General features: G+C 38.9%; 3 protein-coding genes across 4 annotated transcripts; 1 reads left to right on the top strand and 2 right to left on the bottom strand.

Moving 5' to 3' along the window:
- Window positions 1-6,476: 6,476 nt before the first annotated feature.
- Window positions 6,477-12,624, bottom strand: LOC309671585 (toll-like receptor 1). 2 transcript variants are annotated; one of them, XM_082482859.1, is made up of 3 exons: window positions 12,556-12,624; window positions 7,913-10,435; window positions 6,477-6,654 (listed from the first exon to the last, which is right to left on the bottom strand). In XM_082482859.1, the coding sequence occupies exons 2-3, from the start codon at window positions 10,347-10,349 to the stop codon at window positions 6,602-6,604; spliced, it is 2,490 nt and encodes an 829-aa protein (XP_082338985.1). In that variant the 5' UTR covers window positions 10,350-10,435; window positions 12,556-12,624; the 3' UTR covers window positions 6,477-6,601. The 2 variants fall into 2 exon arrangements, with proteins under 2 accessions (XP_082338985.1, XP_082338984.1); XM_082482858.1 differs by having other exon boundaries at window positions 6,477-6,657.
- Window positions 12,625-21,275: 8,651 nt separating this feature from the next.
- On the top strand, window positions 21,276-53,876 carry FAM114A1 (family with sequence similarity 114 member A1; the record flags this gene model as incomplete). The annotated part of the gene is made up of 13 exons (XM_082482496.1): window positions 21,276-21,617; window positions 23,768-23,855; window positions 32,195-32,308; window positions 32,458-32,564; window positions 34,343-34,477; window positions 36,283-36,435; window positions 38,429-38,552; window positions 44,255-44,340; window positions 45,412-45,579; window positions 47,194-47,333; window positions 49,177-49,249; window positions 51,934-51,987; window positions 53,562-53,876. The coding sequence occupies 13 exons, from the start codon at window positions 21,276-21,278 to the stop codon at window positions 53,661-53,663; spliced, it is 1,686 nt and encodes a 561-aa protein (XP_082338622.1). The 3' UTR covers window positions 53,664-53,876.
- A 16,392-nt stretch (window positions 53,877-70,268) lies between these two features.
- TMEM156 (transmembrane protein 156) lies at window positions 70,269-87,278 on the bottom strand (the record flags this gene model as incomplete). Its single annotated transcript, XM_082483099.1, has 7 exons — window positions 70,269-70,306; window positions 70,548-70,655; window positions 75,508-75,609; window positions 78,582-78,689; window positions 80,751-81,002; window positions 82,461-82,742; window positions 87,179-87,278. The coding sequence occupies 7 exons, from the start codon at window positions 87,276-87,278 to the stop codon at window positions 70,269-70,271; spliced, it is 990 nt and encodes a 329-aa protein (XP_082339225.1).
- Between the last annotated feature and the right edge of the window lie 17,985 nt (window positions 87,279-105,263).

Raw genomic sequence — 105,263 nt, forward strand, 5'->3', positions numbered from 1 at the left:
GTGACATGGCCTTAAATGATGATCATAGAAACCTACCGCACTTCATTTCAGGGATATGGACTATCCCTCTACAATCACTCCCCTACATTTCCTCTAAACAGCTTTTCTCTTTGCTGTACCTCACAAAATAGCAATTGTTATGTTAAAAAAGCGCCGAATGGTATTGTTGTGAGTGAATGCCACTTCAGTACACTACAGTATTTAAAATTATTAATCCACAATATTTTTATGAGAAGATGGCATCAGATATGAATGCAATCAGATATGAAGCAATTCTGATGGTAAATCGAGTCATGTATCTGTTTTGGATAAAAACATACACCAAATCACCCCTTTGATAACTCTGATTTGCGACTCTGGTAGTCTCTCAGCCTTAGGTAGACTAAGCTTTACTGTGGACGTGTCTATCCCATTAAAAAATCACATTGGAAGGTCTTAACTGCCATGTCAAGTTAGCAAACACAACTCCATAGATAAAATAAACTGAATCCAAGCAACCTGCAGTTCACCCTAGAAATGTTCCTGTCTCTGGAAGCCTTCTGAAAGGAAGGTTTCTGTCTGTATGAGCTGGCAGATCGTCTGGCACTGCAAGGAAACAGGATTTTTATTTCTCCAGGCTCTTGCACACCAGTGTGTTTTTCTTCTCTCCCCTATGTAAGGTAAACACCATTCCCTGCAATTTAAACATACTGAAGTCAGATTTTTGTTTCTCTTGGAAAAACCCGCTGGAAACTGGAGGAGTGAGGCAAGGAGGAGTTTCCTAAAACTCTCCGGGAGGAGGCAGGTGGAGTGTCCCATCTGCAGGTGGGTATGTGTGAGCTTATGGAGCAGGTAGGCTGTGCTGCTACAGCATGTGGAGTCCAACGGCGAACTGGAACACTTTTGCAGATGTAAGAGTTTGATTGCGAAGAGTTTCCCTTGGTGACAGAGTCTACCAGCTGTTCTGCTGACACCCACGTACCCATAGAATTAGAGGAGAGGATCTGTACTTCTTGGAGAAAAACGCTCCTACAGCAGTGGCTGTGAAAGACAAAGTATTGTTTCAGTTGTGTAACAAATCTTGCGTGTTGGAATATGGAACCGGCAAATGTTTAAGGAATAGAGCCTCGAATGCGTGTTCCTCAAAGGGGAGAACGGGGATTTGCAAAGCGGGGCTGGGAATGTTGCTGGCAAGCTTTTGTGAGGAAGGTCCATGTGCTCTCCTCCAGCACCATACATCCTCGCCACTGCGCGAGGACTGGGGGAAGTTGTGCCAGATCTATCGTGAAACTGCCCTCGTCTGTTGTCTATGGAGACAAAAAACCTGGGAGATGAATCCATCTTCTTTTGGTAGGCTGGGTTGTTCCTAATGTTGAGGAACTTGCAGGGAAGAGAATGATACTAACGAGCATCTGTTCCAGAATGGGGATTTTTGTTGGATATTTTTTATCATCAGCGGTAGCAGAATTGGGCTCCTTCATTCGGCTTTAGGTTTTAATGGTGGTTCCCATAAGGGCAGACGTGTCACTGGCAGAGGCTGTGTGGAGCCCCTGTAGTGTCAGTCACAAGTCTAGAGACGTTTAGTATCCTGGGATGAAAACAATTCTCCATTATATTCTACGGAAAATAGCAGATGAGATCCTATAAAAATAAGCAGCTTAATGGCAACTGATCCCATTTTAGCTTAACAAATGCAAATGCATAAAATTTGGGATGTTTAAGGAACATTTCCTTCCAGTGCTCTCTCAAGGCTTTCACAAAATGTTTTCTTTAATATTTTTTTACATTAAAAATCTAAAATCAAATACCCTAAAATCAGAACTTCTTTGTAACAAAGAGTTACTTTGGAGAAGTTAATTTAGGTGATTTACCATGTTCATTCATTAGCCTATGTACCTTTTGCTTGAAAATATTTATGCCAATGGCGGGGACAAATACAGTGGAGATTAATAGAACTTTAAAATATCTTTATCCATGTGCCTTGTGATTTAGGACAACAGAAATTTAAATATTAAATATAAATATTTGAGATTATTTCATGTAAATGCCTTGCTTATAGGATTTTTTACTTGTGTCTGTGGTATCTTTTTGTGGGATGTCAAAAAAGTCACAAACAAATACGCTTTCATCTTTCAGCTGAAAATGTGAATTTACATGTCAACTGGCTCATTGATTCATTTTAGCAAACTTTCGTTTGAGGGGTATCTTGTAATTTTTAAATGTACACAACTAAATACTTTTTAAAGCCAGTCCTTCCATCTTCGCCCTAAAGAGAAGCCAGTTTAGATACAAAGGCAGAAACCCTAATCCTGCAGAACGTGTGTATTTAAAAAACCCACCTTTTCCCCTAGCAGTATTGCACTGTGCAATGTGTAACAGGTAATACTCTTTTACTGAAATGTGCCCGTTTAAGCCATTTGATTATAATGAATTACTCATTTCTGAGACAATCGCAAAAAGCTGAGCAGGTGTTACTGTGTGCGGTTTTATTTAAATGGACACCGCCATTCTGCAGTGATCTTTCTAATGCCACATCTTGTCCAAACAAGCCGTTGTCTCTGTGAAGGTTAGCAACATGTAGATGAATACAAATCCTTTCTATAAAAAAGTGACAAAGCATTTTACATATCTTAAGAGGGCTACAACAGTTTTCATTATATTTTACAGATATTAGCACTTTTTTTAATGTACTTTAAATATTAGAGGGTCAAAATAGTCTTCCTGCTTAGCATCTCTCACCTGCAAATATAGCAGGGCTGTTCTATTTACTTTAATACTTGTATAAACTATGCAGATTTTTTTTTAATAAAATGTAATATATTTTATAAGCTAATAAGACTGAATGGGTAATTAAAGGTTTCTAGCGTGCATTACTATAACTTGCAAATATGGAGACATTTTGGTAATCTTTTCTTACTAAAGATGTGAATGTTTAATGTACTTTCACTGTTTCTACTTTGGTAGTCCAATGGGAATTCAGTAATGACATTTTGTCATGTCAAAACTGTGAACACAAATTTGTACTGTACAGTCCTCATACTATATTTAGGATACGATGCGTATGTATTATACTTGTTAATAAAACCCTCAGAATATTGTTGGTGGTAACGATTCTATGTCATCATAGGCTGTATGACATGCAGCGATGACAGAGGTACAAGGGTTGGGGTATGCCCAGGGATCCCCGCTGGCCCCAGGCAGCCCTGGGTTTTTCGGATGGTCCCCCAGCAGTGCCCGTGCCCACCTCCCCTCCGTACCTGCCCAGCACTCGGCCGAGGGCAGGAGTGTGAGGCACCGCTGGCACTTCTTCTGGCTCCTGCCCTGCGGAGGAGCCATGCCCATCAGCGCACTTGGTGGCAAACTCACAAAAATAGTTCACTTGCATCTAATTAGGGCATTCTAATTAGTCCATTGGCAAGTCTGGAGCAGCGAACATGCCAGTTTGCATTTTTTTTGTGGCTTGCAGAGTGGCTGGATGGGCCTGCTCCTTTAGCCGCACTCTCCCCCGCAGCCCTTTTGAGACTGGGATGTGGGAGTAGAGAGTGCGGCCGCAGGCTGAGAACACATCCAGGGGTGCAAATTCTGCCCGCCTCAGGGCAGGTCCACAGGCATGCCGAGAGGTGACCATATGCAGAGTGGGCTGAAGAGTGGGGTTTATTTCTCTGTACCTTTTCAGATGCCCCAAAAGAGCGAGCCCAGTTGAATTCACTGTGCATCTCCCAACGCTTTCCATTCCTGCTGAGGTAATGGCGGGGGGATGTTGAGGACCAGCCTGGTGAGACCTACGCTATGCCGTGGGGACGAACAGGAGGGAAAGCAGGTATGGCAGGAGTGAGGCGTAAAAGTGAAAACCCTGCCTACAGCAAACAGAACATGAGAAAATGACCGACGTCTCCATCTTGGCATCCTGCTTGGAAATAAGGATTGCTCACCGTAAAGCCAGAGTCCGTGCTCATATTACACTCTTGATTTAAGAGGTTCATTTGTTAGTGAACCAGTCAGTGCCTGCGCCCCACAGCCGACTGGGGACCCATGGCGCTAGAGATGGAGTCACAGCCACAGGGCCAGCGCAGGAGCTGCCACGAAGAAGGGCTGGTCCTGGCCTGCCCTCCCCAGACCACACACACCTGCAAGACGCTCCCGCATTTGCTGGGCCAACGTGATCCTTTATTTCAGTTTTCCTAAGAGGCAAAACGCACTGTATGTGTTCTAGCATGAGCCCTCACCTTCAGGGAGTATTCAATGATAATTTAACCGGCCACTGGGTGTCACCCTCAGTCTGAGAAAATGGCAACATTTGCGATTAGGAGTGTAATTTAAGAAAATACTTACTTTCTCACAGTTACGAAATGAAGCTGTTACATCTGCCTTCCCTTCTATCACTGAGTCAGATCCTGCCGTGCATAGAGATACACTTAAGGATTCAAAACTGATCTTTGAGTATTTACTGCAAGTTTTAGCCGTAATAAACACTTTTAACATATCCTCTACAATTACAACTCTGGCCTGGCCGAACACTAACAAAGTGGATACACAATGCTCCTTTCATGCCTCCCTCCAGGCCTGTGAGCTCGGCGAGAGCAGCACCTGACATCGTTTTTATAAATATGGACATTGGTATGACAGTCTTTCAGGAGTCCAGCCAGATACTCATGCCCCCTAAGTCTTGCAAACTTCTTCCCAAGAAGCGGCTCTATGAACACTTTTTTTTTTTTTTTTTTTTAAATCTTCAACATAAAAACCAGTGAAAAAAAACATTTGCTACTTTTGGCCAAAACAAACAAAAAAAAATCAACACTTCAGGTGCACTCTGAAAAGAAACAGAGTTTCAGGGAGGAAGAAAATGTAAGTTCCAACAGAGAAGTGACAAGAAACACTGTCAAATGCTAACTTGAAAAAAAAGAAAAACAAAATGAATCTGCTTTATCGAAGGAGCTCAGGAGTGCATTTGAAGCAGCTGTAGTGTCCGGTACAGTACGTAAATAACTGAAATACCTAGCATGTGGATGAAAGATTTATGAGGTAGAAGGACAGCGTATAAAGGGGGCTTGAAGGGTTAATATCCTAAAACAATATACTTGGCAGACTTCAGAAACTATTCCTTTCGCACCTACCTACCACTTAGGTTTCAGAACAGTCTTAAAGGTGAGGGACTCTTCCACGGCCCAGACCCTGCACGTTATTTAGGACATAAAACCCAGTTTGCTGATGCATTGCATTTGCAGAGACCGGAAAGCCTGAGCTGAGAAATTTTACTTCCTCTTTTCTCGTCTAGTAAACAGGACAGACTTCATGCCCGTTAAAATGTTACCACTGTGAATGCTAATCATGCCCCTAGACTGTAACATTTGGGATGAGAGAAGTCTTTCAGGAAGGGGGGTGGCACAGGTTTTTGAGTAGCGTTCTCTGCTGTAAAGCGCGGAGGAGCCCTGGAGAGGTAAAGGCTACAAAAGTCCTAACCAGCACAATGTGCACTGGCCTCTGTGGCTGAACAGTTCCTTAAGTTCCTGAGAGCTGTACAGCACACAAACAGTAAATTATAGACAGGTGTAACTCTGGCTGTAGCTGAAATAAAGAAGCCACTAAAGCTTAGGAGGCAACCACCTAAGAGCAGCCAGCAATGTTACAGAGGAAGTGAAGAACATGCGCTCAGAGGGATGCTGTACGGTTGGGAAAAACCTGTGAAGAAGGAAACGTCACAGCTCCAGCCGTGCATTCAGGCTGCAGCTCCAGATTTGACATCACTACTTCTGTGGAAAGTGCCTCACAGCCTACTATAACTGGCTGGCTGGCACACCAGGTTGGCCATGCGCTTTCGGCAGCACCCTGCGGTGTCTGACAGCCCTGGCTGCTATGTTGGGTTGCTATGAAGCATGAGTAACTCTCAGGGTAAGGTAAAGCCTTCCCAACTCAAACTCCTGCAGAGCCCTAAGCTCCTCTGTGTCTTTAAACATCTCCCCTCATCATAAATAACTTGTTTTTCCAAACATGCTGCACCCACCAGCTCCCACTGAAGTACTGAGGTTTTAGCAGCCCTTTTAAAGGTACCCAAAGAAAGCTTGGTCCTGGCTTTGGGAAGGGGGATGTCTCACTTAGGTGTTACCAAAGAAGTTAGTAGCTAACTTCCCTTCACCTGAAATTAAGACTTAATAAAGATTCTTCCAAATATCTACATTCAGAGCCAGGCACTCGGTGTGCTGCTGATACCCACTTACCCTGAGCTGGTAGGTGGGTGGGTGGACAGCAGTGTCTCAGCACCTCTGGACACCAGGAAGCTGTCCCGTAGCTTCCCGTCCACTGCTTCATCTGGCTGCCTCCACACACACCTAGCAGGTGCCTGGTCAGCCAACTGGGCGAGTGTCAAGGGTCACAACCTCTTACTGGCTTGCTCACCGCGTGTGCTGCTCACGCGGTTCTCATCAGAGGGCTTTGAATTTCCATTAAGCCATAAGTATAATTACACAGCTCCTCATCACCAGTGAAATGACACCAGGAAATTTAATAATAGATAAAAAAGGAGAGGTTTATTAGATTGTCAAATTAAATCCAAGCACAGCAAGTGATTACATGTCTCCTATCAACAAATACCATTAGTTTAGTCAGTTTGATTTTAGCAGAGAAGTTATTTCCCAATGAATATTGCTCCTTTTTCACTTGCATGAAGACCCTCAGCACCTGCTAATAAAAAGGCAAGGTAACAGAGTTCAGTGAAAGTCTGGAGATAAAAGAGGATTTACCCCCAAACATCAAGCTTCTGAGTTTAAATACTTAAAAAATGACCTAATTCAGTGACAGTTCTGGTAATACCACTCTTTCTCAATGGTTGTGCAAGTTCTGTTTCCACTGTTCATTTGCAGCATTGCCAATTTTCTATAATTATGAGGACGTTTCCTGTTATTATTGTGTAAAATGTATTCTAAATACCTATAAAACCACATTACAATGTAGGTTACTTATTAGCTGCTGCAGGGAGATAGCAATAAAATATATTTTATAGTTTAACAGAGGAATTACAGCAGCACAACTGAGGAAAATTTTTGTAATGGAACGGCAACAGTTTGAGGCATCTCATTTTTCTTTGCCCTCTTACAGTTGAAAGAGTTCATAATAAGAAAAATATTTTATTGAAACATATAACTACGTTTTAGAAAACAGGAAAAACAGGCAACCCAATATAACTTGATATGATCATAGCAGAAAGCAGCAATATTATAACACTATAAAAATTTCCTAAGTTCAGCTATTATCTATTATTTTGAAGCTAATGAATAGCAAATTCTATGAAATCATGACTTGGTAGGTAAATCTAGGCAAGTGGTAATGTTTAGTACAGCAAAGGAAGAAGAATATTAAACATGGATTAACGGTTCCAACTTTCAGCTCCTATGCAGGAAACTTTCTGTCTGTGATGAAGGGAAAAACTTCCAGAAAAGGAAAACAGGCTGAAGGTGTAGGGATACTGTACCTTTGACATCTACTATACCAATGTACAGGAAGGGGTTTAAACAAGAGTTTTCTTCTTCTTTGTATTATTTAATTAAACCCAAGGAAGCAGATCCCTTCCACCTTAACCCCACAACATCCATGCCAGAACAAAGATTGAATGCATGCCTTGACAGTCCTGATGACATTGAACCAACCACTATTTTTGTTACTTTCACATATGGCTTTCAATGGAAAAAGCCCAAAATAAATGTAATCCAAGTCAACAGAAATAAATGTAATCACTATGAAAATTTCTCTCTCCTTCACTTTGTTGGTCATAGGCAACTACAGAAGACTTCTGACTACTTTCATTACTAGATTAAGCAATAGCAATTTCTGTATGTGTCCGATTACATTTTGCTCTAAACTAGAAATATTGTAAAAAACTATAAAAAATGGTTAACACAATTTAGTGCAAGACAGTCAAATCAGTTATTCACATACTCACTTAGACTACTAGTAGAAGTAACTTCACTCTGCTCATCATTTGCTTCAAAGGATAATGGCAGGTTAATGCTAATAGTCGCCCTCAGGTTAGCCCAGAAAAGGGCATGCTTGCTCCGCTCCTTCGGCCACTCCAGGTAGGTTCGCTTGGCCATGAGAGCCTTCAGCTTGTGATACCTGGCAGGGATAATGTACGGAGGGATTGGCTCCAGTAAAATGAGGATTAAGCTGTTGGAGTTCTCACTGAATAATTTGTGATGGGCAAAGTACAGCTCATAGTGACACCACTCGCTCTGCACGAAGTTGGGAGACAACACAAAGATCGACTTGTAGCTCTTCTCAATGCAGTTAATGATGTTCTCCACAATGCTCTTGCCAGGGATAAAGTTCCTCTCGTGCTGGCACAGCTGCACACTGCCCTCCCCCTTCTCCAGGTTTGGGATCAGCTCGTTCTTCACCCACAACGAATCACGCTCGCTGTAGGAAATGAATGCATGAAACTGCAGAGCCATCTCCTGCTCTTCAGGGTGGTTGTGCCAAGCTCTCCGCTTTGTCTGCGTCCACTGCCACATCATACGCACGTACCACAGCACATCCAGGTAGATGCACAGAAAGGCCACGACTGCCACCAGCACCAGCATCAGCAGCAGAGCCGTCACAAGCAAGAGCGTCGTGTTGCAAGCCAGTTCAGTCAGGTGGAAGTCCTTCAGCTGCGTTCCTCGCAAGTCTTCCGGGTACTCACACACGTACGCCTCCGGCCAGCCAAACAGCTTCCCGCCAGACCGCCTCTCCAGACGGATGAAGTCTTGCAGCTCACAGGAACACTTGAACGGGTTGTGCCCGGCCTGTAGCTCCCTGACCCTCGGGCAGCTCTGGAAGAAGTCGGCCGATGGGGTGAGGATCAAATTCATCTCTATGTTCAGGAACTCCAGGGACGTAAAGCCACTGCACCCCGGCAGGTCAGCCAGCCTGTTGGATGCCAGGTTCAGCTCTTTCAAGGATTTCAGCTCAGCCATCCCCTTGGGGACACTGCTGATCTGATTGTTTTGTAGCTCGAGTTTTTTGATGTTGACTGGCAAGCACTCAAACACAGAATCTGTCAACTGATTTGAGGACAGGTCCAACTCTGACAGAGACTCAGCCCACTGGCATTGCACACCCGCTGCATCATGACTCAGCAAGTTGCTGCTGATGTCCAGATATTTCAGCGATTTCATACGGCTGGTCATGAAGCTTACCTTGGAAAGGCTTTCAAATTTATTCCTCTGCAAAATAAGTAATTTGAGATCTGCCAGAGTACCACAGTTCTGGAACAATTCATCTGTCAGGGCATTGTGAGAAAAATTTAAATACTGAAATGAGCTTGTTCTATTGGGGCAAAGCATATGTGGCATATATGCGTCATATATTGTCAAACTGGTAATATTCATCTCTGAAAACTGTCTGTATAGAATCTCCTGGTTGAAATAATAAACCTTATTATGAACATGCTCCAAAGTCAGCACTTTCATGGAGCTACCTAAAGAGATTATTTGTTCCAGAGGGCTTAATAAGGGTAGAAATTCATATTCAGTCAGCTCCCCCAGTGGTCCTCGAAAAGTCAAATTTCTCACGGTCAAGTACTCCACAGGTGAATACCAAATAAGCAGGAAAATTTGCAAAATGATAGACCATTGTAAATCTACAGTGTCAAGCATCAGAGCTGTTGTCTTGATTTTCTTCAGAAGCGTTAAAGGAGGAGCAGGGAAATCTTTGTGGCTCAAGGTATATCTTATGTTAACTATTCTTAAGTTTTCTGAAGTGGTCAATCCATCATACAAGAGGGAAAAACTGAAGTTTTGGTTTGCTGCAAAAACAATATGGAGGCTCCTTGTATTCAAGGCTGTCAGACTCTGAGGCTCATACAGAGAAAAGTCTTCTAAGGTTAGGAAGACAGTGTGCAGCTGCAAATGTACAATACACCTGAAGTCTGACCTTCGCATCATTGTGGCACTTAATCCTAGGTACTCCAAACGAAACATGTTACCAAATTCCTGACAGATGGGCAGGGCAGTAAACTTATTGAAAGAAAGATCTAGATGTCTAAGATAAGCAAGAGTTTGGCAGTAAACTTTCCAAATGTTATTATGAGATAAATCTAAGTATTCTAAATCTTGACTAAAAATGAAGACATTGAAGTCAAGCTCTGTAATTATATTATGAGAAAGATTTAATACTTGAAGGTCAGAAAGAGAAATAAATTCTGAGATACTAAGTCCAGAGATCCTATTATACGATAAATCTAATATCTGGGTATGGACTGGAATGTTTTTTGGAACATTAGTTAGCAAACTGCTTGAATAATTTGCAATAAATTCATTTTCCACAGTTGGCTGGATATTATTCCATAACGTGAATGTAAAGACAGAAGCAAAGACAGAGATATTTTTAAGGGGTCCCATTATGCCTTCCAGGTTTATCTTGATTTGTTACAGAAACATAGATGCATATCTTTGCTGATCAATATTTCTCAGTGATGAGCCCAACCCTATGAAAAGAAAACACATGGAATTTGCTGAAATTGTTGAACTGTTGAATTTTCTTTTTTTTTTGCTAAAATAAAATTCAATACAAAATTTATGTAATAAAAAATTTATTTCTACATAGTCTTGTTCTAAGTTCTTATCTATCCTCCTCACGCCCATTCTTTAATTCCAGTTACTGATTTTCTCAGTTAAGTAGAATCTTTCTCTATAATGGTAGGAACACAATTAGTGGTAAGTTAAAAAAAAAAAAAAAAAACCAAACACAAAGATGTTAGGAAATACAAATTTCTCAACAATATTCAAAAATTCAAAACCAGTACAAACAGACATCAATGCATTTAGAAGTAAAGGAGAACACAACAAGACACTCACCTGCTCTTTCCCTACACACCATGTCCAGACACATCTGAGGACAGAACTCCAAAGGCCCCATGGACCCTCACAGGAAGCGGTGCAAAAACAATCTCTTCAGTCTAAGAGCCAAGGGATATTCCTCTTCACACCCAGCCAAAGGATATTCCTCTTCACACCCCAAAGACCCAGGATATGGCCATGCACCCCCTCAGGCTCAGCCGATCAGAGAAGCTGATTAGCTTTGTCTTTGCTATAGCACAAAGACATAAGGGCCCACTTTTCCAGTAAGCCAAGAAGCTTGAGGAGGAATTATCCTGTCTCATTAATATTGTAATGCCAGTCTGTCCAAAAGCATACAAATGGGAAAACCACAGCATAACCAGACACTACATATGAAGCAGTGGTACCCAAAATCTGAAAGAAAACACTTGACACTTCCAAAGACTCCAGGATTTCCTAGGTTTCCTACATTTTCCAAATAACCCCACAGCTGCAACTTGACAAAGAACCTCTCTAGAAACAGTGAGGGACAATGAGTCTAGTTCTAAGGATCAAAAAGCCCAGGGAGGGAAAATTTTGTGGATACGGAAAATGGTACAGTAGAATTAATATATGGTCATGTCTGCCAATAGCCTACATAGATTTGGAGAAGCATCAGTCCTATCATGGAAAAGCCTGACCTGGGCATTACTCTCTTGTCATCAAGCATTTAATGCAACACACAGACAACCTGTAGCATGAGCAACTCATAAACTCTTTCAGGAGACAAGCAGCCCTGATTTTTTTTCCTGTGCTGATTTTGTTTGAAAATAAAAACACCCAAAGTTTTAAAATTCTGCCCCTGTGCAATCTTTTGTTAAATAAAAAACAGAAGTCTATTTTTTCAGTTCTAGGTTATAACACGTGTTAATCCCCAATGACTTGGTTGACTGATACCAAAACTCAGCTTTTCCCCTTCAAGTCTCCTACCAAGCTTAATCAAGTTTTCTTTCAAATACATAAAGCAAAAATATGTGTAATTAACATCACCAAAAGCAATAAAAGAATAATCAGTAAAGCATAATTTTCTACATCAACAGAATCCAATTGAGAGATCAAATTCTGTCTTCAGAAAGGGTATCTGAGCACAGAATAGAAATGAAGCTGGGAAATTGCTCAAAGTACAATATCACTCACAAGAAGAACCAAGACAAGGAAAACTGATTTAGCTTCCTTCAAAGAGCAGCTGACTCTGGTTTTTAGAGTCCAGGTTGGTAAAGAACCTCTTGAATCAAATAAACTCTGATCTGGAACTATCTGGAGGAACTTCCCCCTGAGCAAAGGGGACATCAGCAACAAATCAAGAAATTTTCTGAGGGCAGAAAAAAACAATGGTCCATGCTTCAGTGCCAGAGAAGCTTTAATTTACTCTTCATGCTATGCTATACACTGCAAGAAGGGATTATCCACACTGTACAGCACTGAAGAGTTCCACAGTCAAAGAATTAAGCAGATACGTCTAGCAAAGCAATATACCCCTCAAGTTACCCTTCCAGTGCTATTTTATGATGCTATTAAATTATAGTTGGCTGAGAATGAAAATTGCCATACCAAACTTTTTTTTCTTCTTTGTTGAAATTCAACATACAGATGAGCATTTTCACAGAAATTTCAAAATACAAGAATATCTTCCAACAGTGATGAAACACCAGCACCCAAGCTTTGATGGAGCCCAAACTACATATAACAAAAAGAAAAAAAAATAAATAATGGAGCAAATATAACCCACCTTTTGTGCGTGGAATTCATCTCCAATCGAAGAACCAGCAAAAGACCTCTTCATACTTGGTTAACATCCTCAAAACAGAATTTCAAACATATGTAATCTTCAAGCTGGGGAATCTCACATGAGATGCTAATTCCTTAATAATTACTACTTCAGGAAGTAGAAGGAACAGGGTTTTCTTATACAGGCTATATAATTCTAAGAATTAATCAAATTTCCCTGCAATGCAGGTATTAAGAGCATAATGAAATGAAACTTTTAACAGACTTGAAATACATTTACTTCTGTAATATTTGCATAGCAGTATGGTTCAGGAGGAAATAAACCTATCTGAGGTACAGAATACTCACCAAAGCCAGATTGTTTAAATAATTCTGCATTTCTAATTTCATGTCTGCTTCTGATGGTTACACAGAAGTTCTAGAAATTCACCAACTGCATCTCCTCTTCTGCACACACAGAAAAGAGGAAGCAGAACCCTCACTACTAACTTCTCTTCATATCAAAATCTCTCACAGACCTCTACCCTGCTGAGCAATTTTCCTCAGCAAGCAGACTAATTAATGTAGCACATTGACAGAGGGCAAAAGCTTAGATCTCAAAAGCTAGTAACAGGGGCAAACAGGCACAGTTCAAAACCTTTACAAGTCAGTCATCTTTACACTAGAGATGCCTCGGATAGTTATCAGGGATGCACCACATTGTAGCTTTCTTCAAAAAATTATAAAAAATGAACTCTGTGGTACGAAAGCTGTAAAGAAGCCATGAAGAACACAGCAATATTGGGCAATCTCAGGATGGAGGAATCCAATAAAGCAGTGATTTAATTAATGTCTTGAACAGGGACATAAAACTAGCGAGCAAATCAACAGAGCAGAGAGTGAGTGCCTTGCAAAGGTAGATGTAAATAGCTAAAACAAACAACTCACTCCCATAAGCCTCCAAAGTAATAAAACATGCTTCAGTAAGATTAATTAGCAAGTGAGAAAGAAGCAGAGATTAATAAATGAATGAAGATTTATTTAATCTTAATGAATTTTAAGATTAAATTCATCAAGTATGTGATGAATTCTTCAGGTATGAGCAAACTAGGGGGAGAGGGGGCACCTGTGCCCATTCTGGACTGAGTCTAGAGCTCACTCCACCCCATAAAACAGCACCTCGGAGAAGAGATGAAGGCAAGAAGGGATTCAGCTAAAGAAAGAAAGAAGTCTGAAAATTTTTTCACTATAGCAGTGCCAGTTATATTTCAAGCTTGCATGAGATTCCTTTGAAACTTTTCTTTTGCAGTTGCCTTTTCAATTTTGTAAAGAATAATTTAATCCTTTAACACTGAAAGAAAATTTGTCAGTTTGAGATTGACAAGTAAGACAGACTGAACTGAAACTGAACTGAAACCATTCTACTTTCCTCAGTGTAGTGAATCTGAGAAATACATTACAGAAAACTGAGATGTCTGTGAGCCAAGACAAGACTGGGGATAATGAATGTTTCTCAATAAGAAGCAATAGTCTGCTTGTTACCTGATATTCTCTTGTCTTCAAGTTAAAGGAGAATAGTCCTCAAAAGGCATTTGGTCGTGTGCAGAGAGCATAAGATAATCAGTACCCTCTATCCTATTCTTCCAATTGTTTGTGCTACACTACTAATATGTATATATTCAAACTATGTCGCTTCAAGAGAAATCTGAAAAAAAAAAAAAAAATCTACTTTCAAATCTTTATTTCTTCTTAGGATAAAATTTCAGAAATATCCAGGGACTAGGTGAAAGATAGATATGATTCTTCCACACGTGCTTAATTTTCTTTTTCATTCCTTATCCTGGCCTTCAGTCAAATTATGTATGAGTACCTTCAAACTTTCTTTAGAATATCCTATGAGGCAACAAAATTAAGAACTGTTATAACACATGACCCATGATTTGGGGGCTAACACTGGAGAAAATATCCTTTATAGTCATATCCCTTTTAATTCAGCAGTATCCTCAAGTCTTCAAACTTTACAAAAAGAGCATTATCAAGATATAAGCAGAGAAGCAATCCAGTGGGGTAAGCAAACCAAGATCATAGCGAGAAATTGTCTAGTTGTTTAAAGAGTGAGAGATCAAAATTGAGGTTTTAAGAGTTTTTCCAATACAAACTCGGTATAAACTGACTAAACTTTCATATAAGAAATGTACAGAATGCATTGAGCTATGATGGTTCAGTATTAAGGCATGCACTTTGCAAGTTACGGGCATAATACATTACTCTAATGTTAAAAATATGTCTTTCATATGGATGAAACATATAATCAAGTTAGACCCATTCCTGAACTGCAGAAAAACTATTTCCACTAAATCACTGTGACCCCTCTAACTATGGCTGTAGTGCTAATAGAAAGAGACTGCTATTCGTCCAGATTCTTTGGATAAATTTACTGAACATAAGCAACTTTACTCTAATTTCTTACCCATACACTTGAAGGTACATCATACACTTACTAATAACCCTCTATGGAAAACATGGCTCATTTTCAAGTAAGATGCAGAATATAAAACAGCTTTAGCTAACTAGCAACCACAAAAAAAAAAATCAATAAAATGAAAAGTTTCTCACCAGAAATCCCTGCTCTCCGAAAAAGCAAACTATGCACTGAGGAAAAGACAAAAAGAAAACTTCCTGTAACCCTATCCTACTGTGTAACCGTACTTAGGAACGCCCAAATTTTTTATATAAATATTTGCGCCACCTACTGACAGTTTATGAAATGGCATTTGCTTTCCTCCAGATGTATTTTCCACATAAAACATTACTGTAATTTCCCCATTACTTAATTACTATTCATATATATAATATATATTTATATGTGTTTTCATTCTTTGCAATAGATTAAGTGGGGGAAAAATTAATCTTTTTACCAACTTTCTGTCTTCATCAAATTAATATGAGAATAAGTACTTTTTTAAGCAAGTTTTATATTGCTATACCAATTTAGTTGTCAAGTTCTTATCAAGGCTCGTTTGCCTTATTTTAATTTCCATTTAATGGGAATGGAAAAATAATCTCTCTCTCCTGCTCCAGCGGTGTTGTTATTGGGTTAAATATTGGACATGGAAACAGAGGGTGAGGTCTTTATTCTTTTTTTTGTTTTTTTTTAATTCAAACAGAGCAGCAACTTTGGTACCGAAGGCCCAAACACTTGGGTTATTGTCCTGGCAAAGACATAAGCCAGACTTTCTTTATTTCTGTATAATGTTGGTCAGAAATTCCATCTTAGATGGAACTGCCACACTACGTCCTACCTTTCTGAGTTACCATACCATAACACATTCAAGATTTAACATTTCAGTGATTCAGGAAGCAGAGGAAACAATGTTAAAAATTACTTTTTCACCTTAAAGGTTATTCTATACATTGTATCTAATGTATCAGCTTCAAGTGAAAAGACACCATCCAAAAAAGGAAGGGAAAGATAGGACAGGTAGTAAGCGACAGAATATAGACAATTCATATCCTCTGCTGTTATGCCAATGAGCCTTATGGTGGTACTGTATGACTCTTTCTCCATTTCTGTCAATACAGACAAGAGTATTCACAGCTGGTTTCCAAATGACACCTTATAACATTTTACACACAAAACCTCACCATTGTCTGCCCTTAGCTGGAAAGATTTTGCTATCCATCCTTAGAATGAGATAAAATCCTAAGGTAAGACCTTGCTTCTACCAAACATTCATTCCCATTTTGTAATATAGTAGTTTAACCACTTGAATATAACCTACATATTATTCTAATGAATACAGAACCAGACAAACATTTGGTTAACATGTACTAACTGTAGTAAATTAGAGACTGTTACTCAAGAGTATCTCTTCAATTAAGTGACAATATGAGCTGGCCACTGCATAGTTCTCCAGTTCTGCCTATGTACTATAAAGATAGATAAAGCATATGTTAAACAGCAAAATAAGCATATTACCATTAATTGCATGCAATTAGCCCTCAGATTTACCAGTGGAATCGCTGGAAGAAGATTAATATATTCCTCAAATGTTATGCATATTCTGTGTTTTGTTAAAAGTAGCCAAATGTAGTAATTTCCTTCCATATTTTCTTTATATTTATTTATTTATTAAGAGCCAAATATTTTTTCAGAAACCCATGAGGAAGATGGTAACACTCCATTTAGAGTAATAAACTTCAGTGAAATTTGAGGTGAGTGGAAGTGTTCAATCGCTATTGCTTATTTATTCCAAAACCATTTGCAATATTACTATAGTGAGAAAATACAAGTGAAATTAATTACTGGGAAAGTGAAAGAAAATTAGAAAATGCAAGAGCTAAATTCAACAGAGTAATTTAAGAACTTAGGAAACTAATACACCCTTCTATCCCAATAGACAGGCATACACATTTATGCACTTATAATGTTAATTTCATCCTGAAGTAATAACTTTACATTACAATGGCGATTAATACTGTCTTGCAGTACTAAAACATGCATGGCCTTGTATAGAATCTGCAAAACTGACAGTGTAAGATCTACTTTACAGTCAAAATTACCATCCATCATGGGGAAAAACAATCTCCAGCTATTGAGCTTCATCTATCGTAACTCCTCCTAAAACACTGCCATTACTCTTTCACAAACTCCACTGAAACACACAGGGAAATCCTTAGGGCCACTCCAGATTTGATTTTCAATAAATACACCTAAACATTATTAAATTAATCTAACAGATGCTGGAACTACCAGCATGCCCTGATACTTTAACTAGCATTGAAAAGCCTTCAAAATAAACCTATTATTTGGTGATACAAACATTTGCTCTGCTACCGCCTACCTTAACAGGAAACTTCAGAGATTTTTGCCTGGTAAGTGCATTAAGTCACGTAGCATGATCCATATTTGCAAAGCACACTTCTGAGAACTAGGGCTTTATTTTTGTGACCTCCTCTCACAGCTCTCCTCAGTGATTCACAACATCACCCATTATTTTGCTTCTTGTGGCAACAGTAAGCACTTCACTCTTCAGCAAAGAAAGGCTACTGATGGAAAGGGCGCTGTGACAAATCATGGAACTTCCTTTTATCACAGTGAAAGGGCGTGCTTCACCTTAAAATGAAGGGGCAAAACGAGGGAAGGGTATGCGGAATTAGATGAAGAACCACAGGGGGTTGGGCAAGAGCCCGCAATCCCCTTGTTCAACCCTGTACAATTCCTGGCCTGGCCGCAGGCGCCCAGCCCCTGCACCAACTTACTGGAAGTAGGCGTACGCGCCTCCCAGTTTATTTTAGCGACATTTCCTGTAAGCACAGATGCAACGAAGGTGCAAAGTGGCATCAGAAAAAGCTAAATCTCAGTTGTTAATTCTGCAACCCTACACTTCAGTAGGTGGTTAGATGCAGCCCCCTTTGAAGAAAGATTAAACCTTCTACCAAAAAAAAAGAAAAATAATAATAATTTGACGTCAGCTTAGTGACTAGACTTATTTACACTTAAAATGCCTCAGCACGAACGTTATCGCATCAGCGTTGTCAAACATTACCCCTTTTGCCGCCTCAGCGAGGAGGCGTCCGCGCCCCGCCGGGAGCTGGGGGCCCTGAGGGGGCGATAATGGCGGCGGGGGCGGCTCTTCGTGGCGGGTCAGCGCTGCCGCCCCGGCCCGCAGCCTGGAGCGCGGGGGCGGCTCGCAGCAGCCCCTTCGCAACAGGCGGTCGCCTCAGAGAGACAGAGGGAGAGCGGGGGAAGACGAGCCAGTCCTCCCTCCTCCTCCTCCTGCCCCTCCTCCCTGCGGCCCGGCCGGCCGGCTGCTGCCCGGCCCGCTCTGCCGCCTCCTCCCCCCGCTCCGCCGCCGCTGCTGCCGACGTGGCGGGGCGGGGAAGGGGAAGGAGCAGGGGCCGCGCCGGCCAAGGGACTGCTGAGCGGTAAGGAGCACGGCGATTTCTTCTTTTTCTGCCGCTTTTGAAACTGGCTGCGGGCTCCTCACTAATAACTGCCCCACGGGAGATTTCGAGAGGGGGAAAAAAAAAAAAAGAAAAAACCAACAACCAAAAAAAAGGGGGAATCTGTGGTCGCCGCGGGTTTGAGGGAGCACCGCTCCAGCTGCTCCTGCTTTGCCCCTGGGGCGCCGGGGGCAGGTGGCAGCGGGGAGCTGCCGGCGGGGCAGCCGCCCGAGGGGGTTTCGCCTCAGCTCGCCGTGCCCGCAGCGTCCCGCGGCGGGAGAAGCGACAGCAGCCGTCGAGCGAAAGGGAAGCGCCGTGCCCGCCGGCCACAAAAAAAAGTTACCCCTCACGGAGGCGTCGGTCCGCGTCGGAGGGCGCCCCGTCGGCGGCTGGGCTTGGCTTGGCTTTCGAGGCAGGATTAATCTCCTCAGGCTGCGGGTCGGCAGGTGCCGCTGCCGCCGGCCCCTGAGGGGCTGCCTCTGGTCGCCTCAGAGTGGCTGGTCGCTGCGGGCCGGGGGCTTGCCCGCCGCCCGGCCCGGGGCTGGCCTTGGCATCTCCCTCATAGAGTCATAGAATGGTTTAGGCTGGAAGGGACCTTGAAGATCACCGAGTTCCAACGCCCCTGCCATGGGCAGGGACATCTCCCACCAGACCAGGTTGCTCAAAGCCCCATCCAGCCTGGCCTTGAACACCTCCAGGGATGGGGCATCCACAGTTTCCCTGGGCAGCCTGTGCCAGTGTCTCACCACCCTCAGAGTGAAAAATTTCTTCCTAATATCTAATCTAAATCAACCTTCTTCCAGTTTGAAGCTATTCCCCCCCTTGTGAACTACCTGTGGAGAGTAGTTTGCTTTGGGCAGGATTGTCCAGGTTGATTTAGATCAGTAGAGTCTCAGGGGTGACCCCCCAGGTTAAGCATGGCTGTGGTTTCAGACAGATGTTGTGGTAGTTCACTGTTATCTCCTTTGCTCCTGTGAGGAAGGTTTAGCAGACAGCTGTGGGCACCTTGGCCCGAGTGGTCCCCAAAGATGACGCAGTCCTGCAGAAATTCATGTGCACCTCTGTGTGTCATCCTTTACCAATTGTACCAGTGTAGGGCATTTTCTGACTGAGATCCAACCCCTGTGCAAAATTATGATGCATGTGTGTACGTATTTTACAGGGTTTGGTAGAAGATCCTCATAGCTGATGGTAGAATTTGGTTTCCACATACAAAATTTTTTTTTAGGTGATGCTGCCCATCATAGAGTGACTACTGTTAAAACAATGGCAATATTTACCTGCACTAATGCATTTTATAGTATTTGCTATATTTGTAATGGAAAACTGCAAACACTTGTGGCAAATGCAAAGATTCTGACTTGTAAATGCATGTTTTCTAAAGATGATTAAGTTACAGTGTAAGCTAAAGTAATATAAGTGGCACCAAGTGCTTATTTGTGTATTTATGTTTCTTATTCATTGATCCCAAATACTGTTCTTGGAACTGTTCAAACAGTTGATCTACATTCAAGTTAGATTAACAGGCTGCTAAAGCCGCAGATGTACATGATTCTTTAGGCTTTAATAAAATATACTAATTTAAATACTTGCTTCTCAGGCAGACTTCTCCTAAATCCCAGTTATATTTTGCTTTTTGCCTTTCTTTTTTTCCACATTCTTCAGTCTCTCTTAGAACCTCAGTCCTTCCTAACAGGTACAAAGCTTTGAACCGTATTTAATTAATATGGGAGTCAATGAAAAGACAACATCTACTGAGAGGACTGTGTGAATTTATTTTATGCTGTGCAACTCAGCATATATTCAAGACCTTGCAATGACAACTCTCTGTCAAGGGCTGTCTTCTGAGTAGAGTGCCAGGCATACTGTTGTTGCCAACAAGTAAGTGGTAGTAATCACTGTATAGTAGTCCTTTTGGACTCTGCTGGTGCCGCTCCTTAATCAGCTGCAGAGCTTGCTCAGTGGCCATTTCTATCCCTTCCTGGATCCTCAACCTGATGACTGCGCAGTGGTCTTTTTCTTCTAGAAAAAGAAAGTTACACTGGAAGATAAGAAGTAAGTAAGAGAAAACTGAGTTGTAATTTAAGAAAAAAAAAAATCAATCACTGTACCTCATGCAAGCTTACCTTGGCTTCAAAATTGTTTAGTCATACAGCTGGAGCTTTTAGGAGCAAGTGAGAAGCGTGTACAGAAAACAGAAAACTCAAACAGAAAGCCTTTGAGACAAGTGATGCAGAAATGGTGTGAGCAATGAACGATTCCTGTCTGAAATGGCCACAGGACCATGGCTTGTCATGTTCTCAAATTATGCCCCTTCTCCAACAGATACCACCACAGTTTAGTCACACTGTGTTTGTCATCTTCCTCTCCATCAGTCAGCAGGCTATAGGGACCTGTGTATGTGGAAATGATGAGAATAAGAGCTGTTCTCCAGTGGTCTTTTGTACACATCTAATAGGGAACACGGGAATTAACCATGTAGAAGCTCTTATATTTGACTTCTCCAGACAAATGAACATAATTTCTCCCTCACCGGTTCATATTTTGGGAAACAGTAATGCTGCTCTTCATACTTGAGTGAGATCCTGCAAGGTGAATAGAGCATTCAGAGTATCATCGTGATGTTGGTGCCAGCACAATGCATATGCCAACAGGGCTCCATGCTTCAGAAGGCCTTACATCAAAGCTGTGTTGTTTTTCAGTAATAGCTTATGGTAAATGCTGTGTATTTTATAGTCATTCAAATATTTATGGAATCTAAAAGACTTTATTTATTTTCTACATTCAGAATTGAAAATGTCTGAAGACATATGTGATGGCATCCCATCTGAAGAAAAACCTGAAGTAACGGAAACGTTCAGCAATGAGGTATTGCCTCACGAGTCAGTACCACACCCTGTGGAAGCTGAGATCTTGCATGAGTCTTCACAAAATGAACGTGGGCAGGCCACTCAGAGTGCTACGAATGGACAGGAAGGAGACATATTAATTAATGAAAACCCTTTGACTGAAAAAATAATTGAAAGTCTGCCTTGCAGTGGAGAGGTGGCTAAAGACATGCCCACTGAGTGCAATGAGACTGTAAGCCTTGATGCAGAATCTGAATCTGAAGAAACACTGCATGAACAAAGCAGTCCAGTAAGTAATTTCTTTTCCATAAAAGCCCTCCCCTCCCTGCTTTTTAAGGACAGAATTTTGTACAACTGACATACTGTTTTTCACAAAAACCTAGGGAGTTATATACAGAGAACCTGCACGGGAATGAAATAATTGTAACACTAAGCTTTTGGAAACTAGGAACAGTTTAATTTCTCTTTGCCAGTATGATATTAATTTGGTCTTTCTAGCCTGGCTGCAATAAAACTATACCAGAGCCTAAATCTTATTAAGAATCTAGTCCATTTTGTATAGATAGAATACTCCTGTGATTTTGTTACCTGGTTTTCTGTAAAAATCTGCTTCATTCCATTCACAGAATGAACATAGGAGAGGACAGAATTTAAGCTGCATATGCAGCCCTGAATCTTGTACTTGCTGATTCTCAAGTCATTGACTTTACAAAAAAACCAGTATATGTTTCACAAGGCTCGGTGAAATGGCCAGTGGTTTTTCATTTGTTCTAAGCCAGTAGTTTTTGACTTGTGATTCACAGACCCTTGGGAGTCCTGTGAGAAATTCCAAGAAGTTAATAAAAGAAAACTAAGAAAATCAAGGCTTTTTTACGGTCTACACATCATCCAAATCCAATACATGGGACATAGCTGAAGATTTTTTCATCTCCACTGGAAAATTTTCAGACATCCACAAACTGGAAAAGGTTAAAACATTGTTTTAGTACCTACACCAGTGAGAGGGACCTACCTCGAAGAGGTGACAGGGGATCTGTACACTGCATAATGCAGAGCTGTCTTGGGATACTTCAGCTTTTGGGTTGGAGTTGATTGTGTAAGGATGATATGTTACTGGAGGCTTTGTTGACACAACAGTTTATTAAGATGGTTTAAATATGGAATATTGATAATTGCTTAATACCACACATTAATGTAAAAGGTGGGCAGCACTTTCTCTGGCTGTGTTTTTACTGAACTCAGTTGTTAGGAGTTCCGTGTGCACATCTCCTGGGTTACACCTTTGAGGAGACCCAGGCAGAGAAGCCTCTAACTCTGGCTCCCTCTTGAACTCAGGAAGGAGATGGGTTCCTGCCTGTCCCTAATAATAACCCTAACAAACTTGTATGGCTTTATAGGGTCAGGTGCCTGAAGAAATATTATGACGTCTGTAAGGACACCTCTGGAGTTTTAGGTGCTTTCAGGAATAGGTGATCTGAACTAAGCTTGTCATTCCGCTTTCTTGTGCGCAGAAGCTTGAACTCCACATAATACCCAAGGTAGCATTGGCCATAAGCATTTAGGATCCCATTAAGAATCTGTTGCACTGTTGAGAATGAAAAGACCTTTAAAAATCTGGCCTTAGTGACCAAACTGTAAACATAAAGGCAATATATAAATCAGTCAATATAATAAAGCCAGAGAAGGTCATGGCTGCCCAGGAATACTATATGTGAAGTAAGTTTTAGTTTTGTATGACAACAGATTCTTAACTAATTCTCCATATGGATGCTCTTGTTTCACACTGAAGTTGTAGTCATGTGTTCACTGCACAGATGTGTGCACTGGTATTAGCACCTTCCCAACCAGATGTTACAATTCTTCAGCTGGAAGTCACGCTTTGCAGTAGAGCCCACAGAACCCACAATGGGGTCTTTCAGTCAAAGCCTGCAAGGTTAGTTTAAACCACTACAGAAGGCTGTTAAAATTAGCCTATTTGACTTGGTATTGAAACAGCCAAATGATCAGTTTCACAGACATCAGAGTGAGGTTGATGACATTGGTTTCTTCCTGGGGAAAGAAAGAGCGAGGTGAGAACAGTAACAACCCTGCAGTGCCATAAGAATGACACCTTTCATGCAAGGACTACTTTGTACAAGAGCTTAAGCATCTGTCAGGGGAGCTGGCGGCAAAGCTTTTGTCAGTCATCATTCTGGGCTATTTCTCTGTATGTTCTGTCTCTTGAGAACCATTCTTCAGAAGGCATCACCATGATTAGGGAAGCTGAGTATTATATGACAAAGTGCCTATTTTCAGATTGTATACCCTTGTAAGCAATGGCACAACCATTTTTGCTGGTATCATCATTTATTAAACGACAGACTGTTGGCTGACAGGTTCTTCGTGTTTCCTCCTGCCTTTGGAATTTTAGACAGTGGAGTAATATTTTTGTTCTTATAGGCCACAGACTCCTCATCTAAAGCAAGTAGATGGGGAGCTTGGGGTACCTGGGGAAAGTCTCTCCTGTCATCAGCTTCGGCCACAGTAGGTAAGTGTTCAATCAGTAAAGTACATGGAAACAAATCGTAATTTTCATCTGTCATTAGACACATTAATGTTGTCTCTTAATGATTCATAGACAGTTTTGTTCTGATATCCTTGGCAATCATGATTTTTTTTTAACAGGAGGAAGGACCTTCCTAAACTGTCAAAGCACATAAATATTTCTGCAGGTCAGATTATGAACAAAGCATTAGGCTTGTTTGTAAAGTTAGTGAATTACCTCATTGTGGCTTCTTTACGGAAAGGATACATAATCTGATACAATTACTATCAGCTAAAGTCTTATGGTTTTTGAAGTCCAAGCACTGTAACCCAGATTCATTTACGTGCATGTTTGTGGTTTATACACCATGACTTCTACCTGTACAATGTGAATTCACTTCTTGTAAGTCATTCCAGTTTTCACTGACACTCAATGAAACTTTTAAGGTGTCTCACCGGACTTCAGAGAGTAGAACAACATATTGAAACACGGGCTCTATAATCCCTCTTTCTATACTCTCATTTCTGATAGTACGTCAGTACAACATGTCCTTGTGAAGACTTTAGGTAAACTTAGTCATTACACATTGAAAACTCTCACAGACAAAAAGTGAAGCATGCAAATACATAGCTACCAGTGGTAAATAATTTCTCACAAAACAGCTGCTAAGCTGTTAACTAATCAGTTCTCATAAAGGATCCTCAAAACACCTTCAAAAGATAAACTTATGAATTAAAATTAACTACTATTTACTAAAAATAATGGACTCAACAAAGATACTGGTTTTATGATCCCGTATAAGGCTAAATAATTCTCCTTATTACCCTCCTCTGTTCCATGGACAATAAATTATTTCTATTTCGCAGAGAAGGAGGGAACTTCCCCTATCCTCTCTTTTCTTCAGTAACACTTACGCTCGGGTTCATTACCTTTTCTTTCAGACAGTTAAACCTTTAGCATTTCTCTTTCAGACTTGAGGAAGGGCCTGTGTGTCAAAAAGTTCACCCATTTTTTTCCTAACACTGTTAGTAGGTCTAATAAAGCATACTGCTTTGAAAGACTTAGAATCATAGAATCATAGAATCGTCTAGGTTGGAAGGGACCTTTAAGATCATTGATCCCAACCATTAACCTAACACTGCCAACACCGCCACTAAACCATGTCCCTAAGCACCACATCTACCCATCTTTCAAGAACCTCCAGGGAAGGAAGTACTTCCACCAGCCTTGCCTCTCTTACATTCTCAGACCATCATAACAACAGCATTCTGAAAATAATTTAGCTTAGCATAAATATCTAAAGAAGAAAATTTATGTGCATAAAAGTAATTTTACTGTTGGAATTGTAATGCTGATGAATTCTTCAGTTCGTTTTTATAGATGCAAAGATGGGTTTCTTGGAACTGAGGTCTTTCATGTCATTCAGTTTTTGCCTGTGAGATAGTCATATTTATATTCTGTTTAGCTTTTGCAATAAATAGTATTCTATTAAATAGATATTCTATTGTTGTTTGTGAGTAATAAGATTGTTACCAAACAGTCATCTGTTGCTTAGAAGTCTTGGCCTCACTGAGTAATCGGTTTAGTGTCACAAAGTATATACATTTTGTGTGGGGCAGTATGGCCATAGATATTTTCTTGCACAGCTGATGTGAGCTTGCCTGAAAATGATGAATGCTGTTGGAAAAAGTTTGGGAGACAAACAAGAATGTGTGTTGTATCCCTTCGTAGTAAACAAGACATACCTTTTTACACCTGTTTGTTGCTTTTGTCTTTAAAACCTTCTGCCAGCATTATATCTCTGTGGATTTCCATGGACTTTTTAATGATACGATGTCATTTTTATATAGGCCATACAACATCTTGTTTCATATACATTGAAACCTTCTTAAAACCTTCTGCCAGCATTATATCTCTGTGGATTTCCATGGACTTTTTAATGATATGATGTCATTTTTATATAGGCCATACAACATCTTGTTTCATATACATTAAAAACTCATGCTTAATTGATACTGACTTCTTAACATACCATCTGACTATATCAGCATCACAACTATCTTCACAGAGTGTAAATAAGCAAACAAGTTTGTTGTCTAGGCAGCCTGACTTAATAAGGTTGTGTGATGTCTATTTTGAATAGGCGTATCATCACCATGTATATATATTTTTAGACTGAGTATTATTTAAAAATCAGCACAGCTGGAACAGGTCAAGTTGCCTAGGCAAAGGAGCATCCACATGCAGAAAAGGAAAAAGAAAATTTAAAATTAATTTTAATTTTACATGAGAATGGTTGCACTATGTCACATTGAAGGCCCATCTACTGTCTGGTTTCTGGCAGTGACCAAGAACAATTGGGAGAGAGCCTAAAACCAGATATGTGTAAAGCAGAACTTCCCTTGTTTTCCCATTTCCTGGAAATGGGAAACTTGGGAGAACAAATAGATAATCTTAGATTTGTTTCAGGAAATCAATGCAGCAGGTAGTAGTTTATATTCCTGATATAGAGGGCTAATTTCCTAGTTGTTTATTATGGAAATTCATGCATGATCCTGTGAAGTATTTACTGTCTGTCACTGTCATAGAGAGGATGTGGGACTGTGTATACCATATATCTGCTGCAGTATGATAATTCCTAGAGACAGACAGAGAGAGAAAAAAAATAAAGCTGTTGGGAATTTCGATAAGCTTTCTTCTTATTATCATATATTTATTATTCCTCTTCAAGTTAATATCTGAGCAGTTGAATGAATGTTTCATCTCCTATTCCACATTAGAAAATAGGTTTCCCATGATCCAGTCCATTTTAGAATCATAGAATCATAGAATTGTCTAGGTTGGAAGAGACCCTTGGGATCATCGAGTCCAACCATCTACCCTACTCTACAAAGTTCTCCCCTACACCATATCCCCCAACACCTCATCTAAACGTCTCTTAAACACATCCAGGGATGGTGACTCAACCACCACCCTGGGCAGTCTATTCCAATGCCCAACCAATATTGCTTATTCCTTCAGTGTCGCAAATAGTATAAGTAAAGCTGCTTTCTTGGAATTAGACTTATCAGCAACACTTTAGGTATGTGATTTTTCTGTTGCTCTGTCCTTATCTTTGTACAACACAGCTGCTTGTCTGGTTAAATATGACAAATATTTACTATTCCTTATATTTTTCTTCAAAATTGTACTCTGTATAAAGAGCAGAAACAGTTTGAGGTGAACTAGATAACATCTTAAAGGCCTAACCAAATACATTCAGCTTTTGACAAATGGTATCACAGAACAGCCCAGAATGGAAGGGACCTTGAAAGATTGACTAGTCCAGACTTTTGTGGGAAAGGGTGCCTAGATGAGATTATCTAGCACCTTGTTCAGTCACATCTTGAAAGCCCCCAGCAATGGGGGCTCTACCATGTCCCTAGGGGTGTTGTTCCAGTGAATGATTGTTCTTCTGTAAAAAATGTCTTTCCTACATTATTTTCTTTTTATGTCTGAGCTGAAATGGTTGTTCCAAGGATCTCGGTTTCATTATCCTTCAAACCCTGATTTAGAGCTCCAAAACAGATTAGCATTTTTACTGCATGGCTATATGTTGTTTAGCATAGCTGATTTTAGTTTCTAATAATAAGGTAGTTTCCCTATCATTTGTATCTTACCTCTCTTTAACTAACTGTGCACATATAGCCAGTGATTGTTTTGGTGATGGTTTTTGTATTCTAAACAAAATGTCTGTGGTTTTTGAACTGATTTTTACCACGGTTCCTGCCACAAGGCAGGTGTGATACTCCCCTATGCAACAGAATCTGTAATGCCTTTGGATTAGTAGCAGCCACTGCCTGAACCATGCTTAGTGTCTGACACTAGATGTCACACTAAGAAAATTATTGAATCAGCCTCGTTAATGAGGTGAAGAGTTTTCTTTTGTTTTTAAAAGGTGCAATAAGTTTGGTTTACCCCCTTTTGGAAGCACAGTGGAGTAGATCCACTGAAGTAGTTGCTGGGATGATGAGATGGGAGAGATAGGCTCCCGGTGATCTGGAGACAAAATTTGTACTTATTGTCACCATTTTACCCTCTTTCTTTTAAATTGTATTTTTTTTAGTAAACCAGCAATTACACCATACAGTGTTTTAGTAATACTATTGTTAAAAATCTGCTCTAACAGTGCGTTACCATTACAGCTAAGCCAGTCTAATGGCTAGTGGCCACTGAAATGTACAGTCCTGCACCTTTTTTTTCCTTGTATGTTTCTTTCTCCTCCCTGTGCCAGCGCTCATGCTCCTCTGAACTCCTGGTAACCCAGTTCAGGAAGCTGAACTGACATCAAAATAACTCTAAAAGAAAGAAAAATCCATTTTCTGCCCTTTTAGTTCCTTGAGCCAACTCACTGAGATAAGTGCCAGGGCAAACAGAAGGGACAAATATGGACCACGGAAGGAGCAGAACCTCCAAGAAGCCATTAGGTCATCTTAGCTGTAACAGCAAACCTTTTATCCAAAAGGCTTAAGTGTGGAAAAATATATTCTCAGTCTGTACTTGAAGCTTGTGACTTCTGTTTTTAAAAACGGCTTGTATGCTTGAAAGCTTGCCTGTTTGTTTTGTTTTGTTTTTTCCCAACTAAGCTAGCTGCTAGCTTAATGGAAGATACTGCCTTCTCCTACAAGCCTTGCCTTTCCCGTGCTGTATTGTTCTGTGTGGATGAATTATGGTGTTCATAAGGTGCTTAAGTTATGGTGCTCAACAAGCTGCATTTCCAAGCAAAGTCTGTTCTCTGTCACGCTGCGTGCACCTGCTACCCTCCACGTAAGTTTGGGGGTTAGTGCCCTTGATAAGACTAACATCTTTCCATACCTCTTACACAATAGAAGTAATAAAAAATAGAACCCAGCTATGTAATTTACATGGTCTCTGAAATTCATACTATAGGGCCGCTTAATGCATTTCTGTCATGCATTGCTTGTAATTAATATTCTGCCGTGTTGATGATTTTGTGCTTGTGTGTATTCCTTATCTACTTCACCTAGTAGAATAGCACACGTAAATATCAGACACCCATATACCTTGATATGCTGAAAAACTTTTATTACTCAGTATGACAGATGTCACTTATGATGTCACTGCATTCATGAGCTTAGATATTGTTACACATGGATATGTGTAATAATATGCATTGCACATCTTAAATTGAAGTCTGTGTGGAATGGAAATGCAAATGCTTCAGATAACGTGAAACTAAAGGATTGAAGTGATGTGAGTATCTTTTCCATCCTCTACAGATATTATTCCCCTGTTGTGACATAAATTATGACATTAAAAAAAAAAAACGAAAGCACCAACACAGGGAAAAAAGCATGCTTTCTTCAAAAAGCAAGCACTTAACAATACTTATTGCATAGCTTTTCTGTCTCTGCAGATGAGTAAATGGAGGCATCTGAGGTGTTCCCAAGTTTACAATACCCTACAATACGCTACCACACCCACTGTAACAAAACCAACGCACCTTTATCTCGAAAATGTAGACTCATCTCCCATAACCTCTTTTATTTCTGTGCCTTTTTAAATTACAAATAATAATTTTCATTTCCAAAGCAACATGCTCTTCTGCCATGTTTGTGCATGTATGCGTATATAACAGTGCTGACTTGCTTCAGTTGTGGTCTTCTGATCTCATCTGGTTTTGTTGTAGTCAAACATACATGCCATACAGCTTAGTTCAGCAAAACCACTCCTAGCTGACCTGAAATATTTTCTTATCATTCTAGTGCATGTAACCACAGCCCTGAAAATGCTGCCTTTTATAGGTCTGTAACTATCAGTACAGGAACTGTGTGCCTCCTTTTCTTGGAAGTGTAAGCTTGTCTGCAAAAGTATGAGAACCAAATTACAAAATATAAAAAAAAAAATTAAAACGTTTGGATTCAGAAAAAAAATGGAAATTTAGTCTGAAAATTTATAACTTTTGCACATGGTTAAAGGGAAACTTTTGCTTAATGTTCATAGTTATTTTTTTATATAATTACAGGACAATATTTTGTTAGCAACAAGTACTTCAGAAAAAAATAAGTCAATGGAAAGAATAGAACTCTTGCTCATTTAAAAAGTTGTGAGCATGAGAAATGGAATGTGACATGGAATATCTATTACATTAGTTTAAAAGCACAACTAATAGTTGTTTAAGTGAGTCCCAGGAATTTGGAGTGTAAATAAATGACTCCAGAATCTATTCATGCTAACATTTTAATTGAACTAATTATAACTTGCAGGAGATTGAGATTAGATAAAGTAGTATGTCACTCTGCAGTATCTGCATTGGAACAGATTTTGCAAAAGGCAAGATGTTATCCAGCAATGACTTAAATCACTGTGGTGCATAACCTAGTATGTCCTGTACAGTTGGACATACTGCTACATTTTGTAAGACATGAGATAAAATAGACAAAGGTCATATTTCCTTTAGGCAGGTAAAAGTGTTTACCTGCCTAGTCTCTCTGTTTCATTGTAAAACATCAGGACCCCATGCAGCTTATCTCTCATATAGAGAATTACTTGTTTCTGCTCATCTGTTCCTTAGGGCACATCTGTTCTTTGTGTTTACCTCCATATACTCCAGTTTTCTTGTATGTGATCTTTCAGTAGTGCTGCTTCACATATGTTTTCTAGAATATTTATTACTGAATTCATAGAGCACCTGATGTGCAACCCATCTGGAAATCACAGAATCATAAATGTAAGCTTTTCTTCTTCCTACTCCATTTCAAATGCTTTTGCTTCATCTTTCTTTAATCGCACATTCAAAAGCATATTTGGATGACTACACACACATGTATATGTATATTCGGAACAATGCAGAGCACGGACAAATGATAGGCTATTTTGCTGTAGTTAATATAACTCAGAAAAGATGCTTTGAACTTTTCTAATAGAAAGTGCACACAGTTGTGGGAAAGTATGGACTATGGCTCATGAATCATTATGCTTGACTTCATGTCTTACAGGTCTACGTATCTGCTTGACCATCTGTATTAATGGCTTTTCTGAAATCATTTATCTATTTACAGTTCAGTTTATGGTAACAAAGCAAAAAAGTATGAAATTGTCATTAATACTTCTCATAAGTAGTTAGGCAGATAGTTAAAGCACTCTGTATTGTCTTACTGCTGGAAGTGATCAGCTTTACCTGAGATGCAGTAACAGTGTACTGTGCAAGAAAAAATAAAGTGGGGTCACTGAAGCCATTTCATTTTGTGTTGGAAAGAAATATTGCTCGCCTGGTTGGTTGTTTACTTATTGTGTCTCAGCTGATGTGCAGAAACTAAAGAAGATGTTCTAGCTGGATCAGTTATAATGAGAGAAGCATATCATGAACATACTTGTGGGTATATCCAGAAGCAGAATAGGCAGACAATTTGAGCGTTTTTCAAGTACAGCTGATGCAGATTAGGAAGCTGCTGCCTCCTTTTGCTGGCTACCAGGCAATCCCACCCTATCCTATAGCAGGATATTACCACTCCATGTGATCTGCTAGTGTAAATAAACTCTGTGTAGAAAAGTAGCAAAGCAATCCCATTCTGTCAAAATTACTCAGATAAAAACACTAATAACATATACTCTTTACATTAAACTAGACTATTTTAATAGAACAGAGAGTTAGGGAGTCACTTCATATGCATCAGGTAAAGGTGGTATAATCTCTGTAGAAGATCAGCTACCAACAGAACAATAATTCCGTCTGTGTCATCTGACACCAACAGATTTTACAAAGTATATTTTAACAGCAGCTTTGAGGAAAGACACTTTAGAATTTGACTTCAAATGAGCAACTGAGGAGCTTAAATCCTAAAATAACTTTGAGGACCTGGGTCAGTATTCTGAACATGCTTACCTAACATCACACCTATGCAGCAGACTGAAGAACAGATTCCTTACTTCAGCCCTGCGGTCACCCACAGTCCATTAATTGTGGGTTAATTGTTGTAGACTTCTGAAAACTAGATGAGGCCAAACCCTATGGTATTAGGAGGACCATCAATTTCTGTTTAAACTGTTTGAAATAGAACATTTAGCATTTTGAAAAGCAGGTAACTAAACTTATGTGTGCCACTGAACCAAGTTTTATATTTCAGATCCAGAGTAATTTGTATTTCGGCTTTATAATTTATAGTTAGTTAATATACTGGATATAGTAGAATAAGTGAATTATTAACCTAGAAAAAAAATTAAGTAATTAAGGTGAGTTTAACAGTTATTCTGATTGTCATCATTTGTGGAGTATAAGAATACTATGCACTGTTAGTAATAAGTTTTCAAATCATACAATCTGAACTATGCTTCTGCTGCAGGTCATGGGATAACAGCAGTAAAGGAAAAAGCAGGAACTACCCTAGGAATTCATAACACAAGTTCAGCATCTTCAGAAACAACAGACCCTTCTGCAGCTGAAACACCAATTATACGTAAGTCCAAGTGCGCTGAAATTGGAGAAAACTCTTTGACACTGCCAAATTAGTCCAATGTACAAAATTTTAAGATTTTAATCACAGAATCCAGTTTACTGTAATTTGTGACTTGAAAGTATGCTGTAGCTTGCTTTTTTTCTTGTTAGAAGCAGAAGATTCTATGGACCAAAGCTCTTCTGAGAACATTCCTTCTTCTCCTTCGTCTGGATCTCGTGGCATGTTGTCAGCTATCACTAATGCTGTACAGAACACAGTGAGTCATTTTAGCGAGCCTCTCTGCTCTAGTTATTCTTCATCATTCTTAGGTGCAATTTCACTGTAGGTCACATTTAACAGGTAGAGTTTGTTAAGTTGTAGGTCTTTGTAAAAACTTCTGTTGTAAGTCTGTTTAGAGGCTCTTCCATGGCAAAATAACTATCGAATTTAAAAAAAAAAAGTCAAAAAAGTTGAACACAACTAAGTCAACAACAAATGACTTTGACACTAGTTTCAGTGAAAAATATGGTCTTCTCCTAAACTATATAGAATTCTGCAAATTCTTGGGAAATCTTTTTTATGGTTGTGGCACCATTGTCTAATTTTTTTTTTTTGCAGTTAAGTCCTTCCAGAGAAAGTATGATAAAATTTGTTATTATTTTTGAAGGCAGATAAAATAAAAAAATACTCCATTTGCTTATTTTAAGGCTTTTACTAAACTCTGTATTGTTAGTCCCTTGCCCTTACCTTCACCTCACTGTCTAATCTTTCATTTTATAATAGCTTTCTCAGAAGGCAGTTTGATTGCAGACTCAGTGAGGCAAAATCTTTTGTCCGTGGTTCTTTCCTATTACACTTCCCATATATTTTCTATATGTTGCACTTCATCCTTTTCTGGTTTTCTGTGTTGCAGCTTTTGCAAAATCCTGTACCATACTGTTTCCAAATCAATTTTTGTGTCATCTTCTTCCCCAACATTTTTTACAGACTATTACCATGGCAAATGTTTTCCTCTGAGCTTTTCAGTATGGCGTTTCCCTTGAAATTATAAGAGACTTTAAGCATGGGCTGAAAAAGCATAGGAGGCTAACTTCCCATGTGGCCTCATAGGAGACTAACTCCCCACGAGCATGTTTTACAAAGTGGCAATTCTTTTTTAGTGCATGTCCGGTTCGCTCTGAGTGCCTCATCACTCTAATATCAAAGATTTTGGGAGCAGATGGAGATTCCTTTAGACTATTCCTAAGGCTGTTGCTACAGAATCTGGAGCATTGAGAGAGCTGAGACACCAGTAAGATTACCTGAGCATTGTGTAAGATTTTCAAATAAAAGAAATGTGCTCTTATGCAAACCTAGAGAGGCTGCTATACCACAGTGATGAATGTCACCAAACGAAAAGAATAACTTAAGGTCTCAGTAAGTCGCCTGTAATGCCATTTGAGACTTTGGTAGTGTTCTCCACTATATATCAGGTTACATCAGTATATGAATATCTGACAGATCCATAATCCAGACTGAAATGGGAATCTCTAGCCAGTGAAAATTCCTCACTATACATGAAAAATTGTGAGTAAGGGCTAATGCTAATACAAAGGCACAGGAAAAACAACTGTATTTCGATAGACAGTTCCAGAGTAATCACATGCGTCAACATTTTAGAAATCAGTTAGGTAAGGCAGGGTCATCCTGTTCATGATTGACTTTGGCTCCATATTACTCATATCTAAAATATGTTCCCATGGACTAGATGCCACTTGGGTTGAAAAGAAAGTGTTATTATTAATAATTTTTTATTTGCAACAGGTGTTACATTTCCTCAGGTGTGAGTCTTTTAATTAACTAGAAATATTTGCATAGTTCATTTTTTTCCTTTTGAAAATTTATTCAGAACAAACTAACATAATTTTATAAATGTGTCGATCCTATTGTTAGTTAAAGCATAGAAAATCTAGGGACCTGAATGTTCAAAGATGGCGTCAGCAAAAGCAATACTCTTTAGAGTTCCTATTAGCATAAAGTGGAGAGAAAATAACCACCTTGCATTATTTTATACAGGGCAAAAGTGTATTATCTGGAGGCTTAGATGCTTTGGAATTTATTGGGAAGACAACCATGAATGTCCTTGCGGAAAGCGATCCTGGATTTAAGAGAACCAAAACACTGATGGCAAGAACAGTTTCTCTATCTCAGGTTGGATATATTTAAATACAGCTTACGCAGTTTCAGCTGCTTTTTCCAGAATTTCAGATGCCTCAGGGGGAGGCTTTATTTATTGCAGTAGATATTGGCTAGGCTTATGGAAATAAATATTGTGCTTTATATTTCCTCCACTTCCTTTTTCTTCACAGAACCACAAAAGATAATGTAAAATCATCTTCTCTGCATAATCACATGTACAGTAGCTGATTTTAATAAGATAGTATATGTGGTGATAAATCATTACACTCTGGAGACAAAATCAAATTGTTTGTGGTTTTCTAACAGCTGTAGATAGATGTCTTTCAGCATAAACATCACTATACTACTTTCCTTGGAAATGAGTAAGACTGAAATATAACATATGTTTCATTAGGAATTAAAGCTGTGAAAAGTTATATCTTAATGTCTATCTAAAGTAATGGTAGCCTTACACAGTGATGACTCATACATTTAAAAGTTCAGAGACGTGATAAAAACAGAACAGAAGTGTAAGTGCTGTCAGCACAAAATAGCTCTCCAGACACTGAGAGGAGGGAGGCTGTGGCAATCAATAAACATTGAAAAAAACTTTAATTTTACTACGTTTACTTCCTTGTGCAGAGGAGTAAGGTATTTTTCTTTTAATGAGATGTTTCATATAACGTAATATGTGTTGGTCATTGTAAGTGTAAACAGCCTGATATTGCTGTAGTAGGCCAGAGGCAAGTAACTCTTGTTAAGGCCCACAGGGTTAAAATGAGCTTTTGAGAATACCTTCCTAGACAATATGCATGAATTTACACATAAAATCTGAGGCAGAAAGTGACATAAATCAGTTCTCATGGGTTGCATAACACAGTGCTTCCTTTTCGGTGACTTGTACATAAAACTTTGTGAGTGATCTTTTGAAGGTGGAGACTGAAAAATCTGCCATCATAAGTCTTTTGTAACAAATGAGTAACTAAAGACAATATCGTAGAAATTTTTAGTGATGCAATAGCGTAAGTGGCAAGAGTTCACCTGTATTCAGAGGCTTATATGTGACTTAAGATGCAGTCCAGGTGTATTTACCAACTTTACTGTAGCAAATTCCCACAAGAGGCTGTTCCTTCCTGGGAACAGAAGGAAGGAATAGAAGATCCTGTTCTATACAGTTTTCTCTCCTTATACACTAATAGAAGCGTATAAGAAGATCACTCAAAAATATCCTCAACTATGTGGAGTGTAGTTCTGCTCCACCTTTGGTAGAAGTCATACCTTATTAGGCTAATCTCTTTTGTCACTCTCCTGTCAGATAAAACTGACCTCAGTATCTGCTAAAAATATTTTATAGGAAATATTTATGTAGGTGTGCTATTTATACAAGCAGGTAGCTAGGTCCTGAAAATAATATTCTTCCCATTTTGTGGTCTGTGGAATGGATTGCATGACTTTTTAAGGCTGTGTATGAAATAGTCCTTTTTATTTTTCTTTCGTTGTAATTGGTGGCTAAATTTACTGTATGATATCAATAGCCGACATCATTGTTTTTGAGAACATAAGCAAGATTATTTGTTTGTTCGTTGTTTTTTTAAAAAAAGAAGGTTAGCAATTGCCATTGGGAAAACCACACTTAGAATACTACTTAAATATTTTATTAAAGAAGTTTATCAAAAAAGAAGGTAAATATTTCAGCTCTAAAATTTCAGCTCTGCGGGTGTGATAATAGTCCTAAATTTTATTACTGCTTCCTAGACAAACAAAAGCAGAAGGTAATAAAATCTGTCACACCTACAGCACTACCAATAAAACAACGAGAATTATGTATATTTTTGTAGCTGTTGCGAGAAGCTAAGGAAAAAGAGAAACAGAGACGGGCCCAGCAAGTTACAGTTGAGAGAACAGCACATTATGGACTACTTTTTGATGAGTTCCAAGGTTTGTCTCATCTTGAAGCTCTGGAAATCCTGTCAAATGAAAGTGAAGCACAGGTACAGTATGCAGACAGCATAAATCAAAATAATGGTTGGTAAAAAATTGTTCTTTACATTAATTTCACTCTGCAGGTGCATGTAAATTGAACAGTAAGTTTTTCGTCAACTTCAGAGAAAGCTGGATTGGTCCCACGGGCCAGTCCTGGGCTTCAGGAAATCAGTGTCAACACATGTAAAACTTAACTCCAAGATTAACTCAAAACAACTTCACAACTGAAAGTTATTTTTGTTAGGACCATGTATCAGCTTGTGACATTGTGCAGATGTCTTTTCAGAATTTGCAAGGAAGTTGATGTCTTTTATTAGGTTGTGTTAGATTTTAAACTTACATAAAACTACCCCGAGATATCATTACTGGAAGTATACAAATGCTATATATCTCTCTGAAGAACATGCTAAAGTTACTAAGGCCTGTATAAGAAATATATTTGAATTTCATTTGTCAGTAGATCTCTGACAATAGATTAATAGAATTTTTTTAGATTCCCAACAATGGTATTTTGTACTGAAACAGTTTTCTGAATAAATTTCTTAAAATACATGTTTTTTTCTTTTTTGTTTTAGTAATTAGCATTCCTTGCCCTCTGGGTTATTTCTAATAAAAAATAACTACCCTTTTTTAAAAAATGTTTTATTTACTGTCACAAATAAAAGAAGCTTAGTTTAATATCAGTTAGGTACATACTGTCCATGATGGTTTGGGGTTTTGCACTTATGTCTAAATGCAAAATTATAAATTCAAAACCTACATGTAAAACAAGCTCAGGTTAATTGCACGTGGCAACACTATTTGTCTTTTACTGTTAAATACCACAGGGTAAGGAAGACTTGTGCAGGTTGTTACCATGAGGTTTTTGATGTGCTTCACATTGTGTCCTAGATAACCCCGGGTTCATAGTCCTAGTAAATCCAACAGGACCGAATGCAATTGTCTGGGTTAGCTAGTCCAATTCCCTGGTATATATTCCAAAAGACTCACAGAACATCTTACAATTACCAGACACACACATATGCACCAAATACAGTACTGTAAGCTTGGGACCTGTACTAAAGTATTTAAAAATACTTTGAAGCTTGTATTTTATAAGTTTCCATTAAAAAAGGTCCCAATTAATCCTGTGAAATGGATAATGCTATAGAAAGGTCCAAAAAGGTAGTCCTTCACAACCTGAGTTGGGTCTCCCAACTTTAGCTTGCATTTAATCCTGACCATATGAGCTGGACACATCAAGGAGGAACATAAAAAAATAGTATCTTTCTCCAGTCTCTCACTGAGTCAATCTGCACATCTGTCAAGCAAGCTTAAAAAAAAAACAACCTTGAAACAAATCTAAAAGTGAAGTTTTACAACAAATGGAGAGAAGGCATTTCTTTTGGCTTCCATAGGCTGAGAGTGCAATCATGGGATTAACACAGCATAACTGTAGTGTAAACAAACAGTGATTCAAAGAATGTTTCCATCCCTCTCAGGCTTGCCACCCTCTTAGATATGCAGGGACTTGCAGATACCTGAGACACTCAAAGATCTGTCAATTTGTTCTTCAGAACAGGTAGACCGGTAGACTGTCAATAATTTTGATTGCGTTTTAAAGGAGGGGAAACAGATTTCTTTTTCTAACTCCTCCCATGAGTGCTCAGACAAAGTATGAATTCTGCCTGTGCTCTTCCTTCCTGCTGTCTTCATCCAAGCAATCCCAAAATGCTTATTACAGCTTGCAATTAAACCACAGTTTTATAATTCAAAACAAATGTTCTGGGAGGAGGTAGAGACCTGATGACCTTGCAAGACTGGTGTAATTTTTGTGATACTCAAGAAATTTTGTTGATGAGAACTAAAAATACATCTACATAAGTTGGAAGGTTAGAGACAAGATTTGAGCACAATCGAAGTTCCCATTTCTTAGCCTATTTTGGTATCAGGCTTAAAATTAGCAATATAAGAAAAAGGCTCTGTTTTGTTTAGGAATTCCTTCTGTCCTTTCTTTTACAGATTCAGTCATATTTAGCAACGCTTGATGGAAAGCAGTTGGAGACTGTGAAAAATGATTTAATTGCTATAAAGGAGATTTTTGTTCCAAAGGAATCAGATGATGAAGTAGTACAGGCACAGAAAGGTAATTAGAAGTACAGAGACTTAACCATATGGACAATTGTTACTTCTGCATAGAGTCATTTAAAAAATTACAGTCCAAACTATTAATTTCTGATACCCTGATACTCTTCATAAGCAAGTCACCAAAATTAATACTCGGAAAGTTCTGGAAGCTGATCAACACTTAATTTTGAATTTATATTGTAATTGAAATGTGAGATAGAGAAAATATAAGGTAAGGAAGTATTGTGTTAGTTTATTGTCAGTGAAAGCAAAACAAAAATAAGAATAATTTTGGATAATTGAGATTTTCTTACAGAATCTGTTTATGAAATTGTTTAATCTGAAACTTTAGGGGTGTTTAGCAATGCTTTTCCATTTAGCAACTTCGTCCTTACTTTGCACCCTCCCTTGCTAGATAGGGAAAAGGTTAGACTGTAATAAAGGGACTTAAGAACCCTGAACTTTTTGAAGGAAGGTCACTTTGAAACATACTGGCAAAACTGCTTTCTAGTTATTGCTTGGTAAGAGGTGGCATGTGGAGCGTGAAAAAGAAGTTGAAGTAGCAGAAGCATGCCATAACTATGACATAGTCCACAGCATCAAGGAGAATGGGACCAGTATGGCAGTCCATAGATCAGCTTATAAAAGTTGCGATAAAATGGGTGGGCCTTTGGGTTAGGGGCAAAATGCATGTCTTAAACAGGTCAGGAATTTTGGTATTTCTCAGAACAGGCTGGGAACAGAAGGATAAGAAGTTAGCTTAAAGCCACCAGAGCTCATGTCTCCACGCTTGTGAGATCCATACCAAACCTCTTCTAGCTATTAGAAACAATACCCTTGACCTGACTGAGTACTGGCTCATGCCATTAAACACCATATTGTTGTGTTTCAGAAACACAGAAACCTAAAAAGATGTTTCTTCCACACCCTTTTGATCTTCTCAGGGGTGCTTTGCCCATAAAATCCACATTTTGCAAGGTGATGAGGAATGATTTCTGTAGCCTTCAGAAAAGTTAGAAAAATTGTGTTAGCATCCACATGTTCTAACTGGAAAGTCTTTTCTGCTCAGACTGCGCTTTCTAGCAGTGCTTACTCAGTATGCCTGGTGTCTCTCACAGGGAGCTTATTGTTTCTTCTCCAGGGGAACAGTGAGTGTTCAATGTAGTCTTAGTATGGTAGAGTTTTGTGCTGTTTTTTTCCCTTGTTAATTTTTTAAAAAGTGGGTTTGTGAGAAATAGAAGTCAAGAAAGTGTTATTAGCTGCTTGAAAGTGAGGATTCATGAGATGTCTGTTGTTCCTTAATTTTCTTTCTTTGCAACCAGCCCCCAGGAACACTTCTGTTTCTTGCACAAAGTGGTATTTTCTCTGGTAGTGAGAAGTTCTGTTTTTTCAGTGAAGCACAGCTGCTCATCACACTCCTTGAAACATTAACTGGCCTTCTAAATAGGATGGGACCAAGGCAATGTCCACCTTCAAAAAAAAAAAAAAAAGACAAAATCAAAGTGTGCAAAATCAAATCAGTCAGCAGTGAAACATACCCTCCTCTCTGTGACAGTGGAAATAATAACTGTCTGCCTTACAGCTGTATGGGTGTTACTTCAGGCTGCAGGTCAAAATTACTCATGTCTTTTAGTGCAGCCAGGCTCAAGATTTATTAGTATTTGAACTGCAGATAAATTTCATGTATTAGTATTAAGTTGGTTAAATTTTAGTTCCACTGGAGGACACCAAAATGATAGAAAGGTTAATTACTTCTCAAAGTAGCTTTCTGTTAGGGCTGAGCTGACAGTTCTGTGGTCAGGCTCCTAACCTGGGACGTGTGGCCTTTACTTCTTTCTTCAGCCCCTCACCCATAATCTGTAATACAGAAAACACTGCGTTGAGAGTGGTCTTAACACTGTATAGTGCTTTGACACATGCCCTCTAGACAGCATCCTAGTCTTGGTACCCTGCACAAAAAATATGTTATCTTCATTAAAATCTTACCAGAGTGAGTGAAGGCTTCTTATGATCCCCCTGAGTCAGGGAAAACCAACATTTTTCCTGAATCTGTTAATGCACAGAATCTTAAGTGTTATTAAATGTAGCAAATGCATAAAACCTTGTAAAACTTAAAGAATTCCACTAATAGGCCTTTACATGACAATTGTCTGCTATTTTTACATAAAAACAATATCCAGCACCTTTACATGTGGCCCCACCTCAAATACTGTGGTCAGTTTTGGGTCTCTCACTAGAAGAAAGACATTGAGGTGCTGGAGCGTGTCCAGAGAAGGGCAACAAAGCTGGTGAGGGGTCTGGAGAACAAGTCTTATGAGGAGCGGCTGAGGGAAGTGGGCTTGTTTAGCTTGGAGAAAAGGAGGCTGAGGGGAGACCTTATTGCTCCCTACAACTGCCTGAAAGGAGGTTGGGGGTCGGTCTCTTCTCCCAAGTCACAAGCAATGGGACAAGAGGAAATGGTCTCAAGTTGCGCCAGGGGAGGTTTCATTGGATATTAGGAGAAATTTCTTCACTGAAAGGGTTGTCAAACATTGGAATAGGCCGCCCAGGGAAGTGGTGGTGTCACCATACCTGGAGGTGGTTAAAAGACGGGCAGCCGTGGTGCTTAGGGACATGGTTTTGTGCTAGACTTGTAAGTGTGCTTACACTTGGTAGTGTTAAGGTTAATGATTGGACTCGATGATCTTAAAGGTCCCTTCCAACCTAGATGATTCACTGTTTCTGTGTAATGTTCTGTGTGATTTGCATTTCTCTTTCCCCTCATGGAGCATAGGTTTATTAAGCAGTTTAATGCTTCATTCAGACTTTGGTTTGCTAATCTTTACATAATTTAAATTGGATTCCAGTGACTTTCTGTTGACTACACTTAGTGTTCTGGTCACATTTTACAAATAAGTTTAGCTTTCCAGGGAGCACACCGGATCTTTTGCGGACTAGGTTTGAGTTGTTTGGTTTTATTTTTAAACTGGATTTTTTTACCTGAAATGACTTGTTGGGACCTTAAGCATATTTCTGTGGCATAATTAATATTTACACAATGAAAATGTCTGTATTAATGTTAGCAAAATTTTTAAGCATGATTTGACATCCAGCATAGATAAAAGACAGTAAAGTTTAACAACAGGTTGGCTGATCAGGATTAAATGCAGCTCATGTCTTGCTGTGAAGAGGCGGCTTCATTCTAGTTTGTGTTCTTAGCTCAAGCTAGTTAATACAGTTAAGGTCCTGTTAAGCACATTAATAGGTTTTACATTTATAAAATCATTAGTCAGCCATATGCTCTTTTAATAGCGTAACTTTATTTATAGAATTATATATTTTTACTTAAGCTAGCTAAGCTAGCAAGAGGCAGCAGGCTATGTTAAATTCCATGGAGAAATTTTGAGTTTTAATCCTGCTTGCTAAACAGCAAAAACTTGCTAAACTAACTTGCCTTCAGTAGGATTTTAATTTGTGCTTCCTAGTTCAATAAAACTTGTGTTTTTTTCCTTTACGTAAGGAAGCCACCCTCCTACAAGAGATAAAGATTACCTAATGGTGTTTGAAAATGTTAAATCTTATCTAGCCACTGAGCAGTATTTGAAAACAAGTTAATTACCACTTATTGGTAATTTGTTTCCACTTTCTTGTCATCAAAGTCATGTTATTTATATGGTGTCATTTGTCAGTGCTATATGTATTCAGCAAAAAAAAAGACTAGCTGGGAGGAAAGCCAGTACTTTGCATTCAAGTGTTTGAAAAGGGTTGCCATTTGTTTTATGTAAACTCTCAGGATCCCTTCTTATCCTAGACTCTTATGATCTCATTCAGAGATGTTAGTGCTGCTTTTAGTTTCTACCATAAACACGTTCAGTCCTACACGAGGAGAAATTACTGCAGTGATCTTTGGAGAACTGTTTTGGGAAAGGATTGGGGCTAGGCTTTGTTCTTGGGAACCTTGAAACTGGAACTGTAGGGTTTTTGTGTCTTTACTTAACAGTCAGATAGGTGCAAAATCAGTATGAAAAAGAAAAGGAAATTTTCTGACACAAGTAGGAGAAAGCCAAATGCATACCCTTCTCCCTAATGTTTCCTCTCACTTTGATTATGCAACCCTTTCATGTATTTTTCACTGCAGCTTTTTTTCCTTTCAGTTGTGTATGAAATAATGAGAGGAGAATATCTGAAAAAGTAGCTTTACCTACATTTTGAAAGCCATTAACACCAAAAAATTCATATGTGAGGTTAAGGGGGATTGTAACCAAAGTAAGTATTGAATTGAACTTGCCAGTTATCAACAGTTTTGTTAATACCATATTGATCCAGTGAACTGCTTATCAGTTTTCAGCATGCTGCAGTTTATAAAACAATTTGGCATTGTTTTAAGAACAAATGAATTCAGTGTATCCAAGAGGTGCTGTACTGTGAAACCTGAAAAAATTATTTCTAAAATTTACTGATAAGGGCAGCAACAAAATGAACTCTGTGCATGTCTTTGGCCTTTCAGAATACGCTCTTCCTGACCTGTTCCCCAGCTGTTAAGAGGAAAGCTCAGTCTCTTGGTCATTGCAGGTGAAGAGTTCTTTGTGCTAAACACTAATTCATTTTATAGCAGCAAAGATGGGTGCTCTCTTTACAAGCAAGGGTGAGATGTCATTTGCTCTAGGAGATTATAACCTGAGTGTCAGATTCCACCACCTTTCCACATGTTGCAAGATACTGGGGACTGTAAACAGTTCTACTAAAATCCGCAAACTCATTGGAGGGTAATGGCCCTCCACCTTTAAGCCCAGTACTGAAGATTTGCGTAAAAAATGGAAAAACTGGCCCTACCTAATAAAGGAACAAAAAAAAAAAAAAGTGGGACTACAGCAAGACATGAAATTTATTTTTGAAGTAGCTGGACTTTTATCAGGCTCAGTATGGGGACTTTGACCTTTTAGCGTCATCAGGCTAAAAAAAATGCATTTGGTATATTCCCCCAGGAAATGTTTATGAAGATTCCAAACTCAGTAAGTGCAGATGGACAGAACCAACCAAAATACCAACTTTTAGGAACTTAGAGCATGTTAGAATATGGCAACTGCAAGTAGTCAAAGGAATACGTGTAATAAAGGTGAAGTTTGAATACTGGTGATTTTTATCTTTGCTGATATATCTTTTGAAGTATAAGTGAGGTTCTTTAAGGCTCATTACTCCAAAGCAGAACAGAAGACATTCTTCATTTAAGCAAAGCTTAATCTTAAAATAGAAAGGAAACACACCTCTTAGCTGTGGTTTGCAGACAGAGCAATATAGAATATGTTTTCCAGTGTGTGTCCTCTGAAACTTCTTTGTATCTCGCCCTCCTGCTGTTTTTATTCCTTGGTTTGAAAGAAGAGGTTAGTATCTCTCCTTTGGTTATTTTGTGGGTCATATATTTTTGTCAGATGACTAGGGATCATTCAGCTTCTTCTCCTCTTACCTGTTTTTGTGAAACTTAGTGGAATTTAGAATGAGGTGGAAAGAGTAGCTAGTGTCAAGTGTGTCATAGTGTCAAGCTAGCATATCTGGTTGTACAAGTATCTCTGTTGCTTTTTTTCTTCTTTCTTTGAGCATATAAACACACACATTTCTTGTGTCACTCTCACTATTTTTCAAGTGCTAAAGTGCTTGGGGAAATTATTTGACTGGATGTATTTGATCATGTAAAATATTATAGTGATAACAACCTAACAAAAATTGTCTTGTTTTTTCTTGCAGCAGATATGGGAGAAGAGTTTGTCAGCATGCTTACAGAACTGTTGTTTGAATTGCACGTTGCTGCTACTCCTGACAAACTTAATAAGGTTAGCACCTGTTAGTGAGCTGCCCTCTGTTTCTTAGACAAAGACAAAGAGGGAGGGCTTTATTCTGAAATCTCACACAGAGCAGTACCTGGCTCACATCGACAATTCAGAAAGTATGGTGGGACTAAAATGATGAATATCAAAAAACTTTCAGGGAAGAAGTGAGATTGGTAAGGCAATACAGTTGCAATGACTAGCGAGCACAGTGGGCCATGTTAGAAAGTCTTGAACCAGGGATGTCTCAGCAGAACAGAGTTTACAAGCACAGCGGATTTTGTCTTACATACTGGGAGCAAAGGTCAGATTCAGAATTATTTTTCTTGCTTGACATGTTTATTCTTCTGAGGGACTTCTCCAGACTTCAGCTAGAAGCAGTCTTGGATTTCTCTCATCTAACTTCAGTTATCTAAAAGTTAGATGGCCAGAAGCTAGTCACATAACTAGTCACATTTTTACTATCAGGCCCGTTTAAAGATGATTCACCTGCTGATCTTAGGTTTAGATCTTAACATACTTTAAATTGACTTCATGTTAAAAAAGAGAAAACATAAATTTCCTACTAACCATAACAGTAGTCTGAAGTTGTGTAAAACTTCAAGGCTTTTCCACTTTGATCTACTTTCATGCCTGGGAGGGCACCTGAAGATACAGTGATTTTCTATTTATTGTTCCTTTAAGAATTTAGTGCATCTCTCTTACCTCTCCATTTTTTTTTTTCTTTTTTTAATACCACTTTCTTATTTTTTTCATTTGGGAAAATTATTTTCATGTAAATTTCTTTGGAAGATACCTCATCAAGCTGAAATGTTACTAAATTTGGTATTAATGCCAGCTTTATGTGTTGTATGGGAATGTCATACTTGTAGAGGAGTTATGCCTGGCTGATCCATCTTTATGCCGTCAGAAATGCTTATCTTTACATTTTCTTAAATGTATACTTAACTAAATGCCACCCAGAGGCTTGATATGTCTAAACTTGGAATGTACAAAGGACTTGTTAATTAATGTGCAGGAACATCATTTGATGTTCTCTATTTGAACTGAACTTTGGGGTTGTTCTTTGTTTGGCAGGCTAGGAAAAAAGCTCATGAATGGCTTGAAGAAGCCAGTCTTTCCACCCCAGTAGACATAGAAGAGAAGCTAAAAGAAAAATCTGAAGAACCTGGTGAAGAAAAGACTGAAAAAGAAGATAAAATTGACAGTGATAAAACAGAAGTAAATAAAAACAAAACTGTGGAGGTAAAATAGCTTTTGGAGGATAATTTTCATTAAGCAAATTGTCATACTTTGTTTGACAAGATTACTTCTTTATCCTTGTGTGTTGGTTTTATATGTTTTCCTTGTTTTTTAAATTCATGGAGCTATTAAGAAATGTTAATATATAGCTACTCACTGTAGACCGAATAGGATACTAACTTACATAAATATTTTTACTCTTAGTCTGTTCCCATAAGTAAGTATCAAAGTAACAGGTCCTCTGCCTATCGCATTGTTTTTATTTTTTTATATCTATGTTTTTTGTGTATGCATGCATATACACAACATGTAGTGAGCTGAGGGATTCTGTGGTATAATGTTGATAGCACATTGAAAGTCATATCTCAACATTCCTTGGCATCTCTTTCTCCTAGTGACAATACATGGAAAAAAAGCTTCATTTAAACTCTTAAACAGTTTAAATCACAAACAGACAAAACAGAAATTTTGTTTCAGCAATTCACGAGTGCTAATTCTCATTATGAAAGATAGCACTTAAGGCTAAAAGTATTGTGTCTGTTTAGACAACCCCTCTTGTTGTTAACGTTAATTGTGGTTGAATATTTTACGCCAAGTTATAGCAATATTAAATATGGTTAGTATCTTTGCCAAGATTTTTGAATGAATTCTAACAAAGAAATTATTTGTCATGTTTCCTTGCGAAAAAGGTCCGAAGAAGGAAACAGTTATACTGTATATATTACAGATTTTTATGTGATTGCAGACTTCCAGCTGGCATCAGCCAGAGAAAAGACGACTGAGGGGGGATCTTATCAATGCTTATAAATACTTAAAGGGACGGTGCCAGGGGGATGGGAACAGTCTTTTTTCAGTGGTTCCCAGTGATAGAACAAGAGGTAATGGGCACAAACTTGAGCATAGGAAGTTCCATCTAAACATGAGGAGGGACTTCTTTACTCTGAGGGTGGCAGAGCACTGGAACAGGCTCCCCAGAGAGATTGTCTCCCACTCTGGAGACATTCAGAACCTGCCTGGATGCCGTTCTGTGCAACCTGCTGTAGGTGACCCTGCTCGGGCAGGGGGGTTGGACTAGATGATCTCCAGAGGTCCTTTCCAACCCTGACCATTCTGTGATTCTGTGAAAGCTGTAATGCCAGAGTACTAGGTAGAATTTTTTATCGTTGCTGGTAGAACCCACTTTTTTTACTGGGAGAATTATCCATTTCTACTCTGGAGATTCATCTGAGACTCAATACTTTTGGCTCCATATGAAAGTAATTATGACTTATTCCAGAGTGAAGGGATCTTTGCATTTCTTAGGACTAGGTTTAAAAGTGCTGTGTTAGAAAATATGAGAGGGTGACTTAATTCCCATCCAAATAAATGGTAGGCTTGTTCTTGCTAGTTGTCAAGGATGAGTATAAGGTGTGTATTTATAATGTGTGGATATTTCATTGTCCAGTATTGTTTGTGAGGATGGCTTTATGGCTGATATTACGTCACTGTGTATGTGGTGGTATTTCCCATTGCAAGGGGAGAGGGCTCCTATGTTTCATATTCTTTTATATGTATATATCTATATGTATATTTATCGGTGTTATTATTGGTGATATTTTTCCCTGTTTTTAATTTAAGGAAATCTACATGCTGTCCATTGAAAGTCTGGCTGAGGTAACTGCTCGTTGTATTGAACAGCTTCATAAAGTAGCAGAATTAATTCTGCATGGGCAGGAAGTAGAAAAAACAGCTCAAGATCAAGCAAAAGTACTGACAAAGTGAGTATTATGTTTTTCATATAGGAACATGAAGGACATTTGCTTAAAACTCATGAAATTCTGTTCAGCTTTTGGCACTTGAAGACACAGTAAGTTCATGGATCAGCAGACAGGATTGGCTTTAAGGGTCCTGGTGCTATATTTTCTCATGTAATTAAGTTACACAGGCTACCTGTCATTTTTTGACATGGCTAACGTATGCATGTTTACAAAAACATGACCTGTTCACAGGCTGAAAGTTGTTTCTGCTCCAGCAAGTGAATGTACATGCTAATTTTGGGTTGTATTTCCTGTTCCCTCTGCAAGAGGTACTGTGCTAGCATATACAGAATTTGCTTTTAGAGTGCATAGTGCAGTCTTATTATCTGCTGGTAGTTTCCTTATCTAGTGTTTATCTGTCAAATATATACAAAAATCAATCTGTAGTTCTAAACAATAAGACCACATTTGTCAGCAACTTTGTAGTAAACTGTGACAAAACATACATAAATTCAAGAAGCCAGTTGATCTAGTGGGACTCAAAATTCAGATCTCAAGCTTTCTGTAATAATAGATTCTACTGATTTCAGTGGGTTTTGACATTAAGACGTTGTAAGCACCTGAGTCCTAAGTAAGTAAACTATTAAAGCAAGTGTTTATCTTTAAGAATGCTAGTAACAATAGCAAAGTCCATAGGAACGTGTCAGTCTAAAACATAGTACTTGAACAAGTATTTCTCAAAATTAGAGCTAAGGTATGGTGCACCTTACAGGATGAGGTTCTATATGATGCACTTGTGAAAGTTTAACAAAACAGCAAAAGATCTAGGAATAGAACTAGATCTCCTTGTTGTCTTGTATTTTAACCACAACGGTACTTCCTCTTTCAGTATTGTAGATGTTTTGTTTTTTAAATAAGAAGCTTCTCACTGTTGTCATTAAAGTTTGAATTCTTTCCAACAGCATTATTAGGAGTTGTGTTGCTGCAGTCATCAGAAAAACAGTAGTTAAACTAGAAGTTTAGAATTTAAAACATTGAAACATTGCTCTATCAAAAAAGACTAGTGTTGAGTCAACATGACATCATTTTGCTGCTGTAGTCATAGAATCATAGAATCATAGAATTGCTGAGATTGGAAGGGACCTTTAAGATCATCAAGTCCAACCATTAACCTACCCTGACAAAACCACTTCTAAACTGTGTCCCCAAGTACCACATTTTTTTTAAACACCTCCAGGGATGGCGAATCCACCACCTCCCTGGGCAGCCTATTCCAATGTTTAATAACTCTTTCAGTGAAAAAATGTTTCCTAATATCCAATCTAAACCTCCCCTGACATAACTTGAACCCATTTCCTCTCGTCCTATCACTTGTCACCAGGGAGAAGAGGTCAGGCCCAACCTATCTACAACCTCCTTTCAGGTAGTTGTAGAGAGTGATGAGGTCTTCCCTCAGCCTCTTCTTCTCCAGGCTAAACAACCCCAGTTCCTTCAGTTGTTCCTCATAAGACTTGTCCTTCAGACCCCTCACCAGCTTTGTAGCCCTTCTCTGGACACCTCAATGTTCTTCTTGTAACAAGAGGCCCAAAACTGAACACAGTACTCGAGGTGGGGTCTCAACCAGTGCCAAGTACAGGGGGATGAACAAGTCAACAATGGATTTTTCAGTGGAGGAATATAAAAACTATATCATAAAAGAAGTTTGCCCAAAAATATTTTAAAAATTACTAGAAGCAAAATTGCCTCAAGAACATTCTTAGCTTTTAAGACGAAGTTTGTGCCTGGCATAGTCATGGGGTTTTTATCCATGGACAGGCCAAGGATGTATTTTTATATTTGTCTCTCTTTTTTTTTTTTAAACCAGTTTAACAAGTGCCATGTGCAATGAAGTTTCATGTTTATCAAAGAAGTTTTCCGATTCTTTAACGGCAGCTGGGGTAAGATAACAACATTTCCTGTAGCATTTGGGCTTTTTTTAACATAGTTCACTTCTTAAAACAGAAGTTATTACCCGGGTCTGGTGGCTTACATGAGGTACTAGTGAAGAGGGCACTTCTTTCCTCAGATCAAGAACATAGGACATTTTTACAGTAGGTTCCCTGTTGCAGAGGCAGTTTATGAGCCTTGATAGACTGCAATGTGTCACTTGCCTTCTAAAATCTCCCTTTCTAGACACCATTTCCCATTTTTCCTGACCACCACTCAGCACTTCTTATCTTCTTGTATTGAAAAGGCCCCACATTTGAAGTCCCATAACTTGGTGATATTTTGTTCTCCTACTCAGCCTATCCCTTTTGAATGCATTTGTGTAAAAATCATTAAGAGATAGCACTTCCAGTACATTAAGATGGTTTCACAAGCTATCTTCTTAGCCTTTGCTAAATCCCCTGGCCTCAGGCCACTGTGTTTGCAAAAGGTTTAAGAGAATAGAAAATCTTTTTGGTCGTCCATCTTAGAAAAAAATCACTCTATCTTATATCTCAAGATATTCCATTTAGGAACATCCATTTGTCTGTGAACATCTTTGCTAGAAATATTATCCTGCCCTTCAAGATGTTTCAAAGATGACTGTTATCTGAGTATTCTAGCAGGATCCAGAGGCAAAAATTGTGCTGTTAGTGAAATTATTCTGTGAACGTCAGAGAAGAATGAACTCTGGGTCTCCTGATTACTCCATGAAAGCATGAATGAACATCAAAGGAAATTTTCCCAGTTCTCCCATAAGCTCTTCCAGCACATCTCTGAGCAAGTTTTTTCAGAGTTATTTGTAGAGAACATGATTTATTGGGTTGCTTTTATTCTGAATAATTTACATTCCTTCCCATTATTCTGGGAGAAACTGCTTATTTTGCATTTTGGGATTGTATTTTAGCATATCTCTGTGTGACACTTGCAATAAATACATGCACAGACACATAAAAATTAATTGCACATGAAATATTAGGCTGGCCCAACTCAGAAAATTGGAAACTAAAGCTTTCATAAACATTGCACTAGGTTTTGTTCTTACCAACTCAGTTTTTAGGATCAGATTGCTTTTGTGGACATTTGTGTGGACATGTAAGAAACTGAGCACAAATACACTTCCCACTGCCAAAATACTCTCTAGAAAAGAGTTTTAGTGGGGCAGTCTGGGGATCTTTGTGTGCTGTCCCATCCCTGTAAGCTTTTGGAGGAAGATGTGGGCCTTTCACTTACCATGATCAACAGGAAAGTGAGGAGCACCTGTCACACAGGAGTGTAGAAAATCTACATCTTCCTGCATGTCCCGGTAGTTCAGCTTCCTCCTCAACCCACCAACAGCCCCCTGGTCAAAAACACATCCCAGTATCCTGCAAAGTGCATTAACTCATGGGAAACTGAGAAGTGGCTTAGAACAGAAAATACTGTGTTTTTTCAAACATAATGCCATCCCTGTAGTTATACCTGTATAATTCAGACATTAGTTGTAGTGCTGGCTGTACACATAGTCTATAATGTTGGTGATATTGCCGAGTGAGCAGTAACATAGAAGTAAGAAATAACAGCTTTGCTTGCTACGCAAGATTTCTTCAAAACTTTTAACTTATTGACTCATACAATCAATAGTATTTAATTGATACTGCTCTCTATCTGTTTCATTTTATTGACAATCAACTAAGCAGTGCACTTCCTAATGGATTTTCTAGTAACTGACAGTAAAATTGCTCATATTTTCTCTAACCTTTGTTCTGCCGTCTTTCTCCAAACTAAAAATAAGGTCTTCCATGTTTCTTTAAGTCTGTAATATGAAAGCTACAAGATTGTAAGTGGAAATCCGTAGTTGAATTAATCAGTATTGTGTTTCCTTTGTTCTAATAAAGTCCACCCTTTGTTATTGAAAGAAAGCAACTCTTGCTGGAGGTTACTGTCATTCTAAAAAAGACAGTGCAAAGAACAGTGAGAATAAAAAAAGGAAAGAACTTTGCCATTGTGAAAAGCAGAATAACAGGCGAATCTTGGTTTTCTAGCCTCTGGTAGTGTCACTACTCAACTACTCATTGTAGCCATCTTTATTCCTATCTGGGGTTGAGAAAAATGCTATGCACGCTGAGCTATGTTTACCAGCCAGCCTGCATTGTCCGGCTCAACATATACCACCTCCAGTTTGGGGATGTGAGTTTCACCTGTTTTTCCTTCTGTAGGGGAGCTCATCTGGGCCTTTCATTTCTTCCTAACTACAGATGTTTGTGAAACTTTATTTTCCTTCTGACCCGTATTTTTCCTTCTCATTTCCTTGAAAATGAGCAAGGGGTTCAGAAATTTTGGAGGAATGAAAAGGGCACTGACAGACAGATGGACAGACAATGTCATCACATAAATCTCAGATCCATAGGAAACCAGGCAATTTGAAAATTGATGAAAACGTAAAACCCTGGGCCTGTCTTAGTTCATTGTACTCAGTGATAGAAATATGTAGGCTCTACTGAAGGTGTATAAAATGTAGACACAGTTATCAGCAACACTGTGAAAAACAGTCTGAATAAGAATCAGGGTGAAGGAAGACCTTTATAGAATTCATAAAGCCACTTCTCAGATGCCAATATATTTCTGTTTAATGTATTTCTTGTCCTGGCATTTCATTCTATTTTCTGGTTTACAGAGCAGTATGAAGGCAGAAGCTCTTAACCCCATCATTGACAGTGTGCTATTAGAGGTAAACCTTCCCTTTTTTCACATTAGTAAATGTTCTAGTAAAATGATTTTGAAATGAAACAAGTCACATTTATGTCTGAAGAAAGAACTATATAAAAAGTAATGACAATATCATTCTGGCTGTTCAGTGCCACCTCATAAACCTCTTGGTTTTGTGTTCAGCCTCTCCCACAAATACTATAGTAGTAATATTGCATTTACTGAGGAGTCTTAAGAACTGTATGACTTGTAGTGAGACTGGCCAGCTCTTAAATTCTGCTGCTGTATAGGTCAGAGCACAGAAGACAATTCACAATGTGCTGTTAAACCCTTTCCTAACCTATTCACAAGTTGCCTGGGATAAGTCTGTTCTTACTGTTCCTTTACCTGCTTCAAATATTGCAACGTATTTCTGATACATAGATAGTTTCAGACTATTCTGTTCTTTAAAATTTGAGTTGCAGGCATGCTACAGTGCTTCCTATCCGTGGGCATTTAGGTTTCTACAGAGATTCACAGTCTAGCAGCAGGCTTGGTCAGCAAATGGATAACCACGTGTTAGACCACCAAAATGTTCATGAGTGATTTCTTTTATTGGACACTGTTATCTATGAGTGACCTCTTCTGTTAGACACCATCAGCTATTTTTCATCAGAAAAGCACAGTGAGTAAAATGTGCCTCAGTTTTACTGAGAAGAGCGGAGGTCAAGAGGGAGTAATATGCTCATAAAGTACTGGAATGTGTACTATCTGCAGTACGAATTCTTTTAACTCTGTTAATGCAATTGCACTTCCCTTTAAACGTAAATAAACATACAGTAGCAACTACAGATTGTCGTTCTGTATCTAATAGTTGCGTTCCCTTAAAAATGAGGAAAAGATTGTTTTACAAGAAGCAATTTTGCACTGAATTAACAATACATTTAAGGAAAATCATGGCAAGTTGAACAGAACTGTAGTAAAGATTACTATACGGTCCCTTTTGTTATAGGGCAAATTTGCTGTTGCAGCTGATGTATCTTTCTGTGCTTCAGGAATTGCAAAATCTGGGAATGCCCAGAATTGTGTATTACAATGTTTCGTACTTCTTAAATCCCATATTTGTATACAAATACGTATTAGTACAGCCTAGGTTCATGGAGAATTACAAGCTGCTTTACTGTTCAGTATTAGAAATTCCAAAAATAGTAGTACATGTTAAAAGCTGTTAATTTCAGTGACACTTCTTCCACCTACAGCAAATTCAAAATTAGTTCTGTAGATGGAAAGACTAGCTGGTTTGTATTTAAAAAGTCAAATCTACTTCTGAACACTGCGGCATTTTATTCCACTCACATTACAAACAAAACTGTCCAAGAGTTCAAACCGAGGGGAAATCAGATTTCTATATAGTGATTCAGGCTATCCCTGTTAGCTGTAAACTGTTATAATTTGTCATTTTTGTTATCTACAGATTCTAAAATCTTGTGTGAACACATATGCTAATATAGAATTATGCAGAGGTTTAAAAAAAAAATAGTTTATTTTAAAAGTACAATGTAATTCCTGAAATCCATGACAGCTGTACTGATGAACCATGTTTTCTCTCCCCATTAGGGTTGCAACAGTACTACTTATATTCAGGATGCTTTCCAGCTATTGCTTCCAGTTCTGCAAATTTCACATATCCAGACCAGTTGTTTGAAAGCACAAGAGTGACAGTTTCCCAGCAGTTGTCACCATAGGGCTTAACAGAAACCACAGACCTAATGTCTTTAATGTCTGCAGATGGAAGAGATGGTATGAGAGACGTCTGGCTACTTAGAGTCCTCTGAAGACACTAAACGCGGTTTTGCACATACAATATTGAACAACATTTTGAAACACTTTCAGACTTTCAGACTTTAGAAGTAGTTAGTAAAGTGAGTAATTTCTTTTCCATTAGAGTATATGCTTTGCATTAATTTAAACTAAAGTTTGTTGACACTAGCATTGACTTAAATACAGATTCTAAATGTTGACCCTTTCAGTTGTAGACGGTGTGTGAAGCAAATGAGAATGTAAAGTTTTTTAAAACATTTCAGCCTGAATGACCATTTCACCCTAACTGTCAGTTAAAAAATGTATACTTCAAAAGTTGGTTTCGGTATTTAACTTTAGGCAACAGGAACAAATTATCATAGTGTTATGCTTGTTAAATACTTTTTACAGTAGCAAATAATAACATCATAATAATCTGTACCACTTAACATAACACGTTGTGTTGAAAGAGTTGTACAGTAATAGGCATTAACTTTACTAAATTAAAATTATGGAGGATATGCATGCAGAATTATACTGAAAAGAAATTTTCTGAGCCAGTTGAGTATGGGTAAAGCTCTATATTTGCTGACCCATAATTTTACATTCATTTATGTCTATTTCTTAATTCCAAAAGCTGAACAATATTCCAGGCCAAAGTAATCTTTTTAATACTCAAGCAATAGAAAATTTCCCTTTCATTTGGCAATTGAAACACCCCCAAAATAATCTCCTCTCAGATGTGTTACCAGCTTAGCACTGTGGGGTTTAATTTGGGCTTTAAACATTATGAACCTTTTTATGAAATGGAGTTACCGATACTGACAATTCAGAAACAGGAGGTTTTGGGCATAGAAAGGAAGTTGTGAAAAGAAGTTATAAGAGAATTGCTTTGGGTGGGAAGATCATCTGTCAGAGCAATTGCCTTTTCTCTGAGGCAGTAGCTAGACAGAGCATAACCGAGCAACAAGAATGACGTTTCAGAATAACACTAGCAACCAGGATAATTTTTCCATATCCGTAGCTCAAAATCCTGAGCTGTGAAGCTCAGAGTTTATTTAAGCTAGTTTACCTCGTAGATGGGAAGAACCTTCCAATATTTCATGTAACCAGTTCTCCTGGATTTTCATTGTTTATTACGTTTGTTTCAGCTATTTTGCATTTTTTTCTCTCGATACACCCATGAATTGTATTGAAATGCTTTTTAATTGTAGTTAACATTTGAATATGTTTAATCATAGAAGCATAGTTCATACATCATAAAAATAATGAAATAGAGCATGAAAAATACTATTTTTGTTAGGAAAGAGAAATCATGTATCTGCTTTGTACATGGTAACTTTTTTGAGTCCAAATACGAGAGGACAGAAAGGTCTGTCTGTGTCTTACACTATTGTGGTCCCTATTCTGCTGTCACACGTGGTGTGACTTTGCCATCTTTTGTTATTTAGAGATGAAATTTTCACTATCTCTGAAATAAGGTTTATTACGCAAAATCTATTTTCTGCCACCCTGTAATTTAACAGATTTGAGATATCTTTCTGGGTAAGTAGAAGCAGCACAGTCTGCAAATCCACTTGCACAGAATGTATAAAAAAACCCCATACAGCAACATGAACAAAAATAAGAAAGCCCCGTGGCAGCTGAAAAGGCAAGCAAAGCTTGACATTCATTGGTATTTATGCCGTATTGAACAGCTCACGTTACCTCAACATGGGAAAGAGAGGAATACAGGAAAATGCAACTGGTAAGCAGACTCAAACACTGTGCTCCTCTGGCTTCTGCACTTTGGGTGGAATAAAGGTACTCTTCTCTAGTAGTCCTGTCTGGCTGCTGGAAGAGACATGCACTCGTACTTACTTGATATGGGGTTGTTCTTGTATACACGCTTCGACCCAGAAGAACAGCTCCTCAGTGTGGATTACTGGGGACCAGGTACTCGCTCCATACGCTTGATTGTGAGCAGTTTGCAGTTTTAAAGACCAGGACACCAGTGAAAGTATTCAGTAGCTTGTAAAAAAGGCCTGTTTGTTTAAAGCATTTTTTTCTGATGTTCTGTGCTGGCAAGCAGAATATAATACCTGGTTAAAAGCTCGTTTATTTTTCAAAGACTGTCAAGAAAAGTCTAGTGTTTTCACCTACCAATCGTTACATCCTGGATTTGTTTTTACTTTAATTTCACCTTTATTTTTCATCAAAAAGCCTTTCTGCCAGCATTGGAGTAGAGCTCTGCATCAGGTATCTGTAACTGTCCTATTACTGCCAAATGAGTCATAGAACACAGAAATAGCTGTTTCATATTGTTCCTGTGCTGAGTTAATGTTTTTAGACATAAATGATTTTAGTAAATTTTTTGTATGGATCTTTTTTTTTTTTTTTCTCTGAAATGCAGTGCAGAATATGTAGTGTTAAACCTGTCAGAAGAACGTGTTGTCTCATAGTGGTGCCTTTTAGCAGAGGCTGAACAATATAGTATTAGAAGCCTCAGGGGATAATGTTTGAAATTGTTGAGGGGCATTCTCAAGACAAAGAGTGCTTTTCACAGTCTTGCTTAAATTATGTGGGTATTGAATAAAGTATCTTACCCTAAAGTAAAAGAAGCTATAAAAAATAACATGTGGACTGAAAGTATTTACATCCATACAGTGTAGGAAGGGAACAGCACTGGAACAGGCTGCCCAGAGGTTGTGAAGTCTCCTTCTCTGGATATATTCAAAACCCGCCTGGGTGTGTTCCTGTCCATCCTGCTTTACGTGAAGCTACTCTGGCAGGGGTTTGGATGAGAAAAATCTCCAGAGGTCCCTTCCAACCCCAACCGTTCTGTGATTTGGTGTGTGAAATAGGACAGAATAGGAGCATAAGGATACTCCCATCTGATCCTAGACACAATCATCTGAATCAACTGAATACTGTATCTTTAAATCAATGTTAGGTAAATAATATTTCAGTAGAAAAGTACTATGTGGATGTAACCAGAATTTTTTGTTTACGTTGGTTTGTATTTTTCCAGCAGTCAAATAAATCGCTTGAGATGCTGAACTGAGACAGTATACTAAAAAAAGAATGTTTTGAAGAATAATGTGATGGGAGGATGTACTCAGTGAAGTCTTTCACATTCTGATTTTGTGATTTACCTTTGGAATGATAAGCATGGTTTTACTGAGCGCCTGACAAAAACAGATGTTGCCTTAAACTATTAAGGGAGAGTGTTCTTTCTTTCATCACCACCTTTTCCAGGTCAGTACCCTGAGTGTGCCTTGGCACCTGTCAAACCCCTAGGTTTTAAGTACCTATTTAAAAAATAACGTAGACTGTGAAATTTACCTGTTCTCTTGAGCAGGTCTGGTTTTCGTGGCATTCCATTCCCTTTTGAGCACATCTTTTTATGCAGAGACAAAGGAGGCAGGCTTCTGCACTCACCAAGTTGAGAAATTTATCAAGATGAAGCATAAAACACTGCTGCACACCTACAGCCCTGCAGGTGATCCTCTATTACAGGTCATCACTGAAGGATGAGCTAGAAGTAAACTATTAGACAAGTCATTTGCTATATTTTTATATTAAAGGTATTTGATATTTTGTTTTTAAGGCAAACAAAACAAAGTGAGCTGTAAGTTGTTTGCTGCTTTTTAGGGTGTAGTCTATTCTAGTCTATTCATGTGTAAACATCTCTTCCCCATGATTTGCTCCTACGCTCCAGCATCCATTGCTTGAGACAGATAAACAAAAGAACTATCTTGTCTACTTTTTTCATGCTGCTTAGATCATCCACTGAAGCTCTTAATATCTTCCTCTAAAATGTGCCTCAATCATATAATACAAAATCACAATCATTATAATTTGAGATGCTTTTTCATGATATTTCCAGTGTCAGCCACCAGTCAGGATTCATAACAACTTTAATGAGTCTGAAATGCCACAGTATTTTGAGTGACAAATACAGATTTTCACCTTTTTTCTGAGGCACAGAAGTGGTTTTATCATACAAGCAGTCACCCAGCTCACAGGATTATCTTTGAGACATTCCACTTCTATTTCAAATGACAGCCCTGTCCTTTCTGTTAGTCTCAAAAGAATGTAAAGAGTGGAAAAGGACTTTCCTGAGTTCTTTTTAAAACCATCTCGAAGCAAGGCTTAACGTGATACCATCAGCCAGTGTGACCTACTTTGAAATTCTCACAGTCTGACTGGAAAGCCCTCTGGACTTTAAATGCTTTTTTTTTTCTGTCTTGGGTCAACCTTTGTTGCTGAGAATATGAGGACATAGCCAGCTGCTTTTAGTGTGTGACCTGTACATTTTCCATGCTCTGACTCTTGCCTCAACATTCATAATACTGACAATGGTGTGCAGTTTTAGAATTAAAAAATTGAAAACAAAATGTCAAAAATTGAGCTGCATTAGAAAGATGGAAGAGGGAAAATTATTTTGAAAGCAGAAAAAAAAAAGGATGTGCTTTCAAAATAGGAACAATTTTCAAGGTTGAATTAGAGAAAAGGTTCCCTAAAAGTATTTTTCAGCATTGTTCAGAATAAACAGGAGATGACATCTGATTAGTTCCAGCAGAACTGGAGTAACAGCACCTCTGAGGTAAAATGAAAATCTGCATGAACTTGAAGGAAGGAAGTCGAAGATAAGAACGTTCAAAGAGGAAGGGCTTAGAGGAAAGATGGCTAATTTGATCACTCTGGATCTCAGTGCTTATTCTCCCTTTAGTGCCTGCACCCTAAAAGACCCAGAGCACACATCTGCTAAGAACTCCTTACTAGTCTCCCCACTTTGGTCTCCTTTGCACAGCTTGCCTTTGCAGTCTTCTGAGGAGGTGCTCTGACAGACTTGGAGCAGAGCACTAGCTCTGCATTCTGCCTTTCAAACATTTTACCCAAGGAGCGAAAGTGTATTTCTTACGCAACACAATATGTGCAAAAGGAGTCTAAAAAAAAACTGCAGCAAGGACTAATCGTAATTCTTTTAGTGAACTGAATTCACTGCTGCTGTAAAGAGGAAGGTGTGAAGACATTACTCAAACAAACATGTGCTATTTCTCTTCCGTGCTACAGGGTTGAGGCTGAAAGGCAGTCAACAAAAGGTACCAGTTCTGGAGCCTGACAGTGTCACTTAAATGAAAGCTAGAACAAATTAAAATTCAAATAACTTTTAAACACCTTCAGAAGCCTCTCAGGCCATTTACTAGACTTGTAAAACTGCAGCCCCATTCGTCCTGCCCTTGCGTGTTTCAGGTGCTGTATCCACAATTTACACGATGCTGGTATTTGAGCCAGTCTGGGCCTTTCCTCCAGTTCCCTTACCAGTTCTGCCCCATGCCCATTTTGCACATTTCTGCACATTTTCAGTTCTCCCTTCCCCACCAGTTTTATTCACCCCACTCCTCTCCACCTTCATGTTTCCTTCAGAGGTTCTTCCCTCCTGCCTATCATCTCGTGCTTGAGAAGCTGCACCAGGACATCCTTCCTCTCCTCCTGTTCAGTTTTGAAAAAGCCAGAGGTGAAAACAAGGGGTTAAGAGAACATGAGAGGAGAGAAACCCAGAGGGTCTCAGCAGAAAATGGGAAGACACTAAACTTTTGCTTTTTAGCCCCTTCCTTCCTCCTCTAGTGTAACGAGGTTGGTCCAGAGACTGCCCGAGGTCCCTTTCAACCTGAATTACCTCAGGATCACATTTTTTTCTTACCATTCTTACCAATGTCTCCCCATTCTCCCACTCTTCCCTATAGTTTGGATCGTACTTGCAAGACAAGGTAAGCTCTACTCAACAGAGATTAAAATCTTCCAAAAGCCTCTTAAGTTTACTTGTTCTTGATGTTTTGCAAAGGTAGCTTGAAAGATGGAACCTTCCAGAGTAGTAAAACCAAACACTTGGAGAGCTGTGGGATAACTGCAGGTGATACAATAGTAAGTCACAGTTTAGCCATCCAAGGAAAAGAAAAGTGGAAGGTTATAGGCAGTGAGAATAATGGAATTAAATTGTAGGAGAAAGGAAATTAAATTGGGGTCACAAGGAGCAGGGCTGTCCCTATCAACAAGATCTCTGGATGACTGAAGGGGAAGAGTGATAGATAGTGCCATCATCTGAAGCATTTAAACACTGACTAAAATGGCCTTAGCAATTCTGCAGTGATTTGAGATAGGCATGTCTCTTCATCTGTAAGTTGCTGTTTTATAGTAAGAAGAAAAAAATCCAACCAGAAACAAATTGTGAGAGGTTTATTTTATAGACTGTATTAAAAAATCCATTTCTGAAAAGCTTTAAGTTATTACCACAGATAAGCAATAAAGCCTCAAAGCCCCAAATCAAGAAAGTCATATTTTTCTCTGATATTTTTGTAAGATGGTAACAAACAATAGAAACAAATGCTTCAGGCTTATCCAACTAAATATAAAAAATTCCATATGGCCTCAAATCATTCAGAAGCTAATGTTCACAACTATTGCTATTAAATCTGAACTGCTTGGTGTGGTATAATGACCAGAGAAGCAATTTCAGAAAGCTTCAGGAGGAAAAAGCTATATAAATGTAAGGGAAGGAGGTTATGAAGTATTAACATGATGCTAAATTGCTGCATATCATATTTGCAATGGGCAGTTTACAATCTGTTCATCCTGATGGATTTAAGCACAAGGGAGTCTGAAGTCCTGGCTCTGCAATTTCTGTCTCTGCCGAGTAATTGATGGTGAAGTTGTGCCCACAAATAATGCGTTAGCACCAAATGAGCTTGGGACCCTGCTCAGCCCAAACAGCTCCATTACACTCAGAGGAGCAGTAATAAGTGGAAAGTAAGGAAAAGTTCCAGGAGATAATGAGTCTGAATACTAATGACATAAGCTAGTACAAAAGACAGAAATGCAATTTATCAAAAAGTACAAAACCCATTTGGTGCCTTAATGAGTTATTAAAAAACAATAACAATTTTGTGGTTTGAAGCCAAATTACTGTTTTTCCACATTTTTTTCTTTATCCACTAAGATGTTGCAGAATTTATGAAGGTCTTCCTGGTTTACTGCAGAAATTAAAATGTACTGCAGAATTCTCTCCTTCTACGATCCTTCGGCCACCTCCTCAACAGGCAGAAATTGTATCTTTTAAGCATCTGAGTCACCTAAAGCATTAAATAGGCTGAAAAAACATGCTCATCTTCATGAAAGAAGAGGATCGTTTCTATCTTTAAACAGACTTTCTTATCTTATGGAGAATAAAACCTAAATTTCTTCTCAGCTAGAAAATGAAATTATTGCAAGGATTATCTCGCATCCATATGATTAAATATAAATCTTGAATGAACTGAAAATAGATGTGAAATCTATACTATCCTACTGAAGCTAATTCTACAGCAAAACATGTTTGTTCATCATTCTTAATTTCTTAATATCAAACAATTCTGATGATCGATAAAATGGAGCTTCTCCACTCAAATGCATAGATGACATTCTCATGAAAGGACAGGTAACATAGTTCCCCAAACCAGAAACGGAGATGCTTTCTTCTGTGGTGTGTGATGTATCTTCTTTCATCCAATCGTAATCATATTTCATATGGCAACATCTGAAACTAAAGAAAACAATACCAGAAAAAAAGAGGAGGTTAAAAAGCAGTCTTTCCTAATTTATCTTAAAATTATTCTTTTGTTGCCAAAAGGCCAATGGAATCCTGGGCTGCATAGGGAAGAGTGTGGCCAGTAGGTTGAGGGAGGTCATTCTCCCCCTCTACTCTGCACTGGTGAGGCCACAACTGGAATACTGTGTCTAGTTTTGGGCTCCCCAGTTCAAGAGGGACAGGGAACTGCTGGAGCGAGTCCAGCGAAGGCCAACTAAGATGATTAAGGGATTGGAGCATCTGCCTTATGAGGAAAGGCTGAGAGAGCTGGGACTCTTTAGCCTGGAGAAGAGAAGACTGAGGGGAGACCTTATTATGGCGTACAAGTATCTAAAGGGTGGGTTGAAGGAGGATGGAGCCAGGCTCTTTTCAATGGTTCCCAGTGACAGGACAAGGCGTAATGGGCACAAGTTAGAACACAGGAAGTTCCGTTCAAATACACAGAAAAACTTCTTGACGGTGAGGGTGACAGAGCACTGGCACAGGCTGCCCAGGGAGGTTGTGGAGTCCCCTTCTCTGGAGATTTTCAAGCCCCGCCTGGATGCAGTCCTGAGTAATGTGCTCTGGGCAATCCTGCTTTGGCAGGGGAGTTGGACTGGATGATCTCTAGAGGTCCCTTCCAACTCTGAAAATTCTGTGATTCTGTGATTCTGACTTTCACAGTAATGAATTCTCCTCTTTATTGCAAATGAAAACAACATTGTAACTAAGAGGCAGCCATAATAGAAGATACACATCAGATTGGAGCAAAAGACCTAAGAATCATAGAATGATAGAATAGTTTAGGTTGGAAGGGACCTTGAAGATCACCGAGTTCCAACCCCCCTTCCATAGGTAGGGGGTTGAATGGTACCTGCCAGCAGGATGGGTGGCCCCACAAGACTATGACACAGGAACCTGAGTGAGAAGCGCTGGACTTATTCCCTTCCCGAGAAGTGTGGCAACCTAAGAGCAGGCAGAGCCACAAGCTGCTGTAGATAGGATTCACCACATCCACCTGGCTAGAGAGCTCTGGTAAGCATGTCCCTCAACTGTCTCAAAATGGGTTTCTGCAGACTGTCTCCATAGGGTTCAGTCTGGAACTGTCTTTTCAAGGTAGGTGGTGACTGATCTCTTTCCTTCAAATAACTGATAGCTAGACAAGGGGAGAAGAGTTCTGTGTGAGATCCGCCTCCACTCCAGAATCTCTTGCTCTGTGTCAGCTCTTGGGCATCTCTTCATGAACTACTCCACCTGCAGCAGAGTGTTCAGAAGTAAATTTGGGCTATTAACAAGGTCTAACTGCCACTAAGCCAAAATAAGCTAAATTATCCTAATGGGAAAAAATAAAAATAGACCAATCCAAACCACCAGCTGGACGGAAGAATTGCACCCAACTGCATTTCCTGTACTATACTCTTATACAGTAGGACAAATTTGGAAATAATGAAAGAAGAGAAGCTTTTTCCAGATTCCTAAGTGAAAAAATCTCCTCAGTAATCACCAGTGAGACTTCTGAAATTTGGACTGCAGCTCCCAGAATAGCATGTGATGAGGAACCTTGAAATACGAAAATGCCCAGATCCCGATCAAGCTCATCTTAATTTTTAGGGAACTATACAATGCCGGGAAGGGGAGGAAGTGCAGGATTTCTGTACTTCTTACTCTCACACTGAGTGGAAAAGCAAATGTAGCTTGTCACCCATTCTGGTAGTTCATGTAGCTGCAGGCCCAATAACAATATTTGTCTCCCTTTTCCTGTACATCATAAGAACTGGGATAAGAAGTGTTCCTTGGCTGTGAAATCATACTGGAGGCAGCAGCTGCTGAAGTGAGCTAGAAAATGACAAGTGTAGGCAGGATACAATGCATCAAAAATTGATGCCTGCTAATGGAACAAGGGGTTTAAACAGTCTCCACAATGCCTATTACAGTCCAGTTCTGCAAGCAAGCAGGAGTGCCTCCCTTCAAAATCCTCCACGTATCTGTTTTGAAAAGAAATGCATCCTGGCATGCATTTTATGCAGAGCCCAATAATTGTGCCAAGTACCCTGTACTATGCTCAGCAATCTGATTCCGTTAGCTCTTTGGTACTTAGAGGAGTTTTCGTTTTAATGTATGATTAAGACTTGAATCTGTTATGGAAGCGGAAACAGAGGAGGAATTATCTTTCATGATAGTTAAAAAATAAATATGTGATCGAGTGACTGCATGCAGTCCTGAAAACAATTTAAAGCTGCATGTGGGCATGAATCTTTTTTCTTAGTTATCTACAGGAATTCATGAAAGCATGAAAAATGGTGTCTTACAAAAATGGCCAACTGGTAAACCCAGTATGTTAGCACTGGTATGAACTGCCTTCAGCAGCATCACACAAGCATGACTTTAACCACAGTACATCTATCGCTTCTGAGCACTGAAATGATGCTTTTCAGAAAAAGTGTCAAAAGGATAATTGGAAGGATCCCAGCAATTTAAAATCACACCTACTGTTCTTTACAAATACATGCATGATTTATAAAAACAGCTTAACTGTAATCTTCCTCTGGCTGCTGAGTACACCCAGTATGTGCCTTTGCTAGAATGTTTTGAGCTATGAGTTTCATTGTTTTCCCCTGCATAATTTGTATCTTCTGTTGTTTGTGTGGGCGTCTTGCTCGAAGACAGACGAGAGAGGGATTCTTTTAAATATGAAAACATTTTTGTAGAGCCACAATGACATAAGAAAAAGCAGGCAAAGAATATTTTTAGTTGCCCTTTCTGTTTGTGCTCGAAGTTCTGCAATGCAAAGTTCTGCATTTAAAGATCTCTTCAGGAAGGCAGCGGGGGCCTGAGCCGAAGACCGGATAATACCCTAGGCGGACCTGCATTGAATTTTCCTGGTATTAGACTGGACTCTGCATAATTTCTAAATTGCTAGAGGAGGGTGTCCTTGGAAAACAACAGCAGTGATGTTACTCAATGTAGCTAGATAGGAATTAGCCTCTCACACATAGTTACTGATCTCCTGTGCCAGCCACCCCACATGGGAGGTTTCGTGTCCACGTGCTTTTAGGTTGTAAGAGAGGAAGGGGACCCATCAACTTCTTTTATTTTAAAATTTCTGTGAAAGAGGTTTTCACCTTTTTAGCCATACACATTCTTCCCCTGTGCATCCTCTCTGTCAGTTACCTGTCATCTACCTGTTATGCTTTGAGAGACCCATAACAATTTGTTGTCATTTAGACAATCATTCTGTCACCTGATGACCCCTCCCCACCTGGGAAAGGGAAATCAGGAAAAACAAGGAAACCCGGGAGCTGAAGTATAAACAGATTTAATAGAATAAGATTAGATAATTAACATTAACAGAACTAAAGAACTGATATTGATCCCAACACCAATACAGAATATGCAAAGATTATACTCAGCCAATTATATCAGTAGGAAGCTGTGCACTCCCAGCAGTGGACAGCAAATGTCGGACACTGCAAGTGCTACAGCTTCAGGAGGAAGGGAAGGCCTCAGGGCTCTGGCACCAGGGCATGAAGTTCTCAGGATGGCAGCCATCAAGGGAGAGAGCTTCACAGCAAACTTTGTCATTTATAATGAGTGTGACGTTGATGGTATGAAATAATCCTGTTGTCGAGCTTGGGTCAAGTGCCCAGGTCTCGCTCCTCCTCATCCCTGCATCTGGCTAGCTTGAAAACACTGAGACCTTGAGACCCACACACCATAGCTGGCTGTAAAGTAAATATTTTCACAAATTCAGACACTGGAGTCTTCTAAAAGTGCAGTTTTCCCAAGTATTAGAAGAAAAATTAGTCCTGTGTCTCACAAACCAGGACACTACCTTATGTTCCAGTTTTAGAATCCATTTCACCTGAAGATAAGATTGTGCCTTAAATTCTGTATTCACTGGGAGACCAACTTGTCTTACCTAACTATACAGCTACACTGTCACTCAGAAATAAATACAGAGATGTGAAGCACCTGACGTGTTCAAGGATCTCAAAGCTTTTTACAGAGAGAGATGGAAGTGCTGATGGCAAAAGGCAGTGTACTAAAAATCGCTGGCAATTGCTGATGTGGAACTTTCATTAGCTTTTATGCAGCCTTTGACACGTCCACTGGTTTCATGAAGAGAATTAAAGGGAGGCAAGACACTAAGACTGTTTCGTCTTGTCCTTGGGGCATTGACCATCAAAGCGACTGGTGCAGTAAATAAATTGTTTGGGGTAATAGCAACCAATTTGTGTGAATTTGATCTAAAAACAGCTCAGAGCATTACACTGGACACTTTTTACGAAAAAAAAAAAAAAGAGGCCATAACAGTTGGCTTTAAGACACTGAGTTTTCCTTCTTTCTTTCCTCATAAGTTCCTGCACTTCATCCAGGAACTGTCAGGTCTGTATCCATCTCTAATTTCCCCAAATAAGAGAGAACATCGTTCTGTCCCTAGTCATTCATGAAATCCATTAATGCTCCTTTTGATTAAGAGAATACAATGCTGCTTCCCCTTAAGCAGGCAGGGGACAGAAGTACTGCAGCAGAGGGCTCACAATTACTCTTCATGCTATAGGCATGTGACTTTTATTCTGCCCCAACACTGAAGTGCATCTTTGGTATGGAAGACGCCAGTGAGATGTGCACAGCCAGCCTGCCTGAACTCCCCCTGGCCTCACCACTGGGGAAAGACAGACTGCCACAGGGGCAGCACACAGACACAGAAAGAAGTCACTCCTTGGGACAGGCTTTCTTAAGCCTCCAAGGGCTTCAAGTTTAGCCAAAACCTTCCCTACGTAACAATGATTTCAGGGATAACCATCAGCAAGATCACCTTGCCGAATGCTCTAATACCTTCAGATAGACTGTTCACCATATATATATGGGTGTTTTAATGGGCATGAGGATTTGACTTCCATTTGCCCACTTCTATTTCTTACTCCAATAATTCTTTGCCCCCACTGTTTTTAGATGATGGCCATTGAATCAGGTACATTCAGAAATGTTAGTCCTCATGGTTTCACATGCTGCATTTTTTTAAGTAAAGGGAGCTAGTAGCCTCACTTCAATATAGATTCAGTATTTATCCTTCTGGTCTGCTCTCCCAGATTTCTTGCTATCAGTCCAGCTTCTTGTTTCTGTCTTTTCATCTGTCACAGAAGAGAGTATTCACCAAAAAAAAAAAAAAAAGTAGACCCAGATATCCCACATCATTTCAGAGCTGCTAAAAAATAATAGTTGATGCAAGTAGTGCTTTTAAAGTTAAAAGTACCCGTTGATGCAAGTAGTGCTTTGTAAGTTAAAAGCACTAGACAATCTCTGGTTTAGCTGAGGATAAACAGTTATTAACCATGGTAAAAAACAGTAATGAGGTATCATCAGCAGGGACAGAAAAAGCTGGGTCTCCAGAGCCTTATTCTAGCATGCTGTCCCCTGAACAGCATTGCCTCCAAATGCAAATATTTGTCCTGAATAAAATGTTCGTGCTTCCTATCTAAATAAACATCAGCCTTGAAATTTACAGTATTTAATGTCACCTTTTGACAGCACTAAGGAAACACACCTACAACTATCATATGTAAAGAGGGGACTGTCTTAAAGCACTTGAGAGACTTGGCTTATTTTTTCCATTTTCATTTTTTCCAGGATGGTTGCTAATATGGTGGTTTAATGAAAGATGGCAGAAACAGAGGAGGATTCTTAACTTCAGCACTCAAATGTAATAATAATAGTTACCATGAAAATACACAAAGACATTAAGTGACCTATGCTGAGAAGATTCCCCTTTGGCAAAGGTATGAGTGCAGAAGTTGGTACATTTTTTTATTAGTTGAATTAGCTGTCAGTGTGATAGTAACCAATGAACAGCAAGCAATGGAGCATGTATGTGCACGCATCTCCATGCGCACACACACAAATACACACACAAACAGACATATAGATATACGCACACACAGGATATAAGTATATTGATAAACCTGACTATGCACATGTGTATGGCCACATGTGTGGTCCTACGTTTATCAATATACTTACATTCTACAATCAACAGTATTGTCTTAAATATAAAGACATTTTTAAAAAAAACAAACATAAAAAGAAACATGTCTTTTTCTGACATAAAAAGAAAAATTCAGCAGAAAATAGCAATATGTCATTGATTATTGATCTCCCTCCATCTCTTAGCAAGACAAATACTTCCCTGTCGTAGATTGGAACAACGAGCAAATTATATGCCTTATACTTTGCTCTCCTGTCCAATCTGGATTTTAACTTACTAAATTCCTGTGGCTAAAAACAATGTTGTGGAGCCTTTCAGCTTTCAATGTGTTGGGTTAAGGGCCATCAGAAGGTTCTCCAGCTCAGTAGCAATAACAACAATAAGAGTCAGCCTTGCTTTTCCATTTCTTCCTCCTTACAGCTGCTGTTATGCCTACCAAACCTACTGTGTAGCTTGCCTGCTTACACAGAAATCAAATAAACACTCTGTGCTGTGGTTAATGCTTTCTCTGAGTGCAGCTTCGGCTTGCTGGAAATCAGGAAAAGCACAACTCAAAAGTGGTTTGTCTGTCCCCATCTTGCCTGTTTGGCCCAGGGCAGACACTGAGGCAACTCTTACCAACAGGACTGAAGCCAGATTTGAAGCACAGAAGGGCAGATGTAAGCACTGTCCCCAGAGGAGCTCTCACAGTTTCTACCTCAGGCTAGAACCCTTCCTTGTTTGACGCTCTTGTATCAGTAGTCTGAAATATATGTGCTTCAGGGAAGCAACAGGTAGTATAATACAAAGATGATGCTTTTTGATCAGGAAGTTCCTGGTACACACTTATCTCCATGCCACATCCTTCTTGGGGTAAAAACAGGTTTTATCAAGTTGATGGAGTCTACAACTGTCTTTGTCAACTCTGGGAATCTAATAATCTTGGCATTTTTTCGGTCTCAGTACTCAGCTGTTCATATGCAGCACTTCTAATGCAGCCAGCTCCTCCCTGTTGAGCAAACTAGTCTTTAAAAGCATTCTAGAGTGTTCATAAAGACAAACCTAGCACTCATGTGAAAAGTAGACCACAATCTCCTTCCAAAGCCTAAGTAACCAAAGGGACTTCTAGCTAGCAAGCTTTCCTGTAACTGCAGCGTCGTTACCCACTGAGCCACCCACAAACACAAGTAGCAATGAGTTGAATTTCACCGTATCAGATGAAGGGGGAAGTGTTTCTTCACAGGAAGTGAAGCAAAACTAAAGCAGAGAGTGCTTTTATTATTTTCACAGAGTAATTAGCTTTGAGACAGCATTCCTTTGAGAAATGTTATTCAAAATCCGATGTGATGAAAGGCAAGATCTAGATCTAAGTTCTTGCTTCTCCAGCCACACTCTTTAATAATCTTTCCACATACTGTCACGTAACATTACAATTTCACGTATTTGGCATTAATCCCACATATCACATCCACTGCCAGCAGTCCTTCTGACAGGAAGACTGCATTATGACCAGGAAAACAAGCCTGCTTCTGTACAGTGCAGCACTGGAACAAGGTATTTGGGGTTTCTGAGGATATGTAATGTACCTAATTTGCACAGGAATGGGACATAACTTTTTTTTCCCCTGCTTCTAAAATATGAGTTTTGGTGAACCCAACATCCTGGAAGGACAAAGCATGCTAGTGATCAGCCATAATACTGTATAAACAAAGGCACTGAATACTAGTGAGCACACCCTTAGCAATAGATCCTATTAAAACCTTAAAAATGTCTCATTTTCAACCTGAGAGTAAATGCTCGCACAGGAAACAATTAAGGCAGGCAGGTACATGGCAGACAGGGATATGGGAAGATAAACCTTTACCTGAGAGACAGTTGGCAGGTATCAGAAAAAGAAATAGTCTAGTACTGAAGGGGTTAGGAGGAGGAGTCCCCACAGAAAGGAAGATAGTGCCTTACAGAAAGGGCTGATGGGGCTCTGGGAAAGGGCCTGATCACTCAGCAAAAGATCGTCATGTCCAAATGGCAAACAGCTGAACTCAGATGATCTGAGAACTGCTCTCACCTATGTCAGAGACTTCCTAAGTCATGTTATCTTTCTCTGCCTCCTGATATTCTCCATTTAGAATAGCAATAATGACAACTTTTCATCTTTGTAAGTCCTCGTAAGACCTATAGATGGGGATCACTTAAAAAGTGGTCAGTATTTTTAATTACTATAATACACTGTCCTGGAACTCAGCTCTTCTCTCTCAAAAGTCAAACAATAATCTAGATCAATTATTAATTTATTATGGCAGTGCCTCATCTTTTGTCAGTTCAAAATTTCTTCTTTAGCTCTGCTCTCAACAGACAACTCCATTATTTATGGTTCCACATGAAGCACAAAAATCAAACCACTCTTCAGTACATCAATTTTTTCAACACATTATAAAGATAGCAGGACACAATATTGAGTTTTCAATAAAACTCCATCCAATTTAAACAGATGCAAAGAAGGACCTTCTTAAGCTTTCAACCTAAAAAATGCATCATAAACAGTAATATAATCTGTTCAAGTAGCCATAACCTTGTCTATGCAGTTGATATATTAATCTGTATTACTTATTCAAGTAGCACCTGTTCCATTTCTAGGCATTACAAGTATTGCCAGGAAGAGGTAGCTCTTACTGCACATTTTTTTCAGACTTGTTTCCTTACATTTGGACTTCCTGAAACAATTTACTTGAGTACAAGGGCTGGGAAAAGTTAGAAGTGGGAGACTCATTTTAGTTCCAAGCTGAAATCAAGTTCTTGTCACTCCTTCTGACTGGTGTAATAATGACAGACAGTGGATTTCTTTTGTTTGGGGAATTTGATCAACAAACTATTTCAAACGCTTGATTCTCTTCACAGATCATTTCCAAATTGCTTCTTTCCTCTGCCTTTGTCAGAAATGCTAGCATCATGCTGAAGTCCAGGACACAATATTCTACGCCGGTAAAATAGGGTCAGAATTTGCACTGGGGCCTTCAGGGACACACAGAGTTTAAAAGGCTAACACATTAGTTTATAGATGACTCTCAGTAGCAGAAGGAAAATTGATTTTATTTCCCTGCCACCCAGCTCTCACAAAACACATTTTCCAATTTGTCATCTCATATATTTGGCTAGAAGAAGTAGTAATTTATTTTGAGCAGATGTTGTGTACTATTAATTCTAAAAATATGAGGCAGAACAGAATAATTGGAGTTGTAAGATACTTACTTACCTTCTACAGTTGATGCACCCACATGACAATGCTCATGTTCGGGAATTATGGGCAGTATCTTTGTGGTCTGTGCAGTAAGTGGAATCTGTTGTTTGCTGGTTTTCACTTCTGAAAGTTAAAATAATTTTTATCCATGTTATTAAACAGCAAATACATCTGTAGAGTGTTAAACATTGAGTCTGTATGTTTGAAAATAACTGACACCTATGTGAACACAAGGCAGAGGTGGACAGCCAGTTCTTCAGTGGGATTTCAGTGCCTAGAGATGCAGATACATGAAAGTACTAACCATATTTTGTATTTAACTTCCTCTTGATTCTAGTGGGACTACAACATGCTGAACCTAAGTCTCCCTAGGAAGCAGCTTGAAGGTGGGCAACTGTGTTGCTCCTGGAAATTTTACAAGTAGTGTAAATACAAAAGCATGCAGATTCAGGGTTAACTAAGAGTTTCATAAAATTCAAAAACCTACAGTTGGCCAGTTAAGTGGAATCAACTGAAATTTAGGGTGCGAATTTTCTGGCTCATTTTCACATAACGGCAGCCCAGATTGCCACTCAGGAACAAGTGATGTGGCCTCAGCTAACTTGTCACACACACAGGGAGAGATACTGGGTATCATCCAGTTGTTAACAAAGTTGACAGCGTGCACCTCAGAAGCAGGGAAAGGTGTGGTGAAGCCTTTAGCACACTGGCAGCACAGATACTGATATGATAATCTTACTGGAATACAGATAAAGAAATGCAGCAATAGCATTGTCAGGCTAATGAAGTCAGAGTTGTTGAGGTAATGCATTTTTCAAAGAACTACCATAGAACAAAAATAGTATCTTAACTCCAGGTCCATCCTGTCCCTGACCATCCATAACTTATGAAATCTACAAATGGGTTTTCTTCTGAGTTCATAACAAGAGGATGAACTCTGTCACTTATACGTAGCTACAGCCCTTCTCCGCTTCCTATACCATTTAGGCTTCTCTCTTTACAAATTCAATTAAAAAGTGGAGTTTTTTTCTTGGTAATTAAGCAACTGGATATGAAAAGCAAAGTTAAAATAAAACTGGGGTAGTTTAAAAATAGCAATTGATCTTGTTTCACCCTTAGGACAAACCTAGAGAGAATGGGAATGTAGGCTGATTATCCCTTCAGAGACCGTGTGTAACACTGTCCTGCATGCACGCAAACTAATCAGAGAAATGGCCCTTTGTGCATCAATGGTCTACTGAAAACATACAGGGGCTATAAAAAGCTCCCTAAAATTACCTGCATCCTATAGATTTTACCCTCCTATCTGAAAAATTGAAAAAAAAATAAAGTGGTAATAAGGCTTCACATTTTTCTGTGGAAATGTGGTGTTTCAGAAACATGAATGTCTGTGTTAAATATTGAATACTGTGATAAGCTTTGTTTTTCCCAGCAATATTCATCTAAGTCGCAGAGGAAAAGACAACTATTCAGCTATGTCAAGAACTAACTAAGAAGGCTCGAAATCAAACAGTTGATGCTTCACTTGGCCAAGATTAAAAAAAAAATTCTCCTTTCTTGGCTTTGCATCTATTGGATGCTGTAGAAGATGTATCCTGTCTGTCCTCTTTGCTAAAGAGAAAATGTATTGCAAAATACAAGGCCGAGTGACACTGGGACACTAGCCCTGACTGTACTGAGCCAGTGTTTGCTTCTATTTTCAACCTGTCAACTAACCTGAAGCTGTAGCAACAAATCAGAGTGATGACAGAATTTCGCCTATTTCCTCTAATCTTGTAGGAGGGGAACTATTATTTTAATAGGATAGCACAGAAAACAATACAGGAATTCAAATGACTGAGAGGAAATTTGTCTTGTTGTTTCTTATGTGCAAATTACAGCTGTCAGGCCCACTTATATCAAATGCTACGGATGTCACAAAGTCTAAACAATCCAGAAAACAACTGCAGGCCAGAAACCCTGAGGTTTTATTCTGAGTCCTGTTTGTTACCATGATCCTGCAATGTCCTTCTTTCAGGATGAGTAACAAAATTACCATCCATCAGAATTAACTTTGCATTATTGCAAGCCAGAGAAGCGAGTCAAGGAATCGTGTATCTGTATCCTAAAATGTAATGAACCAAACTGTGACTCTGTGAGCCAATGGAGTATCACTGAAAATGAGAGAAGTATACCCTTTGAGCAATGAAGAAAAAGGCATTATATTTGAACTAAGCTTGCCCACACACTAGAGTAATAACATGATGATATTAATAACATGATTCACTGTCTGCATGGTCCCACAGGAATGGGAGTAGACCTTATGCTTCTTTCAAAAATAGGAAAAAAAATAAAAAACAAATGTCATTCTTATGTTAGGAAAAGTAGGTCTAAATGGGAATTTACAGTAGTAAACTTCTAGTAACATAAATTGACACTTAAGTATAACCCATATAGTTATAATAATGAAACCTACAGTGTGAAAAGATCCTGCTAGACAGTCACTCTAGGTATTAAATGCCCTGATTTACTGATTTATGGAATGTTTCCTGCGCAATGTCATTTTTTTTTTAAATAATGTAGTGTACAGTCTACACACAGTGGCTCCCAACAAATAATTCTGTGCCATGTCCCCAGGCTTAATTTTTTTAGGATACAGCCATATGAGAATAGCTATACTTAATCAGTTGCTAGTAGGGGAAAAGGTACTAAAGTGGTTTAGGGAAAGTAGGCTAAGGGAAAGGTATAAGAGCAGGGTAAGTATAGCTGCCTTCCCTTTCTCTGGAACTGAGGCTGATTTAAGCAGTAAGCTGCACATGACAGTTTAGCAGTTTCTACCTGAGTTCTTTTAAAACACTGTGGGGAATACTGTCTAGTCCTTCTAATTGCTATTACTAATTTATTAATTTGTTCCAAAACCTCTTCTACTGCTTATTCAATTTGAGAAAGCTCCTCAAAGAAATTCTTGCAATAAAAGTCTCTTATGTGGGATTCCAGGGTAGTTGTATTGTCTTCAATGGTTCTCAATGTTTTGTTTCAAGATTCCAATCTATGCAGTAATGATAGTGAAAATATTATCAAGAGCTGTCGAAGAAGTCATCTATAGCTATTTATAATCCATCAATACAGTAGCAAATCTTAAACTTAGCAACTGTAGAAAAAATAAGCACTTTTCATATGGTCTTGATTTCACTTTAAATTATATTGATATAAATCAGGAAATTGACTGGATTGACTGGAATTATGGTGTGTGAAATCAAGGAATTTCATATTAAAATAAGACCGATTATATCAGTTCATATAACTAAGCATCTTTCTGGGTTAAATGGGTAGACTGAAGTAGGAGGAACATAGAAGTAAGAATGACAAACCAATACATGATTCCTATTCTCTTCAGTAAAATCTAGTAAAACTAGATTTGAATTTCCATAAAACTTCATCATCAAATATGCCTTTGGATATACAACACTAAAAATGCCATTGTGAACATGCTGATTAAACAGGTATGGTATTAGTGAAGCTACTCAAGACAACAGATGTCAGAAAGATAATTCCTTTCCTGCGGGATGAAAATAATGAGCTCATAAATACATCTTAGAGGTAGCTAGTGCTTTAAAAGCAAGAAGCATAAATTGTACTCCCGGGAGAGTTCAGACAGATAGGGAGCTATTCACTGTTACATAGGTAAAATTGAAATGCCATGAGCTACTGAGTTGTAGAGAGAAATTATTGAGTCTCCTCTTACTCCTGAAGAATGAACAAAACAAACACTGAGGTACCCAAGCCTAGCCAAATTTAAAACCATTTTTTTTTCATTTGCTGTCTTTGTAGTTGTTCTTGTTTTGGGGGGGGTGGTTGTTTTGCCATTCAGAGCTATTACTCTATATGACCATGTTAATCTTCTTTAAAGATAGAGTTCCCTTCATGAAACCAGAATCCATGGATTTTATTAAAGCATATGACTCTTCCAGCAATATCAGTACCACTCAGAGCTACAGCTGCTCATTTCCCCGCACACATAGATTTGTTACCAAATCATAATCTCTGGAACCAAAACTTTGAGTTTACTCATACCATTTAATTTATCTGTGCTAAGCACACTCCACTCTCAGAAGACCACTTTTTAATTCCTGAGACTAGAAAATTGTACTTTGTGGGAATTTTTCCCTAGAAATAGACTATAAAGTGCCAGCAGAATAATCATAGAATCATAGAATGGTTTAGGTGGGCAGGGACACCTCCCACTAGACCAAGTTGCTCAAAGCCCCATCCAGCCTGGCCTTGAACACCTCCAGGGATGGGGCCTCAACAACTTCTCCGGGCAACCTGTTCCAGTGCCTTACCACCCTCAAAGTGAAAAATTTCTTCCTAATGTTTAATTTAAACCTACCCTCTTCCAGTTTAAAGCCATTTCCCCTCATTCTATCACTACATGCCCTAGTAAAAAGTCCATCCCCAGCTTTCCTGTAGGTCCCCTTCAGGTACTGGAATGCCGCAATAAGGTCTTCCTGGAGCCTTCTCTTCTCCAGGCAGAATAATTCTCTGAGTCCTGCTAGAGCCATCCATTCTATCCATTGGTAGCAGATTTTGTCAAGAGTGATAAATGCATAGAGCATATATACACGTATACATGTCTGTATACTTTTCATATGCACACAAAGCACTCGGCTGCCAGACCTCAAACATGGCACACAACACCATCAAAAATTAAAAGGAAGTAAAAAAACCCAAATTCATTAATGCAACACATTTGGAAGACTGGAAGAAGCATTCCCACATGATATACATAAGTCTTCTTTTAGTTTCATCATCAGAATTATTTATTTATGATATAAAAATGTTTCCATAACATAAGCCAGATCAAATCGGTGTAGGATCAAGGTAAATCTGAAACAAACCTGAAGCATCCTCTGACAGGAAAGACTTAAAAGGTCTTTCTTGACCTCCTCATGCCTCAAGATTTATTAGGCTTTTATTTTAATTATATATTACTTACCAGGAAAAGGATGAGTTTGAGTAGCAGATATGGTTCTTCTTGCATGTGTAAAACTCTTTCTTCTCAGAACAGTAGAAACTGCTGCTACTCTGCGTTTACGATCTGTTTTAAAGAAAACACATTGTACATGTTCCAGTAGAGGTTCAGACTAACACTGCTGACAGTAGAATAGCAAGGATGGAATGTACTGGCATCCTAGGAAGTTGACACTCTTTGCAAGTGTGGGGTGTACATCTTTGGAAGCACAGTTTGAGAACAAAATCTACACCACACAGAGAAAGATAGAGCTGGGTTAAACACCTCTGACTGTTCCTCAGCACCCAGTTCATAAACTCCTCAGTCTTTCCATCCTGCTGCTTTCTTAAGACTGTGCTCTTGGTGGGGTTATTGCAGCTGTTATAGTTAGCCCTGTTCCACAATGACAGCAGTTTGGAGCTCAGACAGCTTCTGATGACAGACTTGCTTCAATTCTACATAACGGAATTGGTTTTTATCTTTTTCTTTCAAGAACACTAGGAAACTTCATCTTTAAGAAATTCATTAAATTAGCATTATTTAGGTCATGATTTTTTTGTGAATAGCCAGTGGAGATCTAAAGCACTGAAGCCCTAAGCATGCACTGTAACAGTTAATGTCAAAGGAAGCTCTGGAAGGGGTCGTAAGACACAAGTGGAAAGGAAAAGGCAAAATGACTAATTTCTAATTAGCTAGAGGCCTAGCTAAGAAGCGAAGTTACTGAACAAAATTGGTTCTGTTTTACCTCAAACCAGGACAGGTCCTTTGTCATGGATCAGTAGTAACCTGCACCAAGTTTATTTGGATATTTCATTTTATGCACTCATGGAAATAACTTCATTAATGTTTCAGAGAGTCTCAAAGTCTGCCTAGCAGAATGTCTTGGAAGGTCTCAAGAGGAAATGAATAATTCCATATTTCTTAACAGCTTTCAGTAGTGCTCAGAAATTAAAAGAAAAGCTGCTAACTGAATTATGACTGTAAAAACTCTTAGCAGCTGTTTTAGGCACATACTAATATTTTGCTATGTTTTTGGGCAGCACTGAAAAAAGCAGTATGTAGACTTGCAATTAAAGGTGGCATTGTAATATATACACTTAAGGAACACAACCCTTAAATCTGATTTTTATGTGCTTGTCTTTTTGTCAGTAACATAATGATGTTGTTTATAATGTTATATATTGTAAATTTAACTAATAAAACCAGTATTGTCTATCAACAGAAAACATATTTTAGAAGCCAGTCAGTAATAAGAAGCCTCAAAAGGGCATCTTTTCCTCCCTGATTGTGTCCATGACAATTCTGAAAAACCTGCATTTAATAGAAAACTGATGTTTAAGAAAAAAGGCAGTAAATCATTAATCATTACTACTAACAGTTCTGCATTAAAAATGGGATGTTATGACTCAAAGCATAGAAAATCATACTCACGACACTTATAGGTAGCTTTGAAATTACAAATAGAAGTCCTTTAAATTAGAGCATTTCATAGCCCACTTATAAAGACCTAATTGACACTTTATGGGATTTTTATGTAGATAAAATAGGTCTCAGAATTTGGGTCTAGCAATAAGTAAAAGATCATGTATTTTAACCATTATAATCTTGTAAGGAGTTTCGCTAATCAGCGGGGAGACGGAGCACAGATTTCCCATTTTAAGCAACTATTTTGCTTATTCGTGAAACATATATGCATAAAATATTTACATTATGCAAAAAAAAAATCACAGAAACATTTTGTGTGGGGGCACTCTTCTTCCTTCTGTTCAGTTATGATTAAAGCTAGACTCCTATTGCTCTTTCATTACAAAACTGCCTGTGGATACAGTAAGGATGATCAGGGTATGGGTATGGCTTATCATTTTTTTATTACCCCTGTGACCAAGGTCTCCATTTGGCAGCTCTGGACTACAAGGGGAATGGACATCTATCTGCCTGGTAATAGCAACTAAATGCTGGTTGTCTGGAGGCATTCTGCCCACTCAGGGCTGACACAGGCAGCAAGTCTCAGGAAATTGCTGTCAAAAGCAACTAAGAGCTATTACCTCAGGTAACAGGTTAAGTAACACTCTTTTCTCACTAATGACAGGGGCTGTGCTCCCTGTACCACCTACCTCTGACTTGGGATGAAAAACAAGGACCAGCAGCTGACAAGCAGTCAATTTTCTGCATTGTTTTTGTGCAGGGGACTTTATCTTGATTGCTCAAAAGTCTCAAGTTCAGGGTACTCCTACACTTTTATTCTTGCTTTCTTCACTGTATATTGCTAGAAGAAATACTGTAAATCCCAATTTCAGCCTGTATCCCAAGTGAACTGCATAGGAAGAGCCTGTCTTGGCTGACAGAGACATTCTGTAGAAACAATTGTTCCAGTCTCTGTACTATGGACAAGTTCTTTCAAAGCAAAGTTTTAATCACATGGAATAGTCAACAGTACTGATTCAGAAATCACAGCAATATTTTCTTTGCTGAAGTTAACAGCAAAGAGAATAAATGTTATCTGGGCTTAATTCAGCTCTGGGGTTACGAAGGCACAGCTTGGTTGACCTGTACAGGATTACACCACTGCTGAATTTAGATAACCAGTTTTTAGGATGGACAGCTGAGTGCATATCTCCTCATATCTATCCTGTAATTTTTCTTGACCATGACCTAGATGAATAATCATCAGGAAGAAAAGGGTTTTTCAATCTGCTTATATTGGTCATTGGTATTTCTGCTCAAGATCTTCAACAAGGTTCAACTGTAATTGTTTTATCAACTGAAATCAGTCTCAAATGAGAAGTTCGTATCACTAAGGATCATAGTCCACCAATCATCTGTCAAAAAACACGTATTTCGTTCACCATTGACAAGCTTGGACTTGCATACACCATTCAGAGGTGAGAGGTGATAGTATCAATCATCTGAGTATTTCAGTCCGCCTATAAGAAGCTTTTACCATATTCTAATTAAAATATTGGTGTCTGAACCACATTTATAATACATACCTTTGTTATTGTAAATTAATACATTTTCATTGCAAAGACATTCATGCAGATTAACTTTTTGTTACTTACAGTTTTGTTCATTTTCTTGGACTATTTTGTAGATGACGCTTGAGATAGTAAACACAAAAACTACTGGAATCATAGTGATCCAAATGATCTTCGTCATACACATTGGATCTGTCCATAAAATGTAGAAGAGGTAAAATGAAGCAGGAAATCACTGGCAGAGAAAAGCAAAACATTCACTCTTGGTAGGGTTTTGGACCATGCCTATCCCCACAGATGAAAATTTAGAACAAAATTTTTCTTTCAGCCTTCTCTGTTGTTTAAAATTAAGTTTCCTATCTAGATTTAGCTTCATTTTCACCTGGATCTATCTCCCCATGTCTGAAATAGTTATACATAGCTAAGTGAATGAAAACTTTTCCTATTTCTATAAACTGCTATATGCAACTCAGCCAGGAAGAAAATGCATCGATGCTCAACACTTATAATTAAGGTAGAACAAGGGTAGTATATATCCCTTCTTTGTTTGGATGGAGCACAGAAAGAATTGGTCCACTGTCCGACACTGACCTGTACTGGCACTCTCAGCCTCCTGGTCCATCTTCATATATGGGAGAAGGTAAGATTCTATATGTAGAAATTTTCTAATAAAAAAGTGAGGAAATGCCACCAAGACCCCTCTGGGGAGTTCTTTTAACCAAACCTGCCATGGGGGGAATCAGTGTGGGACTAGGTGTAGGAGGTAGGCTGCGCTTTCGGACAACAGCTGCTGCAGAAATGCACCCACATTCCACAGGGAATTAGTTCAGTAACTACAAGCCAGGACTATATACCACAAAGAAAGGATGTGGGGAACTTTCCTACCTGGTTGTTTGAAAGACCTTTCAAACTTCTTTGGTAGGTGCATGTTAATGCATACCTTAGCATTGTCAAATAACTATTTTAAGAACCAGCCATGTTACTATGACTCATATAAAATCAAATTACAGACTACAGCCAAACCACTGTTTTTCTTTCCTTAACTTAAAATAGTATAATTAGACCTACATCAATTTCCTGTGTGTACCTTCTCCATTCAGGAGTCATGAAGGAACTGCCAATAACCCCATGACTCTTTGAGGTAAGCACAGCTCATCCCTCCTAATTTTTAACTAAAAATATCTTTTATACAGTCATTTAGGCTCCTTTCAAACAGAGTACTTTACACCATCTTGTAGTGACTTGTAATGACTTGTATATCAACCTTGCCTAGTCAAAGCCCCAAGCACCTCTTTAGCTTTGTTTTGAAGTAAACAGAAAAAAAGATGCATCGTTAATTTTTATTGTTAATTTGAGATAACTACTTCCCAGGTAAATCTCCTTTAGCAAAGGGTGGTTAGCTCACAGTTTTGACTCAAGTTACCAGGGCAAGTTACAAACTATGCTCCTCTCGTAGCTAGACCTTCTTATTAAAAAAAAAAAAAAAAAAAAAGTTGCCCTCTCTTCTCTAGGATTTTACTTAGACTTATCTAACATAGGTTTATCCAGCTCCAAAACATGTATTTTTTTCCAGCAAAGGTACAGCATAAAATTTGCCATAAAAAACTAAATTAATGTAATAATTCAGCAATTCCCAGATGGCAAGTGTTACATATAGATGGGCTGGAAGTCCTGACCATGGTCAGGCAATCAGCAAAAAAAATTCTGCAGCACAAAGAGAAATTTAAAAAGCTGACAGGCTGTCCTCTGAGAAAACTAAGCCTAGTTCAGTTGAATATTTCTTTTTTAAGTGTGCTGTAGTAAGGCTGTATAGTAGGATATTGCAGTACATTAAGAAAAGTCAAACCTTTCTCCTGGTTCTTCTGCCACTGAAGTTAACAGGATTTTTTTTATTTACCTCCAAGACAACAGGGTTATGCCATTATCAGGGAGGGGAAAGGAACAAAGTAATTCCAGGTTTTGTCATACATGCAATTTTTGTAAAAAAAAATGTACAGACACTTACTTTGCTGTATTGCTTCTAGGAAAAAGAAAGCCACAGCTAAACGTGCTTTAAATCATTTTAAAAACTGTCAGTTGCCTACTAAAGATGGTCTTTTACTAAGGGAGGATCAAAATGATATTCTCTTCTTGTGAAATACTTAAATGCTTTCAAATGGTTGATGAAAGCAGAGAACTACCTACTGGATATTTTTTGCAAGACTGATATTGTTTCTGGTTTGATTTCCATTCTGACTCTCCTTTGTAACTTACATTCCACATGAGACTTCAGTTGCAGTGAAATATTTATACAGTCATTTTGGTCTTCCATCATTGCCACTAGACAGGAATGATTTAGGTATTCTTCAGCTGCATTTCTCCCTCTAACTGTAGAATTGTTGATGTGGACTTCCAGCAGGTAGCAAGTATTATGCTCTACTTCTTCTTTCTCAGAAACCGTAGTGAAATTAAAATATTTATAAAAATAAATAACATCTTCCGTTTTCACTTCAAGTGCGTCTTTTGCTTTTGGAAGTAAAAATTAAAACAAAACTGTAATATAATATGTGGTAGACAAAGACAACTCTCAGAAAGAACAACAAGATAAGTTCTCTGTCTCACTTGCAAAAACATACAGTAGACTTTTACATTATAGACGATGATAAAATGGACAAAATGATACCAAGGAAAATTATTCTGAACAGATCCAAAGAGTGTTATTATCTGAACAAAATATATTTCCCCTACAAATTATAGCCTGTTTTTTTGCTTTACTACCAGCTTCAGAGCTTTTCAGTTTTTTGTTGTTTTGTCACCTGTTGTCAAAGATAACAGAGACAAAAATCAGGCTATGAAAAAAAAAAACAAAACAAGTAAAAGCCATATGATGATAGAGATTTGAAGTGTACATCTAGTCTATCTGCTATCAGTTGCAGAAGGTCCCTGTTTCACTTCAAACCACACAAGCTGTGAGACTTGCACAATGTCAACAAGAACCATAGGTAGGTAAGACACTGTCAAAAGTGTTAGAGTTGTATAACTGAGAACAGAGTTTGTCCATGTATTTTTTGATTTGTAATAAGAAAATGATGCTGTTGGAAAAGAACTGTATTTCTTATGTTCAGGACTTGGCCTGCCGCCCCTGTTGCTGATGATGTTAGGAAAGCAAAATTAAGAAAGATCTTCTTTCCCAAAAGTTTCCAGATACTTTGCAAGTGTATATAGCACATCTGAAATGATGTGGATGGTGCTGAACTTTTCTACATATTGGTGGGCCAGTGCTGCCTTTTATCAAACATTCTGGCCATTTCTGATACTACACAGTTGAGGATATCATAGACTATATGTAAAAAAATGGTTATTTCTTGTATTTCTTCAAATTAGTTCTTCAGATACTTGCTCACAAGTTATCATCATATAATATCAGCACTGAACATACGGAGTTCCACAATGACATTTAAAAGCAAATTCTGCATGAAAACTGGTCAGAAACTACAATTCCTTACCAAAAAAATAAAAGAAATATTTTAGAAAATTTAGCAAGATTACAAGAATAAAAGATGGGGATATGAGCGTTCATAAAAGCCAGTTGGCAGAGGTCAAATTTGCAACAGAAATATTCCAGGTGGCTGCTGGATAAGGCACTCTTTTATCACAGCACCCTCTTTGCAGACCAATACAAAGCCTTCTGAAGATAATGACACCTCCCCACCCATGATTTTATACAAGATCCTCAAAGAAAAGAAATCAGCATTTTGCTACCAACATGTTTCACTGACAGCCAGAAATGAATGCCATTGAGAATCTGGCATAAAACCTGCATTTTCTAGCCATGCAAAGAGGAGCTAAAAAAAGTTCATAGATTTGCAAAACCCATAGATATTATAATCATATTATAATTTTCATTTAACTACCCAATAAAAACATGTCTTTTATGTTGTAATTAACTACTTCAAAATTAAGTATTTCTCTTCCCCTACTTACTTTTTTTAGCTACTGACCCTGATCCTTGATGATCAACATTCACATCTTGCTTGGATTCACACTCTGTGTGTTTAGTATGGGACTGTTGTTCCTTCCTGAAGGACTGGCAAATACATGGAATATTTTGGAAATTGGAATGGTTTACGATGGCCTTCAGTAAAATAGTCCAGTTTTCTCTTCTTTGTCGCACTGATCTTTTGCAAGAATTGTTAAAAGTACAAAGTGGAAAAGTGGTGGTGTTGGATGAACAGGTATCCACACATGACACAATTACAGTGTTAACTGTAAAAAAGAAGAGAGTGCTACATTAGCAATACAGTCATATAGGACACTTGGACAAATACATGCATGGAAGCATCACGCAACAGATCCTTTACCCATCTTACAATGAAATGCACTTTCTTTGTTGAGGGTTATGGCAGCACACTGAGTGCATCAACAAGTGAGAGAAAACTAGCAGAGTCTTCCCACAGCCTCAATGATGGATTTTATTGCTGAATTGTATGAAAACTCTTGTATTACTAACTTGAATTTGTGATGCTATCTAGTCACAATCCTATTTCAAAGCTGCTTCGATTTGACTGTACTTGAAAAGAAGATGAAAGCACTCATGTTTGGAGGGGGAACTTAGCCCTTGAACCATGCAGTTGTACTGCACCAGTGCAATTATGTTGTAAAATAGCTATAATTAAAATGAAAACTTTCTTTCCAATGATATTGAAATCACACAGTGAGAATAAACAGAAACACTACTGAATCCTCTGACCACACCCTTTACATTCTCTTATAATCAGTCAACAAACACAAATCTTAATTATGACCATTGGTTTTGGTATTCATAGTCAAATTTCAATATCAAATTACTGTAGCAAGAGCACATTAATGCAGTTCTGGTAAGTAGCAAAAACCACATAAAATTAATTATTAATGTGTGTTACTTTAGCTGTCTTCCACATTAAAGTAGGGCTTTATTGTACAAATCATGCATTTTTACTTGAGTTAACTTTTAACTATTTTTTCAACGTGAAAAAAAAACAAAGACTAAAAAACATCTGGGACCCCAACATGAAATATGTACTTATGAATACAAATAACCACTTCCCAGAGTCGGCGCAGCACTAACCTATAGTTTTGTAGCTGAGCTTCCAATTCTAGTAGTACCCTTGCACCTCTATGAAGTGGAAATTTTGCATCTAACTGCCATTCTGAGTAATTAGAGTCATAGGTTCATAAATCCTTATGTATATAGAGGAAAACATAGCCTTTAATTGCTCCAGTCCCAGCTGCAACCTAACACCTTCAACAGGCCACCTGTGCTGGCATCGCAGCAGGCTGACCTCGGAAACACTTCAGTGAAGGACTTCAGACAGGATACAGGAATAAAATCCAAAATCCAACGCCAAAATCAGTAATCTTCACTTTACTAACACTACATCAGAAAGCCATAAACTCCTTATAAAACATAATAAACTGAAATGTAAAATACACATCCTATGCGGATAAGGAAATAATTCATTTTAATACAAAAAGGAAAGACGTCAGACAAAATTCAGGGCTTGATCGTTCCCTGAGGCAAGTCAAAACATTTTCCTCGAAACGCTTACGATCGGACCCACACAGCCTGGAGTGGAGCAGGCTCTTGAGGTCAAATTCTTCCAGCTGAAGGAGGCGTTTTGTGCAGAGCTTCTCTGTGGAGATGAGCCAGGGGCAGAAATGGAATGCTTACTCTGCTCTCATGGCAAGGCATGTGTGCATCTGGGCAACCAGTCTAAAACCACTGCTCCAGGACTCAAGGTCAACTAATTCCCTACCATACCCCTTTCACCAAGAAACTTGTACACAGACTTGGAAATCCGCTGACTGTGCTGCGACAGCAGTCTACATATAGCACTATGAAGTCCATTTTGGACTTCACACACTGCTAAAGAGGCTCCAGAGCTGCCTGTGAGCCAGTTGTACATATGTAAAGGCCATGTTACCTGAGTGGAAAAAGGCTGAATGCTGTCCTGCTAGAGAGGGTGCTTACCATCCTCTTGAAAAATCTCTACTGAGAAACTCATTCAAGTTACGATCTAGCATCAGTAAACTTTATTTTCTTCCGACCTACAGGATGGTGGACTTTCTAGGGAGGGGTATGTATTGTTGAACACTGTAAGCAGGGCTGCAAAAAGACTAGACTTTCCCAGTGGATTACACGTCAGACGGCAAGCCGTACCCACAAGACGCTTGCTCCTTACTGGAGGCCTGGGAGGCACCCTCCCAAATGTAAACATCACTGGAAACGTGGAAAGGGGTTTGTAACATCTGAACACAGACAGCCTGAAGGGTTAACAGGATCGCTGACACAAAACCATGCAAAGTATCTCTAGGAAACTGCTTTGTATTCAAAGATCTGTGACCCGCATTCTTAATGTTAGGAAGTTCTGTGATTAAGAAATGCCTTTATTAAGCCTCTCTTTACAAGGTGTTTTTCCATAGAAAATCCAATTCCATTAAAATGAAACTATTCACAGGGAAGATCTGAATTTGTAAAAAACTTGTGTCCCATTAAGAAAATCATAAATATTTCATCTTAGACTGGCTTGACCTTTTTTTCATTTGATCTGTGGTATTCTGTTTTGAATCAATTCAGCAGTATATAAAATTGCGTTTTTTATCACTTCCTCATAGAAATTATCATCATCACATAATATTGGAGATACAAGGCCTACAGTACAAGTTGGGGAATACACAACTGATAGATTAAAGGAGATACACTCCATCAAGTAGCTGGACCCAGAGGACAGGGCTGGGATTGAGAGCATCAGACTCCAAACCGACAACCTCCTGCTCTAAAGCAATGTCGTTTAAAGGTTCAATGACTCGTAACCAAACAAGTGGGTTGCTTTACAAATATAAAGGGAACATTTCCCTTTTGGCAATGCTGAACTGTATTCTTTTGATAAAATTTTGAAGGCTTGTTTTCTTGCAAATTTATTTCCCCCTAAATTTCTGTTTAATGAGAAATTTCCATTTTTATTCCCTCTCCGGAATGAAAATAAATGCTGGAACTTCCCCTGGGATAAAACATCCAACTTTCACTTACTTCTATCTGTATATTTTGCTTGCCTGCCATTTCAGAGGTTATATTAAAAACCTGGAGTACCCACAACATGAAAGTGATCTTAGAAAAGCCTGTGGAATTAGGCAGTCTCTGCCGCTTATTTAGGAACCTCTCACAGAGGACGATACAGTGACTGTGTTTCACACCACAAAGATCAACAACAACTCTGTGTGGTGAAGCATCATGGGGTAACCGGCAATTTGAAACATCTGCAGCAGATTCTGTACATTTTAGGTTTGTCACAAAATCTGAAAAAAAAACCAGTTTCCAACAGAAGGTTTTCAATGAATCAGACACCCAAATTCCTTGGAATTTTCAAAATAAGTAGTTCAACATATTGACTTTCTCATGTAATTCAGACATTGTTATACAGTCTGTTATATAGTCACATAGTTTTTAGAACATTCAAAATATGACAATGATTCCAATTTTCCAAATATAACTGTGCTGTATTCTGCTCATATACTTCACAATCTTATTTTAGACATGCTGTGATTAAGTTCATATATGTAGATATCAGAATTGCAGTGATCACACTATTGCAGCACAAAGCATCTCCAGTAAGAGCAATCTAGGAAAGTTATCATGGAAAAATACGATTACTTTTTGATGTTTGACAGTGAGGTCAATGTTTTCTTCTGGTAATAGTCATGTAATTGTTTATTTGCATAGTGTGTGCTAGCAAATACTTTGATTACTTTTGCATGGAGGTAAAACATTAATTATTCCAACATCTTAAACTGACTCATCAATTTTATGATACTTGAAACTTATGACAGCTTACCATATTTGTTCATTTATAAACTAAAAAAATCTATAAATTATATTTTAGTTACTGTCATGTTTATTCATTGTAGCTAGTGAAAATAGAAATGTAAATATCAGTAACCTAATCTGGATATATTTTTATATTAAATATTTTTCAGAAAATTATTCTTCATAAATAATTTATTTTATGATGCTTGGGAACACACATCATTTGTCAAATGGATGCTTTTTATTATAACATTTGCCTATTCAAAAGCTTACTTAGGAATGGATGTGATAAAACTTATTTTAATATTAATTTATTTCCATAAATAATTGTTTTAAGAAAGCACTGAATGCATAACTTACATATATTTTGCATTCATCCTAAATCCAGTATTGACCTTTAGGATCACCCAGTTACACCTATTGCACTCTACTTTTTGTCCAGTTACCACTGTGTATCTCTTTCACAGACAGCACCTCACACTAGATAGTAATCTTACAAAGTTTTATAGGCATTTAAGTCTAGAAACTTTAAAAAAGTTATTTTTAAGATATGAGTACCTGCTGTAAAAGAACATACGTACTTTAACTACTCTCTTCATAATGAAGATAGTAAAAGTACAGTTGCATGGAAATAGTTACCAAAAATTTTGCAGTATACGTAAATGAATGACAAACTCCTTTCAAATTACCACATATAATAAACTCTGTTGGTTAAAAATCTAAAGAAAAAAATCTACACTTTGCAAAGTCCATGAGTACAGCATCCTAACCATTGCTTTTAGGCAAGCATATGCCAACTTTTCAATTGCAATCAGACTTTAGAATAAATAAAAGGCTAGTTTAAAAGCTGATCACTCACCTTCATGGATTTTGAAAAATTCAGGTAAACATAAAATAAACATGGTAATTATTCCTAGTACTAATCTGAAGAGTTCTGATTTTCTCAAAAGCAAGCACATGTCACTGAAGCACTCCCACCTAGCATAGTGGTGATAACTTCCTTCCTGGTTTAGCTTTTAACTTAGTGCAGACTTTACGCAAAATAACGTCTATTCATTTCCTTTTTCTAATACGACTTTTCTTTTTACTTCTTGTTACGTTCAATTGTAGAGATCCAGGTTCTGTTCTTACATTGGCATAGATGAGGATGATTCAAGTGAATATGCTGAAGATAAAACTCGTACCACAATGAAAATAAGAGAAAAATCATGAATAGAAGCTATTTTATTCATTTGGGGTAGTTTTGTTTTAGGAACATCACCCCCTAATGGCCACTTTCATATACCTTTTAAACAGTAAATGAATCATCTTTGTGAAGGAATTTTGTTCTCATTTGATTTTTAAAAAATGAGTCAGACCCTTATTATAAAAATAACTCAGAACCACATGAGTCAGATACAGAGATTTTATTAATTTATATATATATATGCATTGGGGCTAGGGGGAGGATAATTTAATGTAACACAGAATCTTTAAGATTTTAATAGACTACTAATTTGGTCATTACAACCTAAAGTTTCTGATCTGACAAATAAGTGATGTAGTTAAATACAATGAACTGAGCGTGAGATGTTCATATTATCATTGCTGCTGTATTCTTAAAAGGCAACAGATGTGTTGAGTGAATTTGTAGAGTGTCTTCAGCATATATGTTACTATCCTTCACACCACAAAAAGATGGGATAGAGCCTTTACTATTTCTATATATTGTAGTCACATTTTTTTCAGCTAAACTTTCCAGTTTAAAAAGTGAAGTCTTGACAATCACCATGATACTCCATAAATTCTTCTTACAGATGAGACTGCAAAGAACATTCCTGAAATGTTCCGAATAAAAGTACTCTGAATAATGCATATGTTAAAACAAACAATTTGACTCAGATGGAGAGTATATACAGTATAAAGGATTTCATTAATTCAGACAGCTCTCTTCTGATGTAGTATTTCTCCCACAACCCATTAAATATTGAGTACTACCAAAATGAAGCAATGCTATTGAAGTTAAAAGAAGAAATGTCCTACAAACCTGAAATGCCCTTCTTGTCATCTAGTTATCTCAGAAGATGAGTAAGCCAGGTGGAAGCAAATACAGTATTCATTCTATAGAAAAACTCTTAATGGAGCTGTAGTGAATATAAATTTGGTAATATGATATTTTAAATGTGGCACTTTTATGCAATGAAACCAAAGCAAAATGAACTGATTTTTTTGACAGTATGGTAAAACAGAAGCAATAGGATACAAAAAATCATAGGGATGAATTGAAAAAGTAAAGTACAACCACTGGGCAATTTATATTTGTCATCAGTTAGCAAATTAGCTCTACTTTGTGAGAGCATTGCCCCTGAAGTTATCTTCCATATCAGGTCGTTATGTTTTCCTGTTTTCAAGGTTGCATGGTGTTCACCCGTCATTTCTGCCCAGAAGGAATGGAGACAAGACTTGGAAATAACTGGAGGACTTTGTCAAGTAATATGTGTATCTATCCCATTCTGATCTATTCAGACTTTCATCGTTGTTGGTAGTGCCCAAGGTCAGAATAGAAATTGCCCTACAGGATCACACCCAATTGTGATATAATACAAGCCTGTGGAATATATTGAGTTTTGGATTCTACAGAAGGTTTCCAAGAACTCTGCGCTAAGCAGATGGGAAATATCTATTTTGGGGCTATTGTGATGGCACGTTTTAGTTTAGTTTCTGAGGCCCACGTATGATCTGTCCACGCATCCCCCAGTAGGGGCCCACCCTAAGCTTTAGACACCATTGCCCTTAGGCTGTTGTGTGATTGTGTAACTAACTGTGGCCTGACCCACCAACCAACATGAAAAACATGACTTTTCCTTCTTGGGGGCATGCTTCCCTCCACCTAGCTAACAATCTTTACACAGCTGGAAAAATTTGTAACTTTGAAAACCCTGTCCTTCAGTCAAATTTAATTAAAATTGGCTAAATCGTTTAAGGCTAGCCAGGATGAGAACTGGCAGACAGATGAAGCACACAGCCACATAGGCCACGTTTCCTTACAGAATTAGGCAAAGAAAGCACTATATACCTCATTACTGCATCAAACTTGTACTGCCACGCCTCAGCAATGATCTTGCGCACCCTTAAATTGGTTTTATCAGTCGGATGCATGTCTGTCACACAGTCAATTTGGAAAATTATTCTGCCATTGGATGTCAGAGGTCACCAGTAAGACTTTGCCTAACGAGGCTGGCAAGGGCTGGAGTGTGTTTGCCCATTCTCGGCGCCTCAGGGTGCCAGGGTCCTGAGAGGAGGTCAACGGTTGTGTCCTGTGTCACCACAAATCGATTTCCCTTAAACGGGGGAGTGGGAAGAGTGGGAAGCTACAGAAACGCTTAGCTTTGTGCATTTAAAACACAGGCAAGAGTACCCAGGGACGGGATGAGGCCCTTTGTGGGGTTAATCCAAAGAAACCCCACAAAAGGGGAAACCCTCTGCCCCCGCCTGAGGGGAGCAGCCTCGCCCCGCCACACGCGGCCACGCGCTCTCCCGGCCCTCGGGCGCGCGCAAGCCGGCAGTTGGCCGGCGGCAGGCGCGCGCGTCCCCTCCGGGGGGCCGGAGCCGGGGCCGGCGGGGCGGGGGCGTGGCGCAGAGCCCCGCCCCGCCCCGCCCCTGGGCCCTCTTCCCCCTCCCCCCGCCTGCGCGGCCGGCCCCGGGGCCGGCGCCGCCCGAGCGCGGCGGGGAGGGGCCGGGAGCGGGGCCCGTGGGGACCCGTTAGCGGCGGGGAGGGCTCGCCCGCCGCCTCCCCCGGCAGAGCGGGGAGCGCTGGCTGCCGCCGGGGCGGAGCGGGAGGGGGCTTGCCGGGGCCTCCCCGTTGTTTTCTTTCCCCGCCCCCTTCCCGGACGGTGAGAGGTGAGAGGGGCGGCCGGGGCCGGGCAGCGAGAGGAGGGGGCCTGGGGCTGTCGGGAGGGGAGGAGAAACCCGTGAGGAGGAGGAGGAGAAGAAGAACGAGGGCTAGCCGGGGGCGGGCTCCCGCCTCCCCTCCGCCTGCCTGCCTGCTGGCTGTGGAGAGCGGCGGGCGGCTGCCCCCTCCCCCCCGAGGAGCGTCCCCGGGAGGAGGGCTGGGGGGGTGGTGACGGTCCCCGGGCTGAGGCGGGAGCCCGCGCACCGCCGCCGTGGCAGCGCCGCCAGGCGGGGGCCGGGGAGAGGGCCGGCCCCCGGGCGGGGAGTCGGTGGCCTGAAGCGGGACGGGGCGGAGGGGGTGTTGTACAGGGCACGGAGCCGGGGAGGTCTGTGTCCCGCCGGGGGGGGGCTGTCTATGTCTGTGTCTGTGTCCCCGTCTGTGTCCCCCCGGCGGGGGAGGTGTGCGTGTGTGGGGTCTGTGTCCCCCGCCTCGGGGTAGCCCCCGTGGCTGGCTCGATTCAAAGCGTGCAGAGAGCAAAGTGTCGGTAAAAGTGCACTTAAAACAGTCGGCTTTCGGGTATTTGCCCGCTTGTTTGTCTCAACCTTCACGATCATAGTATGCAGTAGTGAAAAACTAATTGTTTTCTGTTCTTCATTTTTTCTTTCTTGAGACTGGTAGAACAGAGTAGAGAGGCGACTACCAAGTCGCCAAAATGGGGAGTGGTGTTATTACACGGGGGAAAAAACAAACCAAAGTGTTGAACATAAAACAACTGCTATTTATATTTATTATTGGTTCATGTTTTTCCTTAAAGCCTTTTTGTGGCTTTGGGCTTTGAACTCGCACTCGTTTAGCTGTGTGAGCAATGATGGAGCTTAGTAATCCTGCTGAAGTCAAGCCATCTACGGCTCGTTACCGGCATGTTTTAGCAGTAATGTCAGTTTTTAGCCAGTAATGTCAGAACAGTAAAAAGGGGAGGCTTGGGTTTGTTGGTTTCTTTTACTTAAAAGTTAATTATGAAGTTATATAAGCTAAACTCTGAATGTGGTCTTATTTTCAAGTAAAAATTGTCACTCAAGTCTTCTTACTAGCATACATAGGAAGAAAAATTTGAACTCGTGGTTATGTCAGTGCAGCTTTTGTATCTAGACAAACTACTGTGGGGATGGATCCTTTTTAAAAACAGATCACAAGGTGTGTTTTCATGAGCAGTTCATTAATTTTGCAAGAAAAGATCTCTGATCATTTCTTATGAAGGTATTTTTGTATGAGAATTTCCAGAGGCATATGTGGATGAATAAAAAAAACAAACAAACAAACAAAAAAAAAAAAAAACAGAGCAAAACAAACCCAAACCCGCCTTGGTTTTGAACTTTATCATTCCCAATAGAGGAGATTGTGTTTCCACCTTATGTTTTTCCTGTTTTCCACTTACAGAACACTGCTAAGGAGCATAAAACAGGACAGAACCAAAATAATAATAACCTTAATCTGGGTCAGGTGTTTTCCTGTGCCATGGTGTCAGCTTCATTGAACCGTCCCTTAAGTATGTCCTATGGATGGGCAGGTCCACTACCAAAGCCAGCATGTCTACTCTGTGGCAGTAGATTTTAACACGTGTTTCATAGAAATGCAATGACTGCAAATTTAAAATAGGAAAGAATTTGAGTGAAGATGAAAACATCTTTCATTAGACCATTACGGTTGAACAGTAATTGCCAACTGTTGCTAACAATGACTGTTTATATTGATGAACTTGTTCCAACTCTCTGGACTTTTGTCCAGAGACAAAGATTGTTCTTTGGTTGTGCTGATGTTTTGGGGTTTTTTTGTTGATGTAATTCAGTGTTTCATGATGTGGTGAAGAAGGTTACCTAATCAGACATAACATGATTCAATAATGAAAGTTTCTACAGCTCCTGAGAAATTACAATTTTACATTTTCCTTACAAAACTCTTAAAATGTAGCAGTTTGCCTCCTCCCCTATCAATTAAATTGCCTTTTGTTATAGCAATATTACTGAGCAGAAGAATGTATTAATTAAAACCTAACTATCCACTGTTTGCTTTTTATCATAAGAACTAAATCATTGTTAAACTTTCATTCAAAATTACCAACAAAGCAACTGCTGATCACAAATACATGTATTAATTGGCTGTATGGCCTTAAAAAACAGTCTTATAGGAGGGATGAGGTTATATGCTCCAGCTGCAAGAATAAGGTGATATTACTATTCCGGCAGCTAGAATAGTAGTAGAAAAGATCAGACCATGAGTGGTGAGATATTAGATATCACATTATGTTTGCAGGTGTCCTGTGGAGCTATGTTTTCTTTCACTTTAAAGTGCCTATAGTAATTTTGGTGCTGAGCCAAAAGTAGAATCATAGAATTGTCTAGGTTGGAAGAGACCCTTGGGATCATCGAGTCCAACCATCTACCCTACTCTACAAAGTTCTCCCCTACACCATATCCCCCAACACCACATCTAAACGTCTCTTGAACACATCCAGGGATGGTGACTCAACCACTACTCTGGGCAGTCTATTCCAATGCCCGACCACCCTTTCTGTGAAAAATTCTCCCCTAATGTTCAGTCTAAACCTACGCTGTTGGAGCTTGAAGCCATTCCCTCTTGTTCTGTCATTAATTACCTGTGAGAAGAGACCAGCACCAACCTCTCTACAGTGTCCTTTCAAATAGTTGTAGACAGTGATGATGTCTCCCCTCAGCCTCCTCCTCCTCAAACTAAACAGTCCCAGCTCCTTCAACCACTCTTTATATGATTTGTTTGCTAGGCCCTTCACCAGCTTTGTTGCTCTCCTCTGCACTCGCTCCAGCACCTCGATATCTCTCTTGTATTGAGGTGCCCAAAACTGGACACAATACTCGAGGTGTGGCCTCACCAGTGCTGAGTACAGGGGCACAACTACCTCCCTACTTCTGCTGGCCATGCTATTTCTAATCCAAGCCAGGATGCCGTTGGCTTTCTTGGCCACCTGGGCACACTGCCGGCTCATATTAGAACCCCCAGGTCTCTTTCTGCCAGGCAGCTTTCCAGCCACACCTCTCCAAGCCTGTAGCTCTGCATGGGGTAGATACATACTATTTCAACACACTAGGTTTTCTGAGTAGAGGTCTGTCTTAGGCTGAAAATTTTTTAGTGGCCTGTAAATTGGAAAGGGTTGAGAACCACTGTAACAGTAAATGTGATTTTTTTTTTTTTTTTTTTTTTTATAGAGCCGCTCCATTTATTGAAGCATGTTTAGTGGTGGTACTTGGCTTTATTCACCAATACAGTCAATGTTGCTCTTTGGAACCAGTGTTCAGTTTTAAGTGTTTCATGTGGCAGAGCAATTCTTCACTGCTTTCCTTCATGGAATTATGGCTAGCCAAAGATAGATATGAAAATGCACTGAGGTTATTACAAGACAGTATTTTATTTTTTTTTTAACCCAATGTTTCTTGAGAGCTTATGTATTCAAATTTCATATTCATTTCCCCTCTTTCTTTGGAGTCTTTTGTTGATGTGTATGTAACTTGAAGTTGTGGAAGGGACTAAAGTGATAGTTGTGCAGAGACATGCTTTTATCGCCTTCCTCTCAGAAAGTTTGGGAATCGCAGGACAAATGGAAGGAAGTTCTATTTGAATAGAGTAGGCAATCTGCTTTCAAGATTAATTTTTTTTCCTCCAAATGGCTGGTTCTTATTTGTTTGCACTGTTATTTTTCTACCTCTAGATTTTTGCTGCTACCTCACATTCTTTGAAAGAGGAAGACAAATGGAACTACGTGATTTTTTTGAACACCTAGAGATCATCCCTGTGTAATAGGTAATTATTGTATTTACTCAATTCTAACAGTAAGTTATGCTACAAGGAATGTGATTTTAGCCCACAAAGGTATCGGGTCTTCCTTACACCTGAAATGTCATCTTTTTTGTGTTATGCATCTTGTGAGGGGTTCCTTCTGTTGAGCACACACAAGCAGGAATTAACTTTGCTTTTGTGGATTTCACTAGTGTTTTGAACATTTTTTATTTCATTTCATCACTTCTGCTCTTTATCAAAGCATGCTTTATAGAAGACTGTTGGTATTACTATAAAGTTCAATTTTAATCTTTTCAAAATGCATGAGAAACCTCTAACTTTGAATCTTATAATTGTTATAGGAAAACCAGAAAAAGTTGATACTGAATATGTCAGAAAAAATACTGCTTTAGAGAAATACTTATGAATAGAGGCCCACCAACTGCACAGTCAAATCTCATTACTCCAATAATACTGACTGACTTTCACTTTCCTTCTTTTTTTTTTTTTTTTTTTTTTTAGCAGGAAAGTAGTAAGACTGTTCTAAGCTAAAGTAATTTTCAAAGGGAATAGCTTTGACGTTTACACAAAGCAAAAGGATAAAAGAATGTTGAAAACGAATACATGCAAGAATCTAGCTTTATCTGAACTCTGTAAAGTAAGATACTGCTGAAAAAATAGTGGTGAGGGTGAGAAAAGCAGTCCAATTAATTTAGGAACAGTAGGTTTGACTAAAATGAAAAAACCTACTTTCTTGACTGTGAGATATCTCTGCTCTGGGAATGTCGATAAAGAAACAGGCTCCTTTATTGTCTAGAATTCATTCATGTCATGATACAAGTACCGAAGAGAGATGGTCTTTCTCACTGTTTATGTCATCATATGTCACTTCACTGGCAATTTACCATATACCTAACATTTTTAACAGTAGATGCTTTAATTTGTTCTGTTGTGTATTTTTTTTTATTACCTCTGTGGTTCTTGATAAAATTTTTGGCATAGTATATTGTATTATTAATTGTATTTTCGAAGGCTGTAACCTTTGACTAGCTTTACAGGAGCAAGAACTCTAGAGGAATGTTGCAGTTCTACGTGCTGGAATAACAGGAAGTCTGTTTCAAATAAATTTAGCCCAGAGTGATAGCTGAGCACCAGATGCAGTGTCCTTTGTGGCTGTCTGCTGAGACGGTTCTAGCCTAGAAGTACACAACTCTTGAGACATAATTTTCATTAATGGTGGTGACAAAGTTCTTGAGAATTCTGGGTGTAGTTACTACAAGGTCTTGCTTTTCTTTGGGCGTTTTCTGTGCGTGGCCATCACACTCATGAGCTGACAATCATGAGTTTGGGAAGTTTAGAGTTTTAGCCCATTGCCATCCTCTCGTTTCTTTGTACTGCTCCTTATTAAACTGTTGGGAGACATTTCAGTATTCTTATTTTCCTTTTGTATAGATTAATTATAATTTTCTTTCATATTTCAAATATTCACTTCTCCCCCATCGGTGCACCAGAAAAAGCTAATGTGTTTTTAGTTAGTATGGCGAGTATTTGGGCTAAATGAAATCCATCCTTATAAGCTTCTTTTGCTTAGAAACATACATCAAAATAGCACTTTAGCATTCCCTTTTCTCTGGTCCTGAAGAAGAAAATGCTTGTAAGACACCTAAGGAGATTGTTTCAAGTTTATGTTGCCAAAGTGGTACAGACTTTGGCAAGTAACTGGCAGTCAAAGCACTGGCACTAGCTATGGTAATCATCCGTACCAACAACAGGAGAGTGTTTGGTGTTCTATTAGTTTACTGTGCGTTTTCCTGCAATGCAGGCTTATGTAACAAGAACCCATTTCCCACTCTGTGTTGCTCTCGTGAATACCAAACGTTTTAGTATTGCAAAGCAGAACAATGGTTTTGGTACCTGATACTGCAAACTCGGTGCTCAGGTTGAGAGGCACCTCCTTAAGCTTGTTATAGAGAACATGAGAATGAAACTCAAACAGGTGTCAGTCGGTCTTACTTCAGGTGCCTTGAGATTCATCTCTGTCTATATAGATATTGACACCATTTTATTTATCCTCTCCCTTGTCTGTTTAGAAGTCTTTCCCAGACAACCTGTTAACCCAACAGCAATGATAATCAGAAAGTGATTATCATTGAGACACGTATGTATGGAATCAAACAATTGGGGAAACCGGTCCTTCTTGACTGCCACATTTTCTGGGAAATAATAGGCTTTATTTAATTTCTGGTCTTAAAACATTGACCTCCAGTTAGGCTTTTTTCCCTTTCCCTTTTCCTTTCTTCACCTTTTTCTATTTCTTTCCTTCCTCAGTCTATGTCCTGTTGGTATCTTCCAGCATAGATGACATCAACACTTTTCTAAGCAGAATTTGAAACAAATACCAAAATGTACTCCAAAGAGAAGGAACTGCAAAAGTGGATCACTATGGGAGAAATCCTTATTCCCATCTTACTGCATGGTACAATGACTAATTATCAAGCAGGGCTGCTGATTAATAATTATGTCTTGTGGACTGTGCTGGCATTTTTCCAGAGGACAAATTTCTGTAAAGTTGAGAGAGGTATCGATCTCAATCTGTTCAGAGGAATACTTTGCCAATTAATTACCTCCTCTGGCAACGCTTAAGTGCAACTGATGTTAACAATCCTAATGTCTTCCATAACAACAGGATAAACTTTGAGGAAGAATTTTTGACTAGTAACTTGGATTCTTCCAAGGGCATCAGTCAGATTTTCAGAATTAATAGAGAACTGTCTATAAAATTGTACAAGATGCTTTTGTAAAACAGTGACATTTAAGGTAAAGCACTGGCTTCATCTTGTCTAAAATGTGTCTGCCTTAGCCAATACTTTGGTCAAAATAGTCAATTTATGTTGTATTGACTCTACTGAAAATAATTTAATTTAAAACTAGTAAGAATTTAACCAACTTGCTTAAAATTTGCGATGCTTTCCAATTCAAGAAGTTGCCACTTAAATCATAGAATGGTTTAGGTTGGAAGGGACCTTGAAGATCACCTAGTTCCAACCCCCCTGCCATGGGCAGGGACATCTCCCACCAGACCAGGTTGCTCAAAAGCCCCATCCAGCCTGGCCTTGAACACCTTGAACACGGCCTTGAACACATCCACAGCTTCTCTGGGCAACCTGTTCCAGTGCCTCACCGCCCTCAGAGTGAAAATTTTTTTCCTAATATCTAATCTAAATCTACCTTCTTCCAGTTTAAAGCCATTTCCCCTTGTCCTATCACTACCTGCCCTTGTAAAAAGTCCCTGTCCAGCCTCGTTGTAGGCACCCTTTAGGTACTGGAAGGCCTCTGTAACATCTCCCCAGAGCCTTCTCTTCTCCATGCTGAACAACCCCAACTCTCTCAGCCTGTCCTCATAGGAGAGGTGCTTCAGCCCTCTGATCATCTTCTACTTTTGTGCAAACTCCTGTGGCCCTGTATTATACATTCAGTAGTGATGTGTTGGTTGGTTGTTCTTTTTCTTGAAAGGGTATATCCATTGTTCTGGTCATCTTTTTAGATGTATTCTAAGTGCTTTCCTACTTAAGGGATAAATACCTTTTTAATTTGGAGAAATGTCACCCCTTACAGTTTCAGCAAGCCCAAGTGTTTTGCATAATTACAACCTTTTAAGCCTTTGGAAAACATCTTGAAAATGTAAGGTGTTTCTTATGCCTACGCTTAACTGGATTTTATATGGGGGAGAGGAGGAGCAAAATGTGTCTTGCCTAAAAAAAAAAAAAAAGAAATAAAAGCCTAAGTAACTAACGAGTACTATAGACAGCTTCATGTTTTCAGACCTGTTTCTGATAGTCTTTCCTTAATTATTTCCTGTGAGTTGCAACTGAAGACTTTTTGTTCAGCTAGATAGGCTTTCTGTCTCCAACAATAAAGCAATTCTCATCTTGGCAAAGCATTACACGAGTAGGATTGGAAAGAACAACATTAAATGAAAAATTAATTCATTTTGTGAAATGCTGGCTATTATGAGGCCAGAACCGTAATTATTTCCTTCATCAGTCTTTGTTTTGTGATTATAGTAGTCTGTGTTTGGTTGGAAAGAAATCCCTCCCCTCCAATCTCAGTTCTGATTAGAATTTAAACCTGTAGGAGAGGCCTTGCAGGAAACACTTTCTTTACTAACTAGTGTGTGAGGTACAACTTTCTTCTGAAATGCCATATTAATAGCAATTACCAAAAAAGAAAAAAAAAGACAATCTTTTGAAAAGCTAAATGCAAAACATAAAAAATAATTCAACTTTGCAGTTGAAAGTTTTCAGTTGATTGAAATGTTTCTATTTTTAAACTATTTCTGCTCTATCAGCTTCCTACTAGTTTCCCTGAAGTTCTCTCTTTTAATCTTTTTTTGGTCACTTTAATAGGCAATATATTTTAAAAGCTGAACTTAGATGGAGCAGAATGTATTTCCTATTCTTCCTTCCATGTTCCACACAACTTTTTCAGAATAAGTGAGAGGGTGTGGTATTATGATCTGCTTATGTTCTGCAACACTTTCATGCTCAGCGTTGCTTGTTGGAGGCCATATTCTCAACTGCAGGAACTGTTTGCACATCACATTTTTAATATTGACTTTGAATAGGAAGATCTTGCAGTCTATCACACTATAAGCAGTTTCACTTTCTAAGCACTCTTTTTTTTCTGGCACTTTTGAATCCTTTTTCTATATATGTTGTTTATAAAAGGGAAAGAGCAACGAAGGAAGAGAAGGAGAGAAGAGAAGAACCTGTGGTCAGGTCTTTACACCATCCCGCTTTCAAAAATTTCTTTCAAAGCATGCTAAGCTATCGTGCAATCGTAGCTATTCGCAAGCACGAAAAGGAGACAACTACATTATCTCAAACCTCTTCTAGGTTATTTTTAAAATTCTGGTGTTTTTTCAGGGTCTTCCATCTCTTCCACTTCCCCTCCTTTCTCCAGTATGTTATGAAGCTGTAAGCAGAAATATTGATAACATTTTGATATGGGCTATATAGGCAAGATAATGATATAATCTGTCTAGTACAGATTTGAGTTGACTTGGGTGAAAATAGTATCATTCACTATAAAAAAAAAAGTGCACACCATTCTTATGCTTCCTGTAGCCTCAGAACTTGACAAAATGAGGCTAAAGTATAGTTGTAGAAGAGATGAAATGTTCACAGCACCTGGCTATGTAATATGGTACACATTCATAGTGTACAATAAGACAAGAATCAAGTCCAGAGAGGTTTACTAACCTGAGCTGTAAAGAATACAAATAGTAATATGGCTGAATTACCAAATTTAATTAAATGTTTACAAGTAATGTGTATGTGGTGAGGAGACATAGGAGAAGCTCACAGGAAGATGAGGTTTTTGTCAGTGGTTTTGGTGATTGGATTGTTTGCAAGCAAGTTCTTTCTTGTTACCAGAGTAGACATTTTATGTTGACTTTTGCACAAATAAGCTATTAGCCTGACAGTTGCCTTCCAGATAAGTAAAGCATTCTACGTTGGTTATTCATTGTATTCATATGCATTTGTCTAGATATTCTAAAATATATTCTAATATTCTCAAAAGAAGTACTTTTGAATATTAAACAATCACTTGGTACTTGCAAATCAAAGTTTAAACCTTGAAATCAAAGTTTAAATCTTGCTCTTTTACATGCAGTAAGAGAAATAGTATCTTGGATGTAAATGTAATCGCAAGTTTGTGCATTCAAACTATAATTAAAGCATTAAGGAAGTAGAGCATCTAATGATGTTGTCGTAACTTGATGAGGCTTGGCGAGGGCTTCACCAAGAACCATAGCATTTTAAACTTGGAAGTATTTTCCAAGGAAATAAAAGTAATTAACTAAAATTAATCTATGAGTTTATAAACAGTGGGCAGATCAAGTGATAAGTAATAGAAGTCCTTCTCTTACTTCTTGATAGATTTTTTTTTTTCCAGTTACAAATACAAATTGTACCTTTGCATAAGAAATTGACAGACCAAAGAACAATTGTATTTAAAACACATTAAGTTATAGTTTCAGTAATATTCAAACATTATTCTGGTTTAAACGTTTATATGGTTAATGAATGAGAATACTTTTTATAAATACTGAAAGCTAAATTAGGAATTTTTAGAGCTTTGAGCTAATGGGGAGGATAGACGGGCAAATGAATGCAGACCGTCTAAATCTCATGAGATCTACATGCAGTAGTACAATATGTTAGTTTTGTATTTCCCCTCAGATTTAGCCAGAGTTGATAGGAGAAAAAGATAAAAACCCACTTGGTAAGCGAATAATGAAAGTGTTTTTTTCTCAATTATGCCTTCTCCTTCTGACAGTTTAACCATCTGAGTTCAAGAGTTTTCTCTTTTTTGAGTGTGCTGCATTGGTACCTCATGCGCCTGGGAATGCCAATAGTTTGGATTAGTATCCTGTATTCCTCCTAGCAGTTTATTTGTATTGCTGTTGTCTACTTCTTACTCTCTCTGCAGAACAGGAAATGTTTTAGGATTCCTGTAAGAACAGGGGTGAGGCAGCTAAGATGGGGATCAGTATGCCACTTAAGATAACTGGGCAGTAAACTCTGCAAGTATTTTAATGATTTAAGGGTTTAATAGGTGATCTAGATTTCTATCATTGTTGCCTTCTTTCTCAAGGTCATTTCACTTTTACAGAATTATGGAAGGATAGGAGCTCATAGTTGTGTTTTGAACAGTATCAGATAGTGAGACAGTGTGATGATTTTCATTCTGTTTTGTTTCTAAATCCTAGGCTTAAGCGATAGGTAGCCACCCAAGCTAAGGCAGTTGTGCGTACTCAGAAACAAAAGATATGCAGCTTGTGAGTCTGTAAGTTCCCCATGAGTTGGATTTATGTCTTTTGGTTTATTGGTTCCTCCCTAATAACATTTCTGTCTACTTGTCAATTTCAGTCGGACTCTGACAGAATGGAGCCCTTATTGTGCTTAAATTCCTGAAAGGTTTTGAAAATATATGGGTAGTAGAGAAGGCCAAATAAAGAATACTACTTAATGTGCCAGGTGATGAGCCTGTCTGCTTCTGGGTCTGGATACGAAAAAGGATTTCCTTATCTTGTCTGTCCTGGTACTTGGTAAGGAGGGATGTGCATGCATGTGGGTGAGGGAGACTATGTGAGATGAAGCATTCAGGAGAACTGGAGTTATTGTTAGAAGAGCTTGTAAAACAAAGAATAGTGGGGAACCTGAGATTACTTCTGCATGACAGTGCAGAGACAAATGGAGAACCTGAGAAACCAGTTTTCTCATTCTGTTTAGGAATACATGGTGACTTGATACATAGATTAATCTGAGACTTAGTAGTATCCAAATACAGAATAAAAGGATATTTTTTTCCTTATGAGTCTCAGATAGATACAATTTTAAGCAACGTTGACTTAAGCCAGAGGACTAGTTTTGGTTTAGAGTGAAGGGGATAATTAAATGTACTGTGATTTGTTCTACGTATGTTTTTTTGTTTTCCTAATAGTGCTTCCTTGAGCCAAATCACTGGTGAAATCAATGGAAAGCTTTAATTAACATCTCTAATTTAATCATGTTGCTTTTATGACTGTGAATCTTATTGTAACATGAAAAACCTATTGTTAAGATACGATGCTTGTAATTAAAGCAAGTAATACAAGGCATTTTATTGTGTATTTATAAATAAATATATGCATGATCCAATTTCAACATCTCTGGGACTGTTTGGTTATGAATACTGCTCTCTGGTATGGATCTCATTTCGGTGTTTAATATCAGATTTACAGTTACTGCTGTAAAAGTCACTTGTTACAGAGAAAGAAGATGGAGTTGGGTTTTCTACTCTATGAGATAATACTTTCTAGTAATGTGTATCTGTCAGCTACTAGCGTGTCTAATTATAAACAGAATTTTTAGTAGTAATTGGTGATAATTCATCTCCAAGTCCTTAATCAGAATATGAACACTTAAATGCTCTTTTAAAAATCTTTACAATAATACATATATTTCGTGAAAAAATAGAGATAATTTCTTTGTGTGGCATTTCTTGCGTATTCACTGCTTCATCTGTGTTCAGTGAATTGTATAAGGAGCAATCATCAGTGGCAAGCTGAATTGGAAAAATGCTATTTTGTACCATACTGTTTTATTAAAGTAAATCATATATATTTAGAGTTCACATAGAAAACCTTGATACCATACTGGAGGGAGAACGTGTGCATGTACACTATCCTTTTGATAACGGTCTAACAAAATGCGTCTAAAGTTTTTCTTTAAAAAGTAGGGCACTTACTACTTTTGTTTATATGTATAAAAGATGAAAAATATTTTATTTATGAGGAGGATGATAATAACCTGTTATGGAGGAACATTTCCATTCAGTACTGTGGAACTGATGTGTTGAATTTCTCTTCTCCTGTACGTCTAGTTACCATGCTTGGCAGTCATCTGTACTTGCAAGGATCATAACTACAAACTGGCAGTAGATCAAACTGTTTTCTTTTTTATCTGTCTAACCTTGAGCTTACTAAAATGGTGTATTTCTATCTAGCTCTGTCCAACTTTTAAGGCTCTGGTGACATAAAGGCACTTAATCGATGTGGGTGATAGACTTAGGATGCTCATTTGGTAGATTATGTTGCTTTCATATTACTTGTATGATAAATTTGGATTGTTGTTCATTAAAAAAAGTCTTTACTTGTCACAGCAGCCATTTTTGTAAAGTCACAAAATAACAGAATGGTCAGGGTTGGAAGGGACCTCTGGAGATCGTCTAGTCCAGCCCCCCTGCCAGAGCAGGGTCACCTACAGCAGGTTGCACAGGATGGCATCCAGGCAGCTTTTGAATGTCCCCAGAGTCGGAGACTCCACAACCTCTCTGGGCAGCCTGTTCCAGTGCTCTGCCACCCTCAAACTATAGAAGTTCTTCCTCATGTTAAGATGGAACTTCATATGCTCAAGTTTGTGCCTGTTACCTCTTGTTGTATCACTGGGCACCACTGAAAAAAGACTGTTCCCATCCCCCTGGCACCCTCCCTTTAACTATTTATAAGCATTAATAAGATCCCCCCTCAGTTGTCTTTTCTCTAAACTGAAAAGACCCAAGTCCCTCAGGCCTCCTTCCATCAAGAAAGATGCTCCAAACCCCTAATCATCTTTGTAGCCCTTTGCTGGACCCTCTCCAGCAGATCCCTGTCCTTGAACTGAGGAGCCTAGACACTGGACACAATGCTCCAGATGCAGTCTCACCAGGGCAGAGTAGAGGGGGAGGATGACCTCCCTCGACCTGCTGACCACACTCTTCTTGATACACCCCAGGATGCTATTCGCCTTCTTGGCCACCAGGGCACATTGCTGACTCATGGTCATCCTGTTGTCCACCAGGACTCCCAGGTCCCTTTCCACAGAGCTGCTCTCCAGGAGGTCAGCCCCGAACCTGTACTGATGCATGGGGTTATTCCTCCCCAGGTGCAGTACCCTACACTTGCACTTGTTGAATTCATCGGGTTCTACCCAACTCTCTAGCCTGTCCAGGTCATGCTGTGTAGCGGCACAGCCTTCCAGTGTGTCAGCCACTCCTCCCAGTTTTGTGTCATCAGCAAACTTGCTGATGGTACACTCTGTCCCTTCATCCAGGTCATCCTCAGTCAGTCTAATGAAGGGGCCTAAGTCCATGGAGTAAGTAGATGACAATCAACTAGACACTTGATTTCTCTTTTGCCACCTTACAAATAAACATTTTACACAATTACAGAATGGTTGAGTTTGGAAGGGACCGCTGGAGGTCATCTGATCCAGCCTTCCCTGCTCAAGTGGGGTCACAAAAAGCAGGTTGCCCAGGACCTGAGAGAGGTGCTCTGGGCCCTTCATCATCTTAGTGGCCCTTTGCTGGACTGTCTCCGGTTTGTCCTTCTCTCCCTTGTACTGAGGAGCCCAGAACTGGACACAGCACTCCAGGTGTGGCCTCACATTCCCTACTGGAGTAGAGGGGAAGGATCACCTGCCTCAGCTTGCTGGCAACACTTCTCCTAATGCAGCCCAGGATACCATTATCCTTCTTTGTTGCAAGGGCTGGCTCATATTCATCTTGGTGACCACCAGATCCTTTTCTGCAAAGCTGCTTTCCAGCTGGGTGGCCCCTAGAGTGTACTTGCACATGGGGTGGTACCTGCCCCAGGTGCAGGGTTTTGCCCTTCCCTTTGTTGAACTTCATGAGATTTTTGAAGGCTGATCTTGCCAGTAAAGACTGACTCAGAGTGCTTTCAGTACCTCAGCCTCTTCTGTGTCCTGTGCCCCATTCAGCAGCAGGCCCACGTTTTCTTTAGTCTTCCTTTGTCACCTGTGTACCTATAGAAGTCCTTCTTGTTGCCTTTGTCCCTTGTGAAATTCAACTCCAGGTTGACATACAGTAGTAGGATTCTTGACGTTGCAAGGGTCGTTATGAGAAATTCTGTTTCACATCTGTGATGTTATGCACAACTGAGTTCCTAAGATGTCATAAATGTGTCTTGTGTAGTTTTAACAATTAATGTTACATCTAAATAAAAGTTCTATTTTTCATATTAATGAGACATTAATGTGGTTCTCATAAACATTAATTTGTTACTTGTAAACATTGATATGATTCTTAGAATTCTGCCTTTTGGTGTGATTATTGTTGGTTTTATACTTTGATCATTTGAGTTGCCTTTCTGTGAGGCCTGTGTTCTGCAACACTATTTTTGAGTTGCAATGGTCAATTGCACACAAGGAATTCCAGATGAGGTCACACCATTTGTTTTATAAATCTGTAATAAAATAAGATATCCTCAAGTATTATCCCTTATGCAGCTGAAAGTCTCAAATGAGGGGCAGGGGGGTTGTGTTTACTGAAGCTGCTAATAAAACAGAGGCCTTCATTGAGAAAGAAATAATGATTCTCTTGAGGTGTTTTTTGGTGTTAAGTCATTCATTAGGATGCTCATGTCTCTATCTTAAAATACTTTGCTTCAGTAGCTGTGGCATTGTATAGCTTGACATGTAAATACAGTGTGAACTTTTTGCCTGCAGACCTCTATGTATTTCTCTTAGCAGTTTGTGCAGTCTGGCATGGAGCACTATCTTACACTACCTAATCACTCGCAAGTCTACTTCTTCACTGTTTGGTTTTTTGTTGTTTTTTTTTTTTTTTTTTTTTTTTAAACTGTGTCGTAATCTGGTAGTTTTCTATATAGGGTCTAATGTAGAACTGTGAGTACCTGTAATTTTTTTCCAAACAAGCATCC

This window comes from Vanellus vanellus, assembly GCF_965231255.1.
Source record: "Vanellus vanellus genome assembly, chromosome: 4".
Classification (NCBI taxonomy): Eukaryota; Metazoa; Chordata; class Aves; order Charadriiformes; family Charadriidae; genus Vanellus; species Vanellus vanellus.

What these genes read in the sequence shown, in the direction of transcription:
- LOC309671585 (XM_082482858.1), bottom strand. Translation starts at nt 10,349, where the DNA reads ATGGGACCCCTTAAAAATATCTCTGTCTTTGCTTCTGTCTTTACATTC. An exon ending in TACTTCTACTAGTAGTCTAA is followed by an intron (nt 6,658 to 7,912) that starts GTGAGTATGTGA and finishes CCTTTTTATTAG; the next exon opens with CAGGTGCTGAGGGTCTTCAT.